General features: G+C 46.5%; 6 protein-coding genes and 1 non-coding gene across 8 annotated transcripts in view; 3 read left to right on the top strand and 4 right to left on the bottom strand.

Moving 5' to 3' along the window:
- Positions 1-7031, top strand: part of TRIM67 (tripartite motif containing 67) — a 40557-nt gene extending 33526 nt beyond the window's left edge. The window contains exons 7-10 of the mRNA XM_029919350.1: positions 1190-1328; positions 2613-2916; positions 5409-5571; positions 6640-7031. Of these exons, the coding sequence (XP_029775210.1) occupies positions 1190-1328; positions 2613-2916; positions 5409-5571; positions 6640-6705 (672 nt within the window). The 3' untranslated portion in view covers positions 6706-7031. The remainder of the gene's footprint in view (positions 1-1189; positions 1329-2612; positions 2917-5408; positions 5572-6639) is intronic.
- An 8138-nt stretch (positions 7032-15169) lies between these two features.
- C2H1orf131 (chromosome 2 C1orf131 homolog) lies at positions 15170-32094 on the bottom strand. The gene is made up of 7 exons (XM_029931287.1): positions 31952-32094; positions 29305-29651; positions 18676-18732; positions 17932-18027; positions 17713-17799; positions 17102-17154; positions 15170-16023 (listed from the first exon to the last, which is right to left on the bottom strand). Exons 1-7 carry the CDS (start codon positions 32037-32039, stop codon positions 15885-15887), a joined length of 867 nt encoding a protein of 288 aa, XP_029787147.1. The 5' UTR covers positions 32040-32094; the 3' UTR covers positions 15170-15884.
- Positions 32095-32120: 26 nt separating this feature from the next.
- GNPAT (glyceronephosphate O-acyltransferase) lies at positions 32121-65928 on the top strand. Of its 2 annotated transcripts, XM_029931270.1 has the most exons (17): positions 32121-32376; positions 36047-36130; positions 41286-41468; positions 47957-48133; positions 50681-50810; positions 52472-52599; positions 52892-52967; positions 53230-53381; positions 53508-53638; positions 55191-55414; positions 59307-59549; positions 60885-60964; positions 61971-62111; positions 62861-62960; positions 63039-63132; positions 63750-63811; positions 65619-65928. In XM_029931270.1, the coding sequence occupies exons 1-17, from the start codon at positions 32299-32301 to the stop codon at positions 65660-65662; spliced, it is 2127 nt and encodes a 708-aa protein (XP_029787130.1). In that variant the 5' UTR covers positions 32121-32298; the 3' UTR covers positions 65663-65928. The 2 variants fall into 2 exon arrangements, with proteins under 2 accessions (XP_029787130.1, XP_029787136.1); XM_029931276.1 differs by lacking the exon at positions 36047-36130.
- A 9338-nt stretch (positions 65929-75266) lies between these two features.
- On the bottom strand, positions 75267-80143 carry EXOC8 (exocyst complex component 8). Its single transcript, XM_029931298.1, has one exon. It carries the CDS (start codon positions 79947-79949, stop codon positions 77769-77771), a length of 2181 nt encoding a protein of 726 aa, XP_029787158.1. The 5' UTR covers positions 79950-80143; the 3' UTR covers positions 75267-77768.
- Positions 80144-80207: 64 nt separating this feature from the next.
- On the top strand, positions 80208-93931 carry SPRTN (SprT-like N-terminal domain). Its single transcript, XM_029931307.1, has 5 exons — positions 80208-80793; positions 82231-82330; positions 87468-87596; positions 91098-91359; positions 92397-93931. The coding sequence occupies exons 1-5, from the start codon at positions 80573-80575 to the stop codon at positions 93143-93145; spliced, it is 1461 nt and encodes a 486-aa protein (XP_029787167.1). The 5' UTR covers positions 80208-80572; the 3' UTR covers positions 93146-93931.
- An 8254-nt stretch (positions 93932-102185) lies between these two features.
- The window catches only part of EGLN1 (egl-9 family hypoxia inducible factor 1), a 75694-nt gene continuing 36022 nt past the window's right edge, over positions 102186-141857 (bottom strand). The window contains exons 4-7 of the mRNA XM_029919351.1: positions 112108-112227; positions 108839-108975; positions 106144-106211; positions 102186-104611 (exon numbers count right to left, since the gene is read on the bottom strand). Coding sequence (XP_029775211.1) covers positions 104547-104611; positions 106144-106211; positions 108839-108975; positions 112108-112227 — 390 coding nt within the window. The 3' untranslated portion in view covers positions 102186-104546. The remainder of the gene's footprint in view (positions 104612-106143; positions 106212-108838; positions 108976-112107; positions 112228-141857) is intronic.
- Positions 126473-126541, bottom strand: LOC115286174. The gene has a single exon (XR_003905918.1). It is a non-coding gene; the product is annotated as a small nucleolar RNA SNORD35 (small nucleolar RNA).

Consider the following 141857-nt stretch of genomic DNA (forward strand, 5'->3'; position numbering starts at 1 on the left):
CAAATCATAACAACGTCCAAGGGTTATGTGAGGATTCAAATGCCCTATACAATGCCTCACGGCCCGCTATTCTTGTTAAGGACTTGGAATAACAAATGAAGAAGGAACCCCCTAAACAACCAGATAGGCAAGTTGTTTTAGACAAAGTTGAAATAGTGACAGAGGAGGAGGTGCAAGGCTATGCATTTGAGGGCATAAATATGACAAATGTAAATTTGAAGTGAACGGAGGGCAAAGTAAATCCCCACGAAAGGATCTTTGGGGTCCCATGCAGAAATGCCTCACCTCTCAGGACATCATGAGAAAAGGAGCTCTGGGGCCAGGGGGGCCAACGAGTGGAAGATGTCAACCTCAGGGGTGAGAAAATGGCGGGGGTGGAATGCCCCTCTCCATACAGAAGTGGTCCCAGCCCAAACTCACGTGAACCCACTTGTGCTTGGTCACACCCCTCCTCTGTCCACTTTTTCCTACCATGTGCGATGACCCTCCTTTTTTGTTGTTGTTTACTTATTTATATTGAGAGAGAGCGAGAAAGCAGGTTGGGGAGGGGCAGGGAGAGAGGGAGAATCCAAGCAGGCCCCTCACTGTCAGTGCAGGCTCCAACATGGGGCTCGAACCCACAAACTGTGAGATCATGACCTGAGCTGAAGTCGAACATGGACACTTAACCCACAGAGCCATGCAGGCGTCCCTGCAATGACCCTTCTTCTAAAAATATTGGTTATTTTGTTTATTTAGCTATTAGCTCATGTTTCCTAGCTTCAGTTCCCACTGACAACTAACAATCTATTGCTGACCATGTAGGAAGGGGGGCTTCTGCACCTCCACCCCCTGGAGGAGCGGCGTCCCTGGGCTGCAGGGTCCTATCTGACCGGCTGGCCTCAGCGGAAGCAGGACATTCTCAGGCAGCAGCCTCGATGGCCGCACCCCTGCCATCCCTCCCGCCCCCCCCCCACGCCTCCCTAGGACCCCATCACACGTCACATCCTCATGGGCGGAGGGGCTGGCCGTCCAGGAGTAGGAGTTTGTGCCCAACCTGGGCATGGTCTGTGACTCTGCCCCCAAGCCTCCAAATTTCCCTTATTCAAGAACTCTACAGAGGCACTAGCACTTTAAATATCACCGTGGTGCTAAGAGAAAATTTCCAAATAAAAGAGGCGCCTCCTGAGCCGTCTTGGCTGTCTTTTAGGAAGTGTATGTGGGCAAGGAGACCCTGTGCACCATCGATGGTCTTCATTTCAACAGCACCTACAATGCCAGAGTCAAGGCTTTCAACTCCTCTGGCGTCGGGCCTTATAGTAAAACCGTCGTCCTGCAGACATCTGATGGTGAGCACTGGGTCCTGGGAAGGACCAGATTCAGGCACTGGGGGTGAGCTTTTAAAAGAGGACAGTGGGCAGGGGGGGACTATCAGCTGGGCAGGACAGGGGAGTGAAGGGATGGAGGAAAATCGGCAGCAGTGAAATGTACACGTCTCCTCCCAGCCTTGTCCCTGCCCTTCTCACCACGGCCCCTTGCCTGCTTCTCCCTACTCATGAGCCACCAAAAAAAGAGCTATTTCTTCACCCCATTAGCTAGAGTGGGAAAGGAGATGAGGGTTTGAGAGGCTCAGGGAGACCCCGGGGCTTCGAATGGATATGACAGACCTGGAGATCAGGCCATTGGTCCCTGGGTTTGACCTTCCGCCCCAGTGGGAAACTATCCCTCGAACCTCTAGCACAAGAGCCCAGATCTGATGGTTTACACTCCCAGCTGCATCCGTTCAGGCTTCAGGAAATAAGAGCACATCCACGTCAGTGGGATGTTGGCTGTCTGTGTCCTTAGCAGGAAATGATGATGCAAATAAAGAACACGTTCCAACCACCGCCTGCCCTGCTAACCCGGGCACCCCAGGGGTTATTGTCATCGTGTATCCCAGCACATCCTCCAGGTGTCCTGAGAAGATGTGGCAAGCCTGGCTTTTCTCCCTAGGTCGGAGGGCAGAGAATGCTGTTGCCAAGGGCATAGCGGGGGATGCTTTCCTGAGGATCACTAGCTTTCTGCCCTTAGGCACCCGCTGCCTTCCAGAGCAGTGGTTCTTGCCCTGAGCACTGTGGTCACCAGTAAGGACCTGACTTCCCGCAGCCCGAGGATATCAGAAACCAGAAGGAGGTGCAGCTCAGCGGGCTGTGAAACTGGAGGATGGAGCTTGGTGACTCTTGGTGTCTCACGTCTCCGCTCCGTGTCTCAGATCCCACACCCACCAAGTGGGGCAGGGATTACCTACTTCCCCTCTAACGTACAACATTGTGAAGCGTAAGGAAGGGTGTTGGAAACCAAGACTCCATAGGAGGCATTTAGATTTGGGGCTGTGAGGCTCAAGTGCCTGTGCTCCTTGGCAAAGTTGGGTTCATGGGATTGAGAACTTGGGTGAACAGAGATCGGGGAGTGTGCACGAGTGTGTGTGCATGTGTGTACATATGTACCTGCATGTGCCTGTGAATCACAGAAGGAACAACAGTTGGTGCCGGATGCCAACTTGCTGATGGATGGGAGTGAGTGAGTCTGTCTCTGAGCCCAGGTCGGAGACTGCCAGCGAATCCCATCCCCGACTCTGCTTCCTTCCTTTCCAGTGGCCTGGTTCACATTTGACCCCAACTCTGGGCACCGGGACATCATCTTATCCAATGACAACCAGACGGCCACCTGTAGCAGCTACGACGACCGTGTGGTGCTGGGCACAGCGGCATTCTCCAAGGGTGTGCACTACTGGGAGCTGCACGTGGACCGGTACGACAACCACCCAGATCCCGCCTTCGGGGTGGCCAGAGCCAGCGTGGTCAAGGACATGATGCTGGGCAAGGACGACAAGGCCTGGGCCATGTACGTGGACAACAACCGCAGCTGGTTCATGCACTGCAACTCCCACACCAACAGGTGCGCCGCCTGTGGGGGTGGGGGCGGGGCGGGAGGGAGGGTCCTGTGGGGTGGTGTCCCTCCTGCTATGCCCAAGTCCAGGCGTCAGGAATGTGGGGGAGGCGTTTCAGCCACGTGGGTGTCCAACTTCCAGGGAGAAGTGAGCATGAGCCTGCAGCCCAAGGGACAGCTTGCGACAGAGACTCGAGCAGCCCCAGGGCACATGGCTTCACAGGTCACCGGAAAGCCATGAGACCAGGCTCTGCCAGGCTCCTTGGCTGGTGTTCCCTTCCCACTCTGTCCCACTGACAGCCTGGTGGTCTCACGGCTGTGACCAGGTCTCTACAGAGGGAGCAGGGGCCATTGCCCTACCGGTGACCCCTCCCACTGCCCAGCCTCAGGTGGGCTTCGACCCAGGGTGGTGCCCCCCAAAAGGTGTGACAAGGGTGGACACAGGAAGACGGGCCCTTTGGGGAGATGTCACTGATACCTGGGCTCTGTCAGGGATTTGTGGGCCCCTTGGTCTCGCTTCTCAGAGAAGGCAGTGGATCCCCCACCACCAACCCCCCCCATTTTAGCTCAGTGTTTGCTTTCTCCTTCCCCAGGGATTCTGTGTTCATACCCAGCCTATGTGTGCAGGGTGGGGGTGGGGGGTGGAAAATCTTTTAAGGCCAGCACTGGCCAAGGAGCCCAGAAATAAAGAATGGGAGTCACCTGGAGCTGCCCTTTCACTGCGCGGTCTCCCTCCTGGCCTGCTCAGGGCCACCTCCCCAGGAGGAGAAGCAATGAGGGTAGAGGAGCCAACCTGACTGGGCCCAGCTCCAGGCCATGTCACTGAGTTCTGGCCCCAGGGGTCCCGATCGGGGGCAGGGACTTGCCTGAGGACCCCAGGGAAGCAGACTGGACCTCTGTCCCTCTGCCCCCTCTGCCTGGGCCCTGCAGGCTACCAGGTGCTGGGGGCTGACTAGGACCTGGACCTACCCTCCCCCCCCCCCCCCCGGCTGCTGTTCACAAACCACAGAGGAGTGGAGTCCAGACCTACCAGATGGGAGTATTTATTGAGTTTACTTTGTCCCTTAGTCCTCAGAAAAGTACTATTGCGTTCGGCGTGTTACCAGGGGCTTAGTATATAAGTATAAATAAGTGCCCAAGTCACAGGGCTACTTACCGGCGCTGTCAGGACCAAATTCAGAGTCCTGCCTCGGGTTCTGTGTATGGGGCTGGGGAGCCCTTCAACCTGGGACAGCCATACCTTGGGCGGGAATCACGTGTTTGCGCCTCACACCGGTCTCTACCGCCACCCGGCGGTCAGTATCTGAATAGCACCAGGAGCCCGGTTCTAACTCCCTTTTCCCACCTGCAGGATCCTGTCCTCGGGTCCTAACACCGCCTCCCCCCGCGCCCCCCTGGGGAAACTTGACCTCCTGGGAAGTGCCTTCCCGTCAGCACACCGAGTTTTCCTCACGACTTTCCTGTGCTCTCTGCCAGGCCCTCAGCCTCCCGCTGATCAGCACCTGCCCCATCAGGAAAGGATAAAAACGGTTTTCTCATCAGAGCTGAGCAGCTGGGGTGAAGGATGAGGCCTCAGCCCTCAGCTGAGGGGAGGGAATCTGATGGACCCTCTTCTCCCACGGAGAGGAGGCAGATAGGCAGGAGAGTGCATCCAAAGAGATGCTTCTCACAGGCTGACAGGAATTCCCACCACTGCCAAATGTAGGATCACAGACATTTATCAAGGCTCTAATGTTGGCACCCATGAAATGGTAACTCGGACAGGGGACTTGATTCCAGATTCAGCACCTGTCCCCCGCTGTGCATGGCTGTTCAAGAGTCCCTGGGATGTTTCTGAAAGCGAGTGGGCCTCAAAATCTCCTGAAGGTCTGGCTCTCTGCCTCTTTGTGTATCTCAACATTCTCATTGGTTAAAACTACAAAGGGTGCCAAGTTAGTTCTTTTCCTTGGGGGTAAAGGAGCCTTCCCTGCCTAGGCTCCAAGCTCCAGATTTCTTTTCTTTTAATTTTTTTTATTTACTTTTTGAGAGAGACATAAACAGAGTACAAGAGGGGAGGGGTAGAGAGAGAGAGGGAGACACAGAATCTGAAACAGGCTCCAGGCTCTGAGCTGTCAGCATAGAGCCCGATGCGGGGCTCGAACTCTGGAACAGAGAGATCATGACCTAGGCCAAAGTTGGACACTTAACTGACTGAGCTGCCCAGGTGCCCCCCAAACTCCGGGTTTCAGGTGAAACCTGCTCATCGACACCCTGACTCTCTGGGTGCCCAGGTCTCAGGGACTATCAGGAAAGAAGAGACTTAATGGGCTGATCCCTCCAGGGTAAGGTCTTCCTATGGGGCCCTACCTGGTGAGTGCACTTCAAGAAAAGTCTCCTAGCCCAGAAGAAGAGCTCCCCGCACCTCCATGAGGGCTGTGTGTTGTAGGTGTGGCTATGCCTAGCGTCTCCTGAGCCACCACCTACATCCCAGGCTCAATGTGGTAATGGGGCTTCTCTTCTAGGACGGAAGGTGGTGTGTGCAAGGGGGCCACTGTTGGCGTGCTCCTGGACCTGAATAAGCACACTCTGACCTTCTTCATCAACGGGCAGCAGCAGGGCCCCACAGCCTTCAGCCACGTGGACGGGGTCTTCATGCCAGCCCTCAGCCTCAACCGCAACGTGCAGGTACCGCAGACCCTTCCAGGCGGGAGCCCATCTGGCTGTGTCTCTCGGGGTGCCAGGGCCTCCAAAGTGCACTGGGACAGCGTGGGCTATAAAGAAGCTGACTCTTGCCCGCCCAGGCAGAGAGCCGCCTGCTAGTTCCCCAGAGACAGTCCTCTCTGGCGTGAGGAATCTGTACTTACTCGCTTAAGATAAGCAAAGGCTCTAAGCTGGCAGCTTGTGGCGGGGGGGGGCGGAGGGAATGGGGTGGGGAAGCAAATGCGGGTTTCATTTTTCTGGGAGGGGTGCACTGGAGGCGTTTGTTGAGCAATCGGGAGGAAATCAGTGCTCCCCTGCCCAGCTTGAGCCGATGTCCAGGTGGGTGAGCACTGGGGCCTTTCAGGTGTGGCTTCCCCCACCGAGAGAAGCACAGGACAGCTGGGAGAGACCAGCCCTAGGGGCGGCGAGTCTCCTTCTGTCCCCTCTCACCCCTCTCTGCCCCCTCCGGCTCCCAAACGAAGTAGGCAAGAACGTTGTTCTTTAAGATCTCAGGAGCTGATAGGGCTCAGGAGGCCCCCAAGTGGACAGAGACAAAATGGGAGCTCAGTGAGCCAGTGAGGGTGGGAGAGAAATATGGGGGCAGCACCCTTAGCTTCCAGCAGAGCCCTCCTCTCTCTGGGAGTCCTGGCTGTGAATACTGACAGGTCTACATCAATCACCGATTGATTAGTACCTGCACATGCGGAAGGGCTTTGAGGCAGCCTGCAAGGAACGAGGGCCACAGGGAGAAAGCATAAACAAATATGCAACGGTGAGAACCGTACATGTGCTGCAGCGGACTCAGCCTTGCCTGGGCTCGTAGGACAAGACGGGAAACCCAGGCACAGACCCGCTCCTCGGGGCGAACTCAGGGACATTACATTAGTGATACTGAGCCACAATAAATAGCATACCCACAGTACGGAGGAGGCCTCAGGCTGCTGCCTGTGGCGACCCCAGCAAACAGCGGGACCCACCCGTGGCCACTGCACTGTCTGAGCACTCAGGGTTCTTGCAGTGCACCCCCTTCACTGACCGGGTCTTCTTTTCCAGGTCACCCTGCACACAGGATTGGAAGTCCCCACAAACCTGGGGCGGCCAAAGCTGTCAGGCAACTAGCCTCCCGGCCCCAGCTGGTCACCGGCGTCTGGGAAAAGCCCGACATCCCTCGCTGAGGTCAAAGGGCCCACGAGGGCAGGACTAACACATGGGGGGTGCAGCCCAGCAGCCGCTGGGCATCTTAGAGACGTGATTTCTTTGGGGGATGAGAATAGGTGTGCAGGCCATGCTGGCTGAGGCTGCTGCTTCACAGCAGCCCCTGGTCGGTGGTGAAGCTGGGTGCTTCTCTCATCCCTCCTGGACGTTATAAATGCTCACAAAGAAGGAACCTTTCTCAAGGGAGAAAGCATCCGCGGTTTACGATTATGTTTCCTGCCATCTGTTTTCAAAGCTTGGCCTTTTGCTGGAGGAGCGGTGGGGGGCGGGGGGGGTGGGCAGGAGGTGTACCGACTCTGAGACGCATCCTGAGAGCAGATGGCAGGAAGGCACTTCCGGAATCCCACACCCCAAGTGTTGACCCTTTGCTGAGACACCTCTCCATCCCGAGGCTGCAGGTCCTCATCTTCACCAGGAAAGGTTCTCCGTTTTGCTTTTTTGGTCCTGGAGTCTCCAGTACGTTATGCCCTTGCAGACCTAATCCAAGGTCGACAGAAAGTGGCATTAATCTTGACCTTCACCATTCCCACTCAACTGCTGAGAACCTTAAAAATGGTTTCCTTTGGTCCTTCATGAATCATCTCTCTCTCCCTCTTTCTCTGTCTCTCTTTTACACACACACAAACACACACACACACACACATGCACACGCACAAATGTATGCACAAACGTACATGACGGTCTGCTAAAACGCATTCACACAGTTCTTAGTTCTTAAACACAAAGGAAAACACTGGAATTTGAGTGATCATGTGAAGCATCTCCGTCGGCTGGCAGCTTTCTTCTGGAACTGCGAGCCTGAGTTGCTCTCTTCCAGGTTTTGGTCCCCCCAAGTTCATAGCATGGAAGATGGGGGGCCCTGGGGAAGGCTCTTAGAGTTGGCCTACCTTTGCTTCGAGCCCTACCCTACTGTCATGGTGAAAGCAGGAGGCCCCCCACCCTGACCCGGCAGGGGGGATAGGCAGGTCCTCTGCTGAAGGCAGGAAATAGCAATATCAGGTGTTCCTTGCACCCTCACCTCCCAGGGTGAGCCTGGCTGTGCTGAGTTCTAGAGGCCAGGCAGAACCTCCTAGCAAAGGGCGGGGGGGGGGGGGCCCTATGGACCCAGGAGGCACCCATGGAGTCATTTGCATCTCTCAAACACAGAGCTCGCTTTCTGGGAGTCTGAGCCCAGAGCCCACCATGGTCCTGTACCCAGAGCACCTTTCCGTCCTCTCCTGCTCTTCCTCTTTGTCTGCCACCCCCATTTCCATCTGGTAGTGAACCTTCCTCCTTTTTAAAAAGAATATATTTTATCAAGCATTTTGTTTTTGAGGTCGAGGAGTACCGTGTCCATTTGCTGGATTGGATTTTTATAAAACTCAGCCCGTAAACCGGCAGCAACTGTGTTTACTTCGTTCTACCTGCTTGTGTAGACACTGCCCTTGTTTCCTGAGCAGCCAAGGCCAATGCTGTATAGATCCTGACCCCCACCCCCAGCAGCAGATCCGACAATCCTACCTCAGAGCCTGCCCGCCCACCCGACCCCTCGGACCTTGAGGCTGCCTTGTCCCTGCCATGTGGGCAGGTGAGGCTGGCTAGGCCAGCCACCTGGCGTCTTCAGGAGCTGCTTGGTGCTCATTCGGCCTCTGCGCTCAGGTCCTGGCAGCCACCTGCGTGGGTGGGGAGCTGAGGTCTTGCCCCTTGGTTCTCAGCCAGCAGCATGGTTTCTCAGGCCCCCAGGGGTCCTCCGCACTCTGTCCCAGACCTCCCGTCAGTCAGAGCCCCGCCTGATGCAGGCTGCTGCCTGCTTTCCTCCCCGCACCTGCCTCTCTCCTCTCTGCTTTCACTTGCCTTCCGTTTCACTCCTTAGCCATAGCTCCAAGGTTAGGGAGCTCAGCTTGGAAGAGGAGGAGGATTCCTAAAGATTGGAGGACACAGAGGAGCCATGGCCTTGCTGGAGCTGGTGATGCATGGCCGGTAGGTCCAGAGGCATTGGCTTTGGGAAAAGACAGGCCGGCGTAACCTGAGTGACACCAGGAGTGAGCGTGACTGGGAAAGGCAGCGGCCAGTGGCTTTCTGCAGCGGGGACCAGGTGAAAGGCTGGGGAGCTTCCAGAATCCCTGAAGCTGGGCTCACCCGGTGGCCCTGGCTCGGCCTCTTTCGAAGGGAGCTGCTCGAGTTCTGCTGGACTTGGTGACACCCTCGGGACTGCCAGCACCGAGGTCAGAGGGAAATGTGGAACGGGGATAAGCGCAAGCCCCACAGGGCGGGTGATGTCTTGAGGAAGAGAAAGGTAATTTTCCAGAGGGAAGCTGCCAGAACTCGCTGCCCCCCTTCAGAGGCCAGCAGCTCCAGGAGGCCCTGTGAGTGTCCCCTTCCAGTTCTGCCCCTCCTCCGAGTGGCCCAGCAGCAATACTGCCGATGCCCGGCACCATGTCGGGCTGTCCTGAAGCCACCTCTCCTGTCCGCAGCACAAAACACCTTTCAGGGACAAGAACAAACCTGAGAGAGAAGGCAGGTCTGGGCGACACACCTGTCTTTGAGGGATCAGCCAAATGAAGAAGGACTCATCAACAGCTGGTGGCCTGACTTACGTCACCCTCCCAGGAAGCCCCCGGGATCCAGAGCAGAGGCGACAGGTCCTGAATTTCTCATCGGCCATCGAATCCCCTGTCCCTTTACAACATGGTGGCATTTTGTACATAGAATTATATCAAGATGATGCTTTTGTTGGGCTGGCTGAGGGATCACTTGGTGTTTGTCTATGAAGCAGTTGCAGTGAGAAGGGAATTCAAAGTAACTTCAAGTGGCAGGTCCCATCGGGTTGTAAATAATGCCTCCTCCACGAAGTTCCGCAGTTTGTTCTCTGCTAGTGAGCAAGTTTGCTCAAAGCGTATGCCTTTCCTTTCAGAATTTATCCCCTTTAAAATTGTCCACTAGCGCCTCTCCGCATACCGCCCTAGCTCCTAATTCAAAGCAAAGTGAAACGCTGCACACGGTCCTGCTTCACGCTCTCTGTCCTGTTGGGGAAAATACTGATTCTAACTAAAGTGGACATCAGTAATCCTGACCCACAAATAAACTATGTATATAGTTTTATATATAGTTCTAGGCTGAATCTTCGGCTCTACGTGAACTCTGGGGTTGTGACAACACCCTCGGGCACCCTACGGCCTACTGTGAGCGAGGAGGGTCATGCTTTCTGGAGCAAGCCTGAGCACAGCCGGGTTCTCTGGGGGCGCTGGGAACAGGCCCGTGCCTCCTGTCTTGGTCCCCGGGAAAGCCCTGCCTTCTGGTGCCCAAGCCCTCTCCCCACAGAGCACGCTCAGGAAAGGATCACCACGCAGGTTCTACGTGTCCTTGTTCCAGGGGTATTTGCATTTTAGCCTTAATTCTGGTTGCAAGAGAAAGGCTTGGGTCCCTATGAAGACATGTCTCAGCACTGATGAGCAGAAAATGGTCCCGTGGCCACCCCACACACGGTGAGATGTGGAGGGGAGGTAAAACCCCAGGGGGGAAGGCAGCACGTGAATGCCAGAAGACACTCTCATGAGGCCCCTGGCTGATGTCAGATTCCTCAACCTCAGCACTATGGACATTTGGGGACAGGGGGCGGGATTCTCTTAGTGTCGTGGGCTGGCTCGTGCTCTAGGATGGTTAGAAGCACCCTTGGCCTCCACCCAGTAGATGCCGGTAGCAACCCCCAAGTTAGGGGCAACAATCCAGAGGGTCCACAGGCATTGCCAGATGTCCCCTGCGGTACACCCTGGTTTGAGAGCCACCAGGGGTTTGTCACGTGTCCATGTGTCGATATGCAGAGCCACGTTGGGGCATCCACCTCAGTGTTACATGGAGAGCCTGTCTCACAAGGCTGCGGACCTTCACCTTCCTACCCAAGACCACAGTTGTCCTTCCACAGGCCCGAGTGCCCTGCCAGCCGGGAGCAGGCGGGGGGAGACGCCAAGCTGTCAGGTCTCACTGTATTTACTGAAGATTGCCCCCCCCAGCTCGCACCCCATTCCAAGAAGGCAATACTCAGTTACCTCCTTTCTCCTTGGCCACTTTGGCCTGGAGGCCACAGGAACTTAATGGATGTGTGGTCTTTATCTGGCTTTCAAAGTCTGATCAGATCTCATTAGAAGATGTTTAAGGTCTACTCTGATACTGGGAAATCTCCACTTTTGTTTTGCAAGTAAGGCAGTGGCTGTTTTCACTGTATCACTTTCCTCGGCAGGTTCCTCCATAAACAGAGAGGGGTCCTGGTGGCTTTCACCTTAAATGGACTGTAAAATAGGTAAGAGTAGGTTTGGGGTAGATGTGTGGATCAGACACTGCATTCAGCCCTCAGACTCTCAATGTCTTTTAACCTGGCTTTGATACTGGTTCATACGTCTTAAATCTTTCTGTGCCTCGGTATCCCCACCTGAAAATGGACGAGTCGTACATACTAACCTCCCTCCCCTGATGTATAGTGAGGATTATAGAATAACACTTTTGAAAGAAAAGAATATAGTCTTTCATCTATCGAGTCTAGGCTAATGGTTCCCATTCAATATCAAGCCTGTGTGGTGACCTTCCAGAATGTTCTCCGACCACAAGACCGTGTCTTCCGTCTAAGCCTCTTACGACCAGGAGCATGTATGTACTAACACTGCTGCCTGGCCGGGAGGAGGGAAAATGGACGTTTCAAATAGGCTTCACACAGCCATACAAAGCAACACCCCAAATGTTCCCATTTCCAGTGAGACCTGTTTTCATGGTACTTTTTATGCCAAGTGCTGTAAGCAGGCCACTCATCAACACTGTCATTGTTAGTCCAAAGGTATCTGTGTGCAGAAGCCCCCGGAAAACCCGGAAAGAGGTTAACCTGCCTCTGTCTCCTCGGTCACTTTGAGTTCCAACATCTGAGGAGTCCCCCAGCCCACACTGTACCTCCACTGTTTCCGAAGATCTCAGCAGGGAGCAGCTTTGAGAACCAACGTCTAACAGTAAGGCTGGGGGGACGCCTGACCCACGGCTGGGAATCGGCAAGGCCCTGGGGCTAAACTCCACGACCTGGTAAGGGGGCGGTGGGGGGGTGGGGGGTGGCCCTGGCTTTCTCAGCAAACGACGTTGGCTTCAGTCAGGTTGGGAGTTGAGACCTCACAGAGGAGTCCTGTCTGGAGGGCACGGGCTGCCCAACCTCGTCCTGGGGAAGACCCCGCAAGGGGGAGCCCCCAGCTCAGCAGGCCAGGCCCTCAGGCAGGCTCCTAGGACACTCCAAACACAGACTGCAGATCTGGAAAAGCAGCTGCTGCTGGTGGGTGTCTGCAGACCTTCCCACACCTGGCGACCGGGTGCCCCCGGCCTGACTTCCTTGTCACCAAGGGGAGGCGCAGAGCGAGCAGAACAGAAGACGTTAAATGCATGATGTAGAATTGCTGCTGTCGCACTAAATTGTTGTATTAAGCATGAGCAGTTTGTTTCACGTTGGCAAAGGAATTTAAAAAGTAACAAGCTTTGTGTCCTTGTTTTGGCTATCCACAGGACTTCCATTTCCCTGCCTTTCTTTCCCCCTGCTTTCCCCCGCCCCTCCCCCATTGCATCCACTTTCTGTCACAGTTGTGGGGTGTGTGGTGGCGGCTCTTGGTCCCGTGGTTGTTCACGTTCCCCTGGAAACACGGGGGAGGCGGTGGCGGGTGGGCGGTGGGGGAAAGGGGTGGTAAGCGACTTTTTTCTAATTTTTGTATTGGTATCCACAAGCGTTTGTATTTTTTGAATTGCAAACACTGTGTTTTCTGGTCTTCAGGGGTTGGTTGACTTTGTGTATTGCCTTTTGGAAAACCTGAGTTTTATCACAGTCTTGAGCAGATTTGAAATAAATTCTTTGGACACTGCCAACGACCGGAAGACAGGGCCCAGTCTGCAGTTATTGCTCAGCAGCAAGGCATGCCTCGTGCCACGCAGGCCCTGGGCGCCAGCAGGTGGCCGGGCAGGGGCCGTGGAGGGGAGACCACCTCCTCTCTCGCCCCCATGGCCTGCGCCTTGCGCCTGTGCTGTGTGTGCCCATGGGACTTTGAGGAGATGCCGTGACTCTGAATGATAAGGTCCGTCTCACACGATGGGGAGCTCGTGAGTTCATTCTCGCGAGAGGGGACAGGGCTAGACATTGAGATCCGTTAGCTTATGGTTAAGGCACATTTGTGAATAAAACATCAGTCAGGGGTTACCAGAAACTGAGATTTGGGGAAGACCTCCTAATAACCTGTGAGCATCAAGGAGACCGATTGGCCCCTTCGACCACACGGTCTGAGCCCAGGTGTGTGTGACCTGAAAGCTCTGTCCCTGGTAGTCTTCCCCAAGCTGTGATCCTCACAGGCACCCGTCCCACACGATTCCCCCCCCTCGGCCCAGCCTCACCACCTCGTTAGCTGCTGGATCACGAATGGCTTACCTGGGCGTGGCGGCTGCAGACTCCGAGATGAGGCAGCAGGGCATGATGAGCCAGGGTCATGGGAAGCAAAGGAAGCAGGACCAGCCGAGAGGTCCAGCTGAGACACAGACCCAGCAAAGGCCTCTGCCACTCTGGGCTGGGACAGGGACACTGGGTTTGATATGCCTACATTGATCCAGCAGGGACGTGGACCACCCTGGGAAGGAGGGGAGGCAATCCGGAAGAAGGCCAACAGCCTTCAGCACTCAGAGTAAGTACTTCCACCTGAAAGAGGATTGGAGGGAGACATCAGGGTGTCCAGCCCCATGCCCCATGTCTACACCGCTCTTCCAAAATTCCAGTGAGAGCAGCTTAGATGAGGAAGGCCAGGGATGCTGGAGCTGGTCTTGGAGCTGCAAGGGACACTTGTGGTCAGCCTCCCTCCTATTCATTATAGACTCCCCTGACCCTCCCCTAGCACCTCTGCTCATCGTGATTGGGACCCTTATCCCTGCGGGCCTGAGCCTCAGGTCACCCAGGGTTGCTGCATTGATCTACTCACCATCCAAATCAGGTGAAAGGAATATGAAGAGATGCCTGGGGGGACCGCCTGGGTGATTTTTCCCTGCCCCACTGGGTGACAGCAGCCTTATCTCCTCTGGATGGTCAAGGGCGGGCCACCCCTGCAAGGTGGTGGCTCTTTGTGCCTGGACAACCTTGGTTCCATGAAACACATGCTGTGTTGTTCCTTCCTTTGGGAAGCAGGGTCCCCAGGTCCACGGGCCCGAGAGCTGTAGGGACGGGAATCTCTAGGTCCCTAAGTGGGTCACTGGGAATAATGGGAGGCAGGGCGTCATGTGGAGCAATGGCTGATCCACCAGACATGTCAGGGGCTGAAGGACACCCCTGTGAAGGGGAGATGGCAGTATGATGACAGCAGGGAAACACGCACCCACTGCACAAAGCCATCGCTTCCCTTCGTGGCTGTTGTCTTAGTCATCACTGTCCTCCTCTGGATGACTGTTTTTCATTGTGGCTTCTCTCCGCTGCTATCTTGCTAGAGGAAACGTCATCAATGAAGAAATTAAAAGCACGGTCTTAAGCCTGCTCTCCAGGCCTTAAAGTACAGGTTTCTCTTAGCCCCTAACATCTGAGGGTTTCTAGAGCCCCCAGGGGTAACAGAACCACTCTTAAGTATTTACTCAGTAAATTAAAAGGTGAAAGCAACATGAGATGAGTGATTTAAACTTAGAACTTGCATGCTTTTCCTGAATGGACTAGCAGGTAGTTCTGGTCCAGAGCCTGGCTAAGCGTTCAGCTGTCTAAGCCTCGAGGCTGGTGGAGGCAGGGGTGGGGTGGGGTAGCCTCAGACCCTGGGCTCTCTGTAGAGAAAGGGACCCAAACTGCCCCAGTCGCTGCTCTGATAGGTCACCTCTAGCTCCTCAGAGATTTCCTGGGGCTTTGTCATGCTTGGGATCCTCTACACCTTTAAAAAAATCAGTCAGGGCACCTGGGTAGCCCAGTTGGTTGAGCATCTGACTTCCGCTCAGGTCATGATCTCAGTTGACAAGTCTAAGCCCCGCGTCGGACTCTGTGCTGACAGAGCAGAGCCTGGAGCCTGCTTGGGATTCTGTGTCTCCCTCTCTCTCTGCCCCTCCCTTACTTGTGTTCTGTCTCTCTCTCTCAAACATTTAAAAAAATTTTTTAAATAAAATTTTAAAAAGTCATTCTTAAAAACTGCCAAAGTAGGTATTCTGCCAAGTACTGCCTTTCAAGATAAACTTGGAAAACAGAATGCTGATTCCACTTTTGCTTCCACTCAGGGCATTAGTGGGCTCCTCACTTGGCAATGGCTTTAGAATCCGGTTCGGAGCCACATAAAAATGTCAGCCATTTTTACCCCTTTGTTTTGACCAAAACCTTATCGTTTGATAAGATTTTTTTATCATAAAGGAAAAAAAATGCCAAAATTGATTACTATCATTGAAGAGTTTTTTTAATGTGTCACAAGCTTTGAGAAGTTCCAGACACTTTCAGTGAGTGCAATATAATTTTAAAAACATGGTTAGCCGCCCGCAGTGATTATTCTGAAGGAGAGGACATTGGCTGACACCCAGGTACGGTCACAATCGCTGCCGTGTGATGTCACAGTCACATACACCACAAAAGCCATGTTCTATCCACACACCGTCTAACCAAGATTTCATACACATGGTAGAGGCTAAAAATCAGAACCGCTTTTCCCACAAAAACAACTGACAATGATCACACATGGTTCTTTCATGACACAGTGACAGGAAACCAGTTTTAGGAAATTTAAAAAGGCAATTTAATGCTAATTATTAGCATTTACAAATCAGTAAATCATTACGTTTATGAAAAGTCATCACAGTGCAGAGGTACAAAACCCCAGTGAAAGCAAATCTAGCGTCAATCTCGCTGGAGAAAATCAGACATCCTTTTCAACAGGCTGGCTTGATAGGCACAGTGCAATCAGCCCTGCCCGCCGCGCACCCATCACCACAAAACACGCACCTCACGTCTGCGAATTTCATTATTTCTGTTTGACGTTTTTTTCCCCTAAGATAGAAAAGCAGTCTATAAAATATGAAATAAATAAGAATAATCTGGAAGTCTCGCAGGGGTCACGTTCCAGTACAACGTTCCTCTCTCTCCATCATGGAGTACTTCACTTAGCCACCCGGGAGGAGTTTATTTTCTTGATGTCAACCTGGCTCAGAATCAGTGTCCCATTTTTGAATTTTCCAACCTGCCCAATCCGTCCACTTGACAAAATGCTGGGAGCTGATTTCTTCTTTTTGGTTTTCCTGCAGTTAAAATCAGAGAAAGGGACTAAAGTTAAGCTTACAAGGAAGGGCTCTCACACCATCAACCAGGCAACCGGGGCCCTGGCCCTGCAAGCTCCAGGTGTCCCCATGTGTGCCATCTGACACCGTCCTACCCAACAACTGCGGGCCTTCACGTGGTCCCTAGAACATGCCGCTGCCTTCCTACCTCAGGGCCTTTGCACCGGTTTCTTCTGTGTGGAATGTTCTCTACAAATCTTTCTAGGCTGTCCCTCTTCACTCAGTTCTCAACTCAGATGTCACCCCCCCCCCCAACCAAGGATGACACTGCGCCCATCCCCAGTGATTCTCTCTTCCAATGCTTTATTGCAACCTCTTCACAGAACCTGCCAGGACCTGACATCCCCTTGCCTACCTGTTCATATATTCTGGAGCGTTTCCTTCACTACAGTGTTCAGTTCCCCAAAGGCAGGGAAGCCGCCAGTGTGACGATGCCTATATTCCTGACACCTAACACACGCGTATGCCTGACACACGGGGGACCCTCAACACAGACATATACAGGCAGAACAGCCAGGTGACGGCACATGCAAGCTCACCAGGAGTCCAAGGAAAAGGCCAAGACAAAGGAAGTTGATTTTGAAACAGTAATTCAAGGGGGGGAGAAAAGCCACTTTTGAACAAAAGCTAAGAAACAAAAATAGAGCAACGACATCGGTGTTTTGTGACTCAGACTGGGGGCCCTGCCTCACGTGGGAGGTCAAGGGACAGGCAACACGGACCCAGCCCGTGCGGACGTATCCCTCTTGGGTCTTTTGTTGGAACGGTCAATCTCAGCTCCTCCATTAATCAGGTGAGGTGTCTGATCTTTGGAGATGGGAGACTGGGGAGAATTCCCGATTCAGTTCTGAGGTAGCTGTTTGATCTCAGGCAATGTCCTACCTCCTTCCTGTCTTTCCCTCATAGGACTTGCTTAGGATACACGAGGGACAGCGAAGCACTCTAAAGGCTAGAAACACCACATAAACTCAAGGTGCTGTTTTCAGGACTGATGGGTATGTCGGATCATACCACCCCAGGACCTGGAGGTATCACTCACCTGTCTTCCTGCCCTTTCCTCTTCTTTTTCTTGAAAATATCTGTGTCCTGGGCCTGATGTCAGAATGTAAGATAATATATGTGTCAGTAATGGGTAATGGAGATGCAGGGAAAGACAAGAGATTTGCGGTCAAAAGCCAGGAAGCCACCATTTAGTATTTTTCTCAAGTAGGCGTACGAACATAAACTTAGTTTCATCCTAAAACTCTTTCAGAGTGTGAAAGGTGGTTCCAGAAAAGACTGACAGCAGAAACACCAACTTATCCATTTTAGGCGAAAGGGAGGGAGTGTAACATCTCTTCCTCAGTGGGTTTTCACAGGTTCTCGTGTTCTACACAACGTAAAATGCAATAGGGGAAAAGATGAAAGCAGCTTGCGTTGCCTGAGTGGCAGGTCGCTATTTCAAAGCGAACCTCCCATGGAAATGTGCCAGGCTGCCTGGCTGGTATCACGGAAGGCAGCTCGTCTGAACAGGCGGAGAAAACGGTCATTTCACTCCGGGTCTCACTGCTGCCTGCACTGCTCTCCCGGCAGCAGGGCCGGCATTCCCCTGTGGCCACCTGCGGCCACCGTTCTGTCCTAGCTTAGGAGTGAAAAGGCCGGTACTCCTACCATTCTCTTTTCTTCTTCTTTTGCCACCTTTTTTTCTTTGATTTGCTCCTGCAGGACCTTGTAATTCACGTAACTATTTTTGGGAGGCTGAAATGAAAGGGAAAAAAAAAGGTATTTTTTATTTTGCAAAGATGTCCCAGTGACCTGTGCCCTGACTTGCCCCGGGCTCTCCCGTTCTCTGTGTCCCGTCCAATGATGGAGGACAGAAGCAGCCCCCACCTTAGCGCCCAGCATTATGGCACGTTCCTGCTCCAGGACTCTTTCCTTTCCTTTTCCGTAACCCCTGATCCCGAACCGGTGCACTTCCAAGCGAGCCTGTGGACACAAAGCAGAATCAGACCCCAGTGTGCTCCAAGGACTCTGAAGAGAGATACACCGCGGGGAGTGACACACGTCAGACACGACGCGCCGGAGCAAGAACTCTGTGGGGCAGCCTGCCCAGCTTTGGGGAGGTCTCCGTTCTCCCACGTCCAATTCTGGACGGTTGACGCAAGGACTTAGCTCCACACAAATTAGCAACAGGATGCAGGTGAAAAGCAGAGATGCTCCCTGAGTTCCCACTCACAGGGGCCTCTGCAAACACTCTCACAACGAAAAGCCAGTCATCACAGCGTTTCAAACGCAGATCTGTGTTTGCTCACTTGTTTACAGACACTGCAGAGGAGGAGGGAAAAGTCGCCAGTGCCCACCCTTAGTGGCTGAATTCCTTCCTCCTGTCGTCTTTCTCACTGTCGTCTTTCTCATCATGCATGTTAAAAACCTAGTTTCGACTACAAAAATACACATCCTCGGCTTTTCTTACTTACTTGGCACTGTAGTCACAAGCCCTCGGGTTCTAACTGACAGCCTAATATTCACCAAGAGAAAGTGAATTAGCTTAACCGCTTACTCAACCACTGGACATGTGTGCATTTTTTTTTGGTGTTATGAAGCTGAAAATATTAACAATTTCAAAACACATACCTTCTCTAAGTTAAATTCTTGTCTCTCCACATCTTTTTCAAGGATATTAGTTTTCGTCTGAAAAGAAAAAAAAATTGTTACTAAGATCATCTGTTACTGTATCATTAGTTTTGTCACCAACAGTGTAGTTATGTTTTTTGTTTTTTAGTTTATTTATTTTGAGAGACAGTTCACATATGTGTGTGCATGAGCAGGGGAGAGGCAGAGAGAGAATCCCAAGCAGGGTCTGATGCAGGGCTTGAACCAACACACCACAGATCATGATCGGGGCAGAGATCAATAGCTCAACCTACTGAGCCACCCAGGCACCCCTGAAACTGGCCCACATGTCTACATACCAAACAATAACACAAGCATGTTGCACAAAAGCCTAATTACCAGTTAATGGAAAAAAAATTTTTAATGTTTATTTATTTTTGAGAGAAACAGAGACAGAGTGTGAGCAGGGGAGGGGCAGAGAGAGAGGGAGACAGATTCCGAAGCAAGCTCCAGGCTCTGAGCCATCAGCACAGAGCCCGATACAAGGCTCAAACTCACAAACCATGAGATCATGACCCTAGCGGAAGTCAGATGCTTAACCAACTGAGCCACCCACGCACCCCTGGATGAGAAAAAAAATTTTTAAATACAAAAATAAAGATGATTAGAGAGCCCAATGTGTGTCTCTCACAAACCACATGTGCATGACGGTTTGGTGTGAGGGTCAAAAAAGGGTGTCTGAGCAGGGATTCTGCAGGGTAACATTATATTTGAATAGTTCTCTTCTTTCTTCTTCCCATCCAGCCATTCAAATAATGGCTAACAAAACTCTTTTGACTTGAATATTTCAGGAACATCAGATTTCTAGAATGGCTAATACTGGGGCACCTGGGTGGCTCAGTTGGGTAAGCGTCTGACTTCGACTCAGGTCATAATCTCACAGTTTGTGGGGTTGAGCCCCGTGTTGGGCTCTGTGCTGACAGCTAGCTCAGAGCCTGGAACCTGTCTTCAGATTCTGTGTTTCCCTCTTTCTCTGACCCTCCCCTGCTCATGCTGTCTCTCTCTCTCAAAAATAAAAACATTAAAAAAATTTTTTAAAAGACTTCATTTAAAAAAAAAGAAAAAAATAGAATGGCTAATACTTCCCAACAGAAAATAATGACACTACAGATGCCTTCAAAGTACGTGACTCTTTACATGGATAGATCCATTAGCTATGGTTACTGGCCCACAGAATTGACCAGAAGCTTGAGATTTTAAGGAAAGGTACTGTTACATCTGGTTAACAAGAGCAGTCACTACTCAACTCCGGCTGCCAGGTGTGGACCAACGGGAAGCAGGCTCTAAAAAAGAAAAGGCACTCTTGTCCCTCAGAGGACAACAGTAAAGACAGATGGAGGGCTGGCCGGCTGCTCTGCTCCTAAAGGGGACCACCTGCTAAGTGGGGACTAGCAGGTAGCACCATGCTGAGGGGTGCTAGAAACACTGCAGTCTACTGGTCTCTGGTCTCTCCTTCTCCAAACGGGAGCTGTCTGTATTTCAGCTCGTCCTGTCCACCCCCCCATCCCCCACTGCCCTGTGTTTGGAATGTGTGGGTCAGTCAGTGACTGTTTCCACAGATGACAGCCTCTGTCTCCACGAGGCCACCTACTGAGCCCACAGACAGGTTCTTACCATCAAAGTGGATCGAGTGTGCAGTGGTAAATGTTAGCAAGGTCTGGTAAACAGGAGGACGTGGCCAAGGCTGAGAAGTAACAGCCTCCCGGCGGGCACCACACCCCTGTTCACCCGCTGTCACACTGCACACGGCTCTCGGAGGCCTGCGTACTGACGGTGACAGACAGAGCACAGCACCGCCAAGGATTCTGGAAGCATGCAGCCTCGTTCTGCGCTCCCAGTCACAATAAATGCACCTCCCATGTTACTTTATCAAGATTCCCGACTTTCATTACATTTACGATCTTCTTCAATCATGTATTTCACAGAATCAAATGCTTTAATTAAGGACACCAGGCACCTCCATTCATTTATCCCAGAAAGTCTTACTTCCTGCTCCACGACTGGAAAAAATTCTACATTGACCTTGAAGTTAAGAACTCTTTTCCATTGGCGTGTGCATCTAATCTACTTAAATGGTGAACACTGATACCACTTTGAAAAACAAATGGCTTAAATCTTAATGATTTCAGGATCATCTAGATCCTCAACTACAAATTATATGTTAGAAAGAAAACCGCCTGGGTGGCTCAGTCAGTTGAGGGTCTGACTCCTGTCTCAGGTCATGATCCCAGGGTTATGGATCAAGCCCCATGTCAGGCTCTGCGCTGAGCATGGAACCTGCTTGGGATTCTGCCTCCCTCTGTCCCTCCCCCAGCCCTGACCCTCTACCCCACACATGCTCTAAGATAAAATTTAAAAAGAAAAAAGAAAAACTGTATGCTGTTCACAGATCTCCAAAATCCAATGACACATTTACCTCCATTTCTAAGTATTTAAGTAGTTCTTTCTTTCTTCTGTCCCATCCATCCAATCAAGTAATGGCTAACTAAACTCTCGACCAAGCGGTTTCTAGAAGATCAGCATGAGGAAGGAAGTGCTGTAGTGCTGTAACAAAATTCTTGGTCACCTGTGTCTGCTACAGTCCCTGTGGCACTGAAACCCGAGGCTGGCGGAGAAACTGACCCACAGAGGACAGGGGCGCGGATTCTGCCGTCCCTGCTGCCCCCAATGCCAGTCCCACAGATGACCATCTGCATGCGGGCCTCGGTTCATTTTGGCTATAAAGACGCCTGGGCCGAGGGGCTGTGGAGACCGGAGTGGCGGGCCTGGCCTCAGAGATGATCTTGCTGTTCCAAAGCCCTGTGTAACGTGTCACTAGAAACATCTCAGTTTTGTAGTCATTGATGTGTTTGAGAAAAGATCTGGATTCTAGATGCTTATTTATTTTTTTATTTTTATTAAAAGAATTTTTTTAATGCTTATTTATTTTGAGAGAGAAAGAGCACGAGCAGGGAAGGGGCACAGAGAATACAAAGCAGGCTCCATGTTGACAGCAGAGAGACCGACGTGGAGCTTGAACGCATGAACTGTGAGATCATGACCCGAGCAGAAGTCAGAGCATAACGGACTGAGCCACCCAGGTGCCTCCCACACACACCGAGATCCTTGTTAACAATAAAAGTAAACATCTGGAAAATAACTCTTAGCGAATTATTTTGTAATGTTGAGTCTATAGGCATGACCTCACCCATATCTAACTTTTATTCACAGCTTTAAAGCCACCTCAGCACATTATTCATAACATACTGCCTGATTTAGAAACAAACGGTGGCTGGGGTACCTGGGTGGCTCAGTCGGTTAAGTGTCTTTGACTTCAGCTCAGGTCATGATCTCACTGTTCGTGGGTTCAAGCCCCGCATCGGGCTCTGTGCTGACAGCTCAGAGCCTGGAGCCTGCTTCGGATCCTGTGTCTCCCTCGCTTTCTACCCCTCCCCAACTCATGCTCTGTCTCATTCTGTCTCTCAAAAATAAATAAATGTAAAAAAAATTTTTTTTTAGAAACAATCAGTGGTTTTCCCCATTGCAGTAGGAGGCATAGCACCTGCAGGCAATACTGGGTCCACTTCTGCTTCGAGGCCTCACTGCCCACCTGAAGCTAGGCAGGCCACGTGACTTCTGTAGCCAAAGTGTGAGCAGAAAGGAAGTGTGCCCTTCCACATGGAGCCTCCACCAGCCATCCATGGACTCCCCTTCTTCACCAGAGCAACTAAGAACCTTCCAGATGGTGCAGTCCCTATAATCCCGGGTCCCTAGCTGAGCATGGTGTGGAGCAGAGCGGTCCGTCCTTGCCAATCCCAATGGATGTATAAAAATAATTAACATTTGGGGCGCCTGGGTGGCTCAGTCGGTTAAGCCTCTGGCTTCGGCTCAGGCCAGATCTCACATTCGTGGGTTCAAGCCCCACGTCAGGCTCTGTGCTGACAGCTAGCTCAGAGCCTGGAGCCTGCTTCAGAATCTGTGTCTCCCTCTCTCTCTGCCCCCTCACCCCCATGCTTTGTCTCTCTCTGTATCAAAAATAAATAAAATACTTTTTAAAAATAATTAACATTTGCCTTTGAACCCCTGAGATGGAGGGACTGTGCTATTAAAGCACAGCCTAATCTACCTTGACCAGTGAAGTCTTACTGTCCCACACATAGGAAAGAGACATGTCTGCAGATTTTGAGAACTTGCACATTAGGGTTATGAAGAAAGAAGAATGCTATAAAAATAAGAAACAGTTTGGGAGAACTGCACGGGGGCGACGGGGGCGACGGGAAAAGGCCCGCAGTCCCCCAGGCTCAGTGAGCTTGTCCATGGGTTCACGTGCCAACCACTAGTACTTTCTCCCGCACTGGTGAGATTCTTTAATTCCGTCAGTTACACTGTCCGGCCTTTGTCCAACTAGAGAGCAGCTGGGGAAACAAACACTCTGGTTTTAAAATGCAGGCAGTTCTGGGCCGCCCAGGTGGCTTAGTCAGTTAAGCATCCAGCTCTCAATCTTGGCTCAGGTCTTGATCTCATGGTCGTGAGTTCAAGCCCCACACGGGCGTGGAAAAAATATAAATATGTGCATTTATAGTATATATCTATATACTGTACAGTGTATGGTATACGTCTGTATAACTATTTATAAAAATATAATAATATATAATTAAAGTGCAAGCAGTTCTGAGAACATCAGGAAATATATTCCTATCTTCCGAGGATAAATTACTTCAATTATGTAACCATCTTCCTTCCACCTATCTGACACTGGATCTCCCAAAGAACAGGGGAGTGGAACAATGTGCAAGGGCACCCTGGAGTGCGGAGGAGCAACACCTTGGGGACAGGTCTTAGCAGCGAAGATGCTGGGCAGCTGTGTTACTCAGGACAAAGGACAAAGAGCCTAACCTGACCTGTGTTCCTTTTCTGGCGTGGCAGTTAGGTAACATAGCTTTCACCCGGCCGGAATCCCTGGGGTCCGACCCTGAGCCCTGGTACTGCACGTCCATAATCCTCTGCGTGGAATCCTTAGAAAATTAAGATGTTTTCACATTTTAGAAAGGTAATATCGTGAATATACTGAATGTTATACATCATTTCCAGTGGGGGCCAAGATAGCAACCCATAATCCATTAAGCACATTCTTATTTCTGTAGCAGGATCTATGAATATTCATGCCAAATGTGACCAACAGAAGTAATTCTGAAGTTTCATCTGAGTTCAGGTGAGGTTTTGCTGCCAAATTAATCTATCTGCAGCAGACTTCAAAATAAAACAGGTAACTGTGACTTTCAAAGCTCTAGGGTTCTGGGATTGCAGGTATGGAGCAGCCGACTGTTTACATGCAGGCAAATTATCTTCACCTCTCTAGGTATCAATTTCCTCTATGACACGAAGACAGGGCGCATGAATTGTGAGGATTCAGTGAGATGACGAATTAGTGAGCAGAACTAAGCACTTGTGGTACGCAGTAAGCACCAGTGAATCTTTGTTATTATGAGTCATTTGCCACCTACTCAGTAACACTCTACATGCACCTGGGTCCAGGCCGCAGGAACGAACAGCCCCTTCTGATCTAGAGTCCACTGTCCCATTATTTCTATTCTCTTTCTTACTCCTTCTCTATGGAGGCCAGCAGGGAGGCTAAGGCTCAGGACAGGGGCCGATGCTCAGGGTGGAACACTAGAAAGACATATCCCAGTGAGCCAAACAACACGTGGATCATTTTCAGCCACACCCAACACTTTCACTTCTCAAGACCTTTCCTCACAGGCAGCCTCACACCCGTTCAAGAGTGGTTCACGTACTCATTCCTCACATCCCAAGTCAGGCCACCCATCCTGAGCGGGGACCATGGCGCGGAACTCCTGACTCAGTCCCTGCAGGCCTCTGGCTACTGCTCCCCTATAACTGAGTTGCCATACAGAGGCCTGACGGATGTTTAAAATGTTGAGTCAGATCACCTTGTACCCTTAAAATCTGCCGGTGGCTTCCCACACACTTTAAACTGAACGCCAAAGGCCTGTGCCTGCTCCGCAGCTCACACCGTCCCCTCTGTCCTACCGCACTGGGCTTCTGGCTTCTGGAACACATTCGGCCTTCTCCCGCATCCGGGCCGCACCGGTGCGCTGGTGCTGTGTACTCTCTGCCTGCATTAGTCTTCTGGCTCCCTTCTCTCACAAGCTTTGGCACGGTCTCCTTGGCTTCTCCTGAGACCTCCCGCCCACTCTACTGAAAGGAGGTTCTGGCTATTTTTGTCAGTCAGAAGTTTTATAACTTTGTATTTATTTTTGAGAGAGAGAGAGACAGAGCATGAGCATGAGCATGAGCATGAGTGGGGGAGGGGCAGAGAGAGGGAGACACAGAATCGGAAGCAGGCTCCAGGCTCTGGGCTGTCAGCACCGACATGGGGCTTGAACACACGAACTGTGAGATCATGACCTGAGCCGTCGGAAGCTTAACCAACGGAGCCACCACGCAGGCGCCCCAGTTTATAACCTTTTAATTATATTATTAATTTACCTGGGGTCCGCCTGACCTCACCAGTGGAGAGTATACTCCATGAGGGCAGAGGCTTCTCTTTCATTCACTGTTGGATCTCCCGGGTCTGACAAACAGGAGGCACCCTAATTATGTGTGGAATAAATAAGTACATAAGTGATCTTTTACTACTATTTCCTGTTAAACTACTTCTATAGTCGCTGCTTTACAAAAGGGATATGACTAAGAAGTTCATCTGTAGGTTAGACATCTGGAATGGGTAAAATGTCATATAAATGGTGGCCAAGTTCCCAGATTAACCCATTAAAAGGGGCACCGTCAGCGGGGAGGGTTTCCTCACATGGCCAACAGGAAAGCCTCCCATACCAGCTATAATCCAACTCAATTCTGACCCTGTCCACCTCGAGACAGCACCACGTCGCACAGCCGAAGGGCTCAGTCCTACAAGACTGCCCCTCACTTCACGTGCCGCAAGCCCAGGTTGTTACGTGTACTTAGGACCGGCCACCCACAGGTTAGAAGACCCCACGACCCCTCCCTTGGGTTTGATGAATCTGCTGGAGTGGCTCACAGACCTCAGGAAACTGGTCTCACTGACTAGATTGCTGGTTTATTACAAAAGGATGCAAGTCAGGACCAGCCAGATGGGGGAGACGTGTAGGGTCAGGCAGGTGGGGCAGGACCAGGCCCTCCCATGTCCTCTCTGGGAGTGTCGCTCGCCAAGCACCTCCACGTCGTCGCCAACCCACAAGCTTTCCAAACCCTTTTGGGTTTATAGAGGCTTTACGACATAAGTATGATGGATTAAGTCACTGCCCATAGGCAATAAAGTCAACCTCCAGCCCTCTGCCTCTCCCCAGAGGTCAGAGAGACTGGACTGAAAGTTCCAAACCTCTTGCCAAGTGGTGGGTTCACCTGGCAGCCTATCCCATCTTCAGCCCTGCCAACTCACTCATTACAAAAGACACCTTTACATTTCTTATCATGTAGGAAATTCCAAGGGCTATAGGGGTTCTGTGTCAGAAACAGGGGACAAAGAAAACATAACTAGAAATATATATACATACACACATACATATACATACACATACATACACCAAGTATATGTATATATATTTCCTTACTATAAATCACCATCCACACCATGAAAACCTGTTTCAACACACAATGCAGTTTAATCACAGTATTTATGGGATTAGCCTAAGCTCTAGGGAAAGAAGATCACCTCCTGGGTTCGGGCAGGGCCAGCTGGGTTGTCAAACTGGTTAGTACCTCTCGAACATTCTCCAAAGATGACCGGCTGACCCCAGGCTGGCTATCATTATTTTATTATACTTCTTTGCCGATTCCGTTGTCTGTTAGAACTGTCCCACAATGACCTGTAAGCGTTGAGAGAGCAGGGCCACGACTACCTTTACCATGTTGTACGAACTCTTAGCATAGCATCGTGTATCTTAATTACTCCCAACTGACGGACTATTCCTTACCGGGCATTCCCTAGACCCAGGATATGCCGTTAATAACTGGTGTTATATTGGTTAGCATTTATTTACATGTTGCAATGCCGAACAGCCTAAAGTCTTCTTACAGGCATATCCTGTGTTTTTGTTGTGTTCATATTCTGTCCCCTTAGCCAGACACATTCATGTTTCCAAAGAATCAATTTTAGGGGTGCCTGGGTGGCTCAGTTGGTTAAGCATCTGACTTCAGCTCAGGTCATGACCTTGCGGTTCGTAAGTTTGAGCCCCGCATCAGCCTCTGTGCTGACAGCTCAGGGCCTGGACATTGTTCAGATTTTGTGTCTCCCTCTCTCTCTGCCCCTCTCCAGTGCACTCTCTCTCTCAAAATTAAATAAACATAAAAAAATTCAAAGGATCAATTTTAAGGAGGAAAAAAGGGAAGAACGGCCAAGAACGACTGAGAAATTTCATTACGGTCAGAAAGTCCAAAATGCTGAATGAGCTGAGGTTCCTGAGAAAAGCCAACGACAATGAAAAAGGGATCAGTCGGAACAGGAAGAAAAAGAATCCAACAGCCCACTGCAGATGATCTATTATTAAGAGACGGAGAACTGCATTCATTCAATGCTAACTTTTTTTGTCCTTTCTACTAGAAAACTTTCCATTCTAGAAAGGACACAAGCAGGGTAAGAGGAAACAGAAGACTGAGACCCCTGAGGAAATGAGGGAGAGTACTCAAGATGCTTTGTTAAACTCTCCAAATGCAGAATTATCTATACCGCAAAGCACTGTTTCCCAACCCTTCTCACTGCGTGGCATACACAGAAAATTTTATTATTTGTACGGCGTACTGGGGAACAGTGCAGTGATACTGGTCCCTTGTAAGCTTCCCTGGCTGGTCAGCTCGGCGGTGCTGGCTGGCTGGCTGGCTGGAGGACCACGGGAATCCGTTTCCTAGCCCACCTCTAACAGGTCCCAGTGTCCCAGTGTTTGGAGTAACAGCTGGGAACTGACCGAGAATCCTAAAATAAAGGTAGATGATTACAAAAAGCACTAATCTTTGAGGAAGACATCCTGGTGAGCACCGTGACATGAAGTGCTACCTGAATTCTAGGAAAGATTACACAGATGGTTTTTAAACCATAAAAAAGACTTGGTTAGCACTGGACACTGGCGCATGCACACACATGTTCGCCAAGAACCACAGCAGCCTGACTATCTTTGAATTGTGGTCTCCAAAAAGACATGTCCGCGTTCTAGATCCCCAGAATCAATGAATGGATCTTAATGGGGGAAAAGGGCCTTTGCAGTGTAATTAAGCATCTCATGAGGAGACCCATCCTAGATTTCGGGTGGACCCTAAATCCAATGACAGCTGTCCTCTGAAGAGAAACGCAGAGGGAGATCTGAGACTCAGACAACAGAAAAGAAGGCCATGTGCAGACAGAGGCAGAGTTTAGGGAGATTCGGCCCCAGGCCAATGAACACTTAGAGCCACCAGAAGCTGGAAGAAGGAAGGAAGGATTCCCTTTCAGAGGGGGAGGTGCCCAGCCAGCCAGCACCTTGATTTGGGCCTTCTGGTCTCTAGAACTGTGAGAGAATAACTCTCTGCACAGCAGCCCTAGAAACGAATACAATCCCCTTTTCCTCTTTAAGGTAGACAGAAGTTTCTAGGACGTGAGGAATGCGACAAAAATAGAATACCTGAATTTCTGCAGTGATATTGACCAAACCATGACGCTATCCTTGTGGGAAAAACTGGGTATCTCTCCTGGACTGAATTTTGGGTGAGACTTCCAAATTCCATCTGAGATTACTCCTCAGTGAACTCAAACTGCTTTCCGTCGGAAGGGAAGTTCCTAGAGAGACAGCGGTTTTCTCTATTTTGTTCAATGCTATAACCCAGTGCCTGAAACAGGAGCCAGAAATAGTTGCTGAATGACTCCGTTTTCTGAGCGCACCATCAAGCAGAAGCCCTGGGTGCATAAGTCACCTTGGCAGGCTTACCTGTTAAACTCAGCGTATTCCTCAGAAAGTCTTGTTTTCATAAGACTTTCATCAGCTCCGGGGAGCTGACCAGTTGGGATATTGTCTGAGAAGAGTGTTTTTGCATCCCAAGTCCTTGAGCTGAGCCACGCCAGGTCAGCCCGGATAGTTTATACTAACCGTGGGATTTATGGGGAATACGTACTTGTTTTCTGGGGGCCTAAGAGCTTTAATACCTAAGGTCAGTCTGTATGTCTACATGACCTACCCCCCAATAAAAACCCAGACACCCAGGCTGGAGTGACCTTCCCTGGTCATCAACACTTCCCACCTGCTGTCACAAGTCACTGTGGGTGGGGGTAGGAGAGAGGGAGAGAGAGAGAGAGAGAGACAGCACGAGCAGGGGAGGGGCAGAGAGAGAGGGAGACACAGATTCTGAAGCAGGCTCCAGGCTCTGAGCTAGCTGTCAGCACAGAGCCTGACGCGGGGCTCGAACCCACAAATTGTGAGATCATGACCTGAGCTGAAGCCAGATGCTTAACTGACTGAGCCAACCAGGCGCCCTGGGGATTACATAAATAAATAAGAATTTTCACAAAGGAACAAAAAGATACTTCTCTAAAACTGCAAGGTCGGGGTGTTCGACACATAACATTTAAACTAACCAACTCATTACCTGTGTGTTCTCATTTGGATCTGGCTGCTCTTTCCTTTTTTTACTTCTGCTGTGAAATTCTATCACTTGTACTTGGTCCCTGCTGTTCTTCGGAGTTGAGGGAGAGGCCGCAGCACTGGGGACATCTGGTCCTGAGGCAGAGCTGGTGGGGGTCACGGCAGGAGGACCCCGCAGCTCTTCCCTGAGTTCCCTGAAGAAGCTGGAGGCCGTCTTCCTTTGGCTTCTCACAAGAGACCCGGGTAGGGGAGCCGGGTCTGCCACCAAGGCCCCTGAAGTCCCTACATCTCTCTTCTTGTTTTCTCTCTTCTTTCTGATCCTTCTCTGTTCTGCCTCATCTTCTGTCTCTCCTGTTTGTTCAAACACAGAGTGGAAAAATAAAGATTTTCGGTTCTAGCGAATGATAGGAAGGCACTTGTACCTATGCCACAGCTATCGACACCCAGAAATACAAAGAAAAGAATGATTTATTTTCCTTCAAATAAGGTTGTGTTTGCACAATTCCTAGACTCCAAAACGCATGGGGCACCGGGTGGTTCAGTCGGTTAGCCATCTGACTTTGGCTCAGGTCATGATCTCGCAGTTCGCAGTGAGTGTGGGCCCCGCATCAGGCTCTGTGCCGACACCGAGAGCCTGCTTCGGATCCCCTGCCTCTCTCTCTCTCTCTCTCTCTGTGTCTCAAAAATAAACATTAAATGAAAGAAAAGAATCCAAAATACAACACCCCTTCCTAGGTTACTATGTTCACACCTTTGACCCTTGCAGAGCAGTAAGTTCTCACCTTGGTCCGTACTAAAAGCAACATCAAAGGCAATAATCCCAGGGAATGATAATCCCAGTTGGCTCATGCTTTGTGCTGAAAATGTCTGCCACTGCAGCTGATGTTTTGTTTTATTTTTAATTTTTTTTATGTTTATTGATTTTTGACCGAGAGACAGAGTGCAATTGGGGAAGGGACAGAGAAAGAGCGAGGGAGATACAGAATAAGAAGCAGGCTCCAGGCTCTGAGCTGTCAGCACAGGGCCTGATGTGGGGTTCAAACTCACAAACCACAAGATCATGACCTGAGCTGAAGTCGGCCACTCAGCCAACTGAGTCAACCAGGTGCCCCAGTTTTATTTTGCTTTTTTTTTTTAACAGTTTCTAGGGTTATGGGTAGGTATCACAGTCTTCCTAGTTTCTTTCAGTTATGAATGAAGATAAATCTAAGACAAGTTAACACAATTCGAACACATCTATTTTCTACTAAATCCCCTGTTATCTCCTCTGTGTCACCTGTTCGATTCGGATCAGTCACCTAAGGTTCCCACAAGAATCCCAGGCCTTGTTACCCGCCGGCAGGACAAGTATCACAGAGCTCTTTAAAGACCTGCTGATCATTTATGTGGGCTTTGATTAAGCAGTCAACTAAACTTTGGCATTACAGACAAAAAACTGAGCAGTTACAGCTCATGTCTTAAGAGCCCGCAGCATTATTTCAAGCCCAAGTTGGCATGAACTATACTTAGGACTCGGCAGAATAGTCTTTTCCTCTAGATTTTAAACTTCTCAAGGCCAGAGCCCAAGTCTTCTCTGTCCTCCAGTATTCCCAAGGGCTCAGAGATGCTCTGCCCAGTGTACAAATACAGGGAGTGTACATACCAGCCAGTCCGGGGATTGGAAGGAACCCAGTCAGTGCAAATTAATAGCTGGTGAGCTCCAAGAAGTATTTAACCTCTAATGCTGGTTTCTACATTTGCAATAATGGGAGTAATGACAGTATCAAGTTCACTGGGTTGTGAAAATTAAATGAGTCAATACATAAAAAATATGGAGCACATGGTAAAAATGCTATACTGTTGGCTACTGTTCTTACTGCTTCAATAAGTTGAGAAGTTTGAGCAATGGCTCCAAACTAATCTAGCTTTTGCAACATCACCTTAAAAATTTAAGAAACGGTTGCTCCTTAAGGGCCCTAACGTCCAATTCTCTGTGCAGGAACAAGGGATGTCATCTTCCCTGGAGCAAGTTCTTCATTCAGTATGTGGAACTGTGTTCCTACCTAAGGAGGTGCTGGGCGGTTGCCAATCTCTAATAACTTTTTTTTTAATTTCCTTTACCTCAATCACGACAAAGGAAGGAGAACACAGGCTGTCCAACTTAATTTAGAAAAGGCTGCAGCGAAAAGCTTCACGCGAAAACGTTCTCTGTGGTCCGTGGGGGAGGAACACACAGAAGGATGGGGCGCCAACGTGACAAGGTGCTACCAACGCACCAGGGTCACGGGGTTCGGGGTGGGGGTGTCTGTGGGGGCAGCGGGCTTCCCAGAGGGCCGGGAAATGTGAAAGGGTGTACTATTCTGAGAGCCCTTTAAGCCTGAAAGCCTTGGTGCTCATGATGAGAAACTAGGTGCTGCCCACAGTCAGGAGTGACTTGGAAGGTTGGATTCGTGAAAGTAACCACAGAGCCTGATGGTGGGGCGGGAGAAAGGGGGAACTCGGTCGCAGATGTGTGCTGCACCCGTCGTGGGCACCGGGTCGGCAGAGTGAGGGGTGCTCCACGTGCAAGAACCTTCCGCCTTGAATGCCGAAGGCGACCCAGTTCGCATGGCACAGCAGACACCGCGGCTGCCACTCCGCTCTCCACGTGGGTTCCGAGGCCCCGCACTCACCGAAGTCGTAGAGGTTCCGGAGCAGAGCGTCCAGAAGCGTCTGAGAACCCGGAGGGGCGGGAGACCCCAAGCCCGGCTCCTGAGCCATCGCGGGGCCGCCGGGCCGCTCTCCTCTCGGCGCCCGCACTTCCGGGTTCCGATGCGGGGCGCGCGTGCGCGTCGCAGGTCCCGGCGGGGCTTCCGTCCTGGTTAAGATGGCGGCGCCCGGGGTCCTGAGGAGCGACCGCAGAGGGTGCCGCCGCCCTCTGCGAGGTCGGGCCGCCCTGCGCGGAAGAATCGCCCCCCGCAGCACCACCGCCGCAGCCTAGTAGAGAATTTCGGGCCCCGCCCGGGACGGTAGCCGCACCATGGAATCTTCCAGTTCATCTAACTCTAGCTTCTCCGTGGGCTCCGCCAGTCCCGGCGCAGTCGTGCTCCTCTACTCGGTAGGCGGCCTGGGGAACGAGGCCCGGGGCGGGGCCCCGAGGGAGGACCCCACCCTGCGGGGCACGGCCTCCGACGGGCCGCGACCCCCGGCCCGAAAGAGTGGGGCCCAGGGTTGCCGAGGAGGGGTGAAGTGGTTGACTTGGTTTCCAAGGCAACGGTGTGTCGCTACAGGTGCAAACGTGTGTGTGCTTTTAGAAGTTTCTATGGGTGATGGTTCCTTCTCTTCCCCTCCACCAGGCACGGGGCCCTCGGCGAGCCCCTGGCCCCGCGGTGAGGCGTGAGAACGGGATCTCTTCGTCTCTAGCGAGGGCTGCCTTTTGGTTAAACCGGAGAAACCTGCGGTTCTGACCCGGCCTGATAGTCGGCATGTGGCTCCCCACCCCGCCCTTTTGGTGCCGTGATGTCCCTGGGAGAAAAGTATCTGGCTTATATGTGGGCACAGAGTTTGTAATAAGACCTCAAGTTTTTTAAAAATAGGACGACTGGGAACTTCTGGAAAAATGTTACTCCTTTTTTGTCTTCCGCCCGTACTTTTTGCAGAAGTTAGTTTGGAAGACCGCTGATACCACCCAGCCTCTGCAGCCTGCCTTCTAGCCCCTGACCCTCTCTCCCTCTCCTGATGTTCGTTGATCCTTTTTGACAACAGAATATTGGTCGCTCCCTATTTTATGAAGAGATTAGGAGGTGAACTCTTTGTAATTCTCAAGATTGCACAGTTCTGGGGCAGCTGATTTTTTTTTTCTTAACCACTAAATTAATTTTTATCTACTTTACAAGGAAATGCAAGAATGCATTTTAAAAGCATGTTACTGTGTCCTGGAGATTAGTGCCAGTTTCTGATTTAAATGTAATGGTTGTTTGTGTAGGAAGGTCGTAACAGAGAAAAGATAAAACAACAAGATAAACCGAAAACTCAGTTTCAAAAGAGAAGATATATAGAGGGCTGCCTTCAAATTGGGACACCAGCATTCCTGGGAACATGGGGAAACTTCTCTTCCCTCCATGTGGAGAGCTCTGGGCCTATCATTGCTGTCAACTACCCACTTCTGTGAGAATTATTACTTAAACCTCTCTAGTTATTGACCTTCTCACCCCACGAATTATTTTGACCTCATTTTCTGACTCTGCTCTTCCAGACCAGGCATGTAGAGAAGCAGGTCGATGTGTGGATCCTGACTCACCATAGGTAGCTTTTTCAGCCCTAATCTGGTTTGTGAATTGACCTCAATTTTGTGCATGCATATTAAAGGAAAGAGTTGGTTTTTTACTTCCCCATTTACTGATGGTTCTTTTTGATAACACTTCTGTCAACTTTTTCACATGGAAAATTAAGGCAATTGTATGAGTTTTTTCTACCTAGGAAGCTGGACAGAAGCCTTGACAACTCTCATAACTTCATAGTCCTTGTTCTCAGATAACCTGAACCTTTTCTTACTGTTTCAGGCTGTCCTTATTTCTTCAGCCACACTGTTCTTGTGCAATCCTCTAAAGTGAGAGTAGTACTTAGAGATATTTAAGATAATCCTGATTGCAACAGACACTGCAGCACAGGTTACGTACAGCGTCCTAGTCATTATTTTCAGCGTCGAGATATGGAAGTTAAAAGCCCTTGCCTCCGTGGACTTGAAGTTATGAAAATAAACAATTACAATTAAGTGAAATAAGGGTGTTGATCGAATCATCCACAGCCTGTTGTGGAAGGAATGATAAGGAGCACCTCTCCTGTGGGCGGGGGGAGGGGCTCAGAGAAGACTTAAAAATTTTTTTTAATGTTTTATTTATTTTTGAGAGAGAGAGAGAGACAGCTTGAGCAGGGGAGGGTCAGAGAGAGAGGGAGACACAGAATTCTGTCTTCCGCAGGCTCCAGGCTCTGAGCTATCAGTACAGAGCCTGACACAGGGCTCGAACCCACAAACTGCGAGATCATGACCTGAGCTGAAGTGACTGAGCCACGCAGGCACCCCACAGAGAAGACTTTTAAGAGAAGGTGACATGTGAGCTGAGTTTTTGAGGTGTGAATGGGAGATGAATGAGAGGAAGACTGGCCTAGGCATCCGTGCAGGAAAGCCACTCTCTTGAATGTCTGGGAGAACCTAGTAGTTAGGTAAGGGCAGAATAAAGGAGACATGGGAAATAAAACTAAGGAAGTGGGCAGAAGGTGTTTCCTAAGGGGATTTTATATATCATGTTTAGCACTCTTAAGAATAAAGTCTTAACTTTCTAAGGGAACCTTTAAGGATGATCGGATTTGTGTTTTGGCAGTCTAAGAAGACTGGGTTTCTGGAGTGGTTATTTGTGTGGATAACCTTCACTTAGGAGAGACTGTAGAAGGGGGATCTGATAGGAGAGCAACCGAACTCGGTTGCTGTAATCCAGAGAAGTGATCAGAGCCGGAGGCAGTGGCAGTGAGCCTGGGGAGAAGGGAGGTGGGTAAATTGTTGTGATATATAGGACAGTTGAATGCAGTGGAGGCAAAGGAGGCTTCTGTGATTTGGCACCTGGGCAGATGTTGCTGATAGGAAATCTGTGGAGAGGAACAGGTTGTGTCAGGGTCAGGTAATAATTTCAATTTAGGCTGTGTTCAGCTCCAGAGGCGAGTGATAGAATTAATGATTTGTAACTCGTGGATTACTAGGTTATGGACCAGATATCTCACCGGGTGTTTGAGAGATCTCCAGATAGTGTTAGAAATATGGTACCAGAGCAAAAGAGGCAGGTCTAGCCTAAATATATGGATCTGTCAGGCATGAGCAAGTAAATTGTATCTGAAGCCATAGGTCTGCCTGAAACCTTTCCGTGAGACCAGGGAATGAAAAGAAGGCTGGGATGGATACTTACTGGTGTAGCTGGAACCCAAACTATGTCTTCCTGCTGGAGTCCAAATGAAAAATCTGGACTGCTTACAATGTCCTACAAGACTACATCATTGCTGCCTCTCTGATGCTACTAATCTTGCTCATTGGGCTTCAGCCAGTGGCCTTCTGTTTCTCAGACAGTAAGCATGCTCTCTCCTCAAGAGTGCCTCCAGTTTCCTCTGTGTGACTTGCTGTTTTTCCAGAAATTTGCATTGCTTCCCCCATCCCAGTTCAAATATCACCTCCCAGAGAGGCCTTATCCAACCATTCAATGTGAAGTAGCTCTCCAGTCGCTCCCTCTTGTTAGTTACTGTTTATATTCACTTTTCCAGTGTTCTGGTACTGTTTGTCTTGTACCGACTCTCAAAGTTGACTGTTAATATTTCATGACGTTTGTAGAGACCATTGTTGACACAACCATTGTGAAAAGTGAAAGATTGGCTTTTGTAAGTTTACAGTTAAATAAATTCTGCTAAAAACAGAAGTAATAAATTCCCCAAATGCAGCACTCCCTGATTATTTCACTAAATGTTACTGTTATCTACACTTTTGAGGTATTCATGTCCATCAGACTGTAAAATGGAGATCCTGTGTATTAGCGGCCACTGCCCATCTCTGCCCCACTCTCCATCCAGGGAGCTCAGGTTGGCAGCTTGGAATCCGCCAGGGGTCTCTCATGGTCAAACATTCACCAGCCTGCCACTTGGAGTATGCCTGAGCGAACTTGGGTTTTTTGTTGTCTGTCTGTCCTTAGGGCAGCGTAAGCTCCCTTAGTACATGTTCTTTGTCTGCCTTCTTCCTGTTTTATTCCCAGCCTGTTGAACAGCGCCTGGTACGTCGTGGGCTCTCCCTAACTGTCTGTGGAATGAATGGGTCCTCCAGAGCCGTCGAAGAGGAGGTACAAAGAGAAGCTTGTTTAGCTACAAATAAGGAGGGGCTGCTGTAAAAATTAAAAGAGAGAAACAATGACGGGCGGTTGGGGGGAATAACCTAAACTTTTCTTGGGCTCCTCTTTGTACCATGCCGCTAGATGAGTAGCTGTGTAAATAGAGTTATTTCATGGTGGTAAATGCTTCTCCATCCCGTATAGGAAAGGCCAGCACATGAGTAGTCAACTAGCTGCATATAGGAATCACTTGGAGTTCTTTTAAAAATAATTCTGATGCCCAGGTACCATTCACAGACTAATTAATCAAGAATCGGGCACCTGGGTGGCCCAGTCGGTTAAGCGTCCAACTTCAGCTCAGGTCATGATGGGTTTGAGCCCTGCGTCGGGCTCTGTGCTGACAGCTCAGAGCCTGGAGCCTACTTCAGATTCTGTATCTCTCTCTCTTCTCTCCTACTTGTGTTCTCTCTGTCTACCAAAAACAAATAAAACATTAAAAACATTTTTTTAATTAATCAAGAATCTCTAGGGGGACCTGGGCATCAGCATATTTTTTAAGTGCCCAGGTTATTTTCCTGTTGCAGCCTGGGCTAAAAACCACTGGATTGGACATCAAGGTAGGACCAGATTGGGAGCAGTTTGAGCTCTAGCCTCTGAATATCGGGGAGCCATCAGCAGCAGGGCTCAGGAAGTGTCATCATTCAGTCATTTATTTTTTTGCTCTACAATGATTGAATTCCTACTAGGAACCGGAATACAAAAACATGCGAGCTACATGACCTATGCCGACACGAAGTTTGTAGTCTTGCAGGGGACATACCAGTCTGGTTTAATGAAGTATTTTAGATGCTGTCATGAAAGGTTCAGTCAAGAATCAAAGGAGAAGATGATCAGTCTAGGATGAGGGGAGAGTCAGGAAATGGTACACAGAGGTAAACCGGAGCTGTGGTCGATGGCTCAGTGTTTCCAGGTGAACAGTGTAGAAGGGTCTCCCTCCCTTGTTCCCCATCTCTCTCCCTCTCTCTTTGTATATGGTTACTTATTCTTAAATATTTTCTATATTCTTATGTCATATAAAAATATATAAACATTATAAATGCCTGTACATATGTATGTACATATAGAGAGGGTGGGAGTGGGGAGAGGGAGAGAGAGAGAAGATAATTTGTTCCAGTCTCTTTCTCTTCCCACTCCCAGGACCACTAAGTGGGAAGTCCCTAAGTTCCCTTTCATCCCTAAAATTGTATAATGTATAATGCCAGTTTGTTACAATTTACCAGGTCTGAGTCTGTCAGTAAGCTCTATATTATTTTACTAATGATTAAGAGTGTGGCATGTTACAAGGACAGAGTTTTACAGCAGAATCTCAGCAGTTAGAAGATTTTTCGTCATATATTCTTTATACTTTATATGTGTGGGCATAGCAGTGTTTGTGTTGCATATTTCACATGTTTTATATGCTACTCTTTTGATACTGAAACTCCTCATAAATGCTCTTTTGTTTATATTCTCATTATGCCAAGTCATGTTCTCAGTTTAACATTCTGTACTCTTCTCTGTCACTTCAGCATTTAGTCATTCAGTTCTGCTCTCTTCCACACACAGCTAGGTGTTGGGAAATACAAAGAAGGCCTGTGTTTCCTGTGTCTTCAAGACACTTGCATTTTAGTAAAGGCGACAGACGTGCGAGCGATTGGAGCGTTACAGGTGCATATTATAATTGATGGAGGTACCGCGTAAAGACGTCCTGACGGGGAAGGTGGAGTAATCCATCTGGGCAACTCAAGGAGAGTTTTCTCCGAAGAGTGGTGCCTGAGCAAGGATGATGGAGGAACAAAAAAGCCTTCGAGGCACAGAGATGACCATGTGCAAAGGCCCAGAAACATGTCAACAGTTGTGTTGGGGAAACGAAAATCACTTGCCATAGAGTAGACCTTAGCACAGTGGCCAGTGAGTCTGGAGAGGGAGGGACAGGCCAGCTCATAGGGCTGTTCATAGAACACCAGCAGTGGCTTAGGTCTTAATCTAGATGAGGTAGGGAGTCAGTTGAGTATTTTAAGCAGGGAACAATTTGGTCAGAGTTGTGTTTTGCAAAGAGCACAACAGCATGGAGAGTAGAGTCAAAGGGCCAAGGAGCCCATGGGAGGAGGCTACCGTGATAAAACGCACAGGCTGGACCCGTGGCTGAATGGATGTGCTACGTTCTTAAAAGGCTACCTTACCGCTCCAGTGGGTTGCGCATAAGGGAGAGGGAGGAGGGAGTCTAGAATCTACATTCAGGGGATGCAAACGGCATGGTGGTTGTTGAGGTTTCTGCTGTAAAACTCTGGAAAATTAGCAGGTTGTAGGATTGTGCAGAGGAGAAATGAGTTCAGTTTTAGAAAGGCCAAATGTCGGGGCCTCTGGGTGACTCAGTTGGTTGGGCATCTGACTTCGGCTCAGGTCATGATCTTACGGTTTATGGGTTGAAGCCCCTTGTCGGGCTCTGTGCTGACAGCTCAGAGTCTGTAGCCTGCTTCAGATTCTGTGCCTCCCCTGCTCATGATCTGTCTCTCAGAAACCTTAGAAAGGCCAAATGTGAAGTGTTGGCAACTACATGTGTGTATCAGGAGCTCCCATGGGAGAAGAGAACCAGGCAGGAGATTTGACCACATGTATAATTAGTGTCTAAAGCCAGTTGAGTAGGTGGAGTACTCAGTACATGGGTGGAGTGAAGACAGGAAATTGGAGATGTTAACATTAAGGGAAATGGGAAGAAAGAAGAAATATTTTAGTTTTGGGTGAAATTTCCCCCCAACGTTGAGAAATCACTGGATTAGAGAAATGAGGTGGATCTTCTGCTATGACCAGAGTCATGAATTAAAAACCAAAGTAAGGGGGTGCCTGGGTGGCTCAGTCAGTTAAGCATCTGATTTCAGCTCAGGTCATTGATCTCACAGTTCATGAGTTTGAGCCCGGAATCAGGCTCTGTGCTGACAGTTTGGAGTCTGGAACCTGTGTCGGATCCTGTGTCTCCCTCTCTCTCTCTGCCCCTCCCCCACTCATACTCTGTTTGTCTGTCTGTCTCTCCCCCTCTCTCTCTGTCCCACTCTCAAAAATGAATGTTAAAAAACAAAAGGAAAATTTCAGGATGATTGGAGATCGGGAAAGGAGGGAGCCGTTGAGAATGGTGTTGGGCCATAGGGAGGTCTAGGAAGTTGAAGACTAGAAAGAGGTCAGGGTCTAATGATTAAATTAGAAATAAATAATAATTTGTGTTGCATTTTTTAATGACAATGAATAGAAGATAATTCAAATGTCCATTACTAAAAATAACATGGTAGGGGGTGCCTGGGTGGCTCAGTTGGTTAAGCGTCCGACTTCAGCTCAGGTCATGATATCGCAGTTGTGGGTTCAAGCCCCACATCGGGCTCTGTGCTGACAACTCAGAGCCTGGAGCCTGCTTTCTATTCTGTGTCTCCCTCTCTCTCTGCCTCTCCCCTGTTCACACTCTGGCTCTCTCTGTCTCAAAAATAAATAAACATTAAAAAAATTAAAAAAAAATAACATGGTAGAAGAAACTGAAATGACAAAGAAGTGGTTATACATTAAGTGAAAAACTCAAGTGGCGATTCAAAATGTATGTGTGTTGAGTGGGAATGTGTCTACATGCCCAGAAAAAAGCACGCACTAAAACAGTCCCTGGGCCATTGGACGACAGGTGATTTCAGTTTTCTTCTTTGTGCTTTACTGTAACTTCCAGATTCTTATAATGAAAACTTATCACTTTGGTAATTAGAAAAAAAAATTATTTATTTATTTATTCATTCATTCATTCATTCATTCATGGATTCGAGCCCTGCATCGGGCTCTGTGCTGACAGCTAGCTCAGGGCCTGGAGCCTGTCTTCTGATTCTGTGTCTCTCTCTTTCTCTGACCCTCCCCTGCTCACATTGTCTCTCTCTCAAAAAATTAAAAAAAAAAATTACTTGCTTTAAAACATTTATTAGGAGAGTCTGGGTAGCTCAGTCAGTTGAATGTCTGACTCTTGATTTTGGCTCAGGTCATTATCCCAGGGTTATGGAATTAAGCACTGCATCAGGCTCTTTGCTGAGCATGGAGCTGCTTGGGATTCTCTCCCTTTCCCCCTCCCCTTCTCTCCTTCCTCCCCTCACCCTCCTCCTCCTCTTCCCCCTCCCCTTCTCCCCCTCTCTCCCTCCCTATCTCTCCCCTCTCCACCCTCCCCCTCTGCCCCTCCCGTGCTTGCACACTTGCTCGCATACCCATATGCTCTCTCAAAACTAATTTAAAAATTTTTAAATTCCCTTGTCAAAATATTTTTTTAAATAGTAATAATAAAACATTTTACTAGAATCTGAATTGCTATTTAAGTGCCCCAAAATCTCTAAGCATTTTTTTCTCCCAAATAAGTGGGAAGCTGCTCACACAGGTTAACACAGGAAAGATAGGTGTGAGTTCCTAGGACCCGCCTGACACCGGATCGAGGACACCCTGTGTGTCCGCAGCACCCACGGAAGCCAGGGAGAAGGCAGGTGGCTCCCTGCTTCTCATCACAGTCTGCAGATGGGGGTGGCAGGGGCTGTGGCCTGGGCATCCCTGCCACCTCCACCACACTTCTCCCTGAGGGTGATGTCCAAAGCCCAGCTCTTCAGTCACCTGAGGAAAAAAGTATTTGAAGAAGTTGGAGGACATTTGGGGTGTCTTAAGGAGATTTTCCTTTTATTGGCATCTATGTAGTTTGATTTGACATAATTTGAATATGCTTTGATTTAATTGTTAATGCTAAGGAGAAGAGGCAGGCAAAACATTTATCAATGTGAAAATTGATCAGATAAAATTGATTATAAAATTGATCAGATTATTCTAGAGCTTAATATCTCACCTTTGCTATCTTTGTTGACTTTTCCAAAAGGATACTGGCTTTACAAAGATAGCAAGCAGGTATAATAAAATGTTGTGATAATTCAGTATCAATTTATTGACCCCAACTCTCATTACATTTCCTTTTTCTTAGTATAGGAAAACCTTTTATCAATGCATTCTGCTCTTGTTCATGTCTTCGAATAAAAATGTTGGCAGCCATGAAACTTTACCAGTGTAGTCCCTAATTTGCCCTAATTTATTTTACAGTATGTGGATTACTTTCTTTCATTTTCCTTACCCACAGAAGGAGCTCAAAAAATGGGATGAATTTGAAGATATTTTAGAGGAGAGGAGGCATGTCAGTGACTTGAAATTTGCAATGAAATGCTACACACCTCTTATCTATAAGGGAATTACTCCTTGCACGCCAAGTGACATTAAACACAGTGTTCTCAATTCTGAAGAGGTTCATTATGTCATTAAACAGGTAAGTGATTCCCTCTTCAGCCACAGCCAACGAGGAACTGCACAGGTTTGAATGGGGCGGGTCCACTGAGAGTGTTTTTTTTTTTAATAAATACAGTACAGTACTGTAAATGTATTTTCCTTATGATTTTCTTTTTTCTTATGATTTTCTTAAAAACATTTTCTCTGGTTTATTGTAAGAATACAATATATAATACATATGACATCAAAAATACATGTAAATCAACTGTCTGTGTTACTGATAAAGCTTCCAGTCAATAGTAGGCTATCGTTAAGATTTGGGGGAGTCAGAAGTTACACGTGGGTTTTCAACTGCATGGAGGGTTGGCACCCAGCACCCATGTTGTCCAAGAGTCAACTGTAGTCTGATAGGGAATGACAACAGTTGACAAAGAATCTGATACTAGACATACTGACAGCAGCCCAGTATACAGGGACACTAATTACTTACAGGGCACATGATTTGTGTAGGGCGTTAGCAACACAATTCTTTTTATCCACCGACTGATGAATGGATAAAGAAAATTGTCTACACACACACACACACACACACACACACACACACACACACACACTGGATACTACTCCCTGAAGAAAAAGAATGAAATGTTGCCATTTGGAACAACAAGGATGGAATTGGAGGGTATTGTGCTAAGCGAAATATGTCAGCCAGAGAAAGACAGATATGATTGCACTCCTGTATGGAATTTGAGAAACTCAACAGAGGAACATAGGGGAAGGGAAGGAAAATTAAGATAAAGCAGAGCGGGAGGCAAACCATAAGAGAACAAACTGAGGGTTGCTGGAGGGGCATTTCGGGGGATGGGTTAAATGGGCAATGGGTATTAAGGAGGGCACTTTTCAGGATTAACACTGGATGTCCTATGTAAAAGATGAATCACTGGGTTCTACTCCTGAAGAATGTAGAACATACACTGTATGTTAACTCACTTGAATTTAAGTAAAAAAAAAAAAAAGAAAAATCAATTTTTTTCATAATGATACCTACCTAAAAGATTAGGGGTTGTCCAGGTGAAGTGGGTGAAGTGTTCCTAGCAGAGCAGATTACATTTTCCCCATGGTTTTCAAACCTCATTCACTGCACACTAAAATTGCTGGAGAAGCTTTCAGGAATCCCTGTGCATAGATCTCGCCCCCATACAAATTAAATCAGAACGTCAGAGAGGAGAAGCTAGAGAGGCCTAGCCGACTCCAAGGTATAGCGAAGTTTGGGAACCACCGGCTTATTTTGAGGACTAGCAAGTGTGCGTACTCACAGTACTGGAAGCAGTTCTGTACGACCAGACCGAAGAGGGCACAGAAGGAGTAGTGGTGAGAATTGAGACTGGAGGGCAAAGCAGCAGCCACATGGTGATGGGTTTTATAAACCATCCAGAGCAATTCAGTTTTACCCTACAGACAGTGCAAAGCCACTGAAAGGTTTCAGGTTGGAGTGGGGCCTCATCGGTTTCTGTTTTAGAAGCACCATTCTGCTACAGATGGAGATGGGAAGTCTGGTTATGAGGCTTTTGCAATACTTTCTTTGTGAGATCAAACGTGCCTAGACTGGTAAGTGCTTATAGAAACAGAGCTAGATGGATTTAAGAAACTTAAGAGGTGGAGTAGACCTTATTTAATGACCAGTCGGGTGAATGAAGGGAAGGAAAAGAAAGACTCAAAAATGAGAGCACCATCCACTGCAACAGGGAGCCCAGGAGAGGGAATGGACGTGGGAGAAATGCTAAGTTCTGTCTTGGACATGCAATTTGAAGGCATCAGGATAGAGGGATTCAGTGGGCATGGCTGCAGCTTCCTGAGGGCCGGCCCTCCCTGCTCTGGGGCCTTGAGGTTGACCTGGAGAGATCATTTTGCTTCATTGGCTTTCAAGTGGAATTTAGTCAGGTTTATGGCCTCCGAAAAACTCTGTATCTCTGCTGTTCTCTTCCGATTTGGACATATGACCTGTGCTCCTAATTGTTTTGTTTTAATCCATCTGTCATGATCTTTCTTGGAAAAACAGCCTCCTCTGACTGCACCTATTTCATATGTGAAGTTCCCCCATCAGTTAGAAGCTAAAGACAGTGGTTCTCAATACTGGCTCTTTGTTACAATTGCTCTTTGTTAGGACTTTTACAGAAAGTTAACTATTATTATCCACCAGTATGTAAACTCCATAAGGGCAAAACTTTTATCTCCCTTAATGATTCTTTTTTTTCTTCTGTATTCTATATTTTATTTCTTTGCTGTATTCCTAGTGCCTAGCACACAGTACACATTCAGTAAATATTTCTTGAATGAATGAATGAAAATAATGCCTTGGCCCTGTCCACAGAGATTCTAATTTAATTGGTCTGGAATATGACCCAGGCATCTCTGTCTTCTTCGTCTTTGTCTTCTTCGTCATCTTCGTTGTCTTCTTTGTCTTTGTTATCTTTTAAAAGCTTCCCAAGTTGGAGTGCCTGGGTGGCTCAGTCGGTTAAGCATCCGACTTTGGCTCAGGTCATGATCTCATGACTTATGAGTTCCAGCCCCATGTCAGGTGCTGTGCTGACAACTCAGAACCTGGAGCCTACTTCAGATTCTCTGTCTACATTTCTCTGCCCCTGCCCCGGTCACGCTTTGTCTCACTCTCTCAGTAAATAAAGATTTAAAAAAATTAATAAAAGCTGCCTGAGTAATTCTAGTGCATAGCCAGGTTAAACATGACTGACACAAGCCAGTGTTTCTCAAACTCGGCTGTGCTGCTGAGAAAAAGATCCCATAATGTAGGTAGATGGGAATTGTTATAACTCAAGATGATGTGACACAACGGAGCCATCTGTGTTACCCAAGAATTCTTTGTTTCCCCAGCGAAGTCTCTTCCCATTCTCCAAAATGACAGTGTCCGTATCTGTCCCATTCTTTCTGAGCCTCCCATCTCCTCTACTTGCCTCCAACATGAGACTTTTCTTCCTACTTCACAAAAAAGTATAAACCATTATGTGACAACTCTCAACTTCTGTGATCAAGCTACTGATTGACCTGCATCTAATGCCCATCGTTCTCTTTTCCCTTCCTGCCCAGAGGGGCCAGGGAGCCCTTTCTCCTGTTGGGAGTACAAGCCCTCCCCTGCTCCTTTGCTTTGAACTTCACCTGCTCCCTTCTCCTCAGGGACTTTGCTCTTTTGCCTGTCCCCTCAAATGTCTTCAACTTCTTACTCTTCTTTACCAGCCTCATTGAACATACTTAATTCTCTTCCAGCTTAAATCAGCCTTTGAGCACATTCCTTCCCCCGTTATGACATGGCATTTCCTCTCGCCCTTGTGTTCTACTCTTGGAAACAGTTGGCTGTTTTCTGCACTTTCTCACCCCATGTGTGTACGCAGCTCCAGCTGACTGGAATCTGGTTTCTAACCCACTGTAATTACTCTCTCCAGGATTGCAAATGACTTCCTTCCTTATGTCTAAAATCAACCTTGTTGAAATCCTTCATAGCCTTTGGCACACTCTCCCTCCTTTTTTTGTTTTTTAAAGACATTCTTAGGTACTCTCTACACTCAGCGTGGGACCCAAACTCACATCCCCAAGATCAAGAATCCCATGATCTGGGGCACCTGGGTGGGGTGGTCAGTTAAGCGTCCAACTCTTGATTTCGGCTCAGCTCATGACCTCATGGTTCTTGAGATTGAGCCCCACATCAGGCTCTGCACTGACAGTCCAGAGTCCGCTTAGGATTCTCTCTCTCCCTCTTTCTGTGCTCTGCTCACGCTTGCTCACTCTCTCTCTCTCTCAAAAATAAATAAACTTAAAAAAAGAAAGAGTTACATGCTCCGCTGACTGAGTCAGCCTGGCGTCCCCCCACTCACCAAATCTTTTTAATCATTTCCTCAGTTGCTTTTATGTGCTTCTTTGCCTTCACCTGTCACTTTAAATGCTGCTATTCCTCAACTTTTTGTTCTAACCCCTTATGCTAACTCACTGAGCAGTTTTATTCATTGCCAGAATTATAAATATCTTCCTTATGCTCATATCTCATGTCATGTTATGTTATGTTAGTAATATGTTATAAGCAAGTAACAGTATGCAATAAATAATTAGTTTCTATTGCTTCAGCCCAGATCTCTTTTGAGACACATATTTTTATGTCTGTTGGAATACCTACTTGGAAAATCCAAAAGCCCCTCAAAATCAGGATATCTGAGTCAAACTCTCTGACCCCCATACCACGCACACCCCCCACAGCCTGTTTTCTGTATCTCCAAGAACCCCTCTGTGTACCTGCTGCTCAAACCACAATTCTGCATCCTCCCTTCAGCTTCCTGCTTCCCCTTTGTGCTAGTCGGTCCCTGGGAGCTGCCAATGTGCTCTCCGAGAGCTCCTGTCTCTTTCCATCTCTGCAGCCACTTCGGCTCCAACTCCAGGTTGTCCCTGGCTCCCAGGATGCAGGAGCCAATGTCATAGGGCTTTTAGCTGAGGACAGAGGACATTACTGCTGCGTCTAAGGGACCGCTCCAGTTTGTGATGTGGAGACAGACTGAAGAGGGACAGCACCTGAGCAAGGACTTACAAAGCTATTGCTCATCTCTGAATCTCACCCCAGGTTTCTAGGAAGAGGCTGCTGGAAGGACAGACATATCTGTGGAGCAAATGAGATGCCCAGTTGCACAGAACAAGAGATCAGGGCATTCTCTGCTTCCGCGCTTTCCTCCAGTCTTGGTGAAGGCCTTCCTTCTGAATAGAGCAGCCCACTTCCCTGCATTCTTCATGTGTCTAATTCTTTCAGACCCCCAGGGGTCATGCCTTTCCTGGTTTTCAGGCCACGTATTCTTTCTTTGCGGTGCCCTGTCTCTCTTTCCCTTCTCAGCCCAGCTCCTCAAAAGTATAGTCTGTCCTTCCCCATTCATGCCCCACTTTCAGCAGGCCATGCACCTCATCCGGTAGTGTCACTGTGGATCTCCAAGGGACCTGATCCGAGGGGCCCTTTGAGTCCTCACTGTGTCTTAGCTGTGTCGGTGTGTGTTGGGCAGAGTCTGTCCCGCAGGGCCTCTCTCGACACTGACGGCCTCTGAGTATCTCCCGTGTCAGTCTCTGTACAGGCTCTTCCATCCACCAGGCAAGCATTTCTCAAGGCTGGACCCTCAGCCTTCTTCACCCCTGTAGCCTCCCTCGTCCATTTTGTCCACTTTCTTCATCTCCACTTTCACATGTAGTCTGGTGGTGCCCAGGCAGGGTCTCTAGCCTTGGCTAGATGATCAGGGTTCAGACTTGTATCTCTGTCCTGGCACCTGCAGGTCCTCTAGTCTGTATGTCTCACAAACCCCTCAGAGTCTGTACACCTGCCCGTCGACCCCTGCGCCACCCTGGTCTGTGTCCCCCGTTTCGGGACCGCCCCGCCCCCATCTGCTGTCCCGCACAGCTGAGCATCTCTGCCCTTTGCCTTCTCTCCAGCACTTATCGTTACCGTTGTTTGGGCCTTTTCTGTCTCCAGCCTCAACTACTTCGATGGTTCTTCAAATGTACTCCCTTTCCTAGGCTTGTTTCCTGAAATCCCTACCATGAATCCATGGATTCCTCTGTTTCCCTGAGAAAGATAAAATATGGGGCTAAGTGGAGGATAATTATCCATTTGTCAAGGTACCAAATGCCACTGAACCGTTTGTTTTGAAATGGCCCGATTTTATGCTATGTTATTTTCACCTCACTTTTTACAGAGGGGAGGCCGTCTCCTCACTGCATGTAATTTAGGAAGAGCTGGGACTCCGGCATCCTCCACTCTGACCTTCTGGGTCTCATCCTAAAGCAGAACATCCTCCTCTGCAATGGATAATTGTTATTTATCACATGGACTCCACTTTTTTCCAACCTGCTTGTTGAGGGGGAAGTAAAAAGGGTCAGATTAGGACTGATCTCCAGGTCTAGCTTATAGCCCGTATTTTGTTCTCTTTACAAGAAGAGGCAGTGTGCCATGTGAATAAAGGAGTTCCGTTGGAGGTCATGGATTTAACCAGTTGCCCTTTGATACTTGGGAGGGTTTTGTCCCAGTGACCTGTATGTCTGAGCAAACATTATTGCAACAAAACTGGGATTTTTACCTTACATATTACCTTGTAACCACATTGAACAAGCAGATGGAGTGCTGCAACCATCTACTGGAAGAAACTGCTAAATACGTATTCTAAGACACTAATTCGTAGGCAACAACTTATTTTAGAGAATTTGGTTGTAAACTTATTAACAAATCAAATGAAAGGGGAGTTGTGTTCTTAAGTCTAAAATGCTGTCCTTGAAAGATGATTCTCTTTGAATTTCTAGTCTGTGAAATTGTCTAAATAGGATCCTTTATCGTCTTTGGTTATACTGAAAGTAAACTATGTCAATTTAAATGAGGAAGAAAGTGCAGCATTTTTGAGCTGTATAGTATTGGTCCATTTGGAACTAGTCACCTACTTGAGTGAATACAGTTCAGGCTGCTTTTCGTTAGAAACCTCTCCCTGCTTTCCCTCCTTCTAGCTTTCCAAGGAGTCCCTTCAACCTGTCGATGTCCTCCGAGAGCAAGTTTGTGAGATCTTGGATGAAATGAGCCACAAACTGCGTCTGGGAGCCATCCGTTTTTTTGCTTTTGCCCTGAGCAAAATATTTAAACAGATTTTCTCAAAAGTGTGTGTAAATGAAGAAGGTATTCAGAAAGTGAGTATTGCTTGTTAAAAAAAAAATCTCTTCCTTGTACCCCTCATGATATAATCAATGCAGAGACATCTCACTTTGTACCAGATGAGCAGGCCCTGGCCTCAGGCCTCCAGGCTGGGCCAAAGACGTGATGTTTGTTACCTTCAGGTCTGCAATAGGAGACTAACTTAGTCAGGTAATGCTTCCAGGCTCGCCGGATGTCAGCTGTCTGCAAAGTTACAGAAGTAGTACCAAGAATTCTCGTATATGACTCACCTAGATTTCCCTACAACATTTCCTTAATTCTTTCCTCAGCACTCTGGTGTGTTTTCCCCATAAACAGTCAGGACACCCCCTTCTGGCGCAATTACCAAAATAAGCAAACTGACATTGAGTACTAGAAAAAAGACCTTTTGTAGTTCGCTGATCGTCCCAGTTATGTCTTGTGTTGCAAAAGGAAATCCTACATCATGTGTTACATTCAGCTTCCTGATCTCTGTAGACCCTTTTAATTTTAGAACAATAACTTGGCCTTTGTTTGTGTTTCATTTTAGTTTGGGGGGGAAACAACCCACCAGACCAGTTATTGTACAGCTTGCCTTGATTTGGGTTTGAGTAATGCTTTCTCAGTGGTAGACTCACAGTGTGTCCCTCTCAGTGCAGCAGGTCAGGAGCACGTGAGGGCTGTCCGTCCCATCCCTGGTGCTGTGCACTTCCAGCATTTGGTTAAGGTGGCATAAGCCAGGTTTCTCCACTAGAAAGTTACCTATATCTCCCTTTGTAATGAATAAGTATCTTGTGGAGAGATACTTCAAGAATGGTCCACCATACGTTCTCCGTTAGTTTTTACATTGGCTGATGATTTTTGCCTGAACCAGTTATTACTCTAATGATTGGCAAATGGTGATTTTTCTAATTCCATCCCTCCTGTTAATAGCCTGCTGTCTTCTGAAAGGAAGGGCTTTTCCTATTTTTATTCATTTAATGTTTTTTAATATGTTTTTTTTCTCTTGCCAAGAAGTCCTCACCTTCATTGGCCTTCCTGTACATGTCTTTTAAGGTTTTATTTTATACAATCATTTACTTTACTTTCAAGTATTTCTTCTTCTGGCTTACTCTCTGAATCTCTGTCAAAGAATGTTTGGTAAAGCCATCCAGAGAGGGGCACCTAGGTGGCTCACTTGGTTGAGCACTGACTTCAGCTCAGTCATGATCTCACAGTTTGTGGGTTAAAGCCCTGCATCAGGCTCTGTGCTGACAGCTTAGAGCCTGGAGCCTCTTCAGATTGTGTGTCTCCCCCTCTCTCTGCCCCTCCCCTGCTCACACTCTGTCTCTCTCTGTCAAAAATAAATTAACGTTAAAAAAAAAAAAGCCATCCAGAGAATGTTGACTGGCTATGTCTTCTTAACTGTTCACACATGACCTTGCCTTGGTGAATTATATTTAGATTAAAAAAAAACATAACACATTGATACCAGTGAATATATTTGAGGTATTTTGATAGCCTACAGAGTATATCTGGAGCCTCAAATTGCACGCATTCTCCTGCAGCCAGTCCAGTGTACAGAGAAATACCATACCTCTCATTTATCCTACTAATTCAGATTTGTTTTCATTAAGCTACCTGGAAGGGGAGAAGCTTTGTTCCCTCTTACTACATGCAATCAGTCTAACACAGTGGGGAGCAGCTGACTTTCTTAAGTTTATTTAATTTATTTTTTGAAAGAGTGCACCCGTGCGAGCAGGGAAGGGGCAGAGGGAGAATCCCAGGCAGGCTCCACACTGACGGCACGGAGCCCAACCCAGGGCTTGATCTCACCAATGGAGAGAGCATGACCTGAGCTGAAATCAGGAGTCAGACACTTAACCAGCTGAGCCTCCCAGGTGCCCTGACAGCTGACATTTTTATTCAGGCTGATTTCAGTTCGATCCCTAGCTCAGACATTGATCACAAGCAAATGAACATAATGCTTAGGCCTTATTTGCGAATATGTGGAGTTAAACAGTGCACGTGAGGGGCGCCTGGGTGGCTCAGTCGGTTAAGGCTCAGTCGGTTAAGCCTCCGGCTTCGGCTCAGGTCAGATCTCACGTTCGTGGGTTCGAGCCCCGCGCCGGGCTCTGTGCTGACAGCTAGCTCAGAGCCTGGAGCCTGTTTCTGGTTCTGTGTCTCCTTCTCTCTCTGCCCCTCCCCCTCTCATGTTCTGTCTCTCTTTGTATCAAAATAAATAAAACATTAAAAAAAAAGTTTAAAAAAAAAACAAAAAACAGTGCACGTGAAATGCTTAGTATGTAAAATGCTTCATATGGTGCCCAACTGATAGTTAGGTTTATCACTATTATTATTTTCTATAAAATTTACATTTTTCACAGTCTTGCGTCATGTGTGCCTATTTCAGTAAAACTCTGAAATGTAGTAGGAGATTCTGTATGTAGCAAGGGAGGCAGAGAGGCCTTATTATCCTTAGTGTTGCCTCTGTGTGTATGCACGTTCTTCCTTTTTCTGATGTGAGATGTGATTTTAATAATATGACAACTGAAAGTACTCAAAACAGAACATTTATTTTAAAGCTGCAGCGAGCTATCCAGGAGCACCCGGTTGTCCTGCTGCCCAGTCATCGAAGTTACATTGACTTTCTGATGTTGTCTTTTCTCTTATACAACTATGATTTGCCTGTACCAGTCATAGCGGCAGGAATGGGTACGTATTGCTCCCCCTACCCCCCATTTTTTTAAATTACAAAAATAAAAATATTCACCAAAGTGATGTTAACAGTTACTGAGGGGTTTAAAGATGATGATGAAACTATCCTGTCCCTTCTTCCTTCTGGTCTTGGGGTTTGCTCGTCTGGATTATGCCTCTCTGTGCTGAGCTTTGCTGTGGACATAAGCAAGTGTGTCTGCACATGGAGGTTTTGGTTTAGGATGAAAAAATGAGATACCACCAATGTATATTACCTGCCTTTGCTTTTTTTTTTATTTGATCATGTATCAGTGGTTATCTCTACAGTCAATAAATAGACCTACTGGGTTAGGTTTGTCTTTTTTTTTTTTTTACATATTTTTTGATCATGGTAAAATACACAAAACATAAACTGTACCAACTTACCCACCTTTCAGCATATAGTTCAGTGGTATTTAGTATATTCACATTGTTGGGCAGCCATCACCACCTTCCATCCACAGAGCTCCACCCACTTCTCATCTTGCAAAACTGAAATTCTGTTCCTGCTCAACACTAATTCCCCATCTGCTCTCCCTCCAGCCCCTGCAACCACCATTCTACTTTCCGTCTCTGTGTTTCCTCTAGGAACCTCATATAAGTGGAATTGTACAGTATTTGTCCTTTTGTGGCTGGCCTGTTTCACTCAGCCCAGCGTCCTTGGGGTCTATCTATGTCGTGCTGTGTTTCAAAATTTTCTTCCTAAAGGCTAAGTGATAGTTCATTGTATGTATGGACCACATGTTGTTTAGCCCTTCATTTGTCAGTGGACACTTGGGTTTCTTCCAACTCGTGGCTACTGTGAATAATGCTGCTGTGAACGTAGGTGTACAAATATCTGTTTGAGTCTCTGCTTTAAGTGCTTCTGGGTGTATCATAGTTTCATACTTCTGCAGTTTCAACTTTTCATATTTTTATATGTTTTTACTTCTGTAGGACTGATTCCTAAAACAGGATTGCTAAAGCCAATAATTGCTCATCACTTCCCTTTTGAGGTAGCCAGCAAAGTTAGGACACCATAGTTAATGCAGTAAACAGTAAGGTGAAAACTGCCGGGGACTTATGTACTTTAAAAGCATTTTCCTCCATACAGACATGTGAGGAAGCTATTTGAAAAGTAAGGAAAATGGAAAGAGGGGGGTTTTAAAAGTGATGGCAGAACTCGTCCTCTCATCCCAGACTTGCTGGATTTGTTCTGTGCCACTCAGAGAAGGTGGATACTTTTCCCTCCTGAGTGAACAAGAAAGGTCAGGGCTACTCTGGACAGCTGTGCAGTCCGGAAGGCACGTGCTGGTCTGTTGTCCAGGTCGGCAGCACTGCTAACTAAAGGCCTCTGCATGGTGACATCATTAGCTGGACCCTAGCCCACTGAGGCCACGGCCTCTGGCAGGTCTGGTCGTAAACGCTAGGCGTGTGGGGACCCTTGAGGTAGCCTCCCAGCTGGCCTGCCCGCATGGCCCCTCCCCTCCTGTCACTCTGTTACGCGTCCTTTGTGGATGTTCGTCACAGGAAGTATCATTATTGATATAGGGCTGCCTTCCCTACATGAACTCTTTCTTCATGGAGGGTGACATTAGGTATTTATGGACAGTTCCAAGACCTGCAAAAAAAGGCGGTCCTCTCCTGTATTTATTTCGTAGACTTCCTCGGAATGAAAATGGTCAGCGAGCTGCTGCGGATGTCGGGTGCCTTTTTCATGCGGCGCACTTTTGGTGGCAATAAACTTTACTGGGCTGTGTTCTCTGAATACGTGAAAACCATGTTACGGGTAAATGCAGATAATTCCCAAGTACTTGTAAGCTGTGTTTCCTTCTCACACGAGCTTGCCGTCGGAGCGCAAGGTGCTTGTCCCGCCGCAGGACATGCATGGCCTCCGCAGTGCCTGTCCCGCTGCCCTCTTGCCTGCGCTTCGCCCCTGCGTGTGCACAGTGTTGGCTCCAAAGGCCGGGCGTGGGGGCTTGGGGAGCTTGGGGGAAGCAATCGAAAGAAGCATTTCTCGCTCTGAGAGTAGGCAATGGGTTTTGTGTTTTGTTTTGTTTGTTTTTGTTTTCTCTTTAAAGAATGGTTATGCTCCTGTTGAATTTTTCCTCGAAGGGACAAGAAGTCGCTCTGCCAAGACACTGACCCCGAAATTCGGTAGGTCCTTTTGAGATTGTTGGGGATTGTTGGAGATTGACAGAGAGTGCAGACCCGGACGGGGCGGCGTGCTCAGAGCTGCTGGGTACAGCGTGGTGCTTTTTTGTTCCTTTCAAGATATTCTTTCCTTTCAGTTGTAATGGTTTCTATTTATGGGCTTGGTATATAATGCGTATTCCAGCCTTGCTGCTTATGAACGCTCATGTACTCGTGTCCTCCACTTTTCAGTACATATTGAAAAACCATTTTTCCCTGGTGACAGGTCTTCTGAATATTGTGATGGAACCATTTTTTAAAAGAGAAGTCTTTGATACCTACCTTGTTCCAATTAGCATCAGTTACGATAAGATATTGGAGGAAACTCTTTACGCGTATGAGCTCCTGGGGGTGCCTAAACCGAAGGAGTCCACAACTGTGCGTAAATTTAGGATAACCAAACTTGATTTTATGTGATTTTAAGAGAAAATGCTCATTTATACACCAGCTCCTTTTGGAACTTACTCCTGTTTATCTTCGTGTCCCCTGTCGTGACGCCACTAGGGATTGTTGAAAGCCAGGAAGATTCTCTCTGAAAATTTTGGAAATATCCACGTGTACTTTGGAGACCCCGTGTCACTTCGATCTCTGGCAGCTGGGAGGATGAGTCGGAGCCCATACAACCTGGTTCCAAGGTGCAAGACCTGTGTTTTCATAACCAACATAGAGATAAGGATGGAAACCTGGAATTGTAGTTGTGATTCTTGAGTTGAGCCCTCTCGGATTACAGCGTAGTTATCTGAGATGACAGCAAAGATGCAGAAAGCTGCAGTTAAAGACTTAGGTGTGCCAAAGCAAACAGTTAGCTGCGGGATACGTATGTCACACCTGCAAAGTCAGACAGTGCTTATCCACAGGGGAGCCGGTGCCCAGTTGCCTGCACTGCACCACACTGTGCAGCACCCGGCCCCGCCGCTGTGGGCATTGTTGAGCACTATTGGTAGGTCGGCCAAAGTGTTCGGCAAGTCTTATTTTCAGTCCTAGAAAGGATTATGTGGTAGTGATGAATGGCGGTGAGTCCCAGTCCTCAGGAAGGTTAACGCTTTTGGGGCGCCTGCGGGGCTCAGTCGGTAGAGCATCCTTCTCTTGATTTTGCCTCAGGTCATGATTGCTGGGTCATGGGATCAAGCTCCACCTTGGGCTCTGTGCTGAACGTGGAGTCTGCTTGGGATTCTCTCTCCCACCGCCCCCAAGCTGGTCCTCTCCTCCACTCTCACATGCTCTCTCTCTCTCTTCTAAAATCATTGTTTTTAAAAAAGGTTAGATAGTTTTATGGGCACAGAAGTCTGTATTAGGTTCTTTCAGGATACAGGTACAGACACACGTTTGGGTCTTCTTGATTTAGAGAAGGGCACGTGGGGAAGTCCAGGAGATAGAAGCCACCTGCTCAGCCAGGCTGCACGTGCCTGCATCATCATTTATAATTTATCTGTAGTTCCAGTGGCCTCGCGGCAGCTAGAGTGCCTCACTAGCAGCTTCGTTAGTACTGCTAGCACCGATCAAGCAGATGGTAGCTTTGTGCTGCCACCTGCTTTCACACTGTAGATCTCAGATAACATGTAGGACAGGGCGCCCCCTCTGGTCTGGCTTTCACATTAAGCCGCCTTATGGCATGACCGCTTTCAGGCCCTGTGCCTATCCCTGCGTCAGCCTGCTCTGTATAGGCTCCTGATATCATTTGACTCCCAAGTTGGATGATCTGTGCCTGAAGATGACCAGGTGAGGGTCGTGCCAGTACCTGGAGGGTGACCTTGAGCTTCTCAGCGGGGCAGCGGAGCAGTCAGGCAAGCTGTGTAGCCCACGCAAGCTGGTAAGCGTGTTCTGTGAGAGAGATGCTTACAGTACAGCAAGCGGACTCCGAGGGCATGGTGGTTCAGTCAGCTGGGGGAGGCATCAGTTTTCACGGAGGAAGTGATACATCCTATTTGTAAAACACCAGAAGTCGTTTTGCCTGGAGCCAGGAAGAATAGGACTCAGTCCCCTCGAGTATATCTTATCACCTCTCAAGAGCAAACCATAGAGGCAGTGTGCAGACTAGGGCACAGTGAAGGTAGATTCTTGCCCTGTGCCCTGAGAGAATTCGGTTAGCAGAAAGAATGAGAAGCCTTCTCCTGCTCCCTTCCCCCACCACTCACATTCGTGTGGGTAGCAAGGCTGTAATCTGTGTTTCTCTGTTCTTCCTTTTAGGTATATCCCTCAGAAACAGTCGGAGGACATGCATGCCTTTGTCACTGAAGTCGCCTATAAAATGGAGCTTCTGCAAATCCAGAACCTGGCTCTGAGCCCATGGTCCCTCGTGGCCACTGTGCTGCTTCAGAGCCGACCTTCCATGGACTTTGACGCTCTGGTGGAGAAGACTGTGTGGCTGAAAGGCTTAACCCAGGCCTTCGGGGGGTTTCTCGTGTGGCCCGGTATGTATGTGGGGCGTATGTTATGAGCATGCTTGCTTTTTGTTTCTTAGTTTGGAAAAGCTGCCACCTAGACATAAAAAACATCTACAAGACACTGAGCAAAGCTTTGTTCAGAAAGAAAACTTTTTTTTTTAAGTTTATTTATTTTGAGACAGAGTGAGCAAGCTGGGGAGGGGTAGAGAGAAGAGGGAGACCGAGAGAATCCCAAGCAGGCTCCACACAGTCAGCGCAGAGCCGATACAGGGCTCCAACTCATGAACCATGAGCTTATGACCTGAGCCAAAATCAAGAGTCAGATGCTCAACTGACTGAGCCACCCAGGTGCCCCAGAGAGAAAGAAAACTTCGTTTGTTTTTATCACTCGGAGATATTGAACAGAGTGTGTTGAGTATTGGAGAATAATTGCTAACGTGTCACTTCTTCCTGTGGGACTCTGAGTGTGTCAAGAACTAGAATACTGTCTCCTTAGCACCCAGCAGCGTGGAGAGGAAATGCATCTTCTTGTCCTCCACATAGTCCTCCCTCAGTACCCACTTCTTTTTCTTTTTCCAAGGTTTTTTTTTAATTAAAATAGTTAGCATCAAGTGTTCTATTAGTTTCAGGTGTTAGGACAGTTCTATACGTTGCTCACTGCTCACCGTGATCAGTTCCATTCGTTACTCACCGCTCACCGCGATCAGTTCCATACATTACCACTCACCGTGATCAGTTCTATTCGTTGCTCACCGCTCACCGTGATCAGTTCCATTCGTCACTCACCGTGATCAGTTCCATAACGTTACTCACCGCTCACCACGATCAGTTCCATACGTTACTCAGTGCTCACCGTGATCAGTGTAATACACCCACCTGTTTTTAAACCACATTAGATTTGTAGCCCATTTGCCTCACCCCATCATAAGGACCAAAGGGCCAGTCTCATGGAACTTTATATGATGCTCAGAAAATAACAACTTTGTAAAGCCCTTATTGGAGTTATACATACTTTGCTGGGATTTTGGGACATGTATGAGAAGCGTTAGCTTTAGTTGTTTCCAATCTCTTTGAGTTTAAGTTGCAGAGAACACTGTTGGAAATGTAATCCGTTCATAGCTCCCTACTGGTCACTCATGAAACCTCTTGAGTGCCTGGTGGGTGCTGGGAACTACCAGGAGTCCGGATAGAACAAGGCGCAGCCCCTGGGCGGGACAACCTCCTGGCTTGCAGAAGGCAGGGGCGGGGCATCTAGTGAAGAGGGGCCAGCGAAACACACACAAAGGGCTTTGCATGGACTGCAGAGCATTGCTGAGACTCGAGTGTAGGGAAGGGCCACGCTCAGGGAAGCTCTGGTAGAAATGAGAAACGACTGTTGAACCAACCTTGGTGGGAAAGCAGGAGTCGTCCAGGAAGACGAGCAGACGAGGGATTGCTAACGGGATTGGGAACTGTAAAATAGGGTGTCAACACCGGGTCACCGTGATGCTGGCCTGCAGGTGGCTGGGTGAGCTTACATACAGTGTTGGCTCTAAGAAAGGAATAATGGAAGATAAAGATGTGGACAGAGGCTAGATCAGCTGGGCCTGACGCCTGGGGGATCTGGACTGGAATCGAGTGTATGGGACTCAATCGCAGATTTTCTTTTAAGTTTATTTTTTTATGTTTATTTATGTTTGAGAGAGAGAGCATGGGGGAGGGGCAGAGGGAGAGGGAGACAGAAGATCTGAAGCAGACTCTGTGATAACAGCAGTGAGCTGGATGTGGGGGGTCAAACTCACGAGCCTTGAGATATGACCTGAGCCGAAGTCAGACACTTAACTGACTAAGCCACCCAGTCGCCCATTTATTTATTTTTGAGAGAGAGAGAAGGAGGGAGAGTCCCATGCAGGCTTCATACTGCCAGCACAGAGCCTGACACAGGGCTCGAACCCATGAACCATGAGATCATAACCTGATCTGAAATCAAGAGCTAGGCATTTAACCGACTGAGCCACCCAAGTGCCCCACAGCTGAGGCTTTTACGCAGGGAAATGTGACTGCAAACAACGGTAGAAAACTCACGGTGTTGGTTGTCACGCTGGGCCACATGGGTGGGAAGGCGGGAGCCAGAATGCAGCAGGGGCAGAGCTGAGGTGGGGCTATGGGTGTTTAGGCAGAGCTGTCAGCAGAAGTGGCCATCGCGTTGAATAGTGGTCACCAGTAGGGAAATAAAGATGAGTCCAACACACGTTTCCAATGTTCTCATGGTCTCGTGGGCAGCAAAGGGCATGTTGAGTGTGATTCAGGTAGAAAGTCATGAGAAAAGAGTAGGTAAAGGGCTGACTCCTGCTTGGCCTGGGAGTGTGCAGAAACATAGGCCCCTGTCTTCTTGAGCATTTTTGTTTTCTTGAAGTAGAATAAGTAGGTGGCCAGTCTGTAGCTAAGAGTATCTATTCAGCAATTAAAATAACTTCAGTTATTCTAGAGTGAGAGTCTGTTGGTATCTAACAGTAATAGAGTGACGAAATAGGATTTCTGTGTCAGAATGTGGTATCTGCATTCAGTTCCTTTTTTCTTTCTCACTCCACTTACCACATACTCCTAAGCACTCTCCTATCTAGAGCTCTTTATGATACATGTATCTTTATGCCATGTCATATTATGTTATGTATATAACATTACCACATGTGATACCATTACCTTGAGCAAGCTGAGACAAGACGTGCATCTAGAATGATGTGACCAAGTCCAGAAGAAGCCCACAGCCCTCAGTTGTCTCCTCCCCGAAGCGTTAGCACACTCAGCCCAGCCTGAGTGGTGTGCCTCACTCCATAGCCAGCCCCCAGCTCTGCAGCTCAGGGAAACAGTAAAATGACTTCCCTCGTCAAGAATATTTGTGAACTATCCCCATCTCTTCCTTACGCTTCTGCAGTACTGACTTCCTAGCCCTCTCTAGGCCAGTGTGGTGGCAGGTGGTAAGTACCAGCATCTGTTAGGGGCCCAATTCTTTATAGTTTTTTCTGACGTGAGTGAGAAAACCTCCTCAGTGTCTGTTTGTGCTCAGGGAAGCCTGGCGCTGGGGGAGTGCCTGTGGGAGTGCCCTTTGGATCACCAGCAAAGTTGCAAAGCAGTATTCTTGCCATCTGGGAATTAATTGGTCTAAGCAACGGGTGTGTGTGTGTGAGAAGTATGTTTTCATCGTGAGCCTTCTTGTCTTAGTATTTTGTTAAATTCATATGCATGTGATTTTCTTATCCTGTAACTTGCTATTACAAAACTTTGGAGACCCTTGGTTCCTGAGAGAGTGTTGGTTTTTATTTATTTTTTTATTATTTGTTTAAATATTTATTTATTTGGGGGGAGAGCACAGGCAGGAGAGGGACAGAGAAGGGGTACAGAGGATCTGAAGCAGGCTCTGTGCCGACAGGCTGACTGTGGTGAGCTTGATGTGGGGCTTGAACTCATAAGCTCTGAGATCATGACCTGAGCTGAAGTCAGACATTTAACCAACTGAGCCACCCAGGCGCCCCCAAGTGTTGGTTTTTAGAGTGGGAGTTGATTTGCATTTCAGAGTGGCTGACAGTTTAGTGGTAGATAAGAAAACACATTAAATGTCCTCAGAGTTTATCCTGCTTCTAGAAAATATCCTTCACAGAGGCACCTGGCTGGTTCGGTGTCATAGCATGTGACTCTTGATTCAGGACTGTGAGTTTGAGCCCTACATTGGGCCTAGAGATGACTTAAAAAAGAAGGAAAGAAATATGTACCTTTCACATAGGGTATCATTACTCTAGTTGGTAGAGCCTAAAACCAGAACCTGGCGCTTGAACGTAAATCTGTCCGGTCCCTAGTGCTGATGCATACACTGGCCTAGGACTCCCAGCAGGGACCCATCCCATTTCTCTGCCATCTGCCTGACTGCATTGTGTTTGTGTAGATAACAAACCTGCCGAAGAGGTTATCCAGTCCCACCTTCTTCTGCACTCCAACATCGCCAGCCTTGTCAAAGACCAGGTGGTTCTGAATGTGGGCTCCGGAGACTCAGAAGGGGCCCATGGACTTCTTCTCCAGCACATCACTCTCCTCCTGTGCTCGGCCTATAGGAACCAGTTGCTCAACATTTTTGTCCGCCCTTCCTTAGTAGCCATGGCACTGCACATGACACCTGGGTTGCGGAAAGGTAACTTTGGGGAACGTGGTCTCGAACTTTAGAAGAGACCTAGCCATTCAGTTCCGGATAGGAGGCAGTATTGAAATCTTATCACGCTTAGCCACATGTGTGCATCCCAGACACCAGCAAGGAAGGGGGCCTGTGTCCTCGGAAGAAGTTAGACTTGTTCCCTAAATACTTGGCCATCTGCTTAAAATTTGGGAATTGAAAGGGAACTAAGAAATCATCTAACCTAAACCTCTCCATTTATAAGTAAGGAAAGTGAGGCCTAGAAAGGTACATAATCACCTAAGGAAGGGCCTGAGACTAGAACACAGCTCTCCATTTCCCAGTCAGTGTGGGCTCCACAGTCCAGCAGTGGAGTGCTTACTACACACCCAGCAGCGCTCCGGTGGCAATGAGTGCAAACAATGAATAATACCAGTTTTGTCCACCAGAACCTGTAGTCGAGGTCGGGTTTTCTACCCAGGCTCCACCGGAATTACTAAGGATGGGCCCTACCCCCAGGGGTTCTGATTCAGTTGGTCTGGAGGGTGGGCCACAAATTACTGGGCTTGTTTTTGTTCTTCAAAGTTCCAAGGATAGAATTATCTATGCCAACCATAGACCTTTAGCCTTGGAAGGAACCGCACAGGTCCTGTGTCCATGCCGTCATTTTGTGAATGAGGAAACGGACCTGGAGAAGTCAGACAATTTAGTTCAAGACACAGGAAACTCCTTCTTGATCTGAACTCTCTTACACTGGAAATCATTCACAACTAAGTGTCACATTCATGGTCTTCTAGAGTGTTGGGAACACCCTGAAATCAGAGGCAACATTTTCTGTCCATGTGTCTGTGTATTCTTCTAATGAGAGGCTCATAGCATGTGTCAGAAAAATGCAGAAGGTTCTGTGGTTGATGGGCGAGGTAGACCCACATGTCTGGAGCACCAGGATTTTCTATTGTGGGCCAGTGTATCTCGTGCTAAAGATATAGTAAAGACAGCAGGAAGTATGAACAGAGAAGGGACTGAAGTAATTCATTGCTTTCCTTCTCTGCTAGGGAGCCAGGGGCAGGGGAAAGGGAAGGACCCTAGAGTCTAAGAAATGTGGCGTCTTGTTCCTCACCAAACTGACCGGTGTGAGGCCTCGTTGCAATTAAGATTTGACCACTGAAACGGCTAAGCTGTAATTTTCTCTGTGGGTGGAATGTGGATTGGTTATAGCTTCCTTTGGGGGCCTTAATTCTTGTCCCCGGCTTTGAATAACATGCCTTTGAAGCAAGGCATTTTGGAGCACCGTGAACTTCCTGGTACTCCCTTACAGAGCCATGTTGTGATTTGATGTAATTAATTTTTTTCCAGAGGATGTCTACAGTTGCTTTCGCTTCCTGGTCAGTGTTTTTTCGGATGAGTTCATCTTCCTTCCGGGAAACACAATCAAGGTAAATCCTCATCGCCAAAGAGTACAAGTGTGTTTGCGGTGTGAGTACAAGTGTAGGCTTGCACCCAGGAGCGTGACTACCCTTTCTCCAAGGCTTCATTCAGCAGAATTAAAGAGAGACTCGGACACTCACAGCCCAGCAAGCTATGTTTTGATTCTTGGTCACATTTATCAGTAATGTAGGGATTGTTCAGCGAGAGGAGAGTCTTTCAACCTTGAGTGCAGCCACTGTATATAAACCAACATTGTTAAAAATTTACCAACCGGCAGGGGCACCTGGATGGCTTGGTTCGTTAAGTGGCCCACTCTTGGTTTTGGCTCAGGTCATGATCTTGGGGTTTCAGGAGTTCAAACCCCACGTCGGGCCCTGTGCTGGCAGCATGGAGCCTGCTTAGAATTGTGTCTCCTTGCTCTCTGCCCCTTCCCCACTCACACTGTCTCTCTTAAATAAACTTAAAAAAAAAAATTACCAGCTGGCACACCTTTTCCCATTAACAACTTGTTGGAATGTGTGGGGCCTTCTGCTCTGAGATTGGAGGGCAGTAGTGTTGCCCAGTGGTGGAGACGGCTCACGAGGAATCAGGCTCCTGGAGCTGAAGCGCTGGTTTGCCGCGCGGGTGGTGTGCCAGGGTGGACAGTGCTTAGGTCTCTGTGCGCTGTGCCAGGGGGCACAGGTTTACTCAGTTGAGGAGGAGGGCAGCCGTATCTGAGCGTAGGCGTAACCTCACACAATTTGAGAACTCACTGTACACCCTTCCTGCTCGAGTGTAAGGAGTGTGGCCTCACGTGCAGAGTGAGAAGACCCGTCCTCCGGGCCGTGGCTTCTGAGGCTTACAAATCATCTGTGTGTCTGCTGTGTGAGGTTCAACATCCTGAGTGTTAGCACACATGCTTCTCTGGCTGCTAACAACCAGAACTTTCTGGAGGGGTTGTGGAATTGGCTGGTGTTCTCTCACCCGTTAGCCCAAACTAGTGGATGCACTCTGTCTTCTCCTCTCCCTCCCCAGGACTTTGAAGAAGGCTGTTACCTGCTCTGTAAAAGCGAGACAGTACAAGTGACAACAAGGGACATCCTAGTTACAGAGAAAGGAAAAACTGTGTTAGAATTTTTAATCAGCCTCTTTAAGCCTTTTGTGGAATGTTACCAGGTATGTAGCTCTTTTGCAAGTTCTCCTTCATCCTCCTGCCCAGGTAGAACCCCTGTCCCCACCACCCCCCCTACTTACTAAGTCCACAGGGCGAGTGTCTGTGGAACTAGAGAGATTGACCAGTAGGATGAAAGAGTCACCTCTCAGGTGATTCACCTCCTCAGACCCCCGAGGGTGGCAGCTTTATGGCCACACTTGCACCCAAGCACTGTCCCACTGCAGGCTCTGTTTCTGACCTCCGGGCACTGGTTAGAGGCTCCGGGACCCAACCCCTGGCAGAGCAGAGCTGTGGCCTGGGTCCCAGTGTGTGTACAAAGGCAGGCTCTCAGTAGATAAATAATAGATGCTCCTTCTCCCTTAAAGCACCTTTCTGTGCTAGAAATCATCAGGATTTTGGGCCTGTTAGGTGTTTTTAGAGAAAAAAACCCTTAACAAAACTTTCGGCCCCTCTCTTCCTAAGCAGGGTAGGATCTGATAAGCTCATGGTGATTTACTTAATTTGCAACCCACCATCGTGAGAAGTTGTATTTTAATAAACATCAATACTATTTCAAACTCTTTTTTTCTAACTATAAGCAGTGATACGAGCTCAAGAGAGACCCAAGAAACCTGTGGCCTTTCTGTGCTCAAACCTTGAAGGGCCTTTATTCTGCTCTTACAGAAAGGAACTTTCTGTTGAGAGGGGCACTGTCACATTAGTGGCTGTTCTATTGTATTTGGCTGCCTTTTTCTCTTTCTGTTAAAACCAGATAATCTGCAAATACCTCTTGCGTGAAGAAGACGACGACTTCACTGAGAAACAGTACTTGGATAGAGTTAGGAAATTCACCAGTGAGCTTCTTGATCAAGGTCAGTCACACCGCTGTGGGTGGTGGTTTCCTGGAGCTAAAACCAGAAGTGGTCCACTCACTCCTCTCTCTGTTCCAGGTGCCTCGCAGTGTTATCAAGTATTGTCTTCCGATGTACAGAAAAATGCGTTAGCAGCTCTTGTGAGGTTAGGAGCAGTGGAGAAGAAGAAAGGGTAAGTACTATGCGGGGCCGCATGGTGCTGCAGGGGTGGCAGTGGCTGAGCGCGGGATGCAGACAGAGTCACGGAAATGGGTGCGCTATAAACACCGTAGCGCGTCTCCCTCACCCCTCCTGATGCGTCATATCAGCTTGAGTTACTGTCAAATTTCCTGTGGTTATAAATAAAAATGATATTAAAGCAAAGAAGGAAAGTGTTTTAGGCCAGCAGTTTGGCTTTGACCTAATATGAAATTTATAGATTAATTAATAAGGAAGATTTGGAGGGAGCATAGTAGAGTATGCACGTGTGCGTGTGTACACTAGTAAAAACCCACGTACATACATGTGTAATACCTAAATACAGACGCATAGGTGCACATAATTAGATATTTCCTCCTCTGAGTGAATGACATTAAGAGTGGTCAAGCTTAGGGACACCTGGCTGGCTCCGTCGGTGGAACATGCAACTTTCCATCTCAGGGTCATGAGTTCGAGTCCCACACTGGATGTAGAGATTCTTAAAAAAAAATAAACTTGAAAACAAAAGTAGTCCTTCGTTATAAATAACGAACATTGACTTCCCTCCACCCAAGTTTACGCAATAAGAGTTTTTTGCTTTCTCTTTCCTAGAAATAGTGACAATGTATTTAATGTGAATGAACCCACCATGACGAAATTAGAGGAAATGCTTGGTGAGTATAGTCTAGTGACTTCTGTGTCTCCACGTTGTATTTATCAGCGTACAGTAAAATAAGAAAGTATCCTGTGGCACCAAAACGTTGCCAAAATGAACAAGGGTAGAGTTTTAATATAGAGAACTGTTTATATCATCGAGGTTTTTTCAAGGGACGTGAGGAGAAAGTGCAGAGAGCCCGCAACAAGCATAAAGTGGGGAGCTTCTACAACGTAACAACTATCAGCTTCTAGGGATGCCTGGCTCAGTTGGTGGAGCGTGCAAGTCTTGCTATCAGGGTTGTGAGTTTGAGTCCCTCACTGGGTGTAGAGATTACTTAGAAATAGGATTTTTAAAAAATTACATGGGGCCCCTGGGTGGCTTAGTTGGTTAAGTGTCCAACTCTTGATCTCAGCTCAGGTCTTGATCTTGGGCCTGTGAGTTCAAGCCCCATATGGAGCTGATTTTAAATTTTTTTAATTAAATTAAAAAATTATCAACTTCAGGGGTACCTGGGTAGCTCAGTTGGTTGAGCATCCGACTCCGGCTCAGGTCATGATCTCATGGTTCGTGAGGTCAAGCCCCACATTGGGCTCACTGCTGTCAGCACAGAGCCCGCATTGGATCCTCTGTCTCCCTCTCTCTTTCTCTCCCCTGTTCATGTCTCTCTCTCTCTCTCTCAAATCTAAAATAAACATTAAAAAATATTATCACCTTTAGCAGAGCTAATTGGGGTCTGGATCTGGACACTTCACATCCAGTCTTGGTGGACATGGAGAAAATATATCTCATCTGAGTCCTTGGATTCATTGTCTCCCTGTCTACTCTTGGATCCCTTCTTTTCCCAGGAAAGGGTTGGGGTATATAGACTTTCTGAACTTAGAATTGGGGCTGATAGCACCTCCTTGGGAGAAGAATCCAACCCTTACTCTTCTCCAGATTCCATTGGCTTATCAACAGATAATCCAGTCCAGAAAGGCAGGGTCATTTGATTACGGTGTGCAAAGAGAGTTGAGAGAATGGATACATGCAAAGAGATGTAAAGGTGAGAGGTGATAGCAAATATTTCTCTTAGGAATGATGGGGTAGTTTTAGAAGGGGAGGGTGTTAGCATCTGAAAAAAACTACTTCTCTGCTGACTGTATTGAACAAGCACTACGTGGTTGAGTGGTTATGCTCACAGGTAGCAGTTTTGTACTTAACCCTAATTCAGTACATTTGCCAAACCTGCACGGAAGAGCTTTGGGTGGATGTCGGCTGGGAGGAGGGGAAAGCAGGACGGGGCGTGTGACTGACGGAGAACGGTTGAAGAGAAAGGGTAGAAGGGCAAAGGAATGGTTGACGTAAATAGGGAAGGTGGAAATACCAGTTTCTTGCTGAAGAAAATATGAAGGATGAAATCGCAGCCTTATTACATTATGTCTGCAACCTCAGAACATGTAATCTTGCAACTTGATTTTGAGTTTGGTAGGAGGTGCATGGAGCTAAAACAAACCCCGAAACCCTCATTCAGTGAGGACGATGGAATGGATTTCTTAGTCGTGGATGGCAGCTGGGACGTGGGTGTGAATGTTCTGGAACATGGGAGACTGGAAGCTCAGGAAGCAGACCGAGTTCTAATCCTGGCTCTGTGCCTGGCCGGTGGCCGGTGGAGGAGTGGGGGGTGGGGGTGGAGGAGCCACCGCGTCCCCTGCAGATGGGCAGGTGTCTCCGTCAGGGCTTTGTCAGCCTGAGACCACACAGGTGTCGGGCGTAAACAGCTGTATGGGGAAGGGCAAACTCAAGGTCATTTCATGAGCTGTTTTTTATGGTTTTTTCCCCCTTAGGTTGTAAGATACCCGTAGGAAAGCCAGTAACTGCAAAACTTTAATATTTGCCAAACAGTTATGGGAAATTTGGTCACATATTTGCTGTCATCCAAGGACTCATTCCAACAAGCAGAGACGTGACAGAAGAGAGCCGTCTGCTCGGGCTTCATGAGACATGAGAGCTGTGGGCTCGGCAGAGAGGAGGAGGTGGCCCGTATGAGCAGTCAGTGTAACTGTCTCCACCGTGACGGCTAAAAGGCATTTGTGTCCGATTGTGTGTGTGTTTTAAAATAAAATAGTCTTTTGGAAACCTGTTTGGAAAAACAAAGCCCACCTCTTATTTCACTATCTTATACATATGAAACTTGTGCGCTGGCTTGTGAATTACAACATGACGTCAGCATGAGAGGCTGTGCTGTCAGCAGCCAACCTCTGGAAAGGGCGCACCTTTATCTCCTGGGGCTTCCTTTACCTCACATGGCGTCAAACAAGTCCAAGTTTGACTGAGATGTGTGATCAATTAGCCAGCTTACGTTAAAGCTTGCCGCCCAAGGGCCTTAACCAATAAAGCTGCATTAGAGAAACTACGTGCAACAAAGAGAAGTTATGTGATTTCCCATAAATAGGCTGAAATTCAGGAGAAGAAACATTTGAAATAAGATGGGTGACACCAAAATCTGAGTGCCAGCCACGTCTGGAAGTGACATTTAAGATGAGAATTAAGATGAGTAAGTGCCAGCCCTCGTAGTGTGGGATTGGGGGGCAGAGTGTGCAGAGAGAAGAGTGACCCCAGTGTCCTGGGGTTAGTTCTGGAGAACCTGAAAGGCCAGCATGGCTGAAACCACGGTCATGGGCAGTGGAATGAAAAAGAAAGGCAGGCGTATTAGTCTTCTTGGGCTGCCTTAGCGAACACCACATTGGGGGATTTAAAGAGCAGAAATTTGTTTTCTGACAGTTCTGGAGGCTGCGAGTCTAAGATCAAGGTGCCAACAAGGTAGGTTTCATCCCAAGGCCTCTTCTGGGCTTGTAGGAGGCCGCCATCTTGCTGTGTGTGCACACGGCGGCCCCGCGCCCATTGTTCTGTGCAGCCCTAATTACTTCCCAAAGGCTCCCTCTCCACAGTCATGTCTGGGGGGGGGTCTGGGCTTCAGCATCGGAATTTGGGGGTCACAATTCAGCCCATAGCAGCAGGGTCAACACATGGGGACTTAGGGACTCTCGGAAGACGTTTGAACTGGAATGGGAGTGCCGCGGAAGATGTTGGAAGGCTTCGGCATTCGGTGCCAGGACCTGCTGGATCCGGATTCCTGGGATGTGCATTTGTTTTTGCAGAGGCCAGGCTGTTTGCACCGCACGTGCAGAGTGTGGACAGCCGCTGTGTGTGATGTGTGTGTGTTGATGGCAGAGGGGCCCTCTGTGTGGCTCTGCTTGTCTGGAAAGCCAGCCATTTATGCATGTTGACAATAAGTCAATTAAACAATGTTCCTGGCAAAGGATTTCATGGCATGCCAGCTGGCGGGGGCGCAGAGCTGCCCATCCAGGGAGAGCGAGTGCGTCCACAGCAGCTGGGAGCCTGGGACCCTGGCCAGCTCCTCCTGAGCAGACGCACCTTAGAAAGAGTCCTGTCTGCTCAATGTTGGTGGTTTGCTTTTCCCCGTGATGCTCATGCTATGCCTATAAATGCCGAAGACTGAGTAAGACACCTCATTGATGTTTATTGTGGTTCAGGTCTGGGGGCAAAGCCTGGGGTTCTGGGCCCATGTGATTGTCTCCTGGCCAGCTCTGACACCCGACCAGGCAGCGGGATTCTGGAAGATGGGGCTCCCATGACTCCCTCGTGTGCTCCCAGCCTGGCCTCCCTTGCCTGGCTCTGAGTACATGTGCCAATTCCAGACCGCCCTGCTCTGTAGAGCCCTTTCCACATCTGCCCAGGTGAACTCCCTGGTCACCCTTGCAAAATCTGTGGTTTTCTCCGGAAACACTCCCCACCTCCCACTCTTCAGATATCAGTGCACTTCTGGGCTTCCTTACTTCCTTAACTACCCACGGCAGGTCATTACAATCATTTATTTACATTAATGTCCCCTCTCTCTATTCAATTGTGAGTCCTTCCACGAGATTTGGATAAAAGCTGTTTACGAAGCAATTAGATTGCGTCTCGTCTCCTACTGCTCAAAGCCTGGACTGTCGGTGCCACCTGCCTTCACGAGAACTGGAGGTCTTTCCTCTGATGAAGGGACACTGAGAACGGGATGCGTGTCCCCTCCACTTCTGGAGCTCTGCCGGCCACACCTCAACGCAAAAGACTGGAGAAGCGGGTGGGCGATCTGGCAGCCCTGCCAACGCGACAGCAGGAACAAAACCAGATGTTCTGAGTATCCCCAGTCGGGCTCCGTCACAAAGAGCGCCCTTGGAGGTTAAAGAAATGAGAGCAGATATGGAATGCAAAATTCAATAGGAGTTTGGAAGGTGATGAAATTTTCCCAGAAATTGAGGTAAAAAGATGAAAATAGGAAAATAATATTCTCTCCTTCTGAGGTTCTAATTACATGCATTCCATTATGTCTTTTGTGCCCTTTTTCAAAAAGTGTCGCTGTTTTAGCTGGATACTTTTTTTTTAAATTTATTGTCAAATTGGTTTCCATATAACATCCAGTGCTTCTCCCCACAAGTGCCCCCCACCATGACCATCACCCCCCCTCCCCCTCCCCCTTCAGTCCATGGTTCATTTTCAGTATACTTTTTATCCATCCTACCTTCCAGGTCATTCCTGCGGGGTCTATTGAGTTTCCCTTCCAGTTACTGAAGTTTACAGCTCTGGGCACGGCATTTCGTTTTGTTGTTGTTTTTGTTTTGTTTTCTTCAGTGTCCAATTTTCTGAGAAACTCTCAACTTTGCATTTATTCCTACAAATGTATTCGTCCGTGCCTGACAACTTTTCCGCCTGGGTCTTCTGTTGCTCTGTTTCTGCTGTATTTTGTTTCTCGGGCATTTAATCAAACGGTCTCTCCCTCATCAAGCTCATTTTTTTTTTTTTTTAATTTTAGGGAAAGAGAGCGAGCATGAGCAGAAAAGAGAGGCAGAAGGAGAGGGAGAGGATCTTTTTTATTTTTTTAAATGTTTATTTATTTTTGAGAGAGACAGAGCATGAGCAGGGGAGGGGCAGAGAGAGACACGGAATCACAACCAGGCTCCAGGCTCTGAGCTGTCGGTAGAGAGCCCGATGCAGGGCTTGGACTCACAGACTGAGAGATCATGACCTGAGCCAAACTCAAGTCTGTCACTCAATTGACTGAACCACCCAGGTGCCCTTTGACCCCATTATTTTTGTTTGAGTGCAAAATGTGGTACAGGAGAGACTGTCTGAGGCCTGGGAGAATTTCATCATCCTGGTGAAAGAGGTAAAAGGTTTTGTATTTGCTCCTGGCAGATTGCTAGAGGCACTAACCACCTCAGATCCTCTTAATCCAATTAGGGTTTAAGCCGGTCCGCTGCCAGGACTACTGGCGTCCATCCTTCTGAGGGCCCCTTTTCTCATTCCCAGACTTCGATGGGATTGTGTCTTAGTACACCTCAAAGTCCAGTTTTTGTCTCCGTAGCTTCTTTGCACATCTGTGGACAGCCCGTTACCCCTTCCCATTCTGCCAGTTCACAAGAGAGGTGGAAAACTAGGAAAACTACTCTCAAGAGCTGGGCTCACCTCACTGAGTTTCCTTCTTCTGGATTTTTGCCCCATAATTTTCCACTCCCTTGTTAGCTCTGCAATGCCTTTCTGTTCCGACACCAGTTCTGTGACACCACAGACACTTAAGGTGACACTTCAGACCCACAGGACTGCCTGCGTTCCAGGTGCCAGCTGTGAGTCCTGGTGTCCTGAACCCACCCTCACTTCCACCCACCTAGCTATAAATTTGGGGTGTCTGGTGATCCCCTCCCCCACCAACCTCCAAGCCTCGATACCCGGCTAGAATAAATCAGGAAAGTGCTATATTTACAATAACAGCTTTGTTACAGAAGATACAAGTCAGGGACAGCCAAATGAAAGAGACACATGAGACAAGGTCTGGCGGATGGAGGGACACAAGGCCCTCTGTCCCTGTGGGGTCTGGATGTGCTCTCCCATTACCTCCCTATGTCCACCAACCAGGAAACTCAGAAGCCTGCTTCAGCTTTATCAAGGTTTCCTCACAGAGGCAAGCTTGAAGAACTCACTGGCCATGGATGGAACTCAGCCTCCAGTTTCCTCTGCCTCCTGACGGCTGGGGTGGGTGGGCGGAGTGTCCTAGTCTTTGGATCACACGGTTAGTTTTCTGGTGACCAGTCCCCATCCTGAAGCTATCTAGTCCCACCTGGAGTCCCCTCGTTTGGATAACACAGACAGTCCGATCACTCAGGAAATTCCAAGGCTTTAGAAGCCTTGTGCCAGTAAGTTAGGCTCTGGTTAACTAGTCTCCCCCAGGGGCAGGACTTGGTTAAGAAAAACAGAGTGCTCAAGCCTATTTCCAAAAGTGCCTTGGGGCGCCTGGGTGGCTCAGTCGGTTAAGCAAACGGCTTCGGCTCAGGTCATGATCTTACGGTTCGTGGGTTCGAGCCCCGCATTGGGCTCTGTGTTGACAGCTAGCTCAGAGCCTGGAGCCTGCCTCAGATTCTGTGTTTCACTCTCTCTCTGCCCCTCCTCTGATCATACTGTCTCTCTCTGTCTCTCAAAATTAAATAAATGTTAAAAAAAAAAAAAAAAAAAGGAAAGAAAAGAAAGTGCCTTGCCCCGCCCCCTGCTGGAGGCCTCTGGGGATTTTCCTGATACTTACAGTGAGAACCCAAGAGGTATATTTCACAATATTGTGGGTGATGAAATTTGAAGTGGGGTTCGTGAGCAAAGAAAGAATTCTTTAGACTACTTTGGTGCAAAAAGGTGATTTTATTAAAGCACGGGGACACGACCGTAGGCAGAAAGAGTTGCACTGGGGTTGTGAGGAAGTGACTGATGATATACCTTTAAGTTTATGGAGGGAGGGGACATATAGATTACACAGGTCTCCGAGGAATTTTTGGATGGTGAAAGCAGGGTCTCCCAGGTCCCTGAAGATTTAGCTAGTGTCAAGGTAAGGTTGCTCTTAGTTTTTCAGGAAGTGTCAACATTAAGCATGAAGGCGGCCCTGAACGTCTTGGGCAGTGTTACACACTGCAGGTCTCTGACATCTATCAGTGGGCTGCAGGCTGATTAAACTGACATTTTTCCTGCCTTTGTTTCCCTCACGAGTGGGGGTCCCCCTGGAGTTAACTCTCGGAGTTGTGGGCACTGAGCCTCCAGCTTTGGTCAGCGAGGGTTCCGATTTCTCCGCCCAGCACTGGTTTCCAGCCTCAACTTCTTTCTGCTCCAGGAAGCTAAGACATCCTATATCCGCCGGCTGGTCTCTCCAGTCTTGGGGTGGTGGCTTGCCCCCCGCCCTCCACCGTGGATCCAAGAAGAGTGTTTGCTTTTTCGATCTGACAGCTTTTATTTGTCAGGACAGAGTGCGACTTCTGGGCTTACATGGAAAACTGGAAACTAGAAGTGTCCTTAGAAGCTATTCACGGCGGCCTGGGTGGCTCTGTCAGGTGAGTGTCTGACTCTTGGTTTTGGCTCAGGTCATGATATGGTTCGTGAGATTGAGCCCTGACTTGGGCTCTTCACCGACTATGTGGAGCCTGCTTGAGATTCTCTCTCTCCCTTTCTGCCCCTCCCCTGCTATCTTTCAAAATAAATAAACTTTAAAAACCATATTCATGAAACACAAAAGTTTAATGGGTAAATTTAATTTAGGAAGTATGCTAATATTTTTGTAGGATAAATCTCCAGAAGTGGATTGTAGGGTCTAAGGGTTTGTACAGTTCTATGTATTTTTTTAATGCTTTGTTTGTTTTTGAGAGAGAGAGAGTGTGTGCATCAGAGAGAGACAATAACATACATGTTGGTGTTAATGGGGCACCTGGCTGGCTGTCGGTGGAGTGTGCAACTTGATCTTGGGGTCCTGAGTTTGAGTCCCACATTGGGTGTAGAGATTACTTAATAAACAAACACACAAATAAAATGTTCAAACAAAACCAAATTGGTGCTAATGCAAATAATCTGGTTTTATCTATCTCATCAACTCAAATCTGCCACTTTGTTTTAAGGAAATTATGAATTATGAAACCCTCTGTCAAGACACCTTTAATTTGAACAGAATACTTCCAGCTGTAAATGGATAAGCCATTTGAAGTAAAGGATGATCTTTACTGTGAGAGGTCAACCTTGTCAGACATAATCCAAAAATACAGCCCAATGGCTCAGAAACCAGCCCTAAAGGAAAGTGTCTGAGTTCCCATCTACACTTTGTAGGCTGAATTTCTTGCAAATTACTTAACTTCACAAAACCTTAATGCCTTCAGAACTGATGTGGAGATTAGATAAAATAACCTGTCACAGGTGCTGACCACACGGCTGGGCACACAGGAGTCCTTCATAACTGCGTCCCCAAAGGAAGGTTCCTGTGGGTTGCTTATCATACCCAATTGATCTTTATTTGCAGGTGATGTGATTATATCCTTGAAAACTCCAAAGAAACAACTGGAAACTATTAAAATTCATAAATTAATTAAATAAGGCACTGGTCGCAATAGCTGTAATTAAAAATCAGTACTTTCCCTTCATACGAATGATCAGAAAATATAATGGCGTAAACATTCCACTCACAAAGCATTAACAGATGAAGCACAGAGGAGTAAGCTCACCAAGAAACATGCAAGATCTACCTGAAGAGAATTTGAAAATGCTACTGAAACATGGACTAACTACTTGTATTCATGAAAAGGAATTATATAATTCAAAATTACCAAGATAACAATTCTCCATAAATCAGTCTACGGACTCAATATGATTCCACTCAGAATGCCAACTCTTTCGGGTGATGGTAGAGAACATCACAACATTTTTCAAAATGCAACTGGACTAACAAATAAGTGAAACAGTGGAAGAATGAGGCCAGTCCTACAGTTATTAAATTATGTTACGACCCTACAGGTAACTAAAACAGCTCAATAATGGCACAGAAATAGAAATATCAGTGATACAGAAACAGAGCCTAAAAATGTACTCAGATACACACCTAGCACAAATGTAATGAATTATTAATTTTTTATTATTAATGCTTATTTATTTCGGAGAGAGAGATGGATTGAGGGTGACAGAGAAAGGGACAAAGGATCCGAAGCAGGCTTGCCACTGTCAGCACAGAGCCTCATGTGGGCTCGAACCCATGAACCACAAAATCATGACCTGAGTTAAAGTCAGGCGCCCAACAAGCTGAGCCACCCAGGATAATTCAAAACTGAAACAATGTGCTTATTATTTGTAGGAAAATGGGGTTCTTACATCATTCTTTAAAATGAACTACGGATGGAAAAATTCAAATATTAAAATGAATTACTAGGAAGAAACCATGAATGACATTTTTAGAATCTGGGTGGGGTAAGAATCTGAATGGGTAAGGCCTTTCTAAGCCTCATGGAAAACAGAAAAAAAAAACACCCAAATATACCTGGGTTCAATGAAAATGTATTATACTACAGGCATGCCTGGGTAGCTCTGTTGGTTGAGTGTCTGACTTTGGCTCAGGTCATTATCTTGTGGTTTGTGAGTTTGAGCCCCACATCAGGCTTTGCACTGACAGCATAGAGCCTGCCTTGGTTTCTCTCTCTCTCTCTCTCTCTCTCTCTCTGTCTCTCTCTCTCTCTCTCTCTCCACCCTTCCCCTGCTCCTGCTCCCTCTCAAAAATGAACAAACAAAAAAATTTTAATTTGCTATACTACATAAATAAATGACAGGAAAAATCGACAGCACTTAGCACTCATTAATCTCCCAAGTATTCAGTAAAATCCCGCAAAATTGTAACACAAAGATAATCTAAGAATGCCAACGAACATAAGCGGGTAGCTTAAAAATTACAAACAAACCTAGATACTATTTTCTCACAGATAAGATTAATAAAAATGAGTAAATCTTATTACTAAGAAGAATAATCTGATTATCTAAAAGTGGATGAATACATGGTGACCGGTATTGTACATGGCGGAGACCAGGTAAATGGTACAACTTGTCTAATGAGCGTTTTCGGCAATGCTTGCCTGAACTTAAGATGCAGAGTTTGGTAGAGCAATTTCTAGAAATGCATCCTATAGATATATTCACGCATGTTACCAAAGATCTATGTACAGGGAACTTTTCCAGGATATTTTGTAATCATAAAAACCTGAAGCCAACAAAGTACTGTAACTGGAAAATGCAAAAATCATGGTAGATCCATTCAGTGTGACTGAATACTATTTAAATCACTGAAAAAAAAACCCCAAAACCCAGTAGGTACAGCTATAGGTATTCATGTAAGAGTCTTAAAAATACTGAATTGGTATTTTTAAGTAAAAACAAGATATGGAAAAGTATGTATAGTACAATCTAATTTTTTTTTAATATTTATTTCCGGGAGCCCTATGTGGGGCTAAAACTCATGAACCATGAGCTCAGGACCTGAGCCAAGTCGCACACTCAACTGACTGAGCCACCCAGGTGCCCCTGACCCAATTTCTGGAGGAAACAATGTATGAGAAACTCTGCTGAGCGGCCACCTCTGGCGCGTGGGTCACCGGGCTTGGCGCAACGACCCTTTACTTCACACCCTTCTGCATGGGCTGTAGCTTTCTTATACAAGCACAAATTACTAACATCACCTTTCTTCCCCCCAATATTTGAAACATCATCAGCGTGGCTCCGCCGCTCATTCCAGCCTGCGCCTCTGGCTCTCCCGTTTCTGCATCCCTGCTCACCTTTGCTCTTCCTTGTCCTGTGTGCCTCCACATCTCGTCCATTCTTCAAGGGCTGGCCCAGACACCAACAAGTCCGCGAGGACTCTCCAAGCTCCGCAAAACAACGCTGCCCTCGTCCTTCTCAGTATTCCCACGACACACTGAGCACAAAAATGACAACACATAGGCTTTTGGGTTTTGTTTTTGTTGCAGTGCTGTCTGCATTCAATTATTTAGTTGATGTGATTTGCAACACTGTTGTATATTTCATTTACTCTCTATTTTTTAATTTTTCATTCTCTATTTTTTCCAATTCTCAAACATTTCAGAGAAAGCATGCTCAATTTATTTTGTCCTCCCCACCTCACATTATAGTCAATGTGAGGCAGAGCATTCAATAAATACTTTTTATTTTTTTCCCAATAAATATTTAAAAATCAATTATATGTGAAAGTTCCCTCAGGATCTATACAAATTTTTTAAAAAAACCAGACATTTATGTCATTTATGTTCCTAGTTCCTAGGTCATATGGCCAACATTATATTTCCTTCATTTAGGGATGGGCAGAGGGCATAAAATCCACTTTTTGGAGCCAATTCACATTTTGTACACCTGAAATGTCCCATTCAAGAGAGTCCCCCCCACCCCAACACATCTGATTTAATCACAATTCTGATAGTGAGCAGAGCACTTATTTAAATTAGTTAACAGCTTCCTATCATCCCCATATACAAAAATAAACCAAAACAAACAAACCTGGGCTTATAAACTAGTATTTCAGTAAAAAGAACATAAGAATACTGAATCCTAATTAAAGAAGAGAGAACATGGCAATACCAATTTTATCCAGTGTAAGAAAAATTTAAGCTTTATTTTGATAAAACATCTCAGAGTCTCTCATATCATGGTGCATCAATAAGCAAAATGTACATGTACTGATTTTATCCTACACATCAAACCCCAAATTCCCAATCCTAGGTGAGCAAATTGCAAAATACAAGTGCCAATAATTAAATGATAGGTAGTATTTTAAAGAAAAATAAGTAAGCCTCAGCACTTGAAATGAAGGGAGGCTTTAGTCAAAAAGAGACTTAATTCCACAGCGTGTCTTTTTTGCAACAGTAATAATTCAATCAAGTCTGTGATTCCAAGCTCACACGACAGTGTAATGTTTGAAGCAAACGAGAAAAGTCAATCAACTCTTAAGTGGTATACTATATAGTATGTATTATAGTTTTGGACAATCACATTCAATTTCTAGCCCTTGGAATCAAACGAAACAAGAATTCGAGAAGAGCTCTGATCCCACGTAGGGGAATGCAATGTAATGACTCTGCTGAGCACAAAGGTACACTGTAACACCGGTGGTCCTTGATCAACTTCCCACAGTAATCGATCGAATCACCAACAGCTACAACTTTGATCAAGGAACCCACAGATTTTACCAGAAGAAAATTCTGTACTTCCAGTCTGAAAAAGCAAACAGTTCTGTGAAGACGCAATCATTTTAATATCTGGGTATATACATTTAAGTTTTTACAACTTCATGCCTTAAGTTTTGACTTCAGAAGTATCATTTCATGGACCCTGTATGTCCATGCTATGTGTTTCACACAATATAATTTTAGAAACTGTAAGTTGCAAAGTAATCATAAACGGTTTTTGTTATCAAATTCATGTTCCCAGTGATCTTAAAAAAGACAATTTATAACTTTTTGCTCATCTGAAATATCGTTATGCTTATTATCTACAAAATCCTAAATGTATGTGGAAAATTAAAGAAAATCTGTAACTCTGATAAGTTTTCCACTTATAAAAGGCATCGCTAAAAATAAATAAAAGGGCTCCTCTGGCAACAAGTAATGGAGTCAAGGAGCTTCACAACCCAAGCCACTCTTGGAAGCTATTTTAGGTTTTACATAATTTCCAGTCTTAATACCACTATTTTAATTATGGAAAAAGATATGATCTTTTGAAGTCCTTGGCATCAGAAATGGCACTTTTGGACAAGAATCACAACTGGAAGGTGACGGAAAAATGGACCTAAAGCACAATTTTTCTCCAAGGAGGATGAATCTTACCTGCTCAATGTACGAAACAGTAGTTCAGAAACTTTGGGAAGCTCAAATTTCTTGAGCTATTTTTGTTTTTACTAAACGATTTAAGTGTTATGTTCACTTTTAAGAATAAAGGAAAATATGAAATAAACCACGAAACATGTGGTAGGAGTCACCAAAAGGTCTTTTCCTCCCTTTGCTTTGGGCACACCGCCTCCTCTTTTTGTTCCCCACTGTTAAAAAAAAAAACTAAAAGCAAATCTCTGCTCAAAGAGTCACACTTAAGACACTACAGGGTGCGCCTAGGATGTTTCTTTTTCTCTTTTCCCATCCACCCAGACCTGAAATCTACATAAATATTTCCATGTAAACTTTTCTCCCATTTGCCTGAAGTCTGAGCCACTATACAATTCACCCTGAAAGTGAGGGGGGCAGCTAAAACTCACTGGCAGCTGCCGGGTTCCTCAAGTCTGTCCTGCTTTTTAAATCATTTTTTTAACATATGAATAAAGACAAAAGCTCCAGCTGGAAATTCACACAGTTCAGGGACATGTTGAAAATGGTTGTTTTGTTTTGTTTTTTACCACAGTCCTTAAGATTCAAGTAAATGCTCCCAAATCAAGTATTATAAAGCTGCTAAGTAGCAGCTCGAAATAATCAGCCATTCAAATGACGTTGGAAACGTTCACTGAACTGTGTTTATGAAAGCTTCCCTTTGCGTTCCAGAAGGACCTGAAGTATCGAGGGTCCATAAACTAGCCACTTTCAAGAAGGAATTCTTTCAACCAAAATGTACCCTAAAACCAACCTTCTCAATCCCTTCCTTTGCCCGAAACTGTTAGTCACAGTAAGGTGGGGAAGGATGGGGACCAGGGTGTTTTGTGCGAAACTGTGGTCTTTAAGAAACCTAACAGTTTAGTCAGCGGGGAAACTTCAAAATATACTTAAACCCGATGTACTTAGATAGGATTTCTCTGTGCTGCATAACATATACTGTAAGGAAGTGTGTTTTGACTCAAAGGACACACTGAAATGCTGCAGTGTGACCACACATTCATAGAGAGTTAGCATAATTTAAAAGGAAGGCATATATTTTAACAATTCCAATGTTTTGTTATTTGGGCTTAATTGTAACTTTCCTTTTTCCTTTTGATTCTGCATTTCTATTAGAGAGAGCGTCTTTTATTTTTAGGCTGTGTTTGAGACTATAAAGAATATGCTAATGCAACTTAATAGATAAATATAAATATCAGCAACATACGCGTATACAATACACCCAAGCCCTGAGCATCAGACCACTGACGTCGTACTTTCGGGGTTCACTCGGATCAGTCTAGACGCGTTCCTCAGGTCCTGGAGCTGCTTGGCGGGCTTCCCCACACCTTCCTCAAACCTCTTCTCCACCACAGGGAGGACGGTCTCATATAGAAAGGAGGCGTTCTGTCTGATGAAAGCCTTTTTCTCTGGATCCTGCTCACACCGAAGGCTATAATCCACATGCTGCACGGCGACCAGAATGATCTCCACCAGGCTCTCCAAAAGCACCATGTGCAGCTCTGGGAAATACAGCTTCAGCGCCTCCTCCAAGAAGCCCATGGTCTGCTTGGTAAAGGCAACCACCGTGTAGCTCAGGTTCACCCAGCAGTCGTCCCCGGTGTACTGCTCGAAGTTTCTCACCCCGCAACTCTTCATCTCCTCTTTGAGCTTGCCCAGGGCCTCTGGGGTCATCAGGTTCATCCTCCTCCACATCTCCTCAGAGTTGCGGTGCTTAGTGGCTTCGATGATAATTTCCTTGTAACTGTGCAAGGCCCCCTGGATGTCTTTCACCAGCAGGGCATGGATGATGAAGGTGAGGTCTAGCCCGATGTCACCCAGCTGCTGACAGTGCTCCTTCGCCACTTTGACACACTCGGCCGCTGTGGAGAGGCTCTCCTTACTGTCAAACACCTGCTTGCTGAAAGCATCCACGAACATGCCCATGGCCGATCTCGCCCAGACCACAAAGGCAGAGTAGCAGCCGCTGTCAGTGCCTGCAAAATCCGTCTCGAACTCCCTTGCGGTCTCCAGGAGGCTCGTAAAGAAGACATGGCAGAGCTTATGAATGTAGAGCAGAGTGGCACCTTCGATGCGAAGCTGGCGGATGGCGGTGTGCACAGCGGCTGCCCTGTTTCTCAAAAACAGCTCACAAGCCTTTGTGCACTGGCCCAGCCGGATTAGTTGAGAGACTGCCCTGCGAGTGGCCTTGGGACCACCTCGCAGGGAACGATCTGGGGAGAGTTCAAAAACCAGCACCTCCGTGAGCTGTCGGACGCGCTCATCCACTTTGGCCCTTAGTTCTTTTACGGGAGGGGGGCTGGGCTTATCCTCCAGGTAATGGTTCAACTTGTCCAGCAGGTCGACGGCCCCTTCGAAGTCCCTCTGGGCGATACAGACATCCAGGTCTTCCGGCAACTCCTGGATCCACTCCATTGAGAGGTCCACCTTCTCTTCCTCTACCTCGGGAACGGCTGGTTCCTCTTCTTCTTCATCCTCGAATGGGTTACTTGCCTTGGAAGGCACCTGGGGGGGTCCTCGGGGGGCCGCTGCCTCCTCCTGTTCTCTTCGTCTTTTTTCACTGAGGGCCCTCTTGGTTTCCTCCAGCACTTCCAGCCACTCCCGTTTGATTTTTGCGTTTTCCGCCTGAAAGATGCGGCTCTCCGGAAACATGAGCAGCTTGAACATGTCTTTCATGGGCGGGTTGTCCTTGACGTTGACCACGGCCAAACCATCCAGTGGATAGAGGGCGTTGTAGCGATACATCCCACGCCTCTGAGGTAGCCAGGTGGCCACGAGCAGACAGTCGTTCATGAGAAAGCCGTGCACGCGCTGCAGCTGGGCCATGTGGTCCGCCTCGTACTCCACCAGGTCCCCGTTGTACACCAGGTACTGCCCCGGCGTCTCCAGCAGGTGTCTGCAGCCTTCCACCTTCTCAAGCAGGGTGGTAAGCGTGCGCTGCTTCCCTTCCTCGCCCGGACCCGCACTGTCGCGGGAGGCGCCCCCGGGAGTGGGAAAAAAGCCAGCCTGGCCGCGCAGGTGGTCTCGGCCCCCCGCGCCACCTCCTCCTTCCTCTCCTCCGGAGGCGGCGGCGGCCCCGGCGGCGGCGGCAGTAGCCGGTAGCAGGGTGAGCGGGATGCTCTCCAGGCTGCTCTTCTGCTCCGTCAGCAGATGGCTGAGCTGATACATCTCGCTCTCCAGGTAGGAGATCTCGCGGGCAGTCTCGATGAACTGCCGGTAGTTCTGGTAGACGTTGCGCTTCAGGTTCTGCGCCGTCTCCTCCGCCAGCGCCTGGATGCGCTGTCGGTGCTCCTGCAAGTCCCGGTCCCCGTCCGACTGCTGCGAGAGCTGCTTCACGTACAGCCGGGCCTCAAAGCCCCCCGACTCCAGCTGCCGCCGCAGACGGCTCGCCCCACTGTCTGACATCGCCATCGCCATGTCCGTCCGGGACTCACGCAGTCACTGTCACTACCGCCTCCGCGGGTGCCGCCGCGGCCGAGACCCACCCAAGCCCAGCCGAGTCCCAGGGCTGAGGAAGCAGGACAGAAGGGAGACTAGGACGCCTGCGCCTGGGGCTGAGTTTCAGACTGCGCCTGCGCAGGAGCGCAGACGACGCGACTGTGCTAGGCGGCCAGCGGCTAGGGCACATGCGCCGAAGGCACTATTGCGGAAGGCCGTGGAGGGCGGGGCAGCAAGACGTGGGTACTGCGCATGCACTGAGCCGGAAGTTGCTGTTTAAAGTTAGCGGCGAAGCGTAAAGGCTGTAACTGGTTCCCTACAACCTTCTTGCAGACCGAGGGCTGGGAACCCACGTTGGGTCCACTAAGAGGTGTCAGGCTGAGTTCTCTTCTTTAAGAATCTTGGCTTCGGCGTTTGGGGCCAACTCAGGTCGCGTTCGCGGGCCGGTTATTCCTGAATTCTCGCGAGATCGGCGGGCTGACCGGCCAGCCGGTATCTCCTAGGAGCCGGACCAGGTCCCCGGAGTTTCAGAGACGTGGAGTAGCGGCCTCGCCCGGGAGCCTGCTTAACGACGGCTAACGCCGCCTGGCATCCCGGCAGAGATGGATGAGGATCTGGTGTTGGCACTACGGCTTCAGGAGGAGTGGAATTTGCAGGCGTCGGAGCGCGATCGGGCCCAGGCGCCCCTATCGCTGGTGGACGCGTCCTGGGAGTTGGTGGACCCAACCCCGGATTTGCAGGCCCTCTTTGTGCAGTTCAACGATCGGTTCTTCTGGGGTCAGCTGGAGGCTGTCGAAGTGAAGTGGAGCATGCGAATGACCCTGTGAGTCTCGAGCCCCGCTGGGGAAAAGCTCATGTGCAGCGGCCGGCCATGGACTTCTCTCGGCTCTTTGGTCCCAGGGGGTGTGAAATGCGGCTGGAGGGCGGGGGGTGGCCGGTGGTGTCGCTGTCGGTCTTGTTTGGGACCAGCAGCTCCTCTTGGTGTATCTTTCTTCTGCTCAAGCAACTTGAAGAAAGCTGTGTGGCCCGTCCCGCAAACAGTTTGATTGATAAAGAACTCAGGGAGGGAGGCCTGAGTGGCTCAGTCGGCTAGGTGTCTGACTCTTGGTTGTGGCTCAGGTGATGATCTCACGGTTGGTGAGTTCGAGCCCCCCTCCCTCCATTAGGCGGACAGTATGGAGCCTGCTTGGGATTCTCTCTCTCCCCCCTCTCGCCGTGTTTCCGGCACGCTGCTGTCTCTCCCCCGAAGTAAATACACTTAAAAAGCAAAGAACACAGTAAGAGAAAAGTGTATCTTTTTGTTGTTTTAAGAGAGAGCGCGGGCGCGCGAGCAGGGGAGGGTCGGGGAGAGGGAGAGAGAATCCCAGGCAGGGATTCTCCACACTGAGTTTGGCGCCCCGAGGGGAGCTCAATCTCAGGAATCTGTGGTCAAGTCCTGAGCTGAAAGCAAGAGCCACCCAGAGGTCCTGAAAGGATATTTCTTTCGATCTCCCCTCACTTGAAAATAAATTAACACATTCTTGATTTGTCTTAGGATAGCGCTTTGGACCCAGGAGGGAGAAGCTAGTCTGCCCCTGAGAAGGCTGAGGACACAGCAAAGCCTCCAAGGATGGGGTTGTCCTCTTCCATGCTCCTTAAGATACCACCACTTAGTCATGAGCTCAGGTGTTAGAAGGGGGACAGGGTTGACCGTTTCCATATTTCTGGACCCAAGGGATCTTCGGGGATGCCTGTCACAGGATCCCTTTCCTATCAAGTCAAGAAATCCCGATTTGAAATACTCTGTTCCCGCACACGAATGGAATTAACACGGTTAAGATGGGATCATGTTCTCTGGGGCTTGTCTTTGAAGTGCTAGAAAGCAGCCTTAAGGAGGCCAGGTTGAGATCATGGTATAAAACTGTGTAAAGAACAACTCTCCTCCACTTAGGCTTCTGTTACAGTTTCTGGAGATGTGCTGGTGGAGATCTGGCTGTAATGACCACACATTGATCATAGTTTGTAGGGAGGAGACTGGGAGCAGCAGAAGAGGATTATCTTCTTTGGGCCCCTGCAGCCTGGCAAGGCCAAGGGATGTCACTGCCCGGTAGAGCAAGGGAGGGCACTACCATTCACACATCTGTCTCCGTAGGGTGAGATGCAGATGTCCTAACAAAGAGGGTGTCCTAGTGTGAACTCGTGGGAACTGATTTATTCTTTGATTCCTATTTCTCTTTTGTGTATATTTGTCCATAATGCTCTTGCGGTGCTTGTTTTCCAGTTGTGCCGGAATATGCAGCTATGAAGGGCGAGGTGGAATGTGTTCCATCCGGCTCAGTGAACCCCTTTTAAAGCTGAGAACAAGAAAGGATCTTGTAGAGGTATTCTTTGCATAAACTTGATTCTTATCTCAGTAATTTAAAAAATGCTTATTATTGATTTAGACTGATATGAATTAACCTATACGTAAAAAAATTTTTTTTCCTCACGGCAGACTATAATTGCAGGGACAGGAATAATTACCTTATATTTGTGTAGTTATTCACAGTTAAAGGCTTTCAGGTATAATACTGGAGTTGATTTATTTTTTCATTTCTCCTTTTTAAATTTTTTAATTTGTCAAGTTGGTTTCCCTATAACACCCAGTGCTCATCCCAACAAGTGCCCTCCCCATGCCCATCACCCTGCTTCCCCTTTCCCCCTCGCCTATCCACCCTCAGTTTGTTCTCTGTATTTAAGAGTCTCTTATGGTTTGCCTCCCTCCCTCTCCTTAACTGTTTTCCCCCTCCCACTCCCCCATGGTCCTCTGTTCAGTTTCTCTTGTTCCACATATGAGTGACAACATGGTATCTTTCCTTCTCTGCCTGACTTATTTTGCTTAGTATGACACCCTCGAGTTCCATCCACATTGCTACAAATGGCCAGATTTCCTTTTTTCTCACTGTCATGTAGTACTCCATTGTATAGATAAACCACATCTTCTTGATCCATTCGTCAACTGATAGACATTTAGGCTCTTTCCATGATTTGGCTACTGTTGAAAGTGCTGCTATGAATATTGGGGTACATGTCCCCCTAGGCATTAGCATGGAGTTGATCTTTAAAACAACCTTGTTTACACACAATGTGTGTGGTCCTCATCTTTATAAATGAGGAAATTAAGGTTCAGAGAGCATAAGTAAACTAGTTTAAGTTAAATACTTAGAAGCAGAGAAAAAGTTAGGACCTATCTCCCTATTGAGGTGCACAAATTTTGATTGTCCTCTGTTCGGCCACCAGGACGCTGCCTTTCCAGAAGATCAGGCTGAGCTGGTAGAACCAGCCAGCTTGAGTGAAGGCACACGTCACTAACAAAATGGAGCCATAAGAGCTCCTGGTTTATGGTTAGTTTGAGTTCAGGAGATGCCTGAAATTCTCCGAGATATGCTCAGTCTGACCTGTCTTGCCCCAGTTATGTAACTTGAAATGTAGGCACCAAAGAAGATAGGGTGGTAAGGTTGGATGGGAAATACATTACCACGTGCTTGGAAACACAAGAGACGCTGTTTTCAAGGATAATAAGAGGTACAGGTTTCAGAACACTGTGAAGAGACTTAATAGTCCTGAGCTGTACACCTAAAAATAGTTAAAATGTTAAATTTTGTGTTATGTGTTTTTTACCACAATTTAAAAAAATAAAGGGCTATTAAATGTAAAATGGCCCAACAGGAATACTTGGTTAATAAAAAAGAAAGGAGGAATAAAAGAACAAAGCCCTCCAGAAAGAAAGGTAGGTGTAAAGACGATATCAGTAATTATATTAAATGTAAATGGACTAAGCACTGGAGTGACATACTAGATTAAAAGAGATGTGCTTAAAGACACAGATTCGTTAAAAGTGAAAGATCAGGAAAATGTATGTCATCCAAAATCCTATTAGAAAGCTGTCGGATCACACTAAAGATGTTAAGGGAAGAAGTTTTACTAGGAAAAAAGGTTCACGTTTTATAGTGGTATCTATTAAATAAAAACACATAATGATTCTAACAGTAATAATCTAGCTTTAAACTACATGAAGCATAAATTAGATGCAAAAAGAGAAATAACCAACCCACAGTCATAGTTGCAGACGTTAAACACAGCTCTCTTTGGTAACTCAGTGAATAGCCGAAAAAAATGTGTAGACCTAAAACAACAAAAAAAATTGAACATAATTAACCAAATCAATCTTCTGAGGGGCCTAATTAGAATAGTAGTTGCTTAATAAATATTTATTGTGTAAATGATTAAGTAAACACATGAACAATTTATTTTTTTAAAGGTAATGGGCGAGAAAAGAGTGGGAAATGTGTGGTAATGCTGTCAGGTGAGCAGAAAGTTACAATATGAGATCAGGGCAAGAAGGACCATGGAGGAACAGTGGGACTCTGGCCTGTACATGAAGTAGCGACCTATATTACAGTGAGTAGGATTCAGAAAAGGAAAAGACTTTGGGTGAGGACAGAGAGGAAAAGCTTCATGCGCGTGTATTTTATTGCTACCTAACGCCACCTCTCACTCTCTGTTGAGCACGTATTGTGTGCCGGATTTTGGACTGGTGTTCATCTGGTTAATAGTGAGTCCGGTGTGTGCCTTTGCCACAGCTCTGCCCAGTTAGGATGTTCCCATTTTAGGGATGCAAGTTGTAACTCGTCCAAGGTCTTGTACATAATAAATAACAAACCCTTGTCTTAGGCTCTCGTGTCCCTGGCCCTGAAGCTCTTGTCCTGTCCCCTGCACTTGGCCGCATCACTCCTGCTATGTAATTGCCACTGCTGCTGAAAACGTGGAGCTGAGCCTTACAGGACAGATTGGATTCTGACAAGTAGAGATGGTCCAGGAAAATTACTCTTAGCAGAAGGAATAGGAGGCTGTGAGCGAAAGTGAGGAATGAATCTCAGGGCGTGTTGAGGCCCAGAAGCTGCTGCTTTTGGCCAGGTAGAGCACCCAGTGGTGGGAGATAGAGGTGTTTAGGGACCCTGTTGTGTAGAGCCTTGAGTCTAGCCTAAATGTGGGAAATGGAAGATACATAAAAAGAGAAATGTTCAGGGGCGCCTGGGTGGCTCAGTCAGTTAACAGTCCGGCTTCCGGCTTTGGCTCAGGTCATGATCTCACGGTTCGTGGGTTCGAGCCCCGCATCGGACTCTGTGCTGACCGCTAGCTCAGAGCCTAGAGCCTGCTTCAGATTCTGTATCTCCCTCTCTCTCTCTGACCTTCCCCTGCTTGCGCTGTCTCTCTGTCTCTCAAAAAAATAAATAAAAAGCATAAAAAAAATAGAAATGTTCAGTCTGGTGCCATGGATCATTTTCAAGATGTTTCAGCTGAGCCCCAAATTAGGAATCTAAATTTATTCCTCCTTTCTAAGAATAGTTATTGATCCTTACTTTAGAATGTTGGGAAAAATTGAAATGTAGAATGCCCTTTGAATTTGAGTCCCAGTAGAGTGGCATTTACTTGAAAAGATTAAGTTCATTTTCTGAGATAAGAGTTGATCATTTTGAAAGGGGTGTTTTCATAATGACCGAGTTACAGTGCCCAACACACCCGTTTTTCTGTTCAGCATGATTTGGTAAGTCTACAGCTCATTAATGGCAACCTAGTTCCTCTGGCGGGAATTCCTTTTACAAAAATTATGAACAAGGTTTGTTCTCGAAGACCTTTATGACTTTCACTTTTTAAAAAATGGCTTCATATTTTTTAGGACAAATTATGAAACAGTAGCTTTAAATACTTTTAGTTCTGGACCTGTACTTCTGCACCCATGTTGTGGGAATGAGCAGGAGTGTGGTGACGGCATCGTTTTAACTCAAAGATTCATGTAATTTCTCCGAGTACAAACCCAGACGAAAGATGAAATCTGGCCAGTCACAGAATTTACCTTCAGATGCTATTTACCAGAGCAGTAGGTTTTATTGTTGTTTGTGTGTTTGAAAATTTTACATATTCAGAAATCCTCAGACTATGGGAAGCTGTACACAGAAAAATGTTGTCCTACCCCATCCCTGGATTCAGAACTCCCCAATTACTATATGATACTGTTATCATTAGTTTTCTCTCCTTGTTGTTTTGCAAACATTTATGTCAAATTTTTTTAAATGTGTTTATTTATTTTTGCAAGAGAGAGGGAGACAGAATCTGAAGCAGGCTCCAGGCTCTGAGATGTCAGCACAGAGCCCGACGTGGGGCTCGAACCCATGAACTGAGAGATCATGACCTGAGTCGAAGTCAGACACTTAACCGACTGAGCCATCCAGGCGCCCCATTTATGTCAATTCTCATTATCTCCTGATAATATACTTCTTTTTTTTTTCTTTAGTGTTTATTTATTTTTGAGACAGAGCATGAGCTAGGGAGGGGAAGAGAGAGAGGGAGACGCAGAATCTGAAGCAGCTCCGGCCTCCGAGCTGTCAGCACAGAGTCTGATGTGGGGCTCGAACTCATGAACAGTGAGATCATGACCTGAGCAAAGTTGGACACTTAACCGACTGAGCCACCCAGGTGCCCCATAGAATAACATACTTCTTAACACAAAATATTGTGTACTCTCTTCTGTGCTTTGCCTTTTTCATTAAAGCTGTGTACTCTGTAGGTTTCTCCAAATGATTTCAGAGAGATCTTTTTCATATTTTTTTTAACTCTGTATAGAATTCCACGATACAGATTTTCCATAGTTCATTCAACCAGTCCCCCATGGCTGAATGCTCACTTCCAGTGTTTTGCTACTGTAAACAATGCCACAATGAAAATGCCTCGTACCTATGACCTTTCATGTTAGTCTAGGTATTGCTGGGTCAAGTGATAAATGCCTTTGTCATTTTGTGAGATGCTACCAAATTCTGCTCCGTGGGGTTTATACCATTTTGCACCTTCTGCCAGATAAGCTGGGAATGTTTGCTTCCCTTGGCTTTACTAATGGGGTCAAACGTTGGGAGTTCACTCATTTAGGTGAGAAGTGGCATACTGGTGTAGCATGAATTTGTAATTATTTTTATAAGTGAAGTTGAACATTTTTTTCATGTTTATGGGCCATTTATGTTTTTCTGTGAATCATCTATAAGCTTTGCCCACTTAAATATTGGAGCATTGGTCTCATTTTCCTGTTGACTTCAGTAGCTCTTTATATTTGAAGAATTAAGACCCCGTGAGAGGTATTGCACACACACTGTTCTGAATTTGCCTTTTCACTCATGCTGCTTTCTCCCCCATGCAGAATTTAAAAGTTCTTATGTAGAGCTCATTGATCTTTCCTTTCGGATTTTGAGTAAGAGCTAAAAAGACACAGGGGGTCCTTGACCTGGGATCTGCGGAGCTTCAGATATTACACACTAAGTTTTGTGAATGTACATGTGCGTAATTTTTCCAGCAAGATGCTTGATGACTTGTCAGTTTCTGAAAGGAGCCTGCGATCCAAGGGAAGTTAAGTCCCCAGGGAGAGTAAGGAAATGGATTTCTCTCTTCGAAAGCACCCTAACAAATGACTTTGCTTGTTTTCTGTTTCAGACCCTCTTGCATGAAATGATCCACGCCTATCTATTTGTCACGAATAACGACCAGGACCGGGAAGGGCACGGCCCGGAGTTCTGCAAACATATGCACCGCATCAATCGCCTGACTGGAGCCAACATAACGGTGTGTAAAGGCCCCTGTATTTATATTTTTAGTAGTCAGTTCTGTACTTCCTGGGGCTGCACTGAAAACAGACAGTGGGTGGACACGAACACTGTCTTTGAGGATTTTCCAGAGCGGCTGGGAGGACCGGCGGGGAGAGGCTGACGGGCCTGTGTGGGGCCTCAGCAGCGCGGTGGCATCGCCTTCGCCAGGGCCTCGCGTGTGACGTGGGTGTGGTCACCGCAGGCCCGCGGTGCCTCTGGGTCATTACAGTTGTCTCTTTGTTAGCGTAGTTTTCTGGAGCATAGTCTCCTCCTCCAGTCGTTCCTGTGCTCTGCCATTTCACGTGCCGGCACCCTCCTGGGAAGCCTTCCTCGATGCCTCTCCCTGTGTAATGTAGGAAGGGGCGCCTGGGCGAAGGGGCTGCCTGGGTTGAGGGGCCGGCCCGTGGCTGGGTGGCTGCGAGGCCTCCTGACTGCTCCGCAGCCCCGCACGCTCCGCGTAGCACATGCTCATCTGCGGGGCCCTTGGGAGCGTCAGAGGAGAAAACAAAACGTCGGAGCCTAGTTCGAGCATGAGTTAAACACCAGTTGTTTTTATCACGCATTCATTTTATCAGGTGACTGTACTGTCTTGTTAGGGTTTTTTTAATTTATTTGAGAGAGAGAGAGACAGACAAAGCATGAGTGGGAGAGAGAGAGAGAGACAGAATCTGAAGCAGACTGTCAGCACAGAGCCAGATGTGGGGCTCGAACCCACGAACTGTGAGATCATGACTTGCGCCAGAGTCAGACACTTAACTCACCGAGCCACCCAGGCGCCCTCGTACTGTCTTGTTTCTAAGTGAGCTTTCCACCCCTGGGCCTCTCCTCCTACATCCTCTCCCTAAAATACGCCATTTCCTCTGTTTTCCGTCAGATGCTCTTCCTCTTTGCAGTGGGCTAGACCTCCGTCCTTTGAATGTCCTCAGTGGCTCTTGTGCCTTTTACCCTGTTTTATCCTGCTCTCAGGCCTCTGACCGCGGGGCGGCCCTTGCTTCTCCGCAGGCCTCCGTGTAAGGAGTGTGATGCAGCGCCCCAGCGGGGCCTTAACAAATCCTAAATTGTATCGAACAAAATAGAATTTTAGTTCCTACAAAGATTAAATGCTTTGGTGTGTTTGGTTATTTCCTGCCTTTGAAGGGCGGTAAAGGCTAGTGTGGTGGAAAATGGAAGTGCTCACCTTCTGTGTATTTTTCCTAGCTTTTGGCTCTCAGTTTCTCAAGAGTTCTTCTCGTTATCAAATAGAGCTCCTTAAACATGAAGAAAGTAGCATGCGTTAAAGATCAGTGCAGTCAAATCCCGATTAGCAAAGGAAGTATGGAGCTGCTAGAACAGAAGGCTTTTAGTTTCCTCACTGGCGTTTTGGCTTTAAGTGAAGTCCTGGAATACTTCCTCTTGTTCACTTGGAAGAAGAGCTTCCATTCTTTTGTCTCGGCCGTCCGTGTGTTTTCATCTAGGAGAGGTGGCAGCGAGTGGACACCCCTTGCTTTGACAGGTTACATCCTGTTACAACAAACTCCACAGGGCATCCAGTTTCACAAATTGATTTTAGCGACTACGTTGTTAGAGGGGTCCTGTCCCGTGCTGGAGGAAGACTTACAGGGCTTGGAAGCAAAACAAACCCAATTCCCTCATTTTTTTTCTTGGCTAGTGAATGAAGGGCAGGGTGTTCCAGGTGTCCTTGCCCCTAAACCCGTGCCCCCGACTTCCTCCTGTGTGTCGTATACTGTGCGTTATTGGCGTGCTTGCCAACATGAGACTTCTGCTTGGGTTGGAGACGTGCTGTAAAGCTATGTGTAGAGTTCTGGAAGGCTTCACAGTCCCTCAGCAGAAATTAGTAGAAAGCTCAATCTCTTTGGTTAAGAAAAACCTCATCAGGGTGCGTGGCTGGCTCAGTCGCTAGAGTGTGTGACTCTTGATCTCGGAGTTGTGAGTTCGATCCCCCATGCTGGGTGAGGAGGTTACTTAAAAATTAAAATTAAAAAAAAAAAATCTCCTGCACAGATGCTCCTTATCCTGTACAGTAGTAATGTTCCACTGAGAAGAGAGAAGAAAAGGGTACTCAGAGTTATTTAGGATTATCAGTTTTTATTATTTATTTATTTATTTTAAAGGCCCTTTCTGTTTAAAACAATTTTTTAAAATATTTATTTATTTTTGAGAGGTAGAGAGCATGTGAGCTGGGGAAGGGCAGAGAGAGGGAGACACAGAATCTGAAGCAGGCTCCAGGCTCTGAGCTGTCAGCACAGAACCCGAGGTGGGGCTCAAACCCACGAACTGTGAGATCATGACCTGAGCTGAAGTCAGATGCTTAACCAACTGAGCCAGCAGGCACTCCGGATTATCAGTTTTTAAATGGTGCCGTGCTATCCTCAGGGCCACCGAGGTGGGAGGGCTAACTTTTCTCTCAGACCTCTTCGATCCGTCCTCTGCTTAGATTCTCAGTAAGGTTCCAATTAGAAGGTGAAACAAAAGGATCCCATGTAAGGATGAAAAGCATGTTCGCAGAAAATCTTATTTGAATCAACAAGTGAGGCTTTCCACTCACTCAGGTCCGTACTCGGTACTCAGTACTTAGGTACTTACTGAGCACCCTCACTGTGCTGGAGCCTATCTTAGCCACTAGGTGAACGAAGGTAAAAACCTGAAACCTGGGGAACCTCTGTCACAACCAGATAAAATGCTGCCCCGTGAGGCCCGTTACAGAGACCAGAGCAAAGAGCTGCAGGGGTGTGGCGAGCCGGTGTGCTGTGGCAGGCGGCGCAGGGGGCTGCATGCCGTCTGAGCATTTGCAGCAGTTGGTCCACGACCCTGTGGCTCTGTCACCTCTGGGGGAAGGTTTTGGCTGAGCAGTGGCAACAGTCCTTCCTTGTCCTGGCGCTATATACAGTCTTGTCTTTAGCCAAATCTTTGGTCATTTTACAATTTGGTTTCTAAAACTTATAGCACTTAATAGAGCTTTCTGCGAGTCAAAAAGTATTTTCTTTTTGTCTTCCGATCTTGTGTGTTTATTTAAAAAAATTTTTTTAATGTTTATTTATTTGAGAGAGACAGAGACAGACAAAGGTGAGCAGAGGAGGGGCAGAGAGAGGGAGACACAGAATCCGAAGCAGGCTCCAGGCTCCCAGCTGTTAGTGTACACCCAGACATGGGGCTTGAACCCACCAACCATGAGATCATCACCTGAGCCAAAGTTGGACTCAACCTACTGAGCCACCTAGGTCCCCAACCCTCCATCTCCATTTTACTGTCTGTATGCAGTTCCTGGACTATGAACCGCTGCTCTTGCATTAACACAAACTTTCGAACAGAAGATAAATCTAGGGCCGCCTTCCCCAGGGCGTCACTGTGGAGAGCTCCCGGTGTCACCTGCGGAGAGCCCCTGGAAGCTGCAGAGTTGAAACCGAAAAAAATCCGCCCGAACATTTTCCCGAGAGCGTTAGCCTGCCCCCCTAACGCCGAGCGCCTTCTGCCCACGCAGGTGTACCACACGTTCCATGACGAGGTGGACGAGTACCGGCGACACTGGTGGCGCTGCGACGGGCCGTGTCGGCACAGGAAGCCCTACTACGGCTACGTGAAGCGCGCCACCAACAGGGCGCCGTCGGCCCACGACTACTGGTGGGCGGAGCACCAGCGCACGTGCGGCGGCGCCTACGTGAAGGTCCGGGAGCCCGAGAACTACGGCCGCAGAGGCCAGGCCCGGATGAACCGGGGAGGGCCGGCGGCGGCCGGGAAGAAAGGTACCTCTGTCTGTCCTTCCGCCTCTGCCGGCACCGGCCTCGGGAGGAGCGGGGTCAACATGAGCTTAAGGGTTGTTCCTGGTGTAGACGTTTGCAAGTGTGGACCTCAAAAAATCCCGTTTTTTTTTTCTGAAACGGTGGCAGAAAAATGTATGGTGCTGTCTGTACGGAGGAGATTGAAGGTAGAAATCGTTTGCACTGACCATATTAGAGGCTAAGAAGCCCCTTTCCCCATCTGACTCCCACTGCTCTGTATGGAGGGAGATGAGCTAGAAATGGTTTGCATGAACCTTATTAGAGGCTGAAGTCCCTTTCCCGGTCTGGACTCACTGAGTCACTGGGAAACACAGGCAAGAAAGATTGTCAAAATAAAAACAGTAATTATGATAACAATGCCCGGAATCAGCCCTGACTCCACCCCTTCCTATCAGCGAGGTTCTGCCCGAGTGACTTCTGCTGTGGATGGACTGTTGTCATTGGGAGAATGGGGAAAGGATATGACATGTGTGTGCTGGTACTTCATCCTCAAGATTTATCCGTTTCCTATGAAGTTCAGAGTTACTGCCTTTTGAAGAGGGAGCCAGGTCACTAAAGTTAACACTTCTTCCCTTGGGAAGCTATTGATTGGCTTCAGGACCTTAATCTCCTCTTCCCAGACCCTAAGCACTGGGTGAGTGGAGGAGCTGGAGGCCCTGTATCCTCATTATGTGGGAGCAGGAGGGAAGATAAGAATGTGGGAGCAGATTTTCCCCCTGCACCTCAAGAATGCTATGTGATTTTCAAGGCAAAAGTTCCTTTGCAGGTGGTCTTTGGATGATAGAACTCCCGATCTGAATAGGAGGGGGGGTGATTTTGGCCTTCGCCCATCAGGGCCCTGATGGCTGCACATCCTCCTCTTCCCGATTAATCGGTAATTAGCACGTGGACTGAAGTTATGGAATGACACCATGCTTCTTCATTTTGAAAAAACTGTCCATTAGCTTGACATTTGTTTCTGTGTTGATTTTGAGTCAAGAAAACCTTTGCTTCCTTTGCAGATGAAGCCAACAGAGGTGAGACCCAACGGTTAATCCCGTTCAGCGGGCAAGGACACGTTCTGGGAGACACAAGCAATTCGCCTCCACCCGGGAGACTTGGCGCTTCACACACCGTCTGTAAAACCCAAGATCTTTTAGGTCAAGACCAGTCAGCAGAGGCTCTGAGACAGAAATCTAAAACTGAGGTGAAATCAGAACAGAATGATTCAAGCAAAAAAACGTCTCTAGTCTCCCCTGTTCTCACTGCTGGTCACCAAAATGTCATCAGCAACTACTTTCTTAGAGTATCAGCTGTCAACCAGAAGGCCTTCGGAAGTGTGAGTGGAACCCCAACAAAAAGCGGGACGGTCGGCGACATTCCCCAAAACTCCGTCTCTTCCCGTTCTCACAGAAGGGTCACCTCCTCTAAGAAACCCCGGAGAGATTCTTTAAAAGCCCCGGAATCCACCTCTGTGACCGTGCCCCCAGATGGGAGTGAGCCCGAAGAGAGGGTGCCCAGTAAACGAGCCAGGCTAGAAGACAAGGCTGTTTTTGACCATTTTTTTGTCAAGAAAGAGCAAATAGATGATGGTGCCAGTGATCCCACAGGGAGCTCACGTTCTCCCGCTGAGGCTCAGAGCTGCGGCGGCTCAGCCAGGGAGAGCAGAGCCGTCCACTGTCCTGTTTGTCAGACCCAAGTTCTCGAGTCTCAAATTAATGAGCACTTGGACCGGTGCCTTGAAGGTGACAGCATCAGTGTCAAAAGTTGAAGTCTTCTAGAAACAGACGGGTGGCCCACACCACCCATGTTATCTCACTAGGATAGCGTCAGCCCCTCAGGAAGTTCTGGTTCTTACTAAGGTGTGTCAGTTAGAATCTAGTTCTATTTTATATATACCCGTATGAGATATAATGAGAAACAGTTTACGTTTCGAGGTGCTACTTCCCTCTTGCCTTGCCAGATTTTACCCTATCGAGAATTTTTAGATATTTTTGTTCCTGCTGTTAATCTTTTTATTTGCATACCTTCCTCAGAATACTCCGTGAGAAATCCTGTCAGGTGCTTGGTTACACTGAGGATTTCTGCAGTGATGTTAAAACTCAGTCCTGGAATGGATGTTAATTTCAGTCTCAGGCACACTGACCAAAAATACAGTCTGGAGTACAAAGTTGTTTCAGGGTACTCAGTGGTTTGTTTTTTGTTTTTTAAAAATCTTCACAGGAAAAAATTTTCTATATCTTAAGGAATCTTATGTCTGTCATCACTAAAAGGTGGCAGCAGATTTTAGGTTAAAGTATATAAGGAGTCCAGTGAAATTAACCTCTTTTAGAAATTTACTAGTAACAAATAGCTACTGCAGCTTTGTAGGCCAGAGTTGAGCGGTTTTCTCAACACGTGGCCGAGGGAGTGGATCCCGGAGTAACTGGCCTAGATGGCATCACAGGGCTGCCCCGTTCCTCTTCACAGCAGCACAGTGCCTGGAAACGTTTTATGAACCTTAAGCTAAAACTGTAACTGTTTTAATAAAGAGTACCATTTGTTTTGAGAAGTACAATTCTTTTTAGAAACGTTCTTATCCACGTCCCGGCAAAGAGACAAAGGTACTTGTGTCTGTTGAGTGTCTGGGGCCACACCTCTAGCACTGGCCTGTTCCCAAGAGTTTAGGTCGTAAGTTTTCCCTTTTCTCAACTTTGTGGCAACATGACCTGTGTGTTTCCAGGGTGCCAGATCCAAGTGTACAGCTGGGCGAACCTCCCCGGGGCCCCCTGGGTGGCTGCTGCCCAGGTCAAGTTAGCGGCACAGCTCACAGGCGCAGCTCAAGTCCACACCCACGACCTCCCAATGTAACGCTGCCTTCATCTCCGTCACCACAGGTGGGGTGAGCTTGGTTTTGAACTTCATATAAAAGTACTCTCCGCGTCACCACCACCGCTTGTCTTAAGTTCATTGCCCTGCGGTGCTTGTAGGAATAGGCCAGTGTTCGTCATCCGTTCTGATGCCGCCGGGTGCAGGAGCTCCTGCCGACGTGGGGCTGCCCGTCGGGAATGATGCCGAGAGCGGGCCAGGCTTGGAGGCCGGGTCGATGCACGTCTCGCCCTGCGGAATGCTGCCATTCCGTAAAGCTCAGCGCGGGCCAGCAATACGTCAAGCGTTTCAGGCACCCATCTGTCTTAACGTAGTCTCATTCCTTTTCATTTTAGCTTATCTGGTGACGTGTTGACAAGCTTTGATATCTCTTAAGTATAAAGTTCAAAATATTTAATATTTATAAAGGACTTCAAATATGTGCATTATATTGAGTATATGCCATTTTATGCTTTTATAGAGGATCATTTTCTCTTAATTTGGCAAATTATGTGCAGGTAAATATTTTTTGATTCAAAACTGTACAAGGTTCTGGGGCACTGAAGTAAAAAGATAGCCCAGGTCCTCACATTTTACAGCCTAGTTGGGGAGTGAGACAAGAGTGGATTGAGCACAGAAAGTGCCTCTGCGCTGGTTCGCGCTGGGTGCCCTGGGGACGTCAGGCCTTCGGGGGAGGTTTCCTGGCCGAGACCACTTCCACGCTGGGTCTTCTGGGGTGAGTCAAGCTAGCCTGGTAGGAACGCTGAGCAGAGCCAAGGGCACAAGAAAGGCAGTGGAGAAAGACCGCTTGTCTTGGGAGGAGTAAGCTGTTCCAAACAGAGTTAGATGTGAGGGGTGAAACAGCAGGAGGACAGCAGGCAGATCTACTAAACAGTTTTGGGGGTAGAGACCCTGTCTGTCACGTCCTCCACTTTGTGTGGTCCCTGAGAACACACACCTTTTGATTCAGGTGGGAGTGGCAGGGGGTGGTGGAAAGATTCGTAAGCCAGGGAGTCAAGAACGTTTGAGAAGCATTCAGCTGGATTCTCCGGGGGCAACATACTTGGGCGGAGGAAGGGCAGTGGCCCGGATGGAGGGAGGATGGGCCGCGAAAGAGCCAGAGTTGGTGAGTTTTAAGAGATGATGGAAAACTGTTGGCTGGCAAGAAAAGGGAAGTTAATTTTAAATTTGGAATTAAATAGCCTACGATGTGTGATAAGACTTCTGAGAAAACTTTTACCATAATTCTGTTACCCCCAACTCTGAGTCATTTATATGAAAGAAAGTTTTCTGTTCTGTTGGTTTCATTTTTTTATCCTTTAAAAAAAGCAAACTTCTACCCTAATATCAGCTGGTAATTCTGGGTCCACCTTTAAATGCTATCACTCTACACTCTGGGGACATGGGTTGGGGGGAAGGGGGGCAGACTCTATGAAAATTCAGTGTTTTCTTAAAGCCAGGGCTCTTCATTATCTAGCAAAACTAACTTTAAATCTGGAAAGTTCTGTTCTTGCTTTTCGGACTATAAATGTGTATTTAAGTGGAAGACGTAAGAACGAACGTCTCCTGCTGTCCTCATGTCCTAAAGCACTGCGCCTGTGTGTTCCCAGAGTTCATAGGACTTTTAAGTCAATTTCAGTGTCAAAGTCCAGTAGCTGCTGTGTCTTCCCCCTGGGATCGTGCACCAGGGGCGCATGCAGGTCCTCCCTCTCGTTTGGGCTATTGTGAGAACAAAGCTGAGTTCTTTCTGTAGTTTGTTAGTTCTTATTGAAAAGCAGTGGTTTCCAGTTATTCTTTGTCTTGCATTTTTAGCAGTTTGTTGTAGTAGTTGTTGACTAGCGAAGTGAAACTCTAATATGAAAATTATCATTACAGATTAAATTGACCAGGGAGTTAAAATTAAGAGGATGCCATGTGGAGATCAGCACTTTTTATTTTCTCTCAAATTCCCCCAGAATACTGTTGTATGTCATACTTGATCATCACCTGCCTTTTGAAATGAAGAGCTCTTCTTCAGTGACTCTGGAACCACATCATTACTCAGGCTCACGGTGTTGCCTTCCAGTATTCACTGGAATTAACTTGCCCAAAGATTTACTCTCCCGCTTGCTGAACACCAGGGGGCGCTCTTGGGAAGTTCAGATTTCTGAAAAACCAGAGGTGAAGCCAAATGAAATGGAGGAAGCTTGCCAGCGACTGGCATGCCAGTTCGGATTCATAGAAAGGCAAGGATAGGTTATGATCTCAACTCCTGCGAGAGGAGAACAGCAGGCCAAGAATGTGTGCTTGTTCAAACAAACAAGGGCTGATGCACAGGGTACCCTCACCTCCCCAACCTTGTTTTCAGTTCGCCTTGCACTGAGCACATGAACAGAACAGTCTTCTGCCAGAAAGACACCAGAAACCCACACATGGGGCCAAACAGGGTGGTAATTCAGAACAGGAAGCCTTCCAGACAAGGCAAGACCTACACTTCCCTACTATTTCTGAAATTACAGTGCTCCTCCCTTGGGCCTGACACTTAGCACTTTGCTCTGTATCGTCTAGATTAGTCTGAAAACCTCCTGGGACACAAAGATTGTCACTTGCTCCTACATCAGGCGTCCAAAAGAACAAAGAGGAGCCTCTCAGATTCTTGGTGTTAAGTGGATGAAATGGCTAGACGGTTCTCAAGTTCGGTTTTTATGTGCTTTTTCAATAATCCCTTCATGAACATGACTCTTCTCCATACTTCCTGAAAAATCAAAGTTTGTGTATTTCAAGCTAGAATACTCTGAAAAGACACAGGTCATTCCAGGTTAGAAGCATTGGTTACAAACTAAGTATTCCTTACACACTAAATATATGAAAATCTACACCTATATGAAAGAAATGGAGAGGTCATTTGTTTCATTGTTGTTTTTACAAGATTCCTCACAGGATTTTTTATGTACTGGTATACATTTAAAATAATAGAACAGCAGAGCACCTGGCTGGCTCTTGATCTCAGGGATGTGAGTTCGAGTCCCATGTTGGGTGGAGCCATTACTTGAAAATCTTTAAAAAAAAATTAATTCCGTATATAAATGTGTGTTATCTACACAGGTATAATTGGTTTCCAGGAACGCGTTTATGAAGATACACCCACCCACACTTCCTCAGCTGCGTTCTATTGGCGGATATCCAGTCACCTCCATGGGGTCTCCGAGGGGAGGCTGTATGTTAGTAGATTGTCCATTCTCGCTGCTGTACGTTGCACATCACTGTGTGAGCACACAGTGCACACTTGTGTGTCCCCTTCTGCTTTCTGTGTAACTTCTGCTATGTACTCTTGCCTGCTTTCTTTTTACTCAATGCCCTTCCCTGTATTTTCAGTTGAATTTATTTTTCCTTCTTCATCCTTTAATCAGAATTTTCATTTTTTTTTATTTTCATTTTTTTTATAGCTTGCTGTAGGTTTTCTTGTTTCATTTTTGTTCTGACATTTTGAATTTTCAAGTTCCAGTGTTAATTTTAATTTCTGCAAAGCCCTGGGTAAGGATATTTGATTCAGACTGCTTCTTGTGGCTTTCTTCTCCTGACGGTATTTATATATATTGTCTTTCTTCTCCTGCTCATTTTGAAAGGCATTCTTTCCCTTGACTTGCAGAAAATTGGTTCTATCTTGGCAGACAGGAGGGGTTTGTGTGGCTTAGTGGGTTTGATTTCAGAGTATTCTGCTGGTACAGTGACATGCAGTATTCCTCAGAGGAAATTCTGAACTTTGAGGGTACTTTGCTTTTCATACTGGGAGGGTGGTCCTCTTCTGGTTCTGTGATTTCTTTCCCCACTGGGACACCCTTGCTACTTGTACTCTACCACCCAGCCTCCAGATCTCTGTCCCTCCTCTGATAACACCTTCCCCACATAGCCACCTGCAAACTCAGGAACATTCACACTTCTTCCCTGTGGTGACCCCGTCGGTGGCCAGTGCTCTGGCGAACTGGTGTCTGATTCATAGTATAGATCTTCAACTTACAGTGTAGCAACCCCATCATAAGCTGAAGATGCATTTAATACACTAACCTACCCCACATCCTGGCTTAGCCCAGCCTTCCTTAAATGTGCTCAGAACAATTATGTTACCCTGCGGTTGGGCAGAGTCCTATTTAGTCCACATAGCCTATTTAATTTACATAATTTAAAAAAGTTTTTGTAACATTTTTTTCTTTTGAGAGAGAGTGTGTGAGAGTGAGCAGGGGAGGGGCAAAGAAAGAGGGAGACAGAATCTGAACCAGGCGCCAGGCTCTGAGCTGTCAGCACAGAGCCTGATGCGGGGCTCAAACCCTTGAGCAAGATCATAACCTGAGCTGAAGTCGGATGCTCAACCTACTGAGCCACCCATGCGCTCCTAATTTACTTACTTTTTAAGTTTATTTATTTTTGAGGGAGAGAGAGCACATAAAGGGCAGAGGGGTGGAGAAAGAGAATCTCAAGCAGGCTCTGCACCATCGGCGTGGACCCCAATGTGGGGCTCGAACTCCTAAACCATATCACTTCTGACCCAAAATCGGATGCTTAACTGACTGAGCCCTACCGGGCGTCCCACAGCCTATTTTATAATGAAGTGTAGACTGTCTCCTACCGACTGAACACCATGTTGCTGGCTGTGTGGGAACAGACGGTATGAAGTGTATAGTTGTTGGCCGTTGTGACTGCACGGCTGCCCAGGAGCTGAAGCCACTGCCGCCATCCGGCATCACGAGAGAGGATGTACCTCATATTGCTGGCCTAGGAGAAGACCCAAATTCAAAATCCAAGTTCAGTTTCTACTGAATGTGTCTTGTTCTTGCATCCTTGTAAAGCCAAACATCATTAAGTTGAACAGCCGGGGTCAGTCTGTATTTCCAGCACTCGTGGTGGGGTCCCTGCCTTTCCCCCGTGGATGCCACCACTCGGCCCCTCCTGCCCTCATCCCCTTAGCGCAGTTTCCACCTGACGCTGCCGACCCATCACATGGGTCCTGATGCTGGCCTCAGGGAGGCTACAGGGAACTCGTGGCTTCTCCTGGTCTGTGCAGTGTCCGGAAGATGATGAAGGGACTCTGATCTCAGCAGCTGCCAGTTTTTCTTGGAAAACCAGAAGCCCAGCCACCTCCCCTTAAGTATGAATTATGACATATGAGCAGAACCTACAATGTGAAAGAAAAATCACACACAAAGCAAGGTCAAATACTGTATCTACTAAATAGAACAGGCTGCTGTATCCTAAAAACAACAAAAATATTTAAGAGAACAAAAGAGAGCTCTGGAAAATTAAAACCTGGTAACAGACGTGAAACCCTTGCTGGCATAACTGGAAAAGAGATACTAAGAAAGTAAAGGACAAAGACATGTAGTAACTAAGCAACAGGCACAAAGCAGTCGATGCACTGTCTGGACAGAAGTTCCAGAAAGAGCAAGACAACGGCGAGGGAAAATGATACCACAGTCTCCAAGAACGTCCTCAAATGTGGGACACGGAAGTACAGGCTGCATGACTGCCACCGGCTGAGAGGATGGCACCGAAGCATGCTGTCACACCACCGAGCCCTGGGGGCGAAGGATCACTCCAGGAGCTTCCACAGAGGAAAAGCAGGCCACATATAAAGGGTCCAGAACAGGAATGGCTTCAGATTTGTCCGCATCCACACTGGAACCTAAAACCAGTGAGGCAATGCCTTCGAAACGCTGAAGGAAAATGATTTCCCAGCTAGAATGGTAAACTCTATTCAGGTTAGCAACGAAGTGTGAGGGTAAAACAAAGACACGGGTCTTGGAAAGTTTACCATCCACCAACTCTTTTGCAGGAAGACATGTGAAGGACATGTTCCACCAGACTGAGGAAATCAGCCGAGAAAGGGGAAGATAAGGGATCCAGGAAACGAGAGACCCAGCAGAGAGTGGTGGAGGGGGTCTCCAGAACAATGGGAAAGGAGACCTCAGGAAGACGGCTGTCCACCAAGCAGAGAGGACAGCACTCGGGGCTGCGGCAGGCCAGAAGCCACAGGATGCCAGGCCAAAAGCAAACTGGGAGAAAAGGCATGGTTTACTCTGTGGAAACTGCTCTGAATACACCAGCAGTCTTGACTATCAACCTGATCTGGGTTACGGCAGCTACGTCAGGGAGATGGGGGAAGTGGCGGCGGGCTGTACACGTTTGGCAGGGATGGCGCGGGAGGCTGGACGGGAACCTACATTCTTCTCTTGTGGAGACCAGTCAGTAGATTAAGGTGTCACACCGCAAACCCAACACAGAACAATGTGATTATGTTACTTAGAACTCATCAGGCAACTAATTAAACCCAGAGAGTTAAAATCTGTTCTCAGCTAAAGAACATGAGGGGCAGTTTCCCGTAAAACCCTCACAGAACAGGCTGACTTAGCTACTTGTACGTGTACGGCTGGCTCAGTCAGTACAGCGTGTGACTCTTGAACGTGGGGTCAGGAGCCTGAGCTCTGCGTTGGGCGAAGAGATTACTTAAAATAAAAAATAAAATAATTTTTAAAAAGCTAAACAAGAAAAGGAAAGCCTATGCTCACGTCCTGCCACTTAGTAGCTCTGAGATGGAACGCGTCACTACTCTCATCCGGTTTTAATTCTAAACGGAGATGAGGTTTGTTCCACCTACACTGCTGGATCTGAGGGAAAAATGTAGAGGGATTTTATAGAACTCGATAATAACAGTAATTAATTTTGGCAGGCAAGGGCCAATCTCAATGAAAAAAAGACCTGATGCAGCAATGCCCCAATAAACTTTACACCTTGTTCAGAGTTAAAAGATCACACATTTGATAGAAGGCACTTTGGCTGCTGGCAGCTGTGAAGGCTCCACCTGTCTTGGGAGGTGGTTTCTTTTTAAGTGTTTTCTCTTCACAAAGCTCTTTCCAGGTCGTGGGTCCAGGCCCTGCACATGCGTCATCAGGCCAATGGTTTATCCTTGGACATTTGCCATATTTCAGGTGAAATTCACTTGCTGGTGGATGAGGAAGAGAATCTGCATTAAAGCCAGCCGCAGATGTGGGGAACGTCTTCCTGACTTCCGATGTGGCAGTGGAGACTGGGCGTTTACTCCTGAGTGTTTATAAACGAATGGAGAAACTCCAGTCTGCAAGTCCGTTATTAACCGTTCGGCATGAATACTGACCATCACAGTCCACAGCCGCGGCGCAGCTCTCGTCCTGGGGCTGCGTGCGCCTTGGGAACTACCCTGTACTCCCTCAGGGCTCACACAGCCCTTGGATCGGGTCCGGAGCTACTGTGTTTATTTTCAGAGGACAAAGTCTCCAGCGGTCACATAATTAAGTGCCTGGGCCAGAACTGAAGAGAGATTTGTAAGTCCTGTGCTCTTTTTACATTACCGAATTTAATTAGTCTTCATCTCGGACTCCACTGCCCTCTCCTTTCGCCCACCCAGCTTTGTTTCAGTACGGTTTCCCAAATGCCCCGAGACAGAGGCTAGAAAATAACAAGACCACCACACTAGAAGTTTCTTAGATAAGAGATACAGGAACGTGTCTATTGATTGCACATTACAAGAGCTCTGATATTTTATAGTCTGTGACCACACGAAGTACACTTTTGCATACACGTACACAGGACACCGGTGGCAATTACAGACCTATGCCTGATGCCCCTTCCTGTCTGTTGCAGAGGAGTGACACAGATATGCTCACCAGCCCCGCTGTTAGAGTAGTTTTAAAACTACTAAAAGGGCAAGAATCCAAACAGAGAGCTAGCTCACTAATCCCCTGGACAGGGCACTTTCCCCCAGGACATTTCTAGGATTGTTAGACTCCAATGTTTACTGTTCTCTTTCTTTCCCTCGTTATCATTTATAAAGTCATCCCAAACGTTCTGCACTAAGCCAGAGATGTATGACAGAAGGGCCCATGAAGACTGTCCGTGTAGGATAAAGGATTAAAAAAAAAAAAAAAACCCCAAAAAAAAGCTGGAAATAACAACCATAAGTTTTTCAAGAACATTTATACATCTTTTTAATTAGGTTAGCTTTACAAGCAACTCGAGAGCTCTTCCGTAACGAAACACTGCTTTTCATATTATAGGACTTTCCCGTCTGTGTATGAATCCTGAAATTCTTTGCCTGCTGTTGATAAAGGTCTGTATTTTACAGCTGGTTAATGTCTTCAATGAAAAACAGCATTAGAAGCTTTGTCTTTGACTAGAATTAAACATATATAGGCCACAAGTAGTTTTAAATTTTGTTTTAAACAGAGTCCTGCTTGGTGACAAGTTAACAGTCCTGCTGACATGAACTGAACAGGTTTTTAATTTTAATGGATATAAAGAAATGGCTATCCTGGATTCCTTGATCCTTTCACAATGATCTCCAAGGAATTAGATAAAATTTTCTGAAAAGTACAAATTTTAAGACCTGCCTGGAAAGCACAACCCACAGAGAGGAGAATCTGACACTTTGCACGACTACAGAGACACACACATGAGTGACACACGAGCTCCCACCCGGACAGTCCCACAAACCCCCATCAACAGAACACAGTCTCCACTAGACCTAAACATGACAGCACTTCGAAGTCCAGGCTGAGGGCGCGCCACACGCACACCAGATGGCAAAGACAGCTTGCACTCCCAGGTCTGGCTGGCAGAGGCACTTACTAGAGAGATGTTACATTGCGTTCTCTGGAACACAGAGGAAGTGGAACAAAACTGGACACGGGCAAGGGAAAACAACCATAAGCTCTAATTTTCTCCCGCAGTTCTAAGTGAGATCACAATACTGAATATTTAACCCCACCCTAAGTCCACGCTGTCAGTTTCACTAGATTTTTTCTTCATGTTTTACATGAACAATAGCAATCTTTTAATAAAAATTACTGAGCTTTCCATAGAAAAGGTCTCTAAGTGAATACAAACTATACAGATGCTAAGTCGGTCATAAGTTGAAATATACAGAAATATCTCTGTACACGCATTTTGGCAAAGATCAAGGGCAGAGATAGAAAACTGAAATGGGCAAGGTCTAGACCCATCATTCAAACTTAATACAGACACCACCCTCCGGGCTCTGCTAAAGATTAGCCCAGCAAAACAAAGCCTTACACATCCATCCCAGTTCCGACATCAAAAAACAGAAGTCTGGGAGGCCTTGTGTGATACTGAAATATTCCCTCTTCTGAAAAGTAAAAGAAAAATCATAAAACAGAAAAATAAAATCATGTTTTTCCACTTCTTTTGTTTTTTTAAGCTAAACGTACACCGTCCAGTACTGACAAGGAGGCGAGCATCACGCCTGGTTTGAGGGTTTGCGAACATCCGCTCTGCGCCGACGCGGCTCAGCCCCGCCCGACGCCATCCAACCGAAGCAAGGCTCTGATCTGCACATCACGTGGCTCACGGGGGAGGAAAACGTAACAGCACAACTGGAAGTGCGATCGATCAACTGGCCGCAAAAGGAAAAGTCTCAGGAAGGGGACGTTTCCTTCTACATCTACAGAATATACCTGAAAGCGTGAGAAAGCCCTTTATCTCGGGAACTTGATGCTGAGGATGAATCAAGTTCATTTAGTGCCAGTCACTTTAGTCTTGTAAAAATTCTAACTTAAAAGATAAAACCTTCTGGGTATTTTTACTTATAAAACGTGAACTGAAAGTTACTGGTAGTAAATGGTGATGGTTTTTACTGTTAGGTTTCATATTAACAATGTCAAAAAAACGACAGCAGCAATTTTTAAGAGTTCAAATTAGTGTAAAAGACAGGACTACAAAACAATCTGATTTTTCAGTTGGTGATTAAAGTGCTCCTTCTCTTATGTTAAGTAAAAAGAAAATGCAAGGAAGTCGCTGGCAACAATCATCATAAGAGGTCTTTTAGGGCAAAATTTAATAGTACGAAGAAGTTTACAAAAATAGATTTGGGGGAATAATACTGTAATTTTTTTCTCAATTCAGTTTTGATATATGGTACCTGATCATACAAAAATTGCTTCAAATTCAAACTTGACTATATAAAAAAGGGAACGATGACATGAACTCATCTAGATGACAGATCTGGCAAAATATTAAGAATGAAAACATTCTACCGAGGGCACTTATTTCATGTCCAGATGTCAATGCCATTGTCAGCGGTAGCTTATACTCTTCCCAGAAGCGATCACAGGTTTGGAGGCGATCATGCGGTCACGCAGTCCAGATCTTCCTTCGATGCAACACAAGAAGTTGTCGGTTTCCTCATTAAAATGCCAACTGGTTGTCTATTTGTCTTTATCCCACTTATTTGTATTCACAGGTTAACAAATCCTGTCAACAATTACTGTAGCTGAAGGGGGGGTATTGCTGGATCAAAGGCTCTATAAGACGTCTTTACTGATTGAATCAGAAGGCTTATTGAGTTCAACCCTCACACCTTTTTCGCCTGCAAAGTTAAAAAAAAAAAAAAGTATTACTCACGCATTCATGAAGCACCAGCTTCTGGCTCTGCTTCCCACCGCGCTGCCAGTGTGGCCCCTGCCTCGGCTCGGCACGCGTGCACCCCCCAAACCCGTCACACTCGTACTTCTAAAAGCTACCCGCACCGCTGTGGTAAGAAACGTGTTCCTCTGAACTAGCAAACCTTCGAAAGGAAAAGCCGTTTTCTACAGAGATTATGATTTCATCTCCCTTTTACTTCAAAAGCAATGTGAACTGCTCTAAAACTGCAGTGTGTTCAGTGTCACTGAAAGCACACCACTAGGGTTCTGCCACAAATATAACTTTTAAAAAAGCACGGACATCCAATTTTATAGTCAAATTTTTTTTTCAAGTTTTATTTATTTTTGAGAGAGACGGAGCATGAGCGAGGGAGGGGCAGAGAGAGAGAGGCAGACACAGAGTCTGAAGCAAGTTCCAGGCCCCGAGCAGTCAGCACAGAGCCTAATACTGGGCTTGAACTCACGAGGTGAGAGATCATGACCTGAGCCAAACACAGACACTTAACCCACCGGGCCACTCAGGTGCCCCCAATTTTACAGTCTTATAAAAGGCTGATGCAGAATTATCAACGACTCATGAAAGTACAGCTAGTTACTCAGTAACGTGAGTGCTGAGCGGGCTTTTGGAGACACAAGACAGATTGAAGAAAGAAGCGGTCCATCTGCTGGAAGAGTAGGAGCCACTTCTCAGGAGGCGGTCTGTGCGTGGTGGGGGCGGCACAGGGCCCAGCGTCCCAAAGGATCTTCAGCTCTGGTCCAAGCATATTGGTCTATGGACACTGCTGGCATGTCCAGACTCTGCATGTCTGACTTAGTAATTTCATCTCCTTGGTATTAATGTTCTTCACGTCCACATTCAACGTGGAAGACTGGATTCTTTATGTATTCTTTAGAGCATGGACTTTTAAAAAGGAAAGGGTACTGGGCGCCTGGGGGGCTCAGTCAGGTAGGCATCCAACTCCTGGTTTTGGCTCAGGTCCTGACCTCACTGTTTGTGGGTTGGAGCCCTGCATCGGGCTCTGTGCTGACAGCGTAGAACCTGCTTGGAATTCAATCTCTCTTTCTCTCTCCCTCTCAAAATAAATAAATAAACTTAAAAAAAAGTAAAAAATAAACAGGAATGGGTACTAAGGAACTTCCTGCTGAAAGGAGCAAGCAGGAGAGGAACCCAGACCCCAGCAACCAGAAGCGCTTGGCAGCCTGTGATCAGGAAGGATATAATCACAGAAAACCTCAGCTGGTGTCTGAATATTTTTCTGACGGTTTCTTGCCTCAAACTTTCCGAATCTTTGAATAATTTTGTCGGCTAATGATAACAATGCAGAGGACTTCAGAGGAGTCCTCTTTTCCATAAGGGAATTAAGGAGTCCGACAGAAGCAGGGAGCAGATATTCGTGGCGTTCACAAAGGCTGTGTCTGCGCTCGCACTCTCGGGCCACGTTCCCTGCGGTAGACCCTGGCCCCACCTAATGTTTACCTGTGAGATATTTTACTTTAGCTCGGGCTCTCTCATCTGCATCAAAATACCAAACAGTTATTGCGTACCTAAAAGAAAATTTAGAATAGGGTTAAGAAGGATCACACTGGGGGATAAAAAAAAAAAAAAAAGAGGCAAACTCTTGCAATGGTCTGTCAAAACGGGTAATGCCAGAGGAATGCCAGAGCTGAATGATGTCGGGGCGAACGAGCGCAGTCACAGCCCTCCCCTCCAGGAAGCTCGATGCTCAGGAGCAGAGCAGGGGAGCAGGAGCCGCTAAAGTGATGAGTTTTTATGATTTTCTTAACACCTACTTAACTTGCTTATTTTGCAAGCCCACAGCTTGCCCACAGGTCAGAAACACACAATAAGAAGGTAAAAGAACTGGCTGTTATACAAAAAGGACACTATCAAGCGTTAAGTTCAACGGAACAGAACTCTAGGCCTGGGGTCCCGGGGCGAGGAGGAGGGCTAATGGTTTAACCAAACCGCTTCTGAGGACGTCACTGTATGACAGCAAAGACTGAGGGAGGTTTACAAGTCTAGAACCTGGAGCCATCAGGAAAGACTTCAATTATGCTAGGAGTCTTTAGGATTTTCATCAAAACAATTACGCTCTGTTTTAACATTTCAAGTTAATTTAGCTAAACTCCACTCCTCTGAAAATTTCACTTAATTGGAAGAGCTCATTCCACAAACAAAGGAAGAAACTGGTTTATGGAACACGACAAAGCACAGAGTTACAGCTCCTGGTGCCAATAAGAGGGACAGGGTGCACATGCCATAGGCAGTACGAGCATGCTACAAATGGTCACTCCTCAGTAGCACACAACAGTGAGACCGTCGTGCGGATTCTGGCGAGGGCTCCCTGGCGGGGGAGCACCAGGGATGGAATGAAGAGCCCGTGAGCGTGAACGGAATAAGAACTAAATCGTGTAAGGGGTCTTGGGGAAGGAGTCAAGGCAGAGGGGAGTCAGAGTCTGGGAGTCTGCACAACTGGGCAAAGTGAGGCTCACAGACCACTCGGCTACTGGGTGACAGCGTGGAGGTCAAAGTCTGGCCTCCTGACTTCCAGAGCTGCTCCTTCCAGAGCTCCGGCACCCTTCTCACCACGCAGCCTCTTCTATTTTTCCAGGTGGGCTTGGGAATGGGAAAGTTGCACAGATACTGCCCTAAATTTTCACTTACTTAGCAACCGGAGTCCTCCCATCAGGATCAACCCCTTCTCTGGCCCCCAGTCCTCACCAGAACACAGCTGGAAACTCACGCCATTCTTTTTCTGCCTGTCTCCCACCGACCTACTTAAAGAGTCCTTTTCCTCACGTTAACTCCGTGCTTCTGCTCATTCTGGGCCCAGCAGAGCTCCTTTCTCCACTGGCTCATCTAGTCCATCTGTTCCAATTAATGCCACTTTCTCCCTCCAAAGTCCTGTGGCATCTACCCTGCACAGCTGTTTGGCATTTACTTCCTTAAAATGTCCATTCTCTCTTTATCTAGATTAAGAAACGACACAAGCAGACCATACTCAAGATTGTATACAAAGGAAGGTCTATAAAGCAGTTTCTAGGTCAAGAGGGGTTTTTTAAGGAAGCAGCAGGGCAGAGGCGGGCACTGGGTGCTGGCAGGAGAGACAGGCAGTCAGGGCGGGCGCCATCACGTGATGGGACAGGAGCCCCCCTGGTTTCCATCAGTGGCTTCCCAGGGTCTCTAACCCTACACTACTTGGCTGGCTACTATCTATGTGGGTCAGGGCTAAAGGCGACACTGCTCAGAAAGAAGAAGAAAGGGGCGCATGGCTAGCTCAGTCAGTAGAACATGCGACTCTTGATCTCGGGGGTCACTGAATACAGAGATCATTAAAAAAAAGGAAAGAAGAAAACAGAGAGATGACAACAAAGTCTTTGGAACTGGAGCCTCTCCAGGGCTGGCCCACGCCTAGCATGGCCAGGTAAAGCCAGCTCTCCTGCTGTATCTACGGCTAGACCTTGTCTGCCCAGACCTTCCCCCTGCATGCCAGTGATTCACTACCATGATGCTCAAGGTCCCTTCTGTAATGAAAACTGGGTATTTGAAAAATAGTGCTATTTTCCTATAAATATTTATGACAATGTCTGCAACATATTCCATTTCAACACTCTTAACATTTCAATGTAGAAAAATGACAGAAAGAATATATAATAAGGCTCGCGGATGCTTATTATTAAAGCTGAAGAGTTATTTGGCTAACGCGAGCCCCCACACCTGGCTCCTCCTCACTTCTACACTCCAGGGCCTCTTATTTTTCTGCTTTGTAAAAATTTTCTACGTGATCCCTTTTTCCTCCCTCACTCTCTTTTAAAAAGCTGCCCGTTTCCTTCTCTATGGAATCTTTCTATCCTCCAAGTGACTTCTCTCACAGAATCACAGGATGGATAGTAGTTAGAGAGGCATAAAACAAGGAGACAGGGCTGGAGACAGATGGCCTGTATTTCCATTTCTTAGCCACAGAAGTGGCTGTGCGAAGAAAGTCACAAACACTTGGCACCAAACTGGGAATAAATCGTATAACATTATCCAAATGAGAAGTTATGACTGACGCATTATGATAAAGGGTACTCAAGAGCAGGATGATAATAGAAAACTTTCAAGTATATCCTATCCATCCCCTTCTCTCCTACCAGAGTCATGACCAAGTTTCTCTTAAAAGGAATACTACCTTGTAGCATATGCTGGTTGTACTTCATGAGGGTTGCGACGGTCAGACCAGAAAAACAGCAGTCTATCAAATTTGGGTTCAATGTCAGCAAACTGGGCTTTGCCTTCTGGAAAAATTCGAAGTATACCTCCACTTACCTAAGGAAAAGAGCCAAATATGTAAGTATAAGAGTAAGAACACTACAAAATTAAATTTATGGGGGAAAAAAGACCATTTCAGAATCAAAATTCTTAACTGATTATTCACAAATACATTTCAATTAACAAGGAATGAAAAGCAGTTGAGATCGCAAGTCATGCACTGATAAGAGGAAAAATTCCTTTTTTGTTTCAGGGATTTTTGTAAATACCTGGTGAGACGATGAATCTTATCTGAATTCAGAAGGCTTAAAATGACACTTGGAAGTTTTAAAAACTAGTAGTTACACATTTCTTATTTAGGTATGCTAATGATAGGCTTAATTAGCCTATTCTTTAAAAATGTGACCGTTTCAAATCATCTTGACAGAATTACTATAAATGGTTAAGTATTTCAAGTAAACAGGCTTACTGTGTTTTAACGTTCAACAGTAATTAATAGGAAAGTCACACATTTAATGCCTCCTCCTTGAGGAATTCAACCTGTCAGTACAAACTGTCGTCATTTATGGTCATCATTGTCTTCAGTGTGGATATTATTAGAAACGGGGCTCTCGCTTGCTAGACTGGGGCCTCACACAATGACGCCTAGCTGCCTATAGAACTGGATTCCAGCCAGAAAGGATAATGACTATTCACCCAAATACACCTCCTTCTCTATCTGGAGTCAGATGAACTCACCTACTCATTCCAATACCAACCCAGTGTCTAGCACCCTGGGACCCGTGCCAGGCCCTGGGGATTGAGGAGGGAACAGCACACAGATGCTGTCCTTGTTGTATTTCCAATCTGGGGAGCTCATTACCCTTGAAGAACTAAACTCCTAAGCAGGTAGATTCTAAAACTGAAAGGAACTCATACTTAATCAAGACATCATGGAGGCTGAACATATGCCCAGAATCTGTAGACGAACTGTTTGTCAGGCTCTTCCTTAAGTTACATTTAAGCTACTGTGGACTCGTGCCCGCCTTCCTCCGGCTCTGTTCACATGGATTCCCATGGCACTCATGCCAACATCTAAAGAATCTCTAGACTGTGACCAAGAACATATCCTTTCTTCCCCCTGCCTCTGACTGGAGTCACTGGGACTATCACAGGTGATCTGCTGAAAATGTTTAAAAAGAGATCATTAAAGCTTCCAATCCCCCACTCGGAAACCTTCCCTGTCCCCAGAATTAGGTGGCCCCCTACATGGTCCCACGGCAATCCATCCTGCAGTCAGCATAACCAATTGTATTGTTAATCTACTAATCTGTCCCCTCCACTAGACCCCAAGCTCTAGGAGAGCTGTTTCTATTTGTGCTCTATCTCCAGCACCCAGAGCGATGTCTGCATGCTGTACATACTGTCATCTTGCAATGCAAGTTTTTAGTTCTACATACAAAAATCCTAAGGACTTTTTTCTGCTTATGTACTGATTTAGAAACTATATATTAATGACCTTGGCTAGGTCATATCAAAATTAACAGGAGATCAGCACAGAAAGAATCTAACAAAATATAAAAGTTAGGAGTTGTTCAAACATATTTCTAGCTTTCAAGATATTCACAAAATTGGGGGAGGGGGCGATTTTTTAAGTTTTAACCGAAGTTACAACAATCTGTTTTGTATGTTGGGCTCAAGGTGAACGACCAAATTTATTTCTTTTAAACTTTGAAAGCTATAATAGAAAAACCATGCTTGTTGACATAATGCCTCAACATCTACTTAGTAGTAAATCTTATTTCCATTTTGAACTTGGGCAAGGACAGAGAAAAATCTTTAAATCAGTATGACACAGAAAGATTACTGAAACACTGTGAGCATATCTTAGGTTTTAAAATATGATTTAGGAAAGGACTAGGTTTTTACATATTTAAGACTTGGTGCTTCTCATTTCTGTGTATATGTTTGTGTGTGGGAGGGAAATGTTATTTGATTTTTAAAAATTACCGGGGTGCCTGGGAGGCTCAGTTGGTTAAGTGTCTGACTTGTGCCTGGGAGGCTCAGTTGGTTAAGTGTCTGACTTCAGCTCAGGTCATGATCTCACAGGCTGTGAGTTCAAGGGTCACATAGGGCTCTGTGCTGACAGCTCAGAGCTTGGAGCCTGCTTCGGAGTGAGTGAGAGAGAGAGAGAGAGAGAGAGAGAGAGAGAGAGAGAGAGAGAGAGAGGGAGTGTGTGTGTGTGTGTGTGTGTGTGTGTGTGTGTGTGTGTGTCTCTCTCTCTCTCTCTCTCTCTCTCAAAAATGAATAAACATAAAAAAAAAATTACCCTGGCTATCCAGGTGTGTTCCCTCTGAAAATCCACATGGCTATACATTGTATTCATTTTTTTATTTGAATATTTTGCTTCAATAAAAGTAAGTAAAGATGTAAAAAAAAAAAAAAAAAAATCAACCCAAAATTAGTTTAAACCCCCAAAGCAAAAACAAAGCATGACATACTTCTGAGGATTTCCATCATTTAAACTCAAGTGAAATTCAAGCTAATATAAGTAAATAAATATTAAAAACAAGGGAGATTTAAAGATATTGTAAACTCTAGTTGGTTTTACAGGATTTGTCAGCACTGATAAACTTCTAGTTTTTCCATAATCAGGAGAGAAGGAATCCTGCCTCCAATATTCGATTCAATAACCCAATGCCAGACAGATCTGTGCAATAGGAAGTAGGAAATAACCCATAATAATTATTTATATATAATCTCCCTCAAAAGCCATTATAAAACAAGTGTTCTCAGAAGTGTTTTTTTTTTAAAGCTATTAAAAGGCATATATTTTAAACAAATACATTTTGGTAACAGTTAAACTGGGAGGAAGCGGCACCTGGCTGGCTCTGTCAGTAGAGCACGTGACTCTTGATCTCGGGGTCATGAGTTCGAGCCCCACGCTGGGAGTGGAGCTTACTTAAAAGAAAAACAACAACCAAATGTTACATTTTGGATGAATGCTTTAATATCTGAAAATAAGGGAATCCATTTTTTGAGATATATTATTATCTGTTTCACTCTACAAAAATCCATTTCTAATACCCCAGACTGAAACAAACCTAAGAAATGTTTAACTATTCCATGTGTGAAAAAGAGTCTCACCTAAGAGGAGTCGGAGCTTAATACCTTGGAGGAAAAAAATGAATGGTCAAGTAAGCTGCATACCTTGGCGTCCCAGTCTTTATTAAGATAATATATACATGTCACACATCTTCCATCTCCATTTGGATTATCAACGTGACGTACGTAACCCGTTCCATTGCCTGGATAACAAGCAACCATGGCCTGTAATAATAACGATGATGATTTTAAAAGTCTATACACATACGAATAAAAGGGGAAGACAGTTTATAACAGAAATCTCTGATTTGAGACTACTTTTATGCTTAAATTCTCCTAAATAAAAACCATACTTTGTAGGTAAGAAAAGGCAAAGATATTCTACACTGACACAAAGACTACAAAGGTAGATTGGGAGTAGCAGTCCAAAGCCTGGTGAAGTCTGCTTCACAGAGAAGGGAAGAGCTGACAGCGAAGAATCAGAGAATAACAACTTGGCTGTTATAAGCCATGTGCCCCTGCTCGAAACCCCAAATGTCAGAAGGACTGCAGGACCTACTTCCACCTTTACTCATACTGACAATCATGGTCACGTGAGTCTCTGTTCTGCTCCAGGGCAGACTTCTATCCCCCTGAGCTCAGCACAGAACCCCGCATGATTACTGTCTAAAGGCCAAGCGCCCGTCCTGACACTATCTCTGAATTTGGCTCAACTCCAAACATTAACTCATTTGTCAGTGATTTAAGAAAAAAAGGCTAAGTATAAAATTAGCATGTGATTAATTCCTCTTCAAACCAGAAAAGTCATTTTTTCACTCAGATTATAACAAGATGTAGTTCAGAAGACCGTTGTATTTAAGCATGAAGGTGGAAAAGAAATCTAAAATAAAAAGCACTAAAAGAACTCACCTGTTCTAGGACTATAGTACATAGTAATTAATTGAAATTAGGAAGCGTGATTAAAAACAAACAAAAAAACCTCAGGAATTATGAAGAAAACAAAAAATAAAGATGGTCCCTGAAATCCTCCAAATTCTTCATGTGTTGAAGCCCACAGGCGAGTATTAATGTCAATAAATTAGTGTAAAGCTATCACACAGTAAAATCATATCATTATTTAAAGGACAAATGGCAAGTGCTAAGTTTCACACTTCACATTCACCTGATTAGTGAATAAGTAACTCAGTGCCCCCTGAGAGACCAGGAAGCATTTTAAACCTGAATGCTTAAAAAAAAAATCCCATTTTCACAGACAACCTGGATGTACAGCTCTTCCAGAAGCAGAATTTTTGGTGAATATTCCATATGTTTCTATTTTTTCTGATTCCAGACAGACTTACATGCTTTCTCTTGGGACTTGAGGTTGGTAGTAACAGTGAGAACAGCGTGAGCTCAGTGGATTGAGTAAACCCAACCAATCTCCCTGCCACCAGCAGCAAGGAAAGGCACGAGTAGCAGACCTTGAACAGTACCAGAATTCAGGGCACCAGTGGGACTCGATCAGTTAAGCATCCAACTCTTAGTTTCAGTTCAGGTCATGTTCTCACAGTCTGTGAGATCGAGCCCCATGCCAGGCTCCATTATGACAGTGCAGAGCCTGCTTGTGATTCCCTTTCTTCCCCGCTCTCTGCCCCTCCTGCCAGTGCGCGCGCACACACACACACACACACACACACACACACACTCTCTCTCTCTCTCTCTCTCTCTCTCTCTCTCTCTCTCTCTCACAGAATAAACAAACTGGGAAAAAGGTACCAATTTAGCAGTGGAATTAATCCATGTGTGATTCATAAAGACAATTTTGGTAAATTACATGATATATTCTTATCCATGGATAAGGATGAAAATAAAACCAAACCAAACCAAACCAAAACAGCCAACTTGAAGTCTTCTCTTAAGAGATCTCATCTTTAAAAGTTCACTCGGGCCCCTCCAACTTTCTGGTAACCTCAGCATCTCTGGAGCAAAGAATGAAGGGGACAATCTTTCTTTGTTCATCCACCCCCCCCCCCCACCGCCGCCAGGACCCTACGCCACCCCACCCCATCCATCCCATAGCAAAAAACCATGAGCATCAACCATGTCCCTGAAAGGCCTTGGTGGGGGAGGTGGCTACAACGATGAACAAAACAGAGTCCCTTGTTTCCATTTATTATGGAACTTAGTGTAGTGAAATAAATAACCAATAAACAAATAGAAATAATGTTAGGTAGTTACTTTTCCATAAAGTTGAAGGATACAGAAAACAACAGGATGATTTCTGAAACAGAAGTCATGGAAGACCTCTCTGAGGAACTCACTTCTGAGCAGAGACTAAAATGAAATGAAGGGAGTGGCAAGTTGTGCAAATATCTGTGGGTGAGCATTCTGGCCGAGGGGAAATGAGAGCAAAGGCAGAAGCGGCTGGGCCAGCTGGACAGGAGCGGGCAAGGGCAAAGTAGGCAGGGTTCAGCAAGCCACGGTAAGGACTTCACATACTGCTCTAATAGTAATGAGAAGCCACCAGAAATACATCTGATCCTCTTTTAAGAAGGTCAGTTTCAGTTCTGGATGAACGAAACATCACACCTGCAAGAGCCTCGGGACCACCCACGAGCTAATGGCTGCTGGAGGCTGACCACCGCCCACCCTGCTCTAAGCGATTTGTGTGCTCCACAGCCTCGGATCCAACCACAGGCGGTGAACAGTTATCACCATCCTCATCTTCATTTAACTGTGAAGGAAACGCAGCCCCAGAGAGGCCAGTCAGCGAGCTCAGGAGGCATGTACCTAACCGCCGCGTGGCTGGCAGAGTGGGGCAGCCTCCGCAGGCAGAAAAGCAAGGTGCTTTGCTGGTGAGGCGGAAGTGGGAAGAGCCAACGATGACTTAAGGTTCTCTACCCATGTCATCGAATGAATGAGTTAACTCTTCCCAAATACTAAGCGAAAGAGCGGTTTTTATTAAAAAGGGGAAAGGAGTTTCTCCGCAATGTCAGGATGAGCCAGGCACCCCAGAACAGAGCAGAACAGAACTGCACAATGCGATCTGTGTTGGTCACTTCTAAACCGCTTTCCTTGTAGCCCTTGGGTTAAGTGGAGGTACGGGGAGGGGGAGGCGAGCGGGGACAGGGGGGTAAGGAGGCAGCGAAATGAGAAGAGACCAAAGGAGCCAATTCTGCCCCAACCTTCAAACTAGGGGCAGCATTTCTACACACACTGGATGGAAACTGAGGAAGCAGGGCAGGAGTTAAGAGTGCCCAGAGCACATCCCTGCAGGCAGGCACTACTAGAAGGACAGAGCCTACGCACACCCAGAAAAACCAGAGTGTCACAGGAACCCTGTGAGCTGGGAAGCGGGGGGGGGGGGACACGCCTAGAGGCTCCAAGGAAAGAGAAACCCTGTAGGAAACCTGCAAAGGTCTGGGCGGAGTCCTTCAAATAACTGCATGGCCCTAAAACGGGCACCGTGAACCTGCATTTAGCAACTGACACCAGGCACCACCAAGACTCCTCTCACTTGGACTCTAGAAAACACACAAAGGTCTTTCTCTAGGGCTAGCGATTAAGGGAACTTTGCTTGATGAGCTACACTGTATACTGAAAACTATATAACCCCTTATATATAACCCCTTAAGGTAACTGGAATCAAAATAAAAACTTAAAAACAATTGAAAAAGGTATTTCTCTAAGTCTCATGAAATCTGGCAAATACTACGGTCTTCGACCAATATTCATATTTAAACAAAGCTATCCTTAAAGATCTGCATTCTCAAAGTTCCTTAAATACGGGCCCTGGGTCACTCGGTCAGTTGAGCCTCTAACTTGCTTTTGACAAACGTCATGATCCCAGGGTCGTGGGACTGAGCCCCAAAGGTGGGCTCTGCACTGGAACCTACTTGGGAATTCTCTCTCTTCTCTCTCTGCCCCTCCCTTACTCACTTGTTCTCAATAAATAAATGGATGAATAAAGGAATATATAAAGTTCCTTATATATAAGATAGCTTTCCCAGATTTTCCATTTATGAAATAATATTCATGCTCTACTTCTTAACCGGCACTTTGTTTTCCTGGTGCGTTATATATATACTTGTGTAAAAAAAGACTGATGTTACTGTTTTTGTTTTGTTTGCTTTCAACATGCATCTAACATGCTCTTATTCCTAATACTTTTAGTAAACTCAGTTTTTTTTTCTATTAATCAGTTGGTAAAGCAACTAATAACCCACTCATTCTACCTAGATGTCATCAGCAGCCTTAAAAAATATGGCACTAACTAGAATTTAAAAAAAAAACCTTAAAAAAAGAATTTAAAAAACATTTATGGCACACCTACCATTATCACAATTACAAAAACGGCTGCTATGGTATCTGTCTGAAACGTCTTAACTGGAAAGAGAAAAAAAAAACAGGCACACACAAAACAAACTGAGTTCTGTAAATTGTAAACAGAAAAAGAATTCTGAAAAAAGCAAGTATTTGTGTAGAGCGAAGTGAAATGAGGGGAGGAGGCTTCGAGCTGCACCCAGACTGAAGCTGATCTTTGAAGGACAGATGTGATAACGAAGAAAAGCAAAGTGTGTGAGCGTAACAAATGCAGCCAACGGTTACGTGACAGTGGGGTGTTATAATGATCTGCTCTGCCAATTAACTACTGAAATGGTGAAGAGAATCTGGATGAAATCGTGACAGTTGCGCAGAGGAAGGAGGACATGGCAGAGGGTGGGGTCAGCGTCTAGTTCCAGAGACCCTGGGTGCGTCGCTGCCCCTTCCAACTAGGTGAAGACGCAGTGCAAAGTAGCTGGCCCTGAACCAGGAAGAAGGCCCTCACAAGGGCCAAGCTGGTGGCCTGGACTGTGGACTTTTCCGCCTCCAGGCCTGTGAACGATACATTTCTGTGGTTTATAAACCACCCACTCAGCAGCCTGAATGGACCAAGTCACATCTATGAAGGATGTAACTGTCCCAAGAGACCTATGTTAGACAGACACAGGTTTAAGGAAGAGGAAATGCATTACACAGTCTATCAAGAAGAGTCAAAATGAGGCTCACCACTGTTTCGGATTCTGTGTCTCCCTCTCTCTGACCCTCCCCTGCTCCAGCTGTCTCTCTCTGTCTCTCAAAAATAAAATAAAAAGCAATAAAAAAAAACAATTTTAAAAAAATGAGGCTCACCAGGGACTGAAGTGACACTCCCTGGCTGTCCTCTGTCTGTTCAGGAGTGGCAGGCCTAGACTGGTCCCTGCCTTCCTCTAAGGTTTGGGGTCGAGGACAGCAGAAGAATCTAGGCATTTGCCCGAAAAAGAAACAATGCAGTTGCTCATTTATAATTCTGAGGTATGTTCCTAAGCTGCCATCTCTTTGAGATGCCAGCTTTAAATATTTCAATTTCCCAGTGGGAAAAGCCTCTTTAAACATAAGCAAAACAATTAAATACTATTTTTTCCCTTTTGATATGAAAATATACATGATTGAGGATGTTCTTAAGATAAGAAACCCCATAAATTTGTTTTCCAGTCTGAGAATAAAAGGAAGGAAGAGGTTTGTGATACCTCTTTGGAATCTGAAGACATTTATTTCTGGCATTGGAAGACTTGTATTCAATATGAAGCTGAACCAGGAAACTTTAAAAAAATTTTTTCCTTTTTGAACAGAATTATTTTAAAACATGGATTCAAAGCTAAAAGAGCTAGGGGCGCCTGGCTGGCTCAGTCGGTAGAGCATGCAACTCTTGATACCCGGGGTGGTAAGGTCGAGCCCTGAGTTGGGCATACAGATCACTTAAAAACAGAATCTTCAAAAAACCTGAAGCTAAGAGAACTAAAAGAGAACGGGCTATCAAAGTACTATTTTCCCTGAATGAAGGGAAACTTAACTCTCCACAAATTTATCCTAGTACAACGTACCGCCTGAGGGCACACAGCCCTCTGCCCAGGTCTCCTGCGCTTCCAGGCAGGCCTGGACCACCTCCTTTAGGCTTCACAACAAATTTATGAGGTAGGTACAACTAATCTCTCCATTTTAGACGTTAGAAAACCGAACTGTAAGGAGAACAAAAATCTTGCCCAAGGTCCCAGAGGCTCTCAGTGGTGGAGGAGGGACAGAAACTGAGGCAGCCTGGAGGGAAAAGTCACTCAGCCATGCCCCTCCTCAATTCCCGGCTCCAGTGAGGCTTGTGTTCAGTGAGAGGAGGAGTTCAGGAAGATGGCTACCAGGCTCCTCTGTGCTCCCCGACCTGCTATCATGTCACAGACTCCCGCCTAATGCTTAACTCTCTGACACACAGACGTATTCCGTACTGTGTCTGCCAGCTCTATGGGTCACCTTACCTTCTAGGTCTCTTCCCCATCCATTGTGAAAGCACCCCCTCCCCCCTCCCCCACAACATTGCTACCTCTAGGGTTATATACATCTAATTCAAATACAGGGAAAAAACAGGTCACCAAAAGAACTGAAGTAGGAGCACGTACCGTAAGAATAATCTAATTTTAAAGCTGCAGACTTCAAGTACACCTGTTTAGGTAAATCTCATTTCCAAAAAAAATACCATTAAAAACTTTATAGAAAAGTCATATGAATTTTGTTCACTGCTTTAATTACTATAGAGGGGGTAATGGAAGAGGGCAATCTACATGCATTAACATTTTTAATCTCTTAATTGTTAAGCTTCATGATCTAAATAAAGATCTCACCATAAATAAACTTTACGTTTGGGGAGGTAAAATTTTCAAGTCCATGTCATGGCAAAAATTAAACCAGGACTGAAAAACAAGGTTGGACAATAAAGAACAAGGCCAGTATTTCTCTTGGTACAAGCCTCTAGTGCTCACGGGGCAATAAACACCTTACAGAAGATCAGCATTCACTGAAACTCAACTAAGTCCGAGTGGGAAGAGAGGAACGGAAAAGGAGGTCCTGAGAAAGTGTTATGGCAGATCATGGCAGAGTTTATGGGAGAAGTCGTATCTGAACTAAGCTTGAAAAAGAAATCTGTAAGTTGGAAAGTGTGTGCTTCCAACAGAATGAATTACATAAGGGCAGTTTCAACCACGGGAAAATAACAGAGCACGTTTGGTGACAAGGACTGCTCAGATGTGCCACGGCACAGCATTCTTGAGAAGGGGAGGAACCCCGAAGAGGAGAGAGGGGCCAGACTGCGGACAAACCTGAGCACCTTCTTATTCCACAGGGAGAGGAGAGCCAACCTCCTGCACACGGGAGCGACACGATCAGAACACGACAAGGCAAGTGGAAGATGGGTTTGGGCAAGGGGGCAGGGAAAAAATGGACATTGAGAAGACCAGTCAGAACACACAGAAACACGCAGAACTGCGACACACAGAGAAACAGTGTGATGCGGAGAAGGTTCTCTGGGGAAAGTAGAAAAGAGGGAGCAGGGGCTGGGTGCAATGAGAGGAGTCCCGACCAAGAAAAAGGGACAGGACTTGGTAAGGTTTTCACAGACAGAACGGGGGACACGGCTGAACCAAACATGGCTTACGAGGGTCTGTGTCTAGTTGAGATTATCAGACCATGATCAGAAGCAAGGAGCATGGGCTCCAAAGAGACTGGTTCATTTTTTGGACATACTGAGTGTGCCATGCTGATGGGCAATCCAGGCAGAGATGTTCAAAAGGCAGTTGGCAATGCGGGTCTCGAACTCCAAAAAGAGTCATGGCTGGAAATGCAGACTTAGGAGGCCTCTTCACAGGGGCTGAGGCGGTGGGGCTGCCAGAGATCGCCAAGGAAGGGAGTGTAGGAAAGGAGAACAAAGGACAGATTCTTATGGAACAAACTCATTTGGAATAAAAGCCTCTTAAACTTTGCTTTCCTGATCACAGCAAAAACAGTTAAATAACCAGGCAAAGGCTGGCAACTATAAATGATGTATGACTCATTTTTTTTAACTAATTATTCATTGACTAACTGTACACGATAAACACATACTACAGAACAGGACTTATAGGGGGCATTTAGGTTGTTTCCTTCAAATGTTTTAAGAAGTTTCTTGCCATTAATGCATCGCCTCTGTGGCTGAGTCGGTTAAACATGCGACTTTGGCTCAGGTCATGATCGTATGGTTTGTGAATTCAAGCCCTGAGTCAGGCTCTGTGCTGACAGCTCAGCTTTGGATTTTGTGTCTCCCTCTCTCTCTGCTCCTACCCCCACTCGTGCTCTCTCTCTCTCTCTCTCTCTCAAAAATAAACATCAAAAAAAATTTTAAAGGCATTTCTTGCAATTATATTGGGATCAACAACAGATCTGGAGCTCTATCATTGTAAATAAACATTCTCAGTATCTTCCTAAAACTAAACTCCTAGGAGTGAACTTACATGGCTTTAAAAATCTGTTCTTGCCAGAATGTTCTCCAGGATGGTTATGTTAGCATCTGCCCCCACCAGCCCCGCTGGAGTGCACACATCCTCCCTACTCATCTGCCAGTCCTGGCTACTGAAATTTATCCTTTTAAAAGCTGCTCAATTTGATGGGTAAAAATTATATTAGTATTTTAATTGCATATCAATGTGTGAAAGCAAACATTTTTCACATTTTTATTGGCCATTTAATTCTTCTTTTGTTGGCAGCTCACTCGCATCGTGCCCTCGCTTTCCTACCAGGTTGTTATCCTTTGTCTCTGATCTTCTGGAGCTTTTTAGCTACAGCCACATGATGGGACACTGTCAACATTTTTATCGTGCTTCTACAGAATATCTTAATACAGAGTAGTTCTTATTTGTGCATGAAGACAGAATATAACCATATTAATTATTACTATAAACTGAAGTTTTCAGAAGTCCAAAAGACTTTCTGACTATATTCATAGGAATGTCAAAAATGCAGGGAAAAAAGCAAAGATGATAAATAGCATTGTTCCTAATTACTCCCCAAGTGGCTCAGGAATGACGGACTGTTTCACACCACACGTACTACTTTCCTTACTGGGCCCTAATTCTATCCCAAGAGAAAAAAAAAAAACCTTGAATATACATTTAAAAACCAACTTGTCAAAGGGCGATGCTCCCAGCAGGCATGTGATCTGGAGCTGTATCATGATGCAGTCTCACGAACTCGCCGTTTCCCTTTTAGGAGTTGTGAGTTACATTTTATAAATTAGGAATCTACCTGGTGAAGCAGTTTCTATTTGAGCTGCCTAACCCTGCCGCCAGAGCAGAGACCTATAATTTGCTAACCTTGGCTACAATCTCACCGACTCTGCACAACTCTTCCCCTGGGCTCCTAATCAGGGCTCTGTATTTACGCCACTCACCCTCAACCCCCCAGTCCCAACCAACCGCAAACTGGAGGAGAAGGACAGAGCAACCTCTCTCCGTGAGGTGGCTGGGGATCCCAGGCAGGCCTCAGCTTGATCCCCACCCAGGCAGTTGTGGGATTGCATTCGAGCCCATGCAAGGAGGTGTCCTGGGGAACACACATACTCAGACAGCTATGGTAGACTTGTTATGTTATTAATATAACTCCCTGGCAGAGTATGCAATTTAGTGTTAAAAGAAAAATAAGAACAGAACAAAACACCCAGCTGTTCAGCCTTACAAACACCTGGGTCAGCACCTCCCCAGGCCTCTGGAGCAGGCACTGCAGTCGGTGTGGGGACATCGACAGAAGCTTCAATTCCAGAGTCTACAAGAATGTTGTGATTTTACACTATTACTTAAATTATTTCAGCACAGAGTGTACCGCGTATTTATCTTAGGAGACTGGAGGGTATGGGCTGGGCTGGAGGTTCCTGATATTTGCCCTGGAGCAAGGGGTTATTAAAGTTTGCAAAACCACTACTGGACATACACAACCACTGGTTAATGTTGAAAGCTTCTAATAAAAAAAATCTCCCTCTAAGGGCGCCTGGGTGGCTCAGTGGGTTAATTGTCTGACTGCTGATTTTGGCTCAAGTCATGATCTTAATGGTTCCCGAGATTGAGTCCAGTATGGGGCTCTCCACGGACAGCTTCGAGCCTGCCTGGGATTCTCTCTCTCTGCCCCTCCCCCACTCCTGCATGGGCTCACTCTCTCTCAAAATAAATAAACTGAAAAAAAAAAATCTCACTCCAGTAAGATTAAGTCCAGTTTCCTCATCTCAAATCCAGAAGGTATGGCAATTATTAGCATAACTGTTCTCAGAAATGACTGCGGTATTAGAAAAGAGTGGTATCACAGGGGACCACTGCTCTGACAAAAGCACATACCTATAAATCTAACGAGTGCAGTGGCACATACTCTTTGGGATTGTACCTTGGGCCTCTGAATTCCTACTCCTTCTGTGATTAGTTCCCTATAAGGGAATTCTGTTGTCTGATCCCAGCTAGATTAAACTGAATCTTACAACACGATTAGCACTTCTGCCTGGGATACAACTTTCATAAAAGGTACTTGCCACAGTTCCTATTTCTGTGCTTGCTTGCTAATACATTTTTGTATGTGTGGCAGAACTTGGACAGAGTTTGCTTTCATAGTAATGCACCATTGGGAGGTTAGGTTTTGGGAGAGATCTAGAGTGCTCACTTATTTGTGGTCTGCAAACAGAAGCAGTAGCTCTCAAAAAGAACCTAATAGGGGTGCAGGGGTGCCTGGGTGGCTCTGTCAGTTGAGCATCTGACTTGGGCTCAGGTCATGATCTCAGTTCATGAGCTCAAGCCCCACGTTGGGCTCTGTGCTGACAGCTCAGAGCCTGGAGCCTGCTTTGGATTCTGTTGTGTCTCCCTCTCTCTCCGCCCCTCCCCTGCTCATCCTCTGTCTTTTATTGCTCTCATATAGAAATAAATATTAAAGAACCTAATACCCAAATACATGAATTGGCTCCAGATGGGTCACAACAGGGAAACATGATGCAAAAGAGTGTAATAAACACAACAGGCTTATACAAGGTGCCCAGGCAGCAAAGATCATGAGTGCTCTCATGGGAATGGGGATTCAGAAAAGCCTCTGTGGAGAAACTGACCAATGAACAGAATTCTGAAGGCTGAGAGCTGGGGGAGAGTCCCAGTAGAGGAAACAGAACATTACAGAAAGAACTGCTCTGGCCCCTAAGAGAGAGGCACATGGGTGGGCGCTCTGGAAGGCAGAGTGCGTGGTGCAGAGCAGCAGGGGACAGGGCAGAGCAGGCCGGCAGGTATCAGGAAGGCTCTAGCGGACTTGCTGAGGAGCTCTGTTTTATAAGCCAGTGTACCTAAACATGTTCAGGAAGAAAATACACTGTCCAACCATCCACTTGAAATCATGAGTTATCAGGCATAGGATGAGACCCAGGAATGTGGAATTTTCAACCTGCACGCCATAGGATTCTGATTAGCAAATGGCCAAATTCTGAATAAAGAGTAGCCAAACAACCAAATCAGGTCTTGATCTCAGGGCTGTGAGTTCAAGCCCCATGTTGGGCTCTGTGCTAGGAGTGAAGCCTACTTAAAATAAAATAGGGGCACCTAGGTGCCTCAGTCAGTTAAGTGTCTGACTCTTGATTTGGGTTCAGGTCATGATCTTGTGGTTTGTGGGTTTGGGCCCCACACCGGGCTCTGTGTTGACAGTGCAGAGTCTGCTTGGGATTCTCTCTCCCCTCTCTCTCTGCTCTTCCCCTACTCGTGCACGCTCTAAACGAATGAATGAATGAAGATAAAATAAAAGAATGTGATATAGACAGGATTTGGTGGTAGTGAGAGAGAGAGAAACAAAAACTCATTAAAAAAAAACAAAAACAAAAACGGGGCACCTGGGTGGCTCAGTCAGTTGAGCATCTGACTTCAGCTCAGGTCAGGACCTCACGTTCATAGGTTCGAGCCCTGCATCGGGCTCTGTGCTGACAGCTAGCTCAGAGCCTGGAGCCTGTCTTCGGATTCTGTATCTCCCTTTCTCTCTGACCCTCCCCTGCTCATGCTATCTCTCTCTCAAAAAATAAAAACATTAAAAAAAATTTTTTTAATTAAAAAAACCCCAACAACCAAGGCACATAACTGACTCAGTCAGAGGAGCACGTGACTCTTGATTTGGAGTTGTGAGTTTGAGCCCCATTTGGGGGCAGAGTTTACTTAAAGAAAAAAAAAAAAAACAACAAACCGAAAAATGAAAAAACCCACAACTCAAAATATATCGACTATTTGTTCATTCAGCAAATATTTTTGAAGCATCTATTACATGCCAGGCATTGTTCTAGATCCTGGGGATACAACAATGAACAGAAAAAACAATGACCACCTCTGGGTAATATATATTCTAGTCCAGGACAAACTAATTGCATCAGCAACAAGTATAATATACAGTATGTCAGAAGATCAACACTGTGGGGAAAGAAACACTGTGGGGGCTGGGGAACACAATGGTAGGGTCTAATTTGCAAGACGGCTGACAGGTCAACCTCTCGAGAAGCTGACATCTGACAAAATTTTGAGAGATGAGGCAGTGAGCATCCCGTGCACGCCATGCCTGGCATGTCTGAGCAAAGGAGGGTCAGTGTGGCTGGAGAGGAGAGCAAAGCAGAGGGAATGGAAGATGAGAGCAGAGAAATCGGGCTGGGGGCACAAATCACATAGAGCTTTAGAGACCACTGTAAAGACTGAGCAGGGAGGGAAGCCACTAGAGCAAGGATTGGCAAACTACAGCCAACTGCCTGTTCTTGTAAGTAAAGTTTTATTGGGACGCTCATTCGTTTACATCTTGTATGGCTGTTTTCATGTTACAGCAGCAGGTCTGGGTGGCTATGCCGGAGACTCTGTGGTCCAGAAAGCCTGCCTGTTCACCATCTGGCCGGCCCTTTGCAGAAAATGTTTACTGACTCCTGATGGAGAGAATGGGTTGGAGGCTGGCAGAGTGAAAGGCAGAAGACCGGTGAGAAGGCCACTGAACTCCATCAGGTGAGGCATGATGACTACCCGGGCCACTGTGGTTAAGACATGACTGGATGAGTCAGAAGGATTTCCAGAAGACTGACATGGGGTATGGAGGATGACTCGGGGGGGATGTGGGAGATCAGGGGTTTTGTTCCGAACATGTTCAGTCGGGGTATGCACAAGGCACAGTTTAAGGGAGACAGTTCCCGGTCTGTAAGAACTTATATTCCAGTGGAACAAAAAGGAAAACTAATCATTTCAACACAACCAATAACTAAAACGACTAGGCCAGGCACTGAGCATTATTCCGTTGGGAGGGGAAGCTGGGATCAGAGAAAGCTTCCTGAAATACGGGGCTTGAAAGAAGAATATGAATCCAGGCAAAAGAGGTCAGGGAGAATGTTCCAGGAAAAGGAGAGTCACCAAGACCAGAAACAGCATGGCGTGTGTGCACGCATAAACTGCAAGCAAGGGAAAGCCCCAAGCACCAGGCCAGGGGTGTGACAGAGGAGGCTGGACATATGCAAGGACAGTGCTCCTGAATAAGTAAGTTGGACTCTATCTTGCAAGTAATAGGGAGCCACTAAAGAGTTCTGAGCAAGGCAGTGACACAATCAGCTCTGTGAGTTTTCATTCACTCGAGCAGGTGACTGAGAAGCATATTTTTGAAGTACAGCTATGTAGTAAGGAGTCTGCTTTTCTTACCAGAGCTGGTAAACCATGGCTATTTCCGTTTTGGGGTTACTCTACAAAGGAATTTTGGGTTTTTCTTCTTTGTTCTTAATTTGATATTCCTGATGCAGGATCAATGTAACAAGAAAAAGCTGATTTTGTAGAAATTTCCCAAAACGAATGCACTCAAATGAAGTACTTGCAAGTGTTAACTGAGCCTTCACCCTACTCCTTGGAGAGATATTCAGTAATTACTAAAATGCTTATTTTCAGTTTCAGACTTAGACAGGCACAGAGTCGGGACACAGAATTCAGACCCTTAAGAAATCAGTAACTCCAATAATGTGCTGAGTTTTTCAATAATAATAACAATAATAATAATATAACAGCACAACTCCCTCTGTAGGCAGATAACCAAACACTTCTGAAAAGCGTCTGTGGCGTGACTGCCACAGGTCACAGCCTCTGGGGGAGCACAAATCTGCACGGCCTTCTCCTAGGACCTGCAAGGGGCTCATCTCACTGAAGACCTGCAACAGCACCCTGAGTTCTGCGGGGAGGTCACGGTCTCCATTCTCCTAATCAGTCTATTATTGGGCCTTGTGGGAAGCGCCCCAGTGTTTGCTGTGCCTGCCCCTCACGGGCATGGGACGGTGGTTCCTGCAGCCCCAGAAAACAGAGAGGGTCCTGTCTCAAACAGCGTCCGCCTCTATTCTACTTTTATTAACTGGAAGGAGTTTAATGTTCTTTGCTTTCTGCATCATTCTTAGGAAAGCGGCTTGTTTGTAAGTGGCCATACATACACACCCTTGTAATACTTATTTTCTGGGTTTCCCCAATCAGATTTTGGACTCCTGCAGAACAGGAGGGACTTCTTACTAATCTGTACCAACACAGGCGCTCAAACCTCTGTTGAGTAAATCGATCAATGATTAAGGGTACAGAGCAAGGGAAGAATAACTTCAACAACCGTACAGGATTTTTTTTTCCTTCGGGCATCAGCTTTGCCAAGTGGCTTTCACAGTGCCCACGGTGAGCACCTGAAGACATCATCTGCGCTTTAACACAATTTAAACAGAAGTTGGCTTTCACTCTCTTAGGCTAAAATAAAAGCTGACAGAGGTATTATTAGGTTATGGGAAGTAAGCCTGAAGTTCAACAACTTTCCATTTGCACAGGATGATAAAAGTAACATACATACACTGTATGCATGTGCACACGCTGGGTACACAGAGAAAGACAGTTACTAAACTATGCCTACAGACTGGTTTTCATTCAGTACCATATGCCTTTATTTTGGGCCTAGGCACAGCTTATTTTTAAGAACGTTCAAATGGGGGGTGCCTGGCTGGCTCGGTCTGAGAAGCACATAATTTTGTTTTTTTAATTTTTTTAAATGCTTTATTTCTTTTTGAGAGAGAGAGAGAGGCAGCTTGAGCAGGGGAGGGTCAAAGAGAGAGGGAGACACAGAATCTGAAGCAGGCTCCAGGCTCTGAGCTGTCAGCACAGAGCCCGACACAGGGCTCGAACCCATGGACCGTGAGATCATGACCTGAGCCGAAGCCAGATGCTCAACCGACTGAGCCACCCAGGTGCCCCAAGGAGCATGTAATTCTTGATCTAGAGTTTGTGAGTTCAAGCCCCACGTGAGGTATAGAGATTACTTAGATAAAAAAAAAAATTTCTTTTAATGGGGGGGTGGGGAGGGGAACATCCAAGTAGGCGAACCTGGCTGGCTCAGTCAGTAGAGCATGTCACTCTTGATCCCAGGGTTGTGAGCTCAAGCCCCATTTTGGGCTTAGAGCCTACCTTAAAAAAAAAAAAAAAAAAAAGAATGTTCAAGTATGCCTAGTGAATGGTTTAGAAAAAGAATCTAAATAAAACACAAGATTTCCATAACAAATATTAGGAAGTTAAGCTCTGAAAGCCTTTATACCTGGAGTCTTTCAGGCATATTTATTTTCAGTTATTTTCAGTAACTAGCAACCTCTCTCAAACCCTTGCTCCACTGCCCCCTCATCTGTGCCACTCTGCTGCTTCTCCCCTGTTCCTCAGAGCCACCTGCTTCTTTGATCCACAGTTTTCTGCTGGCCCAGGCTGTTTTTATGTCACAATGTTTACTGAACCCTATTAATAACTGATCTACCCTGCTCATCCAATCAACCTTACATGTCAATCTACTGTAGACAAACTGTGATTCAGTACTATGTGTAAATGTGCTGTTGATGAAAGAGGAAGTTTTATTTTGGTTCCAGATGGCAACCAGTGGCTCTAACCAAAGTGTCCCATGGGCCATTAGACAAAATCTGAGGACCACTGCTGTAAGGATAGGAATCTGAAGAGAATGTTGCAAGAAGTCTTAAGCTGAAGTATTAAAAGCTCCCCTTGTGTGTGTAATTTGAGAAAATTTTAAGAAAATTAATGATGAAGAACCAACCAGATGCATCTAAAAGAGTCTAGAAAAAAAAGTCCCCACATATCTGGCTAATATGGTGGTGAAATGTGAGCTTCGCAAACTAGTTAGCTGGCTTCTCTATGAGTCCACACCTAGGCCACTGTCAGTCTGGAAGGGGAGCCTCTAGCTAACCTACATTTTTAACAATGATTCTGAATCGAAGAAACGAAGGGATTTATCAGTGTAACTTAAGCACACACGACAGGAAGACCGCCGGCAATCCCTGAGGAATCACCATATGCTGGTCGTCGTGCCAAGAACTTCACACTCTTCCTCTGAACCTTCAGAGTCCCTGCGAGGCAGGTAATACGCAACAGGGATAAGCCGGTCTGGCCGAATAGATGCCTTAACCGAAACAAGACGAAACAAACCTGGTGGTGCTGGCTGACCATAAATGTGAAGTATTGCTAAACAGCTCTGGCCACATCAAGCTACATTAAACAGTTCAACTGGATTCTGTAGGACTCAGGCCCTACTCATTTCTGGGGATACATGAGAGGAAGGATACTGATAAGCTAAAGTGTTTTGTTTTGTTTTTTAGCTTATTTACTTATTTTGAAATTGGGGTACGGACAGAGGAGGAGGGGAGGAGAGAGAATCCCAAGGATGCTCTACGCTGTCAGCAGAGCTCGACACAAGGTACAAACATGTGAGTGACAAGTGAGATCATGACCCGAGCCAAAACCAAGAGTCAGATGCTTAACCGACTGAGCCACCCAGGTGCCCCTGAAGTATTTTTTTAAAAAAGCAAAAAACGGTGGGGGCAACATTCAGTAAGGAACAGGAGCAGGAAGTGAAAAGCTTCGACCTAAAGACACTCCCGGTGGAATACAGAGACCGAGTTAGACGTGGTGCTTTCCACTCACAAGACAGCTTTTATCTTCCCAAAAGGCTGCATGAAATAAAGGAAGCACACTGAGATTAACAAGACGGGGGGTATGAAGCCAGACTGCTCCTTACACTCCAATTTTGCCCCTTCCCAGGCGGTCATCGCGGACAAGTTATTTAACGTTTTTGGGCCTAACTTCTCTTGTCTGTAAAATGAAAATAACAACAGTACACCTGCATGGCTGATAAATTAGTACATAAAAAAGCGCTTAAAAACACTGCCCGGTGCGCAAGCAGCGTTAACATTAGCTACGACCAATAGTTAAGGGGTGCTGGAGAGGTCCCAAGTCTCCAGGGCGAGGTTTCCTCACTTGAAAAATTAGGATCCTCACTACTTACTCACAGGGCTAGGAGTTACACAAGACAAGTGTTCCGTAAATCTTCAATTCCTTTCTTCTTTCATAAACCCCTCTGGCATAAGCTCTGAGTCTACTATGCACCAGGCACCGGGCTCAGAATAACCTTTTTTGTCTCATACAAGCCTTGCCACAACTATGTAAGAGGCCTGCTTCTAGAACCATCTCTTTACAGACAGGAAACAGGCTCGGAATAGCTAGTTTACATGAGGCCACAGAGCTAAGCCTTCGGCAAGGTCGGAAACCCAGGTTTGGTGTCGCCCAGTGTTGAGCCTCCATTATACATGGCTTTTCATACACATTCCTTCATTTGTACATCTCAGCAACTAACAACATGCCTAGTAAAATGCCTCAAATGTCTTAGATGTTCAAAAAAGGTTTCCTTCATCAAATAAATGAATGCTAGCTGTCTTCACCTCGGTGAGACAGCTGTAAGGGAAGCAGAGGTGTCCCTGCTCCCTGTGCCGCTAAGCGGGGGGAGATCTTGGGTCACATCCTCCAGGCCGGGTTGATTTCTAAGGTACGGAACCTGGACCGCAGTCTTCCATCGTCTGAAGACTGTGTGGCTCCATGTGGCAACATGTCCGATATAGTAGAAACTCTACAATGTCAAAACGGGAAGAGACCATAAAGGGCCTGGCCCAACTCTTTGGACATGGGAGTCCCAAAGGACAAATATCTGGGTTTCCCAATCAATTTGCAAACCTACACTGCTTCTTTTATAATGACACAGAGCAGACATTTCAAACAGGATTAAAAGAAATATTACTAGGATCACCAAGTCCAAATATAATGGAGGCCAAAATTAAATGGTCCTTAATAACTTCTACTTTCTGAAAACTCACTTTATTAGTCACTACAAACACCAGGTTTTACTGCTTAAAGTAAGCATCTCAAATAAAGACACATTAAGATATATCTTTTAATTTTGTGAATACCCACTTCTAATAAATAAACAGGGTAACCTCAGAATAAATTTTTTATAATAACAGCCTTGCACAAGCACTAGCTTTTTTATTTTTTTAAAGCATTTATAGAAATACTGGGTAGGATTCTGAAACTATTGTTACAAAGGCTAAGCAAACAAAACAACAAAAAACTGTCATAGTCTCTGGAGACACACTAAAATGTGAAACTTGAACTAGAATTTATATATTCAAGGATCGTATAAAGTCTTAAAAAAAAGAGTACTGGGGCTAAACATAAAAAAAAAACACTTCTGAAATGAAACTTTAAAAAGCACAAAACGTTTCAAAAGAGAATAAGAATTTTTAAAGAAAAGCAATTTCTACTATAACGCTTAAGGTAAATGTTTCCTAAGTCATACTGTAAGTTATTTCTTAAGCATATTATACAGAACAAATGTCCTAGACCCATCTGATTCAGTATGTTCTCACCCATGATAAATTCCTAACTATAATACACGAAATATGAAAATGAGAAACCTCATGAAGAAAAGGTTACGGGGTAGATACAGGGCAAAGCAACATACAGTAAAATGCTCAAGTGTAGTAAGGTGTGGAGCCGGCAGCCTGGATTCAAACCTCCGCTCCACCGCTTACTATCTCTATGTGGAAATAACAATGTACACCCCCTTTGGGATATAATGAGCACTGGGAACAATGCATATAAAGGACCAGCAGTACACCTGGTACTCCGTAAACATCCAACAAATGTGAGCTACAGCATCACTGCGGATACGCTCCTCAAATGCTGGCGCAGGCCATCCCTGCCCGTGTGCCACATCTCCTTTTGTTTTCCCAGTTCCCATTCCCTCCGTTCCCTTGGGCAACCCTGATCTGTTATCCTCGATCCTGTGTGGGTGAAGTGTTTACTCCCTCTCTCCAGGGTGAGCCGGTGGCTCAAGCCTGGTCAGAGCCTGGTTCAGAAATGGGCATGTGGCCCAAGCCATTTGGAGGCAATGGGACTAAACTCCAGGATTTTATTTGGAGCCTTCTGGTAAAAAGAAGCTCTCTTCCTATGTGTATCTCTAGGATGTAAAGCTAAGACTTTTGGGGCCAACTTGCTGTCACATGAAGAAAGCTTAACAACAGAGTAACAGAAGAGCCGAGAGAGCAAGTTTTGACAATATTTGTGCCCTCGGTTCCAACTATACCAGAATGTCGTTCACTAGGTCCATAGTTATGGAGACCAATAACTTTCTTCTTTGGTTTGCTCAAGCCCATTTAAGGGGTATTTCATTTTTGACATTTTATCTGAGACCTGCCACATCTGGTACCAATCACCTCCCAGAAGCTGTTGACCCAGGGTGTAGCCGAAGTGCAGTGAAGGGCATAGATTTGAAATCAGCCACATCCGGTTTCCAATCCTGGTCATCCCACTCACTAGCCACGTGAACCATGGGTAATCTGTTTAAGCCTACTTCCTCACCCGTGATGCAGTCTGATCCCTGCCTCGAAGAGTTGAAAAGAAGGGTGCCTGGCTGGCTCGGTCAGAAGAGCATGCGACTCCTGATCTTGAGATCATGCACTGGAGCCCCAGGTTGGGTACAGGGATCACTTAAAAATAAATCAATAAAATGGCAAAAGAAAAAAACGGCTGATGAGGGGACAAATGTGACAATGTCTATAAAGCAGCTCAGCCTTCCACCTGACAGGGAGTAAACAGTCAGTAGAAGCTCTTATTACATCGCTGATCCTCAAACCCATCTCCATATCTGACCTGAGTCCCAGGTCTTTTTTCTAGCGGGCTAGCCCCCAGCCTCAAAGGTAACGCTGCCAAGCTCACCTTACCCCGTCTCCCCGCCACGCCATCACTCCTCTGCACCTCCAAAACAACTCTTACTGGAGATCAATTCTTCACCGAGTAGTATGTTCTAAGTGGTCTCTAATCCCAGAGTCCTGGTTTACCCAATCGATCACGGAGTGCCGCTAAGTCTCTGTACCCTGATGGGAAAGAGAACTTCTCTTCCAGGTGGATGAGGACAAGGGCCGGACCCCTCCGACTCCAGGATGTGCGACCTTATCACGGACTTTTCAGGGAGACCTCCAATCCTCTTACCCTTCCTGTTCCTCATCTTTTCCTTGTGGCTGCATGTCTTTCTACATCCAGGATAGGTTTCTTGCAAACCCTCTTCATTTCTTCCTTAACCTCATCCTGCAAATGAGCAATTTAAACGACTCCAATCTTTGCAGCTCCTAGGCCCCCCGCAGGCTGTCTCCCCTGTTATTTCAACCCCAGCTTTTTCATTCACTAGATGGAGATGAGTCCTATTTATCTGAGGTAATTAGGCAACCTGGTAGAAACTTCCTCAGCTTCTTACTCCCACATTGCTCAAAGCATCTGAATCGAAATCTAAAAGCCCACCACCTCATTTGCCTTAACCAGAATGGCTGGCGTGTACAAGATCATGTATGGTGGTGGGTAAGTAGAAGAGGTGTTCTTTCTCCTACATACAGCAGTCCTGCCTCCCACAGTGCTCCGGAAACTTCCACATGTATACACGTTCACCTGGGGATCTTATTAAAATCCATATTCTGATCCAAGAGGTCTCAAGCTGGGGCCTGAGATTCTGCATTTCTCCCAACAAACAGTGCTGCTGATTTGGAGCAACATTTAGAAAAATAAGGTAGGACGCTTGGGTGGCTCAGTCAGTTAAGTGTCTGACTTTGGTTCACAGAATGTTCTGGCAGCTCATGAGTTCAAGCCCCACACTGGGCGCTCTATGCTGACAGCTCAGAGCCTGGAGCCTGCTTCGGATTCTGGGTTTCCCTTTCTCTCAGCCCCTCCCCTACTCATGCTCTGTCTCTGTCTGTCTGTCTGTCTGTCTGTCTGTCTCTCTCTCTCTCTCTCTCTCTCTCTCTCTCAAAAAGAAACATTATAAAAATAATAAATGTTAAAAAAGCAAGGCCTATACCCATCTGGGTCGCTCAGTCGGTTGAGCATCCGACATTGGCTCAGGTCATGAACGCTCAAGTGGGGGAGTTCGAGCCCTGCATCGGGCTCAGAGCTGTCAGCACAGAGCCTGGAGCCTGCTTCAGATTCTGTGTCTCCTTCTCTCTGTCCCTTCCCCACCCCCCTCTCAAAAATAAACATAAAAAAAAAAAGCAAGGTCTAGATCCATCTTATTTCATCTTCTCAGAGAGACTTTTTACTCCCAGTTAATGCCTTTATCCCTGTATCTTCACATCTGCTTCTCTATCAACTACTCCTCCCCCCCCATGTAACATCCATCTCTGGGACTTCAAACCTTCCTCTGCTCCTCCATTAGCTACCACGCAATGTTTTTAACTGCTTGGCTCCACAGGTAAGTTTCTGTGAAAAACCGTTTATGTCAGTGCTTCTCAAACTATCTTGGTTTACAGAGTAATTAAGGTCTCAGTAATTTTTTCATGGCACTTCTAAGCCAAAAGAAATATCTTATTAGTTCTCTTTATTAAGTAATATAGGCCAAACCACTTGGCAAGCATTTAAGTCCTAACAGTTTTGCACCTCTGGAGCCCTGCATAACTTTTGCAACCTTGGAATCAGACTGGACAGACAGCTTCATTACCTCATTTCCTGTTTCACATTTATTTTTAGGTAGGACTTACTTTTTTATCTGAGCAAGCACTGAACATCCAGCTTCCAAAGGCATGGCATCAACAAAAGGAATATAGTGATTTAATACTGTAGCATCCAAGAGACGTTGCTGCATTTCTCGAGATTTAAAAACATTCCATGGCACCCTTGCAGTCTGCCCAGGGGTGCCCTGGCAGGCAGGTGGGGAAATGTGGGTCCCAGCAGTCCTTGGAATAGCAGCATTCCCTTGCCTGGGAGGGAACCTGGAGATCTACCCCAAGCTCACTGACTAGACTACTTGAACAAGATCTCCAAGTGACCGAGACAACACTAAAGTGTGAGAAGGCTGATCTACAGTACTTGGCTACATCTTCCTCTTCCCTGTTTTGTTTGTTCGTTTGTATTTAGAGAGAGAAAATGACTAGGAGCAGGAGCAGATTTGCAAGCAGGGGAGGGGGAGAGGGAGAGAGGAAATCTTAAGCAGGCTCTACAGTCAGCAGGGAGCCTGAGGTGGGGCTTGATTTCACCCCCAGGGATCACAACCTGAGTGGCGGCCTTGCAGCGGTATCAAGAGTTAGAAGCTCAAGCGACTGAGCCACCCAGGCGCCCCTTGCCTCCATCTCACTGCTTTCTGACTTGTCTCAACTCCAGTGAAACCGCCATAGGCAAAGTCCCAGATTACACTCACCCCCTTTTAAATGCATTTATTTTGAGAGACATTGAGAGAATGCCAGTGGGGGAGGGGCAGAGAGCGAGGGAGAATCCCAAGCAGGCTCCACGGAGTCAGTGCAGAGAGCCTGAGGTGGGGCTCAAACCCACAAAACTGCAAGATCATGACCTGAGCCTTAGAAGTCAGCCGCTTAACTGAGCCACCCAGGAGCACCCCCCTCACCCCGCCCTCCTCCTCTTTTAATAAAAGCAATACACATCTTTCAGTTCTGATCCTAAGGAAGCCTCTCTGCTGTGTTTGATCCTACTGACCTTCTAGTGCCTCTATTCTTTCTTGGTTTCTAAAAGTCTTCTGGTTTTCTTCTATTTCTGACAATAGTACCCTGCCCCCTCCTCTACCAATGCAGAGTTTTGTTTTCCCCTGAGGCTTCTGTAATTAGCATCACTCTTGCTAGGTAACACTCCTTCCTCAGGGACTGCACTCAATCTTGTGGTTTTGGCTATTGTCTATACGCCTATTGCCACAGTCCAGAAGGCTCTCTGGAGTCTTAGGCCTCTGAAACCAATTTCTAGGAGCAGTATGCAGACAAAGGAGGCTGCAGAATGCCGAGAACACTTTACCTGCCATTGCTCCCTGGCCTGACGGTTGCTCTCCTTCGATATCCTTTCCTTTGCCAAATGCTATCCTTGTTCAGCCAATCTCCCTAGAAAAACTGAGAAATCACCCTTGGCTCATCCTACTCCATGTCCCTTCCCCTCTACACAATCAATCCACCATGCACCCTTGCTTTGTCTCTGTGATCTGTCTGAATTTCTCCATCCTTGTTACCTCTACCTTAAAAGAGGTCCTTCTCTTTTGCTTTGATTCCTAGAACATTGCCCTAAACTGGTCTCCCTGCCTCCAGGATGGCCACCTCCTGCCCCAAGCCCAAGTTAGCTTTCTAAAATTAAAATCTGGGATCACTGCCTCCCTCTAAATCCTACAATGGCTCCAATACCCAGCAGCACTTTTCAAACTTTTCCAACAAACTGCAGGAAAGTTTGAGATCCAGATCTAAGAAGCTCATTATAAATGAGACACTTGTTACTAGACTCAGTTTCATCTTAAATAGTCATTTCAATTTTACATTCTAGTCCCTGTGTAGCTACTTATGTTATTAAGAGAATCTTTTAGGGGCACCTGGGTGGCTCAGTCGGTTAAGTATCCGACTTCAGCTCAGGTCATAATCTTGTAATTCGTGAGTTCAAGCCCTGCGTCAGGTTTTGTGCTGACAGCTCAGAGCCTGGAGCCTGTTTCAGATCCTATGTCTCCCTCTCTCTCTGCCCCTCCACTGCTTGTGCTCTGTCTCTCTCCCTCTCAAAAATAAACATTAAAAAATTTTTTTAAACAGTAAAAAAAATAATTAAAACAAATAAAAGAATCTTTTAGGGGTGCCTGGGTGGCTTTAGTGTCTGACTCTTGATCTCAGCTCTGGTCTTGATCTCAAGGTCATGAGTTAAAGCCCCATGCTGGGCTCTGTGCTGGGTGGGAGGCCTACTTCAAAACAAAACAAAACAAAACAAAACAAAACAAAACAAAACAAAAGAACTTTTAAATTACTTACCAATTAAACTACTTACATTTTTCCACAGGATAAATAAGTAAAAGTGACACTCAAGAAGACACACTGGTTACCTGAAGTTTCAAGTGTCCTTTGGCACAATGCCACTATGCCTAACAGGCTGGCAAACTACGGTGTACAGCCAAACCTGGCCCATCACCTGTTTTGTAAGTAAAATTTTACTGGAACACAGGCAAATTCGACCATTTCTGTATTGTCCATAGCTCTTTTCAAATGACCACAGCAGAGCTGAGGGGTGCAAGAGAGATCATATAGCCCACAAAGCCTAAAAAATTTACCATCTGGCCCTTGGGGAAAGCCTACTGACCCCTGCATTTGACGGTGACTGTTAAGGCCAGGACCGGGTTTTATTTATATGAGTCCCAGCAGAGGTCTAGAGAAAGTACTAGTACTTAACTTAAGGAATTAGAATACTGCCAGGAAGAGTTCCAAGGGCTCAGAGGGGTGTGCCCACAAGGTTGATACCGAATGCCCCAAAGCCCTAAGGAAGAGATGTTCCTTCATCACCCAGTGTAATCTGAAAGGCTGAGATGAGGTAGGGGAGAAAAAGAAGCCTACTACACAGGTTAAAACAGGCCCATCGAACCCGAAGTTGCCTTCCCAAAGAACTTCCATATAGAACAGCACTGCATCACTAACATGTGTCTGGTAGCATCTAAGAAAGAGTTAGAAACATCATTTAAAGCAAAGGCTATGAAAATTAGTTATTTCTGGAACTTCTGCAATTGCATCATATTTTTCTTCTCCAAATGATGAGAAGCAAAACTATACTTAAAACCAAAATATTTTAGTGAAGAGTAAGAAAGCAGGGCACTAGGAAAACTGTCCAACCTTGCAGTCAGTATTAAAAAAGAGAATCATTTGAAGAAATACTGTACAGAGCGGTAATTAGGGAGGTAGGGAAGAAAATTAAGAGTGCTTAATCTAGGACCTTAACCAACAAGAGAGCCATGGCAGGTCCTAGCACCAGGAGGTGGTTCCATTTGCTAAAATAAGGAATGCATGATGAGAGGTAGAGGAAAATGAAGCCAAAAGGAGCCCACGTAACAGCAGATCTTACATACTATGCTAAGGAATTCAGACTCCATTTTTCAAGCTACTGAATGCCTGAAGTCATGTAAACAAGCCCAGATAACAATCTGAGCTATCATTCAGGACAAGAGTCAGCAAACTCTGGTCTGTGGAACAAATCTAGCCCACCACCTGTTTTCTAAAATAAAGTTTTATTGGAATACAGCCACATTCATTGATTTACATATTGTCCTAGGCTGCTTTCCAGATAGAACAGCAGAGCGGAGCAGTTCCAACAAAGACTGTATGGACCACAAAGCCTAAAATACCTATTTATTTAGCCCTTTCGGGGAAAATCAGCTGATTTCCTACCTTAAGAAGATGACTCTGATAAGGGAAAATGAATGGAAAAAACAGATTAGGAAGGACAAGGAATAACTGAGGTGGGAAGAGGACATTCATGGCCACTGAGAAAAAAACTCGCAAACAAGGTAACGAGCATCTAAACTACAGCAGTGAGGACAACAAGCCAAATCCGGGCTGAGTCTCAGTGTGGGTAAGAACGGAGCCTATGTGGAGAGGAGCCAGAGACAGACTGAACAGGACCGCAAATCAATTCAAGGCTAAGCAGTACTGTGACTGGGAGGACGTCAGTAATTTTATTTTTTAATGATTTTTAAAAATTTGTTTATTTGTTTTAAGATATAGACAGTGCAAGTAGGGGAGGGGCAGAGAGAGAGGGAGGGAGAGAGAATCCCAAGCAGGCTTCATGCTGCCAGTGCAGAGCCCAATGTGGGGCTTGAACCCATGAAGCCACAAGATCATGACTTGAACTGAAACCAAGAATTGGACGCTTAACAGACTGAGCCGCCCAGATAGCCCCAGGTCGTGAATTTTAAAACAGAACAAGGATAAGGGAAGATGAAAGTTTCTGAGGGATTAGCTGACCTCAGATATAAAAACCGTAGACTCTCAATAAGACATACAGAAAGCACACCTTCACAGTGCGGAAAGGAAAGCCACCTATAGAAGAAACAACATTATGGAGCCACAGTTCAGTGGCGACACCCGAAGGTACAAAACTGAGTGAGAGCGAGTGGGTGAGACAAGCTACAAACAGCGGCAGGAGCGGCAGAGCCCATGGACTCGGCAACGACATGTGTCAGACCCTGTACTGGGCACTGGCTTCTCTCATTCTCTCAACGATACTGCAAGACAGACATGACCCCAGTTTTACAGATCAGAAACCTGAGCTTGGAGAGGATGCAGGCTGAAGTCTGAGGTCACACAGCTAGGATCTGGCAGGGGAAGAGCTGAAACCCAGGTCTGTTTGATACCAAAGCCAGTGGCCAATCTCCCTATTACAGGTGAAGAGAAAAATGTTGACACCAAATCAGAGGGAAATACCCACATTTCATGAGAAGGAAGCTAGCAGAAGACTGCTCCAAGAGATTACAGAAAGCCAGGGCCGTGCAGCATGTCAGCCAAAGGAAAAGGAAGGCAGTGCCTCCCATCAGCAATTCTGCTGGCTTACATACAATGTGTCAGGTACAATGCGTTAGTACATAAGCTCATTTAATGCTCTCCCCGGATCACTGCATAAGTACTATTGTTTCCCAGAAACAAATGTGAAAAATAGGCAGGTAACTTGCTAGCATCACACAACTAGCCAATAGCAGAGCGAGGCTCTGAATCCAGCCATTCTGATTCTGGGCCCCACACTCCCAACCAATACACCACACGAAGTTTGGGGTCAAATGCTACAGGGTAGCTAAGGAGAAAAAAGGTGGAAGAGAGAAAGGGACAGGTCTTCTTCTAAGAGGGGAATAATAACTTACAAAAGATTAGTTTCAGAACAGTGCCTGAAGGCTCATGTCATATTATGAAAAAGGTTAAGAATAAGTAAATGATGAACAACTAAAGGTAAATGGTATCATCTACCACTTGTAGGAGCCATGAGGGTGGGGGTGAGAGAATATCAAGTTATGAGATTAATGCAATTAAGACAATGTAAACCTGTTATTTTAGTTAATAAAAGATCTTTTTTCTTTGCAAATCGTTGGGTTAACAAGTGTTTAGAATAGCTACTCAATAATTGTCCTTTGGGTATCTGATATATTGGATGTCAAATTTTTAAGATCCCTTATTGATTAAGAGTATGTCCTATACTATTTTTCTCAGACCCAAATGTGAATTAGAATCTCTGCGAAGTTCTAAGAAGTTGTCTGGCCTTCACTCTGGATTCAAAATCTCTGATTCAGGAGATGTACAGTGGGCCCCTGACATTAACATGATTCTGTTTTTGTTTTTTTTTTTAAAGTTTTATTTATTTTTCATACAGAGAGAGACAGAACATGAGAAGGGGAAGGGTAGAGACAGACACACAGGCTCTGAGCTGTCAGCACGGAGCCAGATGCGGGGCTCGAACCTACGAACGTGAGATCATTCCCTGAGCTGAAGTCGGAGGCTTAACCGAGGGAGCCACCCAGCACCCCTACATTAACATGATTGTGGTGCGAAACTTACACACCTGAAACTACAACACCCTCTGCACACTGCCTAATTGAAAACCTTATCCTGGGGCACCTGGCTGGCTCAGTGGGTTGAGTGTCGCACCTTGATTTTGGCTCAGGTCGGTGTCCCAGGGTCGTGGGATTGAGCCCCGCATCAGGCTCTGTGCTGAGTGTGAAGCCTGCTTGGGTTTCGGTCTCTCTCTCTCTTTCTCCCTTCCCCTCCCTCTGTCCCTCTCCCGTGCTCATGTGCGCACACTCTCTCTCAAATAAGAAAAAACAAAAAAACAAAAAATATTTTGGTAAGTGTTTGAGGTTAGTATGAACTTACTATCTGATGCCTTTTTACAATTTATAGGAGAAAAACCAGCTCCAAGAAGTGCAGAGTATATTTGTATACTATCAAAAGAATGTTCTTTAAATGAATGGTTGGTATTTTCCTGGAGTATGAGCTTGTCTATGTTGAAATTAAACAACATTCCAATGGTACATTTCTGAAATTATTTCAGTGAGGAAAGAGAAAGACTCATTTGATAAATACTTGGCTTATCCTCCACTTTTTAAAATTAAGAAATTTTTGTAATGGACAGAGCAAGATCAAGTAGGAGGCCTGAAAATAAATACAATACCCTCCAAACATGCCTCTAAGTGCTCTGCAAATGCACTATCCGGATTTGTGCCCCGGCTCTGTAACATCCTAGTTGTGTGATTTGCGTTTAAAAAAAACAAAACAAAACAAAACAAAACTTTCCGTGCCTTAGTTTCCTCAACTGAGAAATGAGGAAAAGAACAGTACGTACACAAGCTCTGGTTGTCATGAGAATGGAGCAAGGTCATCTGGTGGAAGGAGTGCACACAAGCATTCAGCAATGTGCCCGTCAGCACGAAAACATCTTCTCTAATCCAGCAACTGTACTTCTGGAAACTTCCCTCACAAAACCTGTAGATAGCTTCGAGGGTGTCTCAGGCAGAATTATTTGTCACAGCAAAAGTCAGAAGGAACACAAACTCCCACTATAAGGCGCTCACAATCTCTCGCTTGGCACGATGTTCCTGAGGTTATTCCAAGCTGTGGCCCGAGAGTACCGTGCACGTCACCCTCGGCTGCCCGGCGTCCCCGGCACCTCGCACCACATCTTACTTCCATGGTCACCAGGAGATGGCCCCTCGGGTGCTTCCCGGTTTGACTGTGATGAATACTGATACTCAAGTCTTCATGTGGACATGTTTTTATTTCTGTTGGTGGATACTGAGGCGTGAATACTTTACTTAGGGCCATGTGAGGAGTCTCTATTTAACTTTTTGAAAAACAGCTGAGCTGTTTTCCAAAGAGGCCACACCACTCTGCGTTCTCCCACGCAAGGACTGCGCCAGTGGGTAAGGACTCCGGTTGCACTACATCCTTACCAAAAGTTGGTATTCTCAGTATTTTACATTTTAGCCATTTTAGTATATGTACAGTACTTTTAATTTTCATATCCCTACCAGCCAGCGATACTGAGAATTTTTTCATATATTTGGTCATTTATGGATGTTCTTTTGTGAAATACCTGCTCAAAATTTTTTGCCTCTTTTCTCTTAGGCTGTTTCACTTCTTATTACTGAGTTATAAGGAATATTTAAACCTCTCTCCCTCTCGCTTGCCCACTTTGAGAGAAGCCGCCATATTGTGAAACTGTGCCATACTTCCCACCCTACAAAAGATCAAGGAAAGAAGAAAGTCCTCCAGCCAACAGCCAGTGAGGAACTATGGCTTTCAGTCCAACAGTCTGCAGTGAACTGGATACTGCCTACAACCGACAAGGGAAAAAGGGACATTTACAGGAGAATGGGAGACACAGCGTGATTTTTCTCTGCCAGTTCTTCGTAGTTATGTAAGTGAGCTGACATCTATCTCCAGGACTCCAATATCTAAAGAATCACCTTGACTGCGATTTGCCTTAATAAAAATTGTTTTTAATGTTTATTCATTTTTTTGAGAGAGAGACACACATATACACACAGAGCACGAGTGGAGGAGGGGCAAAGAAAGGGGGAGACACAGAATCCCTTTCCCGAGACAATTCTGAGACAAAGAAACACCTGTTCAAACCTTCAGAGTAAGTGTACATTAGAGAAACACCTCCCATTATCATGCAGCATCAAAACACAGTTCCTGGAAACTAGCAATATGAACAAATTGTTCCTACATATTTTACAGATACTTTCTACCCAAACTATCAAGAGATGCTTAAGATCTTAACAATTCTAGGAACTATGTTTAATATAAATAAAACCAACCAATATGAATTCTAGCTTCATTTTTGTTAGTAAGGCAGTACCCCGACTCCTGGGGCCCTGGC

This window comes from Suricata suricatta, chromosome 2 (assembly GCF_006229205.1).
Source record: "Suricata suricatta isolate VVHF042 chromosome 2, meerkat_22Aug2017_6uvM2_HiC, whole genome shotgun sequence".
NCBI lineage: Eukaryota > Metazoa > Chordata > Mammalia > Carnivora > Herpestidae > Suricata > Suricata suricatta.

Excerpts from the sequence above, each read along its gene's own strand:
- C2H1orf131 (XM_029931287.1), bottom strand. The coding sequence starts at position 32,039 with ATGGCTCAGGAGCCGGGCTTGGGGTCTCCCGCCCCTCCGGGTTCTCAG. Across the intron at positions 18,733-29,304 it reads ATCCAAATGAGAACACACAG|ACGAAAACTAATATCCTTGA; the intron begins GTAATGAGTTGG and ends TTTTCTTTTCAG. Across the intron at positions 17,155-17,712 it reads AAGAAGAAGAAAAGAGAATG|GCCCAGGACACAGATATTTT; the intron begins GTAGGAGTACCG and ends TTCTGACATCAG.
- GNPAT (XM_029931270.1), top strand. The coding sequence starts at position 32,299 with ATGGAATCTTCCAGTTCATCTAACTCTAGCTTCTCCGTGGGCTCCGCC. Across the intron at positions 55,415-59,306 it reads GGGGTTTCTCGTGTGGCCCG|ATAACAAACCTGCCGAAGAG; the intron begins GTATGTATGTGG and ends GTGTTTGTGTAG. Across the intron at positions 63,812-65,618 it reads GAAATTAGAGGAAATGCTTG|GTTGTAAGATACCCGTAGGA; the intron begins GTGAGTATAGTC and ends TTTCCCCCTTAG.
- EXOC8 (XM_029931298.1), bottom strand. The coding sequence starts at position 79,949 with ATGGCGATGGCGATGTCAGACAGTGGGGCGAGCCGTCTGCGGCGGCAG.
- SPRTN (XM_029931307.1), top strand. The coding sequence starts at position 80,573 with ATGGATGAGGATCTGGTGTTGGCACTACGGCTTCAGGAGGAGTGGAAT. Across the intron at positions 80,794-82,230 it reads TGGAGCATGCGAATGACCCT|TTGTGCCGGAATATGCAGCT; the intron begins GTGAGTCTCGAG and ends CTTGTTTTCCAG. Across the intron at positions 82,331-87,467 it reads CAAGAAAGGATCTTGTAGAG|ACCCTCTTGCATGAAATGAT; the intron begins GTATTCTTTGCA and ends TTTCTGTTTCAG.